This window comes from Bombina bombina, chromosome 4 (assembly GCF_027579735.1).
Source record: "Bombina bombina isolate aBomBom1 chromosome 4, aBomBom1.pri, whole genome shotgun sequence".
Classification (NCBI taxonomy): domain Eukaryota; kingdom Metazoa; phylum Chordata; class Amphibia; order Anura; family Bombinatoridae; genus Bombina; species Bombina bombina.
Genome location: NC_069502.1, coordinates 238,847,321 through 238,991,499, shown reverse-complemented (window position 1 = coordinate 238,991,499; position 144,179 = coordinate 238,847,321). Strand labels below are relative to the sequence as shown.

Genomic DNA, 144,179 nt, shown 5'->3' with positions numbered 1-144,179 from the left:
TTTGTATTTAATATTTTTCTAAATAAAAATAATAAAAAAAAACAACTATACTTTGTAATTCATTTTTGAAGTGTTTTGTACAACTTTTTAGTTTCATGAAACAGTTAACTAGAGATCTGAAATTGCGGTAATCATTCTAGCATAAATTACGCTTGCACTCAATCGATCACGTTTACTTTCAAGTTCAACTTGTAATACGAGCAGTCCATTACTCCTGAGATTCAAATGCTGGCCACTATAAGGAGGCCAAGATTCACAAAACTCCAAGAGGACTCAATCTCTCCCACCTATCAGTTAAAGTGAATGTAAACTCATTGCTCTCTCTAAACTTCCCCTTAACAATTACGTTTAAATAACATGAGTTTAATTCATGATTTTTTTTTAAAGATTGTAATTACCGTGTTTTTTTTGTTTATACCGTTGCATCCGTCATTATAATCGTCCGCCCGGCATTTTCTATAATGTATTGTCATTGTAGTCACGATCCTTAGAACCAATCATTGGATTAACCACGGGGGGACCAAACCCCTTTTGCTTTCGTCACACTTCCTCATTGCGCTTGCGTTAGACAGCTCTTCCGACGTTATTATCTGAAGCTCGTTCACATTTCTCGCATGCGCAATAGCAAACTTCTCTGACTTCATTCATTCTATAGATATTTTAGCGCTTTACGGGAATGACGATCAAATGCTTTGCTTCTTTACCCAACGATAGTATTCAGTGAATGTATTCATTCACTGAATACTATGTTGACAGACAGCAGCATCGGGGTTTGACGCATGCGCAGTGTTTAGCATACATGGGAGCGCACATTGCCACTATCTAAACAGAGGGTGGGACCGCTGTATCCGTAGGATTAAAAAGAATAAGGAAGTTGAGAGTGGGAGGAGCAGGTATATACAACGATCGATATTTAGAAATGTATTTAAAAAAATTATTATACATTTTATGAGAAAATGAAAGTGGCGGTTTGTTTAGTATACTGATTACCTATATAATTATACTTTCATAACATAAAAAATGTACATTCACTTTAAGCCAGTTAGCTTTGCCTCCCAGAAGGAAGGTGAAGAATTGAGGTGCTCCAGATTCTTCATTGCGAGGAGTTCTCAAACCAATTTTGATGTCCATTTTGCCCCTCAGAGAGCTGCTACTGAGAGACCAAGAGGAGGTTGGAGTATGGGGTAGTGACACAATTACTCCCAGTGTGAAGTCAGTCACAAGCCTGCCATAGGTGTCACAGGGACCGGTCCTCCTCCTATTGGGCTGTCGAGATACTCCTTACAGTGATTCTCAGCTGTGACATACCCAGCACTAGATGTGCTCTCTACGGAAAGCAGCAATTTCTGAAATGGGTAAGCGCAATAGAGTGGGTGCAGGTCAGGTAAGTACTCCCACAGAGTCTGCATGCACATAGCCCACATGCTATTAGTAGGAACAGTTTTTGACAAAGTACATCATAGCCAGGGGAAACATTTATTGGACAGTTTACGCCACTTTATAAACTTTAGTCTATATATGACTTATGTATAATTATTATGGGAGATTACTGTGTGTGGTGGAACCTTTTAGTGATTAACAATTATTTTATCATGTTTTGTGCAACATTATTATTATTCCATTATGCCTTATTTTTCTATCAGTCATTTATACTGATTTTAGGCATGCTCCTATCTTCCGTGAATTAGCATAGCGCGTTTGTTGTGCAGCTTTTTATCCCTTACGCACTACCGAGTTAATCTGCCAGCTCAGATTACCACTTACTGCAATAGTTAATTTTCAAGTATATCTGGAATACTTGGGAGTGTGGTTACTTATTTTCCCACGCTAAACGCCTGCTTCTTGTTGTGCGCGTGCTACTGCTAAAGAGATTATCAGCTCCAAACAGCGTCCCTTGTGCTGCTGGTAGTATTTTACAATAGCTTTGAGGGAGTAAGATTTCCATTAAACTGCAAGAGACAAAGGGTTTTTTGTTTAAAATATACTTAATCTGTTTTAATCTGATTTTTTTTTTTATTGCTTGGAATTTTCACTGCTAGGTTTGCTATTTTTTTCAGTCTCTGTTTCTAAGCTATTATTCTCAGATTTTTTTGTAAAGAGCCCTGAATTATTGTATTTGTTGTTCTGCTTATAGTTTATAGTTTCAATATGGAAACAATCCAGACAATTGTTCCTCTTCTTCAACAGGGCCAATACATGTCCACCATACATTTGAAGAATGCTTACCTTCATATCCCCAATCCACAAAGAGCATTATCTATATCTCAGATTTGGTTTTCTGGACAAACATTTTCTATCGTTTGGTTTGGCTACAGCTCCCACAATCTTTGCGAAAGTTCTGGGAACACTATTGTCTGTAATGAGAGATCACGGTACTTCGGTGGCTCCATACATGGACGATATCTTAGTACAGGCTCCAAATTTACCTTTAGCAATATCTCATATCAACAATCTTTTGTTGTTTCTTCAACAACATGGTTGGGAAATCAATGTTCCAAAGAGTTCTCTTTCTCCCCTGACCATACATTCTTTCTTGGGAGTTGTTATAGACTTAATATCAATGAGAGTATCTTTAACAGATAAGAGGAAATTAAAGTTACAGACTTTTTGTGTGTGAAACTTCAATCAATTTACAAACCTATAGTAGCTTTATGCATGGAGGTGCTTTATCTGATAATTGCAGGACTAGATGCCATTCCATTTGCTCAGTTTGACATGAGACATATTTAACTTTGCATGTTGAGTCAATGGTTTAAGGATTACAATCCACTTTCCAAAATTATCATTTTGGATCCCATAACAAAGCAATCTCTATCATGGTGGATAGATCACCAGTTTTCTCTGGGGGCTTATTTTGTCCATCCAGAAAAGAACAGGGAATTTGGTCTCCTTAGGAGGCTAAGTTACCAATAATTGTAACAATTATTCTGGAACTATGTGAAATCTTCAGGACTCTTCAGAGCTGACCTCCTCTAAAAGAGATGATTTATTTGTGTTTTCAATCAGACAATAAAACAGCTGTGGCTTATATCAGTCATCAACGGGGGACACGCAGTACCCTAGAGATGACTGAGGTTTCTCGAATTCTAAATTAGGTAGAAAACTATTTCTGTATAATTTATGCGATTTATATTCCAGGCGTGAACTGGAAAGCATATTATCTCAGCTGCCAATCGCTTCACCCAGGGAAATGGTCACTTCATTTGGATATCTTTAGTTAGATAGTAAAGATGTGAGGTCTTTTCCAGAGATAAACTTGATGGCTTCTCGTTTAAGCAACAATCTTCCCAGATACTTTGCAAGATCCAGGGATCTAGTATCTCCTTAGACTTTTCACCTGGCACACATCTTTCCACCATCATAAAGAGCTATTGTCAGTTATTTTGATTGCTATAGCTTGGCCATGCAGAACTTGGTTTGCGGACCAAGTACAGATGTCCAGCTTTCCTCCATGGTCTCTTCCTCTATGTCACGATTTATTGTCTCAAAGTTTATTTTTCCATCAAGATCTCGAGTCTTTCAACTTGACGGCTTGATTAAATGCATACATTTAAAACACCAATATTTTTCTGATGCTGTTGTAAATGCTGCTAGGAAGCCTGTCATGAGGACGATCTATCACAAAGTATGAAAAGATTCCATTCCTGGAATGAAATACATGGTTTTAATTCAGTATTCCTAGAATTCTTCAGTTCTTACAAGAAGGTTTAGATAAGGACTTATCTGCTAGCTCTTTGGAAGGTCGTATTTCTTCTCTTTCGGTTCTATACCATAATTGCTAAACTTCCTGATATTCAGGGGTTTTTTCAGATTAAAACCAAAACAGGTTTCTCTGTTTAACCTGTTCATGCCTTACACATTCAGCTTTTGTCTTGGAAGGTCCTGTTTCTTTTAGCAATTTCTTTTGCCAGAAGAGTTTCTGAGTTGTCTGCTCTTTCTTTCGAGATTCCTTATCTAGTTTTCCACCAGGATAAGGCAGTTTTAAAGACTAAATTTATTTTTGCCAAAATAAGTTTCTTTAGATATCAATAGGGAAATTGTAGTTTCCTCTCTTTGTCCTAATCCTCAGAATTCTAAAGAAAGGCTTCTACATAATTTAGATTTATACAGAAAGAGAAGAGCTCTCTCAGGAATGAAAAACAGCTCTATAGCTTGTTCTCTGTCAATTTACCACCTGGGAGTAGCCTCTTTTAGCCTAATTGTGCTTTTCACAAAACAGAAAACATTCTTAAGTATATCATTCTGATACCACCTAACAAGGTCAGTCTAGCCCTGAAATACCAGGCAATCCTCCTCTAAACACGGAACATGGCAACCCCAGATCCTTTCGGCCTTCTTTGGGCCTCGTCTGCGAGCTGCAGCCATATTCCTATAAGCACATTGGCAAGGAGATGTACTGTAGTTAGAGCTTTTATCTACAGGCTACAAAGGATTTTAGACAATCCTCTAATTTGTTCAATTATTTCTCTGGTCCACACAAAGGCCAGAAGACCAGAGCTATTACTTTAGCTGTTGAATAAATTTGCAAGGCAGCAACATCATCATCCTTACATACCTTTACTAAATTTTACTGATGTTTTTGCTTCTTCTGAAGCATTTTTGGTAGGAAAGTTCTCCAGGCAGCAGTATCTGAAATTAGATTTTTGCCTTTTTTTTAAAAAAAAAAATTATTTGGCCCAAATTACTTGTGGACTCCACATCTTGGGTTATAGTTACCAGGAGTAATGGACTTGTGGGCTCTCACCACCTTTATGAAAGAAAAACATAATTTATGTAAGAACTTACCTGATAAATTCATTTCTTTCATATTGGCAAGAGTCCATGAGCTAGTGACGTATGGGATATACAATCCTACCAGGAGGGGCAAAGTTTCCCAAACCTCAAAATGCCTATAAATACACCCCTCACCACACCCACAATTCAGTTTAACGAATAGCCAAGTAGTGGGGTGATAAAGAAAGGAGTAAAAAGCATCAACAAAGGAATTTAGAAATAATTGTGCTTTATACAATAAAATCATAACCACCATAAAAAAGAGGTGGGCCTCATGGACTCTTGCCAATATGAAAGAAATAAATTTATCAGGTAAGTTCTAAATTATTTTTTCTTTCATGTAATTGGCAATAGTCCATGAGTTAGTGACATATGGGATAGCAATACCCAAGATGTGGAACTCCACACAAGAGTTACTAGAGAGGGAGGGATAAAAATAAAAACAGCCATTTTTTGCTGAAATAAATTAATCCACATCCTAAAATATAAGTTTATTCTCATAAATGAAAAGAAAAACTTAAATCAAAAGCAGAAGAATCAAACTGAAACAGCTGCCTGAAGAACTTTTCTACCAAAAACTGCTTCCAAAGAAGCAAATACATCAAAACGGTAGAATTTAGTAAATGTATGCAAAGAAGACCAAGTTGCTGCTTTGCAAATCTGATCGACTGAAGCTTCATTCTTAAAAGCCCATGAAGTGGAAACTGATCTAGTATAATGAGCTGTAATTCTCTGAGGCGGGGCTTGACCCGACTCCAAATAAGCTTGACGAATCAAAAGCTTTAACCACAAAGCCAAGGAAGCAGCAGAAGCCTTCTGACCTTTCCTAGAACCAGAAAAGATAACAAATAGACTAGAAGTCTTTCTGAAATCTTTAGTAGCTCCAACATAATATTTCAAAGCTCTTACCACATCCAAAGAATGTAAAGATCTCTCCAAATAATTCTTAGGATTAGGACACAAGGAAGGGACAACAATTTCTCTAATAATGTTGTTAGAATTCACAACCTTAGGTAAGAATTTAAATGAAGTCCGCAAAACCGCCTTATCCTGATGAAAAATCTGAAAAGGAGATGCACAAGAGAGAGCAAATAATTCAGAAACTCTTCTAGCAGAAGAGATGGCCAAAAGAAACAACACTTCCCAAGAAAGTAGTTTAATGTCCAAAGAATGCATAGGCTCAAACGGAGGAGCCTGTAATGCCTTCAAAACTAAATTAAGACTCCAAGGAGGAGAGATTGACCTAATGACAGGCTTGATACGAACCAAAGCCTGCACAAAACAATGAATATCAGGAAGTTTAGCAATCTTTCTGTGAAATAAAACAGAAAGAGCAGAGATTTGTCCTTTCAAGGCTCTTGCAGACAAACCTTTATCCAAACCATCCTGAAGAAACTGTAAAATTCTAGGAATTCTAAAAGAATGCCATAGAATTTATGAGAAGAACACCATGAAATGTAAGTCTTCCAAACTCGATAATAAATCTTTCTAGAAACAGATTTATGAGCCTGCAACATAGTATTAATCACTGAGTCAGAGAAACCTCTATGACTAAGCACTAAGCGTTCAATTTCCATACCTTCAAATTTAATGATTTGAGATCCTGATGGAAAAACGGACCTTGAGATAGAAGGTCTGGCCTTAGTGGAAGTGGCCAAGGTTGGCAACTGGACATCCGACCAAGATCCGCATACCAAAACCTGTGAGGCCATGCTGGAGCTACCAGCAGCACAAACGATTGCTCAATGATGATTTTGGAGATTACTCTTGGAAGAAGAACTAGAGGCGGAAAAATATAAGCAGGTTGAGAACACCAAGGAAGTGTCAGTGCATCCACTGCTTCCGCCTGGGGATCCCTGGACCTGGACAGGTACCTGGGAAATTTTTTGTTTAGATGAGATGCCATCAGATCTATTTCTGGAAGCCCCCACATCTGAACAATTTGAGAAAACACATCTGGGTGGAGAGACCATTCTCCCTGATTTAAAGTCTGACGACTGAGGTAATCCGCTTCCCAATTGTCTATACCTTGGATATGAACTGCAGAATTTAGACAGGAGCTGGATTCTGCCCAAACAAGTATCCGAGATACTTCTTTCATAGCTTGAGGACTGTGAGTCCCACCCTGATGATTGACATATGCCACAATTGTGATATTGTCTGTCTGAAAAAAAAGAACGGTTCTCTCTTCAACAGAGGCCAAAACTGAAGAGCCTTGAGAATCGCACGGAGTTCCAAAATATTGATTGGTAATCTCGCCTCTTGAGATTTCCAAATCCCTTGTGCTGTCAGAGATCCCCAAACAGCTCCCCAACCTGAAAGACTCGCATCTATTGTGATCACAGTCCAGGTTGGACGGACGAAAGAGGCCCCTAAAATTATACGATGGTGATCTAACCACCAAGTCAGAGAAAGTCGAACATTGGGATTTAAGGATATTAATTGTGATATCCTTGTATAATCCCCGCACCATTAGTTCAGCATACAAAGCTGGAGAGGTCTCATATGAAAACGAGCAAAGGGGATCGTGTCCGATGCTGCAGTCATGAGACCTAAAACTTCCATGCACATAGCTACTGAAGGTTCTGACAGGCTGCAACCAATTTCAAACGTCTCTTGTCTGTTAGAGACAAAGTCATGGACACTGAATCTATCTGGAAACCCAAAAAGGTTACCCTTGTCTGAGGAATCAAATAACTTTTTGGTAAATTGATCCTCCAACCATGTCTTTGAAGAAACAACACTAGTTAATTCGTGTGAGATTCTGCAAAACAAAGACTGAGCGAGTACCAAGATATCGTCCAAATAAGGAAATACCGCAATACCCCGCTCTCTGATTACAGAGAGTAGGACACCTAGAACATTTGAAAAGATTCTTGGAGCTGTCGCTAGGCCAAAAGGAAGAGCAACAAATTGCATCCTGTAAGTCTATTGTGGACATATAATGCCCTTGCTGAACAAAAGGCAGAATAGTCCTTATAGTCACCATTTTAAAAGTTGGTACTCTTACATATCGATTCAAAATCTTTAGATCCAAAACTGGTCTGAATGAATTTTCTTTCTTTGGGACAATGGATAGATTTGAATAAAACCCCAGACCCTGTTCCTGAAACGGAACTGGCATGATTACCCCTGATAACTCCAGGTCTGAAACTCACTTCAGGAAAGCCTGAGCCTTTACTGGGTTTACCGGAATGCGTGAGAGAAAAAATCTTCTCACAGGCGGTCTTACTCTGAATCCTATTCTGTACCCCTGAGAGACAATACTCTGAATCCAATGATTTTGGACTGAATTGATCCAAACATCTTTGAAAATTTTTTAATCTGCCCCCTACCAGCTGAGCTGGAATGAGGGCCGCACCTTCATGCGTACTTGGGGGCTAGTTTTGATCTCTTAAATGGCTTGGATTTATTCCAATTTGAAGAAGGCTTCCAATTGGAAGCAGATTCCTTGGGGGAAGGATTAGGTTTCTATTTCTTATTTTGTCGAAAGGAACAAAAACGGTAAGAAGCTTTAGATTTACCCTTAGGTTTTTTATCCTGAGGCAAAAAAACTCCCTTCCCCCCAGTAACAGTTGAAATTATTGAATCCAACTGAGAACCAAATAATTTATTACCATGGAAAGAAAGAGATAGTAATCTGGACTTAGAAATCATATCAGCATTCCAAGATTTGAGCCACAAAGCTCTTCTAGCTAAAATAGCTAAAGACATAGATTTAACATCAATTTTGATAATATCAAAAATGGCATCACAAATGAAATTATTATCATGTTGAATCAACTTAATAATGCTAGACAAATCATGATCCGATACTTGTTGCGCTTAAGTATCCAACCAAAAAGTTGATGCAGCTGCAACATCAGCCAAAGAAATTGCAGGCCTAAGAAGATGACCTAAATATAAATAAGCTTTCCTTAGATAAGATTCAAGTTTCCTATCTAAAGGATCTTTAAAAGAAGTACTATCTTCCGTAGGAATAGTAGTACGTTTAGCAAGAGTAGAGATAGCCCCATCAACCTTGCGGATCTTTTCCCAAAACTCCAATCTAACTTCTGGCAAAGGATACAATTTTTTAAACCTTGAAGAAGGAATAAAAGAAGTACCAGGCTTATTCCATTCCTTAGAAATCATATCAGAAATAGCATCAGGAACTGGAAAAACCTCTGGAATAACCACAGGAGGTTTATAAACAGAATTTAAACGTTTACTAGTTTTAATATAAAGAGGACTAGTTTCCTCCATATCCAATGTAATCAACACTTCTTTTATCAAAGAATGAATATACTCCAATTTAAATAAATAAGAGGATTTGTCAGTGCCAATATCTGAGGCAGGATCTTCTGAACCAGATAGATCCTCATCAGAGAAGGATAATTCAGTATGTTGCTGGTCATTTGAAATTTCATCAACCTTATGAGAAGTTTTAAAAGACCCGACATCAACTAAGACGCTGGAAATGACGAATTTGCGTCAACGAATGTAATTTCGCGGCAAAAAAATCTTGCGCCAAGAATGACGCAATAAACGTTAGCATTTTGCGCCCTCGCGAGCCTAATTCTGCACGCGAATTTGCAAAATGACAGTCAATTGAAAAAAGACTACACCCCAGGTAAGAAATACATTTTCCATAAAAAAATAATTTCCCAGATATGAAACGGACAGTCTGCAAAAGGAAATATACTGAAACCTGAATCATGGCAAATATAAGTACAATACATATATTTAAAACTTTATACAAATACATAAAGTGCCAAACCATAGCTGAGAGTGTCTTAAAGGATTACTTTCTGTTATAATTTTTAAGCTAAACAACTAACATATTAAAGTTAATAAACATTAATTAAAACCTACTGACCTATATTTTCTCCAAAACGAAGTTTCATAACGTTCTAAAAGTTATATCTTTTATTCGCCGATGATGTCACATTATCCTGCCCACTATTTTCAGCACTGCATGTTCAAAATACTTAAACCAATAACTTTGTGTTTAAAGTGCCATTTTGAAACCTAGGTATTGTAAACGGATTGGTACAGAGCAAAGGATACCCACGGAGTGGGTTTGGAAAACAATTAAATTTGCAGACAAGATTTCTGATATACGGTAGAGATATGTTAATGAAATGCTATTGATAAAAAGCGTATTCGGGGTAGTTAGTAACAGGCATAGAAAATATTTACTTACTGTGGCTCTTTAAGTAATGAAAACATACTTACCAAAAGACACCCATCCACATATAGCAGATAGCCAAACCAGTACTGAAACGGTTATCAGTAGAGGTAATGGAATATGAGAGTATATCGTCGATCTGAAAAGGGAGGTAGGAGATGAATCTCTACGACCGATAACAGAGAACCTTTGAAATAGATCCCTGTGAGGAAAACCATTGCATTCAATAGGTGATACTCCCTTCACATCCCTCTGACATTCACTGTACTCTGAGAGGAAATGGGCTTAAAAAAAAAGCTGAGAAGCGTATTTCAACGTTGAAATCTTAGCACAAACTTACTTCACCACCTCCATAGGAGGCAAAGTTTGTAAAACTGAATTGTGGTGTGGTGAGGGGTGTATTTATAGGCATTTTGAGGTTTGGGAAACTTTGCCCCTCCTGGTAGGATTGTATATCCCATACGTCACTAGCTCATGGACTCTTGCCAATTACATGAAAGAAATAAAGTTTATGCTTACCTGATAAATTTATTTCTGTAATTGTGGTGAAAGCACGAGACCCACCTAATTATTTAAATTTAGTTAATTTTTCTCTGGCAGCAGTTCTAGTTTTGCATCTCATTTTCCCTGCTCTGTCCTTTCCTACCGTTCTACTTCCCCTTGCTTAACTATATGTAAGACTGGATTATCAGGGAAGTCGGGGGGATTGAGTACTCTTGAAGTTTTGGCAAATCTTTGCTTCCTCCTAGTGGCCAGGAGTTGAATCCCAGGAAAAATGGACTTGTGGATTCTTACCACCATGAAATAAATTAACCTATCAGCTAAACATAAAGGGCTAGATTATTCGTGGAGTGACAATTTATTGCGCACCGTACATGGGCAAATTCGCCTGTTTGCGGGCACACAATAAATAATCAGCCATTACAAGTGGCTAGTTATTGTTACTGTGAGCTTGGTGTAGTAATAAGCCCCCCGAAAATTAACCAGGGATCAGTTAATTTTCAAAATGTCCCCCTATTGCCCCCAAAATAAAGAATATTGTATTTTTTTATTAAAAAAAAATATGCAGCATTTTTTTAAATTTAAAACAAAAAGAACTGCACAAAGCAGTTTTTAGGGGTTAAAGTTGGCTGGTGTGGGGTGTAAGTGCCTTTACATTGTGGTCTATGGGGAACTGTGTGTTCCCTGTAAATTATATATGTATTTATCCATATACATACATATATTTAAATCTGCTGTGCGACTTACTCGCTTTGTTGCGTTGGTTCTCATGCCATGTCTCAGTACTCATTGGTATTACTAAGTGGAGCGCAAATTTTTGCACTCCACTTGAAAAAACATAATTTATGTAAGAACTTACCTGATAAATTCATTTCTTTCATATTAGCAAGAGTCCATGAGCTAGAGACGTATGGGATATACATTCCTACCAGGAGGGGCAAAGTTTCCCAAACCTTAAAATGCCTATAAATACACCCCTCACCACACCCACAATTCAGTTTAACGAATAGCCAATAAGTGGGGTGATAAGAAAGGAGCGAAAGCATCAAAAAATAAGGAATTAGAATAATTGTGCTTTATACAAAAAATCATAACCACCACAAAAAAGGGTGGGCCTCATGGACTCTTGCTAATATGAAAGAAATGAATTTATCAGGTAAGTTCTTACATAAATTATGTTTTCTTTCATGTAATTAGCAAGAGTCCATGAGCTAGTGACGTATGGGATAGCAAATACCCAAGATGTGGAACTTCCACGCAAGAGTCACTAGAGAGGGAGGGATAAAATAAAAACAGCCAATTCCGCTGAAAAATTAATCCACTACCCAAATCAAAAAAGTTTCAATTTTTATAACGAAAAAAACTGAAATTATAAGCAGAAGAATCAAACTGAAACAGCTGCCGGAAGTACCATTCTACCAAAACTGCTTCTAAAGAAGAGAAAACATAAAAATGGTAGAACATAGTAAAAGTATGCAAAGAAGACCAAGTCATTGCTTTGCAAATCTGATCAACAGAAGCTTCATTCTTAAAAAGCCCAGGAAGTAGAAACTTACCTAGTAGAATGAGCCATAATCCTCCGAGGCGGGAATCCACCCGACTCCAAATAAGCATGATGAATCAAAAGTTTAAGCAAGATGCCAAATAAATGGCAGAAGCCTTTTGACCTTCCTAAAACCAGAAAAGATAACAAATAGACTAGAAGTCTATCTGTAATCTGAATAGCTTCAACATAGAATTTAAAAAAAACTCTTACCATATCCAAAGAAAGTAAGAATCTCACCAAAGAAGTTTTAGGAAAACAATAATTCCTCCCTAATGTTGTTAGAATTTACAACTTTAGGTAAGAATTGAAATGAGGACAGCAAAAAAACACCGTATCCTGATGAAAAAATCAGAAAAAAGAGATTCACAAGAAAGAACAGAAAATTCAAAAACTGTTCTAGCTGAAGAGATGTCCAAAAAGAACAATACTTTCCATGAAAGTGATTAATGTCCAGAGCAAGCATATGCTCAAATAGAAGAGCCTGAAAAGCCTTCAGAACCAAATTAAGACTCCAAGGAGGAGAAATTGGCTTAATGACAGGTTTGATACGAATCAAAACCTGAACAAAATGATGAATATCAGGAAGTAACACTGCCTTATCCTGATGAAAAATCAGAAAAGGATATTCACGAAAAAGAGCAGATAACTCAAAAACTCTTCTAGCAGAAGAAATAACCAAAAGGAACAATACTTTTCCAAGAAAGTAATTTAATGTTCAGAGAATGCATAGTTTCAAACGGAGGAGCCTGTAAAGCCCTCAGCACCAAATTGAGACTCAAAAGAGGAGAGATTGAATTAATGACAGGCTTGATACGAACCAAAGCCTGTACAAAACAATGAATATCAGGATGATTAGCAATCTTTCTGTGAAAAAAAGAACAGAAAGAGTAGAGATTTGTCCTATCAAAGAACTGAAGACAAAACCTTATCCAAACCAACCTGAAAAAATTATAAAATTCTATGAATTTTAAAAGAATGCCAAGAAAAGTAGGTCTTCCAGACTCGATAATAAATCTTTCTAGAGACAGATTTACGAGCCTGAAACATAGTATTACTCAATGAGTCAGAGAAACCTCTATGACTAAAAATCAAGCGTTTAATCTCCATCCCTTCAAATTTAATGATTTGAGATCCTGATGGAAAAAATGGGCCTTGAGAAAGAAGATCTGGTTTAAACGGAAGTGTCCAAGGTTAGCAACTGGCCATCCGAATGAGATCCGCATACCAAAACCTGAGAGGCCATGCTGGAGCCACCAGCAGAACAAACAAATACTCCATAAGAATTTTGGAAATCACTTTGGAAGAAGAACTAGAGGAGGAAAGAAATAGGCAAAAAGATAATTCCAAAGAAATGTCAATGCATACACTACTTCCGCCTGAGGATCCCCAGACCTGAATAGGCCCCTGGGAAGTTCTTTATTCAGATGAAATGCCAACAGATCTATTTCTAGAAATGCTCACATCTGAAAAATTGAAAAACATATCTGGGTATGAGAGACCATTCTCCCGGATGTAAAGCTTGATTAACAGAGATAATCCGCTTCCCAAATATCTATACCTGGGAAAAAAGCCACAGAATTTAGATAGGAGCTGGATTTAGCCCAAGCTAATATCCGAGACACTTCTGTCACAGCCTAAGGACTGATAGTCCCACCCTGATGATTGACATACACCATAGTTGTGATATTGTCTGAAAAACAATAAACGTCTCTTCTTCAAAAAGAAACTAACTGAAAAACTCTGTGAATGCACCCCTTGTGCTAACAGAGATCCTCACACAGCCTCCCAACCAAAAAGACTCACATCTGTAGAGATCATGGTCCAGGTTGAAAGAAACGAAGAGACCTGTAGAACTAAATGATGGTGATCTTAACCACCAAATCAAGATAGATAAATATTAGGATTCGAAGATTTAAAATGTGAAATCCTAGAATCCCTGCACCATAATTCAGCATAAAAAACTGGATAGGTTCTATCTATAGAAAATGAGCAAAGGAAATTGAATCCAATGCTGTGGTCATAAGACCTAAAACTTCTATGCATATATAGCAACTGAAGGAAATAATAGAGACTAAAGGTACCGACAGACGGAACCCAATACAATTGTCCCTTGTCTGATAGAGACAAACAGTGACACAAACTATCTGGAAACCTAAAAAAGGTGACCCTTGTGTGAGGAATCAAGAGCTTTTGAAAAAAGATCCTCTAACTATGTCCTGGAAGAACAAAGTGAATCATATGAGATTCCGCATCCTCAGAAAATAATCTGAATGAAAACAGAAAAATGAAAATATGCATTTATTGTATCTAATGAAAACAAATAATGCTATCACTGACCAAAAAAAGGCAGAATAGTTTGAATAAAACTACAAAACCCAGTTCCTAAAAATGGAACTGGAAGAAATACCCCAGAAGATTCCAGGTCTGAGCAGCGCTTGAACCCCACGGGTGATCAGCCATGCTTCAACAGTACCCAAAATATATAGGACCGAACACATTTAAAGTGTTAGCCTTACTGGAATAGCTGGAATATAATAGAGAAAAAAGACTTCTCACAGACGGTTTATTCTGAACTTATTCTGTACCCAAAATCAAAGAAATTTGGACCGAATAGAACCAAATAAATTTCAAAAAAATCTTAACCTGCCCCTTACCAGCCGAGCTGGAATACAGCACGTACATCGCAATTTTAGGGAGCTGATTTTAAACTGAAAAATTTCCAATTAAAAACATGTTACTTAATAAGAACAACCAAACTAATATAAGCTTAAAGTTTTAGTCTAAGAACTCAATCTTGAAGCCCAGAGTAACAGTTAAGAATTGAATCCAATTATAAAACAAGTAATTGATTATCTTAGAACAAAAGAAATATGGATTTTTAGAAATCACAAAATTCTTCTAGCTAAAACAGCTAAAGACATAGATTAAACATCATTTGCAAAAATATTCAATAAAATGAAGACACAAATGAAATTATTAGCATGATAGACCAGTTAAAGGACCAGTCAATACACTGGACTTGCATAATCAATAAATGCAAAACAACAAGACAAATGCAACAGCACCTAGTCTAGTAAATGTTGTCCCTTTAACAATGCTAAGATAAATCATAATCTGATACTTGATCTTAAAGTAAATAGAAAAAATGAAGCAATTGCAACATCATCCAAATAAATCACAGGTCCAAGAAAAGTACCTGAAACTAAATAATTTTCCATAAATAAGATACAACCATCTAAAGGAAAATAAATACTATTTTGCTATAGAAACAAAAGCATAATTAGTAGGAGTAGAGATAGCCCCAATAAATTGGAGAACCCTCAAAATTGAATTTAACTGCCGGCAAAGAATATAGTTTAAAACCTTTGAAGAAGGAATAAAAGAAAATTCTCAGCCTATTCTATTCCCTAGTATGAGGAACTGGAAAAAACCCTCTGAAAACACAGAATAAATAAATAAGCAGAAATAAAATGTTAGCTTGTCTTGAAAAAGAACTAGTTACCTTAATATCCAAAATAATCAACACCTTTTCAACAAAGAACAAATGTACTTTAATAAAAAAGTAGATTTGTTAGTGTAAATATCTGATGAAGAAAATTCTGAATGAGAAAAAAACATCATCAGAGAAGGATAAATTAGTATGTTGTTGGACATTTGAAACTTCAATAATTAAAAAAGAAGTTTGAAAAAGACCTAAAAATTTTATTAGAAGGCACGAAGTCAGACAAAGCCTTTACAATAGAATCAGAAATATATTCTTATAAATCTTCTAAGTATTTCTTGTACATAAGATGTAAAAAGAATAGCAATATATAAAGCATAAATACTAATGGATTCTGCATATAAAAGTTTAACATGAAACTTATAAGAAACCATAGCTAAAGATAAACATTCATAACATTGAAAATAAATGAACTTAGCTTTGGTAGGACTGAACTCAGTCAACGGAATCCCTTAGTACGTTTTGAAACAGGAACAGTGAAATCTTGCAATATGTAATAGAAAAAAACAAAATTTAAAGCAAAATTATCAAATTCCTTAAATGATAGTTTCAGGAATGGGAAAAAATGCAAAATAATAAGCTTCTAGAAACCAGAAGCAATAAAAAAGTGAGGTTTAAATAATGTGAGAAAAAAAGTGGAACAAAAAAGATGCCCACATTTTTTGACGCCAAATACGACGCCCACATTATTGGCGCCAAATACAACGCCCATATATTTGGCGCCAAATATGACGCCACATCCTCTGACGCCGAAACCGACGCCCACATTTTTTGGCGCATAAAAATGTCTGAATACGCATGCGTCAAAAAATGACGTTAACAGAATACAACTTCCAGCGTCAACTACGGCGCCGGAAATGACAAATTTTTGCGCCAAAAAAGTCTGCGCCAAAAATTACGCAATAAAAAGAAACATTTTCTGCCCCCGCGAGCCTAACAGCACGCAGGAAAAAATGGTCAATTGAAAATTTTCAAGGTAAAGAAAAAATAATTGAAATGCATTATCCCAAATAATGAAACTGACAGTCTGAATTTTAAAGGAATACTGATTATCCTGAATCAAGGCAAATATAAGTTTATAGACATATATTTAGAACTTTACATATAAAGTGCCCAACCATAGCTTTGAGTGTCATAAATAGAAATAAGATTTACTTACCCCAAGACACTCATCTACATATAGTAGATAGCCAAACCAGTACTGAAATGAGAATCAGTAGAGGTAATTGTATATTAGAGTATATCGTCGATCTGAAAAGGGAGGTAGGAGAAGAAATCTCTACGACCGATAACAGAGAACCTATGAAATAGATCCCGTAGAAGGAGACCATGGTATTCAAATAGGCAATACTCTCTTCACATCCCTCTGACATTCATTGCACTCTGAGAGGAAAACCGGGCTCCAGCCTGCTGCGAAGCGCATATCAACGAGGAATCTAGCACAAACTTACTTCACCACCTCCACGGGAGGCAAAGTTTGTAAAACTGAATTGTGGGTGTGGTGAGGGGTGTATTTATAGGCATTTTAAGGTTTGGGAAACTTTGCCCCTCCTGGTAGGAATGTATATCCCATACGTCACTAGCTCATGGACTCTTGCTAATTACATGAAAGAAATATTGCTATAATAGCCCACATTTTGTTTTTACAGAGGAAGAGGTTTCAATTACTTATGCAAAAATAAAAGTAAATAAGTCTATGGGTCCAAATAATAATCATCCAAGGTTTCTAGGGGCACTTTAATTTGTGATAGCTACTCCATTAGCTGATTTATTTAATCAGTCACTGTTAATAGGAGTTGTTCTGGATTACTGAAAAATTGCTAATTTTATTTTCTCTACATAAAATGGGGTTAGTATTCTCCACAAAACATTTTGCCAGCAGAGTGGCATTATAAAGTAGCTGGGTAGGGGCAGTGCAATACTAATATTATAACATTCTCTGCTATCAAAAGCACAAAATAATTGCATAATTTAACACAAATGTATTTAATAATAATTTGATTAATAAACATTGAAATATGTTAATCTTAGCTAATTTTTAGCTTACTTTTGGCTAAAATTTAAATGGGTGGAACAATCAAACAAAACAAGAGGAAAAAAGAGCAATGGGTGTTTACACAAGAATATGACACAAGTGAAAACCTGTCAACCGTGGTGGTGTATGAAAAAAGTAGAAAAACTGTACACCCACCACTTGACTTCCTTGTGATGGACAGGTCAGATTCAGTCCTGTACGACAGGGTTCCTCCCTCCCTGGGTACAGGTATATGTATGCAGGGAAACGGGTCTAAAGTCACACGCCAAAAAGCTCTCTCAATCACAGAGGCTAAGGCATTAAACTATTGAAAAAGCAACATAACAGATACCCCTTTGTATGGACATTAGGTAAATACCTTGTCAAATTCTGCTCCAGCGGCTTTCCTTGTATCCCACCGTAATGCAGAGTTGATTACCTAAGTTGAAGAAAAAGGACTGTCATCGACCCCTGGTCCCGCGAGCTGTCCCTCGGTGATCCACTGAATCAGCAACTCACGGCCAGACACCAGTGCTCACTCCGGCCTGGATACAAAGTACAGCACAAAAGAAAACACAGGAGCACCTGGAGATGGCCGTTACACAGTGATTTAATTGAATTGAAAAAAGTGAACAGGGTACAAAAATAGCAAAGAATAATCAGGGAAGCGTCCCTATTAAAATGATACACCCAATACAAAGATGGAAGTTCAGAAAAAATGAGCTAAATGACAAAACAGCGGCTAACGCGTTTCGGCGTGAGCCTTACTCATAGCCTCTTAAAACACAAGTAATCAGAAAAAGGTTTAAAAAACTTAGCTCCAAGAATGATTGGAGTTGGAGATACACACCCTCCAGCCAATTAACCAATCAATAACAATATCAAACACACGCACACCCACCACCCCCTACCCAGTCCTATTTGTTATCTGTCAGCAATATATTAACTAACAGTGTATTGATACATTTAATACAAGCATACATATAAAGCAGGGATAATAATAACAATCCTATATAAAATTATCCCAGTTCTTTCCATCACTGAGCGCTCCCATGTTGCAACTGATTCAGTTCACGATTAACCAACGCCCCACTAATATCGGGGAACAGAGGATCAGATGTGTATAGCGCAAATCGACCGCGTGACCCCACAACGTCACAGGGATCATACTCTCCAATGCTGGACGGGGCCCGCTGTCAGTGCTCAGTAACAGGAAAGCTCTAACTGGTTGGCCGTCAAAAGCTCAACGCCTATCCCTTACACGGAGTCCGCCCCTGTGATGCATGTCATCATAACAGGTAAATAAATAAACACGCAACCCCGATGGGCAGTAGTAGACGATATAGAGCGAACCAATTTAACCAGTATGCCAGATAGTCAGAATATCACACTAAAGGCTAGTGGAAAGACACAGAATATCTCCAGTACAAATGTGTGTGTAGATAAATATAGAGGTAGCAGCAATACACTCCCCGAGTCGGGACAACAATTAATGAACTAGCCACACTCTGTATACACAAATGAACTTATCTGTAGATATAAATGGAAATATAAATATAAATAGTCTCAATCTTTAAACTTAGTTCGTTCTCCAAACAAATATCATTTACAACCAAGCGTTAGCCACTGTTTTGTCATTTTTCTGCACTTCCATCTCTGTATTGGGTGTATCATTTTAATAGGGACGCTTCCCTGATTATTCTTTGCTATTTTTGTACCCTGTTCACTTTTTTCACTTCAATTAAATCACTGTGTAACGGCCATCTCCAGGTGCTCCTGTGTTTTCTTTTGTGCTGTACTTTGTATCCAGGCCGGAGTGAGCACTGGTGTCTGGCCGTGAGTTGCTGATTCATTGGATCACTGAGGGACAGCTCGCGGGACCAGGGGTCGATGACAGTCCTTTTTCTTCAACTTAGGTAATCAACTCTGCATTACGGTGGGATACAAGGAAAGCCGCTGGAGCAGAATTTGACAAGGTATTTACCTAATGTCCATAGAAAGGGGTATCTGTTATGTTGCTTTTTCAATAGTTTAATGCCTTAGCCTCTGTGATTGAGAGAGCTTTTTGGCGTGTGACTTTAGACCCGTTTCCCTGCATACATATACCTGTACCCAGGGAGGGAGGAACCCTGTCGTACAGGACTGAATCTGAACTGTCCATCACAAGGAAGTCAAGTGGTGGGTGTACAGTTTTTCTACTTTTTTCATACACCACCACGGTTGACAGGTTTTCACTTGTGTCATATTCTTGTGTAAACACCCATTGCTCTTTTTTCCTCTTGTTTTGTTTGATTGTTCTAAAACTGAAGTGTGGGGTCTGGCCGGACTCCGGGTGTTTACACACTATCATTTGAATCAGCGGCCAATATGGACAATGAGGGTACTACCAATACAGAGAGAACCCCTACCCTGTGGAAGAAAGGGACCTTAATATTAAGGATTGTTACAAATTTTTTCAACAAACAAAAAGAATTACAACCTGATAACACTCTTTGAGGAATTGGAGTTTTTACTCTTGAAGGAGGATAAACTTTTCTGGGATATAAATACCCTAAACAAATACCATGAGTTGGGTATTATTCCCAGGGGATTAAGACTCAATAAATATCCAACCTTTCTAACCGATGATAAAACATTTATCGAATTGTGGAACAACAACCTTTCAGAGTGTTCTTTTAAACTCATGAAATTAATCTGTGAGTACAAACAAAAGGAACTGGAGGATACAGCAACTAAGATAAGGGAAATACAAAAGGAGCTCAATACCCGGAGTGAGGATACTAATTTCCTCAAGTTTAATGACACATTACAACGAGTAATAGCTGAGGCTAAGACCTTACTCCTACAAGTAAAGCACAACAAATACCTACGGGATCAACAGGATTACGACCTTAACAGAGTTTACATCTGGAACAAAAGGGACAGATCGTTACTCAGAAGGGAACAAAATAAAAACACTTTTCATCCCAATCAGCAACGAGGTGGTAATAGGCACAGAAGAAACAGAGGAAGGAGGGTGAATTTCTTTGAGAGTGAGGGTGAATCAGAGGGATCAGGGACGGGCTCAGGAGGGGAAGAATGTCCCCCTGACCAAAGTGTAAGACCTAAGGAAACAACCCCAATTCTCAAGGCACCAACCCAACAATTCTACTCCCAGACAAACTATAGGGAGGAACCTACCACCAGTACGGGGCTGAGGAGTGAAAATAGGAGTCAAGACCAAACCCAGATCGATCAGGTTTTTTCCATACCCCAAAAAAGACCAGAAGGGGGGGGGGGAGGAGACCTACACAGGATCCAGGACACAAACCACCAATACAAGGAGCAACGGAGGTACCCCCAGAGACGAGGAAGAGGAAGGGGGAATTACAGATTCTGAATATCATCAATCTTTCAAATTACACTCCAGACACCAGTGAACTTGAAGTTCTAAGCCTGGGCTTAACATTTGTGCCTACGGCTGACTTTGACCTATTTAGGACACTACTTAATGTCAATAAACTCATACGTGACTTGACTTTAAAAAAAAATTTTAAGATGAATCCCATGAGGGGTCTTGATGAGAGCCATGGTACCATGAATTTGGATGAGAGATTGAGGCCATTGGGGTCACAGAGAGATAGTACTCTCAGTTTCCAGGAGTACTGTGATATTGGGACTTTGGAATCTCTCTCAGAAGGTGGGGGGAGTAACCCAACTGCACGCAGTAAGTTACCCAATTTCAAGGAAAAATCCACCTTTTACCCCATTCAATGTCGAGGTAACCTTCTGGAGAAATTCCAAAGCAGGGTTGAAGAGGATCTTACCCGCCTGTACTACAAATCAGTAAGGGGGGAAAAGAGCAATATCACTAGGAAGCAGAAAATCGCAATAGATAAGCTTGGTAAGAATGATGGAATCATCATCAGGGCGGCGGATAAGGGTGGCACCATTGTCCTGCAAAATAGAGAGGATTTTATCTCGGAGGCCTTGAGACAACTTACCAATGTGGATGACTATCTATTGTTATCAGGGGACCCCACTCGAGCCTACCAGTCACAGTTGGCCTCCCTAGTGGATGATGGGGTGGAGGGTGGGTTTATTGACCCGGCCACAAAAGAATATCTGCTTGTTGTGAACCCTACCACCGCGACTTTTAACCATCTCCCAAAGGTACATAAATCTTTGGTGAACGTACAGGGAAGGCCAATTGTGAGTGGGATTGGCTCATTACTTGAGCACCTCTCGGAGTGTTTGGATTGCATCTTGCAGCCAATAGTGAGCACTCTGTGGAGCCACTTGACAGATACGAAACATGTTTTAAACCTGCTGAGTCAGGTCAGGTGGAAAAACCACTACAGATGGCTCACTGTGGATGTTAAGTCCCCTACACCTGTATTCCTCATGATAAAGGGGTGGAGGCTTTGTGATTGAGGTGACTCGGTTCCTCCTCACTCACAACTATTTTGAATTCATGGGACAGTTCTATCTCCAGAAGCGTGGGACAGCCATGGGAGCAAAGTTTGCCCCATCCTATGCAAACATCTTCATGGGGTGGTGGGAGCTGTCCCACGTTTTTGGAGATCAGAATCCCTTTAGAACAGAGATCATTTGGTACGGTCATTTTATTGATGATCTGCTGTTCATTTGGGGAGGAACCGATTCACAACTTGGTGAGTTTGTGACAAATCTGGACAGGAACGATTGTGGCCTGAGGTTTATGTCTGAGGTACAAGATAGATGTGTAAACTTTCTAGACATTTCACTGAAGGGTGTAGAAGGCCAAGGGATTTGCACAGAGGTTTTCCGCAAACCCATAGCGGGGAATTCGCTATTGCACGCATCAAGCTGCCACCCGAGGAGAGTATTCAGGGGTGTGGCTAAGAGTCAATTTATCCGCCTGAAAAGGAACTGTACATTTCAGTCTGTGTATGAAAAACAGGCGGATGACTTGACCCTTAGACTAAAGGAGAGGGGATATGATCCCCAAATGATTATGAAGGCAAGGAGAGATGTAGGGAGAATTCCCAGAGAAACATTATTGTCCAGAACCAAAAGGAGAGAGGGGGATAACCAGGATATCACCACTAGAGTGTCTTTCATCACTGAGTACTCCAAACAATATGAAGAGGTTTGTGGAATAGTGAGGAGACACTTTAACCTCCTGCTAGCGGATGATGGACTAGCAGATGTGGTGGAAAAGGGGATCAGATTTGCATATAAGAAGAACAGGACAATTGGAAACATGGTTGCTCCCACCAAGATTTGGTCGGAGCCTGTCGGGCATAGTTCCTCCTCCTGGTTGACATCTGTGGGGGTCTACAGGTGTCACCACCATACGTGTGTTGCTTGTGAAAAGGTAGTGGTAGGGGATGTATTTAAATCTTCAGTGACGGGTGAGAGCTACAAGATAAAATATTGTTTAAATTGTAGACAAACGTATATAGTGTATTTGATCACTTGCAATGTGTGCTCTCTGCAATACGTTGGGCTCTCGACAAGGGAGGCCCGAACCCGCATAAAGGAGCATTTGTCAGACATCAGAATAGGGTCTAAGACTACCCCCCTGGAGAGACATTTTGTTGAAACACACAACAAGTCAGTAAGGTCCTTTGTGTGGAGAATTATTGACAAAGTTCCCCCCAAACGTGGCCAGGGAGATAGAGTGAACAAGCTTGGCGAAAGAGAGGCCTTCTGGATCTTCAAGTTGAAGACGAGGATCCCAGGGGGCCTCAATTCAGAATTTGATTTGATCAACTTTTGGTCACGTTGATATGTATATATATATATATATATATATATATATATATATATATTTTTTAACATTTTGTGTATTAGGACACTGAGGGGATGATCCCATGTTAGCTTATTCCCTGCTAGATTATAATCTTCTGTGATGCAGTTTTTCTAAAATTGAGGTAATCTTTTTATCTACGTATTTTTCATTTATGTATATATTTGTGTATGCACTTATTTACCTACTTTGAAATACTTGTCGTGTTACTTTGGTCTCTTGGAATTGATCCTGTTGGATTTGTTTCCAAAATACAAGTACTCTTGTCCATATTATTTGGTTTATTTGGTTTATAGGGATTAACTTGTTCTGTTTATGAGTCTTTTCCTTTACAAATTTACCTCACTTGGTTGTTAATAATATCTGTTTGGAGTACGGACTGAGTTTAAGATCGAGACTTTTTAAATTTCTATCTATATTCATAGATAAGTTCATCTGTGTATACAGAGTGTGGCTAGTTTGTTAAAACAGGGAGTGCAGAATTATTAGGCAAGTTGTATTTTTGAGGATTAATTTTATTATTGAACAACAACGATGTTCTCAATGAACCCAAAAAACTCATTAATATCAAAGCTGAATAGTTTTGGAAGTAGTTTTTAGTTTGTTTTTAGTTATAGCTATTTTAGGGGGATATCTGTGTGTGCAGGTGACTATTACTGTGCATAATGATTAGGCAACTTAACAAAAAACAAATATATACCCATTTCAATTATTTATTTTTACCAGTGAAACCAATATAACATCTCAACATTCACAAATATACATTTCTGACATTCAAAAACAAAACAAAAACAAATCAGTGACCAATATAGCCACCTTTCTTTGCAAGGACACTCAAAAGCCTGCCATCCATGGATTCTGTCAGTGTTTTGATCTGTTCACCATCAACATTGCGTGCAGCAGCAACCACAGTCTCCCAGACACTGTTCAGAGAGGTGTACTGTCTTCCCTCCTTGTAAATCTCACATTTGATGATGGACCACAGGTTCTCAATGGGGTTCAGATCAGGTGAACAAGGAGGCCATGTCATTAGATTTTCTTCTTTTATACCCTTTCTTGCCAGCCACGCTGTGGAGTACTTGGACGCGTGTGATGGAGCATTGTCCTGCATGAAAATCATGTTTTTCTTGAAGGATGCAGACTTCTTCCTGTACCACTGCTTGAAGAAGGTGTCTTCCAGAAACTGGCAGTAGGACTGGGAGTTGAGCTTGACTCCATCCTCAACCCGAAAAGGCCCCACAAGCTCATCTTTGATGATACCAGCCCAAACCAGTACTCCACCTCCACCTTGCTGGCATCTGAGTCGGACTGGAGCTCTCTGCCCTTTACCAATCCAGCCACGGGCCCATCCATCTGGCCCATCAAGACTCACTCTCATTTCATCAGTCCATAAAACCTTAGAAAAATCAGTCTTGAGCTATTTCTTGGCCCAGTCTTGACGTTTCATCTTGTGTGTCTTGTTCAGTGGTGGTCGTCTTTCAGCCTTTCTTACCTTGGCCATGTCTCTGAGTATTGCACACCTTGTGCTTTTGGGCACTCCAGTGATGTTGCAGCTCTGAAATATGGCCAAACTGGTGGCAAGTGGCATCTTGGCAGCTGCACGCTTGACTTTTCTCAGTTCATGGGCAGTTATTTTGCGCCTTGGTTTTTCCACACGCTTCTTGCGACCCTGTTGACTATTTTGAATGAAACGCTTGATTGTTCGATGATCACGCTTCAGAAGCTTTGCAATTTTAAGAGTGCTGCATCCCTCTGCAAGATATCTCATTATTTTTTACTTTTCTGAGCCTGTCAAGTCCTTCTTTTGACCCATTTTGCCAAAGGAAAGGAAGTTGCCTAATAATTATGCACACCTGATATAGGGTGTTGATGTCATTAGACCACACCCCTTCTCATTACAGAGATGCACATCACCTAATATGCTTAATTGGTAGTAGGCTTTTGAGCCTATACAGCTTGGAGTAAGACAACATGCATAAAGAGGATGATGTGGTCAAAATACTCATTTGCCTAATAATTCTGCACTCCCTGTAATTGTTGTCCCGATTTGGGAATTGTATTGCTGCGACCTCTGTATGTTTTTATCTAAATACATGTTTGTACTGGAGTGATTCTCTGTCTTTCCACTGGCCTTTAGTGTGATATTCTGACTTGGTTGTAAATGATATTTTTTTGGAGAACGAACTAAGTTTAAAGATTGAGACTATTTATATTTATATTTCCATTTATATCTACAGATAAGTTCATTTGTGTATACAGAGTGTGGCTAGTTCATTAATTGTTGTCCCGACTCGGGGAGTGTATTGCTGCTACCTCTATATTTATCTACACACACATTTGTACTGGAGATATTCTGTGTCTTTCCACTAGCCTTTAGTGTGATATTCTGACTATCTGGCATACTGGTTAAATTGGTTCGCTCTATATCGTCTACTACTGCCCATCGGGGTTGCGTGTTTATTTATTTACCTGTTATGATGACGTGCATCACAGGGGCGGACTCCGTGTAAGGGATAGGCGTTGAGCTTTTGACGGCCAACCAATTAGAGCTTTCCTGTTACTGAGCACTGACAGCGGGCACGTCCAGCATTGGAGAGTATGATCCCTGTGACGTTGTGGGGTCACGCGGTCAATTTGCGCTATACACATCTGATCCTCTGTTCCCCGATATTAGTGGGGCGCTGGTTAATCGTGAACTGAATCAGTTGCAACATGGGAGCGCTCAGTGATGGAAAGAACTGGGATAATTTTATATAGGATTGTTATTATTATCCCTGCTTTATATGTATGCTTGTATTAAATGTATCAATACACTGTTAGTTAATATATTGCTGACAGTTAACAAATAGGACTGGGTAGGGGGTGGTGGGTGTGCGTGTGTTTGATATTGTTATTGATTGGTTAATTGGCTGGAGGGTGTGTATCTCCAACTCCAATCATTCTTGGAGCTAAGTTTTTTAAACCTTTTTCTGATTACTTGTGTTTTAAGAGGCTATGAGTAAGGCTCACGCCGAAACGCGTTAGCCGCTGTTTTGTCATTTAGCTCATTTTTTCTGCACTTCCATCTCTGTATTGGGTGTATCATTTTAATAGGGACGCTTCCCTGATTATTCTTTGCTATTTTTGTACCCTGTTCACTTTTTTCAATTCAATTAAATCACTGTGTAACGGCCATCTCCAGGTGCTCCTGTGTTTTCTTTTGTGCTGTACTTTAAATGGGTGGACCACCCGGCTGGTTTTACTGACTACCTGGCTAAAAAGGCCTTGGGGAGAAAACTGTGGATAGTAGGGAAGACTCTGGTAACTAAAGTCTGGTTAGTATAATCTCAATTCCAGGGAAATTTAAATTAATGGAAACGTTTAAAAGAAAAGACGTGTCTTACCTTCAGACAAACAACTTAGAAAACAAAGAACAGCATGGCTTCACTGCTGGAAGAGTATGCTAGACCACTGGTTTTAAAACCCATCATCGGGCCTCTTCTTGCTTTCTTATGAAATGTGGAGGAGATATTAACTGGGTATCATGCTGTTTTAAGTCTGACGGCTGCATCTTCTGTCCAGTGAGTCTCCTGGAAGAAAGCTAAATCAACATGTTGATTTTGGAGGAATTTGAGCAGCAAACTCCTTTTTGTTGGGGAATTAAGGCCTTTAGTATTCAGAGTACATAGTTTCATGTTTGGGGCTTAGTAAGGAGAAAAAAAATAAAAAAAGGGGGGGAAAGTATAATAGGGAGGGCCTAGGGAGAAATGTCATGTAGGGCTTGGTTTTTAACAGGCCAAGGGCCCAGTCGCCCTGAGATGGCAGAGACTTCCCACCTCTGCCGGGAGCATGCAGAAGGCTCGAAAGTCCCCTGTGGGGTGGAGTGAAATGAAATGGAATGCAATTAAATGAAATGGGGGGGCGGAGCTAACAATAGACCCATAACCCCCCCCTTAAACATGTAATTTGAAAAGCATATATAATAAGATAACATCAATAAAAATGTAAACATTTGAATAGGGCCAGTGACCATATTTAACTTCTATATATCCACTAGGGTATTCAACTATTGGAGTCTAAATACACTTCACATATTAGCCCTAGGGTAGGTCAGCTTGTAAGCTCAGTGGGTCAAGCATTAAATATAAAGAATGAAACAACATCATTAGAAGGATAAACAATAAAATAAAACTAATAACCACATTGAACATCTATTCACCCACTAGGGTGATCAAATATTGGTATCTAAACACATTTCTTATAGTAGACCTAATGCAAATCAGGCTTGTAAGATCAGTGGAGCAGGCATTAAGTTATGGGCTCCCGGGGTTCCACTCCGGGGCATTAGCTCTCAGGTCAGGGCTCCCTCTGCGAGGGCAGGCAGGCACATTAGGGTCATTAGAAGGTCTCGGGGAGGCCGGGGGGTGTGATCTTGATGTATTAAGTGCCAAGACCTTAGAAGTTCTTGCCCCTGCCGAGGTGTCAGGATAATATGCTGAGCTCCATCCTTCGTGACTAACAACTTAGTCAGGAACCCCCATCTGTATCTAACTTGAATACTTTGTAGGACTCTAGTGACCTCTGAGAAACTTCTCCTCTGCGCCAAAGTGTAAGAAGAAAGGTCCGGAAACAGTGAAACCTCCCTAAATTGCCCATTGAGTTGCGGTGATCGTAGCATTGCTCTCATCAACTTATCTTTGTATGAGTAGTAGTGTAGGTGAGCTATGGTATCTCTGGGTTTACCAGGAGGGAGGTTTCTAGGTCTTGCTGTTCTATGAATTTGATCTATTCTGTTTGTGTCACCCAAAGCTGGGCCTAGGATTTTCTGGAAGAGGCGCTGTGCATATTCTTCAATATCCTGCGGAAGTACCGACTCTGGGATCCCCTCAGCCTCACGTTTATTTGCCTGGATCTGTCTTCAAAGTCAGCTACTTTAGCCTCTAGGGCAGAGCTTTCCAAACTTTTCATGCTGGTGACACACTTTGTAGACCTACATCATTTTGCGACACAGTAATTCAGTTGTACTAGCAAAAAGGAGGTTAAACTAACTTGTTTTAAGAGATACGGACACATACATAAATTATATAATAACAAAATGTATTTACAAGTAACAGTAAGTATGTGCAAGAATTAATAACACCAATAGCTACTTACTATTTTAATGGGATGTATGAGGTTGATGGGATGAACACAGTTTCGGGAATATTTGGTGTAATATTAGATAAAGACACTCGCATTTCATCATCAAGCATTTTTAAGCTTCCCCTTCCTATCCATATATCAAGAGCAGGAGCAGCAATGCACTACTGGGAGCTAGCTGCAAAAAAATCCCACTGACTTCAGCTCAGCGTTTAAGCTGCCACTCTAAGAGCTTTGTGAGTCCGACTGACTACTGCCCGCGCTGCAAACACACTGCTGTCCCACTCATTGACTACACTTGCAGTCAGGAGCCAATTAAGGAGACTACACGTGCAGTCAGGAGCCAATGTGCCGCCAAATCTGCCAATGGTAATAGTTTCAGTTCCCACTGAGCTGTGACAATTGGTTAATATGATCTGTGACCCACTAGGTATCAATCACGTGTCAACCATGTGATATGCGTAGCAGGCAGGTGGAAAGTCAGAAACCAAAAAACAATTTAAAAAAAAATTATTTAAATTTAAAAAAAAAAATTGTGCTGAAGCAGGGACACACCTACACACTGCTGCCGACACACCAGTATGTCCCGACAAACAGTTTATAAAGCACTGCTCTAGGGAATAGAATTGGTCAGTCAGGCTCTGTGTTTGCCCCACCCAATTAGCATGAACCACCATGAGGTCTTCTTGTTTCCTTTCTATAGTGTCGGTTCTTTCACTAATAGAAGAAATATCACGTCTCAGATCTTCAAAAGATCTTTCCAGCTTGTCAAACCACTTAGTAAGGGTTTGGTTTTGGGTTTCAAACATGCGTTGAATAGACTCAAGCGGCAAAGCCGGGGCGTCCCCCTTCTACCGGGAGTACATAAGCTAGAGAGCCTACTATCCATGTGGTCATCAGGCAAGTCTGAGGTGTGAGACTGTTCGTCTTCGGATCTTGCGTTATCTCTGTTCCCACGTGGGTGGAAATGATCCATCACAGTCTTTCTAGGCCCAAAGTTACCTTTCTGTTTCTTCTTCACTTGTTGCGACATATTGGATGACACTGCCACCACTTGTGTGGTCACTGTGTGGGTCGATGTGTAGATGTTATCTTCTTATAGTATATGGGGGGGTCATATAGGGTCCTTTAGCCTGACATTAGGTTGGTAGACGGGCCCAAGGTATGCAAAACTTCAGAAGGCCTATAGAGGACCCCCATAGGGGGGGGTATCCCACCTATCTTTTATCAGGTTTATAGAGAGAGGCCAGATTGCCCCCTAACGGAGCAGGACCCACCACCTAAGGCTGACCCCAAGAAAAGTCGTGGCTATGTAATATAATCAGTACATACAATAACACTATGTCTGTAGGCAATGGATAGGATATACTGTATATACCAGCGTAACTTAATGAGTGAGCTGATACAGTTCTGGTCAAACTCTATATCCAAGGATTCGGCGCACCAGATTATTATCAGTGGGCAAGAGCCATCACTCAGGAAGGGCCTGAAGGCCCCCTCTTGACTCAGGGAATAGGGGGTACGACCAGAAGGAAGGGGAAAAGGTATGAGGAAGTGACCAGCCCAGACTAGCTGGGCCGAAAAAGGGGGAGTCTCAAGGGGGTCTCACAGGTTACATTGTGCAATTATATACTTCAGATTATAACATAACAAAAGCAGGTCTCACACAACCTGCACAATTATGCAGAAAATATAATATAAAACAGGAAAACAGGGACCCTGCAAAATAAGACGTTAGGATGCGAGTTAATTCAAGAGTGGACCTCCTGCAAGTGAAAAAATTATGAGTTAAACAATAAAATAGCACTACACTTTGGGTAGGTGCCCCAAAGACAATAAGGCTGACGCAGCAGCTTTCAGATAATATAAACAACCTTGGGAGATAGCTCTGAAATCAGGATGGTTTACTTAAGAGCAATCAAAGGTTAGTACCTCAGTGTCCCGGTAGAGTCTCAGATTGTGGGGCTCAGCAACCAACAGCTGGGCCTGTGTGGTAGGTAAGGGCCAGGAATACTAGGCCAGGATATATGAGATAAGCCGATTACTATAGGCACATAGATCTGAAGCCCATATCACCAGGTTAAAGTTAAGCTTACTCAAACTTAAGGGAGGCCTAAAATCTGCGAACTTGCGTACTATAAGATAGGTCTGTAGGGCCTCAGAGAGCCGGGGCAGGCCTTGTGGGAGTATGAAGTAGGCCGAAAGCCAAAGTCCTCTATATTCAGGACAGTCGCCTAGTATACAGCTCCTCTAAGTCTCTCTGAGGTAGTTAGAATGAGTGGCCTCCTGAGTAGAGTAGGGAAGAGGACGTCATTAACAGTTATTGGTTGCAGGGCTTATGTCTGTCTCAGGGGCAAAGGGGTAAGTCCAGCAGAGGTCAAATTCCGGCTACACTGAGGCCTATAAGTGTCCCAGGAAACAGGTGGATGGCAAGCTTAACAGGAGAGGCAAGGTCCCTGTAACATCAGCTACCTTAATTTCCCTACTTTGTGATGTGGGGCTTCAATGCGTGCAGGGGCTGAGTAGGTCCCAACAGCGTGGGGTGGAATATTTAAAAAGGCTTACACCCAGAGGCCTCAAGGCCCCCTCGCTTCTCTCCCCTACTAGACAGCCGGATCTGTGGTAGGTTGGGACCGGATTTAGGCAAGACCCTGGTACAGGTGCTGTGACACCAGTGAGAGCAGCCTCTACGGTATGATGGGTATCGTCCGCCTCCTTAACAGCAAGTCAGCCGGTACACTGGAGAGGCATTTAGGCCCAAGATGGCAGCCGTTCGCGCCCTTTTCCCCTCTCTCTCTTCCTGCACTCTGTGGAGAGATTAAGACACCCTCGTCGCCAGCCGTCCGATCGGTCCCACGATGTCTCAGGTGAGCTCCTAAATGTTTCCCCGTAAAGCAGCACCCCAGAGCACTCCCTCTCCAGGCTGATCCTCCTTGTAGGCAATGGGTAGATACCGGACCTGCGTGTGGGTAAGTGTCCGCTTCAAAAGGTGCAGGGGTTACTCATGTAGGGAATTGCTAGAAGCCAGATAGCCTCCGGAGCGGAGCCCCGACCCTCCGGAGGAGTAAAACACCTGGCATTGCGGTGCTGCAAGTTTTAGATGGGCGCCTCACCAATAGCTCCAAGTCCAGCTTAAAAAAAAAAAAACTTTCCGGAAACAAAATCGCACACTTGCCGAGTGACCACAGATGTGCTAGCCTTAAATTATTAGTTGAAGTGTGGGCAAAGGGCTCTTTAGAAAGGCTTAAGACATATAGGTCAGAGCCCCTCTCAGACACGACCGCTCAGTATGGCGGTTAGCTCCGCCCCCAAAGCCTTATTTTTGAAGACCCACGATGAAGCTACCGCTCTAGTGGAATGAGCCGTAATCCTCTGAGGAGGCTTATGTCCCGCTGTCTCATAGGCCAAGTGAATCAAGCTCCTCAACCAAAAAGACAAAAAAGTAGCAGAAGCCCTCTGACCCCTGAGCTTCCCTGAATACACGACAAAAAGTGACTTTGATTTGAAATCCTTTGTGGCCTGAAGATAGAGTTTCAAAGCACGAACCACGTCCAGATTATGAAGTAACCTCTCCTTAGGAGAAGAGGCGTTAGGACATAAAGAAGGAACAACTATCTCCTGATTGATGTTACGGTTAGACACCACCTTGGGGAGAAACCCCAAGCCTGTGCGAAGAACAGCCTTATCCGCATGAAACACCAGATAAGGGGGCTCATATTGCAAGGCCACCAGCTCAGAAACTCTGCGTGCCTGAAGCAATGGCCAACAGAAAGAGAACCTTACATGATAGAATTTTTATGTCCAGAAAATGCATAGGTTCAAACGGAACCTTCTGCAAGACCTTAAGTACCAAGTTTAAGCTCCAAGGGGGAGCAGTCTGCCTAAAAACAGGCCTGATTTGAGACAGATCCTGAACAAAAGATTGGATGTCAGGGAGATCAGAGAGTCAGAACAGATAAAGCCGAAATTTGTCCTTTTAGGGAACTAGCGGCGAGACCCTTCCCCAAACCCTCTTGGAGAAAAGACAAAATCCTGGATACCCTCACCCTGTGCCAAGGGTAGCCATGACTCTCACACCAGGACAAGTCCTCCACACCTTATGATAGATGCGTCGAGTGACCGGCTTTCTTGCCTGAACTACAGTGTCAATAACATTCTCAGAGAAACCCCTTTTTGCCAAGACTAAACGTTCAATCTCCATGCAGTCAGCCTCAGAGAATCGATATTTTGATGTTGAAAAGGGCCCTGCTCCAGCAGATCCCTGCGACAGGGTAACCTCCACGGCAGAGAGGATGACATCCCCACCAGATCCACAAACCACGTCCTCAGCCACGAATGAGCAATCAGAATGGAGGACACTGTCTACTGCTTTATACGAGCCACTACACGAGGAAGAAGTGGTATCGGAGGAAATATGTATACTAGACCAAACCTCCAAGGCATCGCCAATGCGTCTATTAGCTCCACCTGGGGGTCCCTCAACCTCGATCTGTATCGGGGAAGCTTGCAATTCAACCTTGACGCCATGAGATCAATCTCCGGCGTCCCCCATCTGAGACAGATCTCCGCAAACACTTCGGGGTGAAGAGACCATTCCCCGGATGAAAAGTCTGCCTGCTGAGAAAATCCGCTTCCCAGTTGTCCACACCCGGGATGTGGATCGCAGAGAGCGAACAGTTGTGGGTGTCTGCCCACTCCAGGATCCGAGACACCTCCCTCATTGCCAGGGAGCTCCTCGTGCCCCCCTGGTGGTTGATGTAAGCCACCAAAGTAATATTGTCCGTCTGGAACCTGATAAAACTGAAGTCCCCCAGACGAGGCCACACCTTCAGAGCATTGTAGATCGCTCAAAGCTGCAGAATATTTATTGGAAGAGACTTTAAGCGAGACCACTTCCCCTGTACCATCCTGGCACCCCAAACAGCTCCCCATGCCGCCAGACTCGCGTCCGTGGTAACACTCTCCCAGGGCGGTCTCAGGAAGGATGTCCCCATGGACAGGTGATCTGGGTGGATCCACCAGGAGAGGGAAATCTGAGTCCGCGCATCCATGTATATCGGCTGCGACAGATCAGATTGATCGCCGTTCCACTGTCTCAGCATGCACAATTGAAGAGGTCTGAGATGAAACCTGGTGACTGGAATGATGTCCATGCTGGAGACCATGAGCCCAATCATTTCCATGCACTGAGCTACGGATGATCTCACTGTAGACTGAAGGGCAAGACAGGTAGACGCCATCTTTGTGCGTCGCTTGTCCGTGAGAAAGATCTTCATGGACATGGAGTCTATGATCGTGTCCAAGAACTCCACCCTGGTACTGGGAACCAGAGAACTCTTCTCGAGATTGATCTTTCAACCGTGAGACTGAAGTAACTGCAGAAGGACCCTGGTGTGAGCCTCTGCCAGATGGGATGACAGAGCCTGAACCAGGATGTCGTCCAGGTAGGGCACCACCGCGATGCCCTGAGATCTGGCTACTGCTAGAAGGGCCCCCAGGACCTTTGTGAAGACTCTTGGGGTCATCGCCAGACCAAAGGGAAAAGCCACGAACTGGAAATGCTGATCCAGAAAAGCAAATCTGAGGAACCTGAAATGGTCCCTGTGAATCGGAAAAAAGAAGGTAGGCATCCTTCAAGTCTATAGAGGTCATTAGCTGCCCCTCTTGAACTAGGGGCAGAATGGATCTGATTGTTTCCATTTTGAACGATGGAACGGACAGGAACTTGTTTAAACATTTGAGGTCCAGAATCGGGCGGAACATGCCCTCCTTCTTTGGGACCATGAACAAATTGGAGTAATACCCTAAACCTCTTTCTGCCTGGGGTACTGGTACGATAACCCCTAGAGCGGAGAGAACACAGAAAGGCCTCTCTCTTTTCCGGCCTTGAAGATAGGTTTGACAGAAGGAATCTGCCCCTGGGCGGAGAGGACCTGAACCCTACTATCCTGTAACCCTGGGCGACTACCTCCAGAACCCGGGGGTCCTGAACGTCCTGCAACCAGGCATCTAAGAACAGAAACAATCTGCTCCCCTTCATGCGGGCTTCTTGTGCTGTTTAGATTTGTTCCAAGCTTGAGGAGGCTTCCAGGGACCATTGGTTTGATCCGCTTTCGCTGTGGGTTGTTGGCATTTCGCCTTATCCCCACGAAAGGGACGAAAATTAGCACCCTTAGGTTTCGCCTTCTTATCCTGGGGAAGGAAGGCACCCTTGTAACCATGGATATGATAGAGTCTAGACCTGGACCGAACAGGATCTTGCCTTTAAAAGGCAAAGATAGCCGCCTTGACTTAGAGGTCATGTCCGCCGACCAAGATTTTAGCCACAGAGCCCTGCATGCTAGAACCGAAAAACCTGATTCCTTAGCATTGAGGCGGATAATTTGCATATTAGTGTCACGAATGAAGGAATTGGCGACCTTTAGGGCCTTGATCTTTTCCTGCACCTCCTCGAAAGAGGGTTCACCCTCAATCATATCAAATAAAGCATTGCACCAACATGACGCAGCTCCAGCATCCGTGGCGACCGCCGCTGCTGGTTGAAAAACAAACCCCGTTTGTTGAAACATCTTTCGTAACATGTTTTCCAACTTATTATCCATAGGCTCCTTGAACCAAGAACTATCCTCTAAAGGAATCGTTGTGCGCTTAGCGAGCGTGGAGATGGCCCCATCCACCTTGGGAATGGTCCCCCACAACTCTAGCTGGGCCTCCGGGACAGGGAAAAGCTTTTTAAATTGAGAAGAGGAGGAAAAGGAAGAACCTAACCGCTCCCACTCGTTCTTTATAATGTTCGCCATCTTGACAGGAACCGGGAAAGTCTGGGAAACCACCCTGTCCTCGTAAACCTTATCCAACTTAGGAATGGAGGGCTCTTTTGGAAGCTTGGGTTCCAGAGACTCTAAAGTAGCCAGCACTTGTATAAATAATTTAAAAAAAAAAAAAAGTTCTCCATCTTAAACCTAAAGCCGGGCTCCTCCGCTGCCGGAGGTTTAGATGACACGGACTCCGTCCCCGAAAGGGCCCCTTCCGATGCGTCGGACTGGGCCTCGTTATCGTACGACCCTTCTGGGGCGTCTCACAGAGACAAATCCTGGGTCGGGCCGCTATGAAAAGCTCTACACTTGCGCTTAGCAGAACGCAGCAAAGCATGGATCACCTTAGCGACTGGAGTTTCAAGCTGATCCGCAAAATCAGGCGGCCAAGCAATCTCCCCCGAAGGCGTAACAGTCAGACCCTGAAGTGCTGCATGTGGGATAGGAGACGCCATTGGGGAACGCACCTCACAGGACGGAGATCCATCAGAGTTGGACCGCTCAGTAGTGCTAGACATTTTCTTATGTTTGGAAGTCAAAGCCTTCTCAAGGCATGTGGAACACAGTTGCGCAGGCTGGCCTAGCAAAACCTCACAATAAACACAGGTATAAGACTTGGTTAAAGAGGGAGTACCCTCTAATGCGTCAGAATCCTCCATAGCTTTTAGAAAAAAATAAGACAAGCACCTTTATAACCACCAATGGCCGGGGCACTCACCACCTCCTATGACCCGGACTGTAGAAACCGCTTTGTCTCCTCCGTCACAGATCAAACCGGAACTGAAGAGGCCCCACCCGGTCACAAGGATGTCTTCGCAGGACCACCCGTGCTGAGGAGAAAATGCGCCAAAAAAAGAAAATTTATGCTTACCTGATAAATGTATTTCTTTTTTGACACGATGAGTCCACGGATCATCTTAATTACTAATGGGATATTCACCTCCTGGGCAACAGGAGACAGCAAAGAGCACCACAGCAAAGCTGTTAAATAGCTCCTCCCTTCCCTCCCACTCCAGTCATTCGACCAAAGTTAAGGATAGATTAGGACACAAAGAAGGAACAACAATCTCCTGATTAATGTTCCGATCAAATAAATCCTAATTTAGTACGTAAAACTACCTTATCTGAATGGAAAATAAGGTAAGGAGACTCATGCTGCAATGCCGAGAGCTCTGACACTCTACGAGCAGAAGAAATAGCAACAAGAAATAACATTTTCCAAGATAACAACTTAATATCTAAGGAATGCATAGGCTCAAACGGAGCCCCTTGAAGAACTTTGAGAACTAAATTAAGACTCCATGGAGGAGTAACTGGTTTGAACACAGGCCTGATCCTGACCAAGGCCTGACAAAATGATTGTACATCTGGGACATCCGCCAGACGTTTGTGTAACAAAATAGATAAGGCCAAGATTTGACCCTTTAGGGAAACTTGTTGATAAACCTTTCTCCAAACCCTCTTGGAGAAAAGACAAAATTCTAGGAATCCTAACTCTACTCCATGAGAAGCCCTTGGATTCACACCAATAGAGATATTTACACCAAATTTTATGGTAAATCTTTCTAGTTACTGGCTTACAAGCCTGAATCACGAACCCCCGCTTGGATAAAATTAAGTATTCAATCTCTAAACAGTCAACTTCAGAGAAAATCGATTTGAGTGAAGGAAGGGCCCTTGAATAAGAAGGTCCTTCCTCAACGGAAGTCTCCAAAGTGGCAGAGATGACATGTCCACCAGATCTGCATACCAAATCCTGCGAGGCCAAGCAGGAGCATGAGGATCACCAACGCCCTCTCCTGCTTGATTCGAGCAATGACCCGAGGAAGAAGCGCAAATGGAGGAAATAGGTATGCTAGACTGAAGGTCCAAGGAACCGCCAGACCATCTATCAGTTCCGCCTGGGGGTCCCTGGACCTCGACCCGTATCTCGGGAGCTTGGCATTCTGTCGAGAGGCCATGAGATCTAATTCTGGCTGACCCCACTTGAGAATCAGGCTAGAGAACACTTCCCACTCCCCCGGATGAAAGGTCTGCCTGCTCAGGAAGTCCGCTTCCCAGTTGTCCACCCCTGGGATGTGGATCGCTGACAGGTAGCAAGAATGGGCCTCCACCCACTGAATTATCTTGGTTACCTCTGTCATCGCTAAGGAACTCCTTGTTCCTCCCTGATGATTGATGTAAGCCACTGAAGTTATGTTGTGCAACTGGAACCTGATAAACTGGACTGAGGCTAACTGAGGCCAGGCCAGAAGAGCACTGAAGATCGCTCTCAGCTCCAGGATGTTTATAAGAAGAACTGACTGACTGGGTCCAAACTCCCTGAGCCTTTAGGGAACCCCAGACTGCTCCCCACCCTAGAAGGCTGGCGTCTGTTGTCACAATAACCCAAGATGGTCTGCGAAAGCAGGTTCCCTGGGAAAGATGATCCAGAGACAACCACCATTGAAGAGAATCCCTTGTCTCCTGCTCCAGTAGTATTCGAGGAGACAAATCCACATAATCTTCGTTCCATTGCCTGAGCATGCTTAACTGCAGAGGTCTGAGGTGAAACCAAGCAAACGGAATGATGTCCATTGCCGCCACCATCAGCCTGATTACCTCCATGCACTGAGCCACTGATGGCCGAAGAGTGGACTGAAGGACTAGACAAGTATCGATAATCTTTGATTTCCTGACTTGTCAGAAAAATCTTCATTAAAAGAGAATCTAATATAGTTCCTAAGAAATTTACCCTTGTATTTGGGACTAAGGAACTCTTTTCCAGATTTACCTTCCACCCGTGAGATCGCAGGAAGGATACCACTATGTCCATGTGGGATCTTGCTTGTTGTAATGAAGGCGTCTGGACTAGGATGTGGTCCAAATAGGGTGCCACTGCAATGCCACATAACAGAAGCACCGCCAACAGCGATCCCAGAACCTTTGTGAAAATTCTGGGAGCTGTGGCAAGACCGAAGGGAAGAGCCACAAACTGGTAGTGTTTGTCCAGAAAGGCAAACCTTAGGAACTTGTGATGATCCCTGTGAATGGGAACATACAGGTACGCGTTCTTTAAATACACTGTTGTCATAAATTGACCCTCTTGGATCAAAGGGAGAATGGAACGAATAGTTTCCATCTTGAAGGACGGTACTCTGAGAAATTTGTTTAAACTTTTGAGATCTAAAATCGGCCTGAAGGTTTCCTCTTTTTTGGGAACCACGAACAGATTGGAATAAAATCCCAGACCGTGTTCCTGTACCGGAACAATCACTCCCAAGTTGGAAAGGTCTCTTACGCAGTGTAAGAACGCCTCTCTCTTTATCTGGTCTGCAGAAAATCTTGAAAGCAGAAACCTGCCTTTGGGAGGAAAACTTTTGAACTCTAACTTGTATCCTTGGGACACAATTTCTATCGCCCAGGGATCCTGAACATCTCGACCCCAAGCCTGAGCGAAGAAGAAAAGTCTGCCCCCTACAAGATCCGGTCCCGGATCGGGGGCATGCCCTTCATGCCGTCTTTGATTCAACAGCAGGGTTTTTGGATTGTTTACCCTTATTCCAGGATTGATTGGATCTCCATGAAGGTTTAGTTTGTTCCTGTTTGGAGGCAGTAGAGGAAGAATTTGCCTTGAAATTTCGAAAGGAACAAAAATTGCTCTGTCGTCCTTTTTGTTTGTTTCTCTTATCCTGGGGGAGAAGATGACCCTTACCTCCCATGATATCAGAGATAATCTCCGACAAGCCAGGTCCAAACAAGGTTTTCCCCTTGTAAGGAATAGCTAGAAGCTTAGACTTAGAGGACACATCCGCAGACCAAGGCTTTAACCAAGGCTCTGCGGGCTAGAATAGAGAAACCCGAAATCTTTGCTCCCAGTTTAATAACTTGAAGGTAAGCATCCGTATTAAAGGAATTGGCTAGTTTAAGAGCTTTTATCCTATCCTGGATTTCATCCAAAGAATTTTCCGTCCTGATGGCATCAGACAATGCATCAAACCAATATGCCGCCGCACTAGTGATGGCAGCAATGCACACAGCTGGTTGCCATTGCAAGCCCTGGTGCACATACATCTTCGTGAGTAAACCCTCTAACTTCTTGTCCATAGGGTCTTTGAAGGAACAACTATGCTCTATGGGAAAAGTAGTTGTCTTAGCTAAGGTGGAAAAGGCTCCTTCCACCTTGGGAACTGTTTGCCAAGCCTCCTTAATAGAGTCGACTATGGGAAACATCTTTTTAAATATAGGAGATAGAGAAAAAGGAATACCCGGCCTCTCCCACTCCTTAGCAATGATCTCAGAAGCTCGGTCTGGGACCGGAAACACGTCTGTCGAGGAAGGAACCTCGAAATATTTGTTCAGCTTACTGGATTTCTTAGGAACAACTACCGTGGAGTCGCTGTCGTCCAAAGTAGCTAAAACCTCTTTAAGTAACAGGCCGAGGTGTTCTAGCTTAAACCTGAAAGATACAACCTCAGTATCAGCAAGGGAAATTACACTTTCCAAATCTGAAATTTTGCCTTCAGATGCTACTACGGTATCCTCCTCCTCAGGCTTCTGGGAGGGGACCTCCGAAATCGCAACAACTGCGTCAGAAAACCTTGCTTACTGATTTGATTTTCCACTTACGCTTTCCCTGCAAAGCAGACAACGCATCAGAAATTGTAGAAGACATGAGAGAAGCGATGCCTCTTAAAGTAACTCCAGCGGGAGCTATAGAGGAAGCGCAGGGCACTGCTTGTGAGGGCGGTAAAATTTGGGACGCTTGAGGAGACAGATGCAGCATATTTTGAACCTCGTCAGACTCCTGGACAACATCCGCTTTAGAAAAAGTTGGCTCAGAAAAAAATCTTTTCCCTATAATTTAGAGTCCTCTCAATACATGAGGAACAGAAAGGGATTGGTGGTTCCACATTGGCATCAAAACACCAGGAGCAAGTGACATCTTGCAAGGCCCTCTTGGTCAATTCTGAATCACAATAACACAATTATGAATTAAAAACTTTAATTTTGTTACAAAACATATTTTAAGTGCAAAAACGTTACTGTGCCTTTATATTCAAGAGAGTAACTTTTTTACTGTGCATGTAAAAACGTACTTAAATGACTAGAAAAAAATAAATATTGACACCCCTACACCTCAGCAGCCTTGCTGAGGTGCCTACCTGACTCCAAGACCTGAGAACCGCGCTCTCTCAGGCAACGATCCGGACTTGACAGGGGAACGTCACAGCTCTATCCGTTCCTAGAAACTCATGTATAGCAAGAACCATGCGTTTCTAGGCAAAGACTGACATTTTCTGCCCCGTTTGTATATGTACACAGAGGCGCAGTGAAAAAGCGTGCAATTGGAAGCTCCGCCCCATCGTGGGCGTTTCTAACAGTAACATCCTCTCCCGGTCGGCATTTTGTTGAAATACGCCGCCGTGAGAGTAAAAACCACCAGAGCCATAAAAACTCGTGTCTCACAGCCCCAGTGCCTGCTTAATGCTGTTCTGTTCCCTCAGACTCTGAGAGTTTACGTGTCCCAACAATAAAGTGCATATCCTATGAGCCCTTGTATTGTGTGTGTGTGTAGAAGTAAAGTGCTCCCTTTTTCTCTGAGTGACTTAGCCCCAGAATAATAAAGTGGCACTTACCTCATATGTCTGCCATACAGCAAGACAGCTCACCAGGTATTAGAGGTCCTCTCCCTCCCATGGACCCGTGAAAAAGGAGAAATTCCTGAGTAAATATCCCTCAGGTATTCATGATTTAGGGCAGCATCAATATATGGGAGGTGCAGTAAGAATTATGTTCCACCAGTTCCCATTGCTCTAAAGCCACCACTGCCCTACGGCTACACCCTAGAACAAAGCAGCGCAATCTTGTACTACTTTTAAAATAAAACTCTTGATTGAAGAATCTTTTCTAACACCTAACTTTACGACTTCCTAGCACTAACAAAGGCAAAGAGAATGACTGGGGTGGGAGGGAAGGGAGGAGCTATTTAACAGCTTTGCTGTGGTGCTCTTTGCCACCTCCTGATGACCAGGAGGTGAATATCTCATTAGTAATTAAGATGATCCGTGGACTCATCATGTCATAAAAAAGAAAAAAACTTGTGCAATAACTCCCGGAAGAGAACCAGTCAGTTCCACAAAAATGCCAGAGCCGCGCCCTTGCACAGAACACAGCAATCACATAATAAACTCATCATGTACATACCCCCTCTTGTTCAATAATCCCCTTATAAGAATATTAACCCTTGATTCTATAAAGATAAAGGCGCCACACTGTGGCCTTGTCTTCTGTGTTAATATATAAAAATGAAACTATCTTACCAGAATCTACGCCGTGGAACAGGAACACGGCCCTTCAAGTGTGACAGGTGATAGCTGCGCTCCTGACATGGACTTGAGAGAACGCAATCTGCAAAACTCGTCAACGCCGATCGCGAGTCGGGATGGTGTCGCAAAGGGAAGCGCCCTCTGCAACTCCAGACTTTAACGTTCACCCAGGCCCTCAACTGAGAAGCTTAAAGGGCTACTTAAACTCCTGTCCCATAGCGGAGGGTAGAACCCCTCATAAGAGACCTCCGATTTTTCGGCACCTCTCTGCCACCTCCTGTGACGAAAGGCAAAGAATGACTGGGGGATGAGGGGAGTGGGGGAGGTATTTAAGATTTTGGCTGGGGTGTCTTTGCCTCCTCCTGGTGGCCAGGTTCTTAATTCCCACAAGTAATGAATGAAGCTGTGGACTCTCCTCCCCTTTAGATGGAAATGAGACATTTGACATAGGAAAATAAGTCCCTGTGACTACATCTCTCATAATGCTCTTTCAGCAATAATGCAGGCAACGCATCATGGGAGATGTAGTCCATAACATCTGGAGGGCCGGTAATTGCCCATCCCTGCTGTAGACAAAGAATTACTGGGGAAATAGGTGAAGAGGGAGGGATATTTCAATGTTCTGTTTGGGATGTCTGCCTCCTCCTGGTGGCCAGGTGAAGTATTTCCCATAGGTTATGAATGTTTTCATGGACCCTCACTACTATTTGAAGGAAATCTAATTTAAGCTGTGGGACCATATATCTGACCTGATCTCTCATTAAAGCATATAGCTGACCCTTTGGATGTATATTTTGCACAAACGGTGCCGCCTTAAAAGGTAAAGGATAATTGTACTAAGCACGTGTCCAGCATCGTAGGCAGTCCCCTATGATCCGATCCCGGCCTTGAAATCACATGATTGTTTTTCAAGCAAGTGTTTACACTTGCTCTGGCCATGAAAGGGTTAAGCAAAGCAACCACTGATAGATATAGTAACACACAGAAACGAGCTTAAAGCAATAACTTTTATTTTTCAGTTAATGCAAATAGACATTTCTCATGTCAGACATAACAGAGGAAACACATTATGAATGTAGAGAGAAGCTGACAAGGAAATGTACAAATAGGTTCTCTTTGATTCACAATAAAGATGTCTGTACAGGCAGGAGTGCAGTATCTTATCTGTATGGCAAGCGGAAAGCCCAGATACTACATGGCCTACAAACCGGAGAGGGTTTAAAGTTTTGGTCACTTAAATAAAACGTTGTTATAAAATTTAGTCATCTGAAAGCTCATCATCTAAATTGATGTCTGTGGTGTCGATGTCATCCAGCTCCATGTTATCCAAATCATCCTCTAGATCCAGGAAAGCCTGTATACAGCAGAAGAAGTGATAAGGGAGGAATAGACATCAGCATATAACAGAATAGTGTAAAATCTTAGGATACACACACACAAAATACAATAAATAGTAAAATGTTTAGAATTTGGGGCCAGCAGTACAGGACAGAGAATGTTAGAAAAAAAAAAAAGACTAAACAAAATGCTTTCAACCTTTTAAAGGGACATTAAACCCAGACAAATTCTCTCATTAATCAGAAAGAGAATACAATTTTTAAAAAGTCTCCAACTTACTTCTATTATCAAATTTTCTTTGTTCTCATGTTTTTTGTTGTTGAAGGGATACCTAGGTAGGTAGCGTGCACATGCCTGAAGCAGTACATGACAGGAAATAGTGCTGCCATCTAGTGCTCCTGTTAATGTATAAAATTGTTGCAAAACTGCTGCCATATAGAGCTGCAGACATGTGCACACTCATAAGCTTACTTTGCTGCTTTTAAACAAAGTATAACAAGAAAACTAAGAAAATTTGATAACCGAAGTAAATTGGAAAGTTGTTTAAAATGATATCTTCTATCTGAATCATGAAAAAAAAAAAATGGGTTTATGTCCCTTTAACAGTTGTTGTCAAATATAAACCCTAATCATAAACCTAAAAGCAGTGTTTATTAGAGATGTGCATTTGGCATTTTCGATCACTGCCAAATGGGGAAGTAGGAGGCTGCTTCGGAGCTGAATATCCTCTTGTTTAAGTGAAACACACTAAGATCTGTGCAAATCCATATCTTAAGTGTGTCACTTACGCAAGAGGATATTTGGCTCAGAAAAAGAGACTAATATTGAAAGCAGCCTCCTACTTCCGCATTCGGCAGTGAACGAAAATGCCAAATCCACACCCCCCCCTTGTGGCTAAGGACATTTTTTAATGTGACATTTTAAATGCCAGCATTTGAAACTTCTGGCATTCTAGATACAAAATGGAATGTTTTAGAAATAATGCTTACTACAACCTATCAACACAGGGTGTTTAGCAAGGCTAACTCATTCCCATCACTAGATTACTAGAGAGTAGGAAGCACACGTATTACAAGACACACTGAATTATGGAAAAAAACCTACAAGAGCAAGGAGGATCATGGATACTAACATTCATCTCCTGTTGTGACCACTCACCTTGTCTTCTGTAATTTTAGGAGCAGGTGTCTCTTTAACTGGAGCAGACGGTGTGGGGATGGGGACAAGCACTGGCACTGCTTGGGGAATGTCATTTGATGCTTCTGCCTCCTACAGTGGATGAACACAGAGATTATTCAGATGTAATGCATGCAGTAATAAATACTTGTAACACAATAACCTGCTTTTCTTACCAGAAAAAAACTTATTTTTCAGAAAAGGTGACCTTAAGAAAATTACTTCCATTGTAAGATGTTTGTGACATGGTGGTAACAACATAATAGACACCTCACACCAGTAATATATTTTAATAAAAGATGCATTACCATTAAAACAAATCTCCTTCTGATAGTTCTAAGAAACACATTTTCTGCATACTACATAATTAAAAGGGACAGTCTATCCCAGAATTGTATTTATTTATTTAAAAAAAAAAAAAAAAAAAAAAAAAAAAAGATAATCCCTTTATTACCTATTTCACAGGACATTAAACACTTGAGATGGTAATATAAAATAAATCATACATATAAAAAATGTCTACAATATACTTTCATTATTAACCCCCCCCCCCCTTTTCCTGTAATTCCATTTTGAAATTGTAAGGTATTTCAGTTATTGTTAGACATGGAAGTGCAGAACACTGTTATATTCCACACAGCCATTGGCTGCACACTCTAGTGACCTATTTATAACCGTCCCTAATTGGCCCAGCACAGAAGGTAACCTTAGTTACAACATGGCAGCTCCCATTGTTTTATACACACTAAAACTTCACACTTATGTCAATATTTCAACAGCTAATGAAAAAATACATAAACATGTTATTCCCAAACAATTTTTTTCTTTGAATGCATCATATCTAACATTTAGTGTTTAATATCCCTTTAATATGCTTTTTACCTCTGATTACCTTGTATCTAAGCCTCTGCAGACTGCCCCCTTATTTCAGTTCTTTTGACAGACTTGCATTTTAGACAATCAGTGCTGACTCATAACTCCACAGGAATAAGCACAATGTTATCTATATGGCACACATGAACTAGTGCTGTCTAGCTGTGAAAAACCTGTCAAAATGCACTGAGATAAGAGTCGGCTTTTAAGGGCTTAGAAATTAGCATATGAGCCTACCTAGGTTTAGCTTTCAACAAAGAATACCAAGAGAAAAAATGATAAATGTAAATTGGAAAAGTTGTTTAAAATTGCATGCCCTATCTGAATCATGACGGTTCCTTTAATTATGATGCAGGCTACTTTACCCAGTTTCTATGTTAATTCCCTAAACTTCCCACATCTTCTTTTATGAAGGAACAGCAATGCACATGGGTGAGCCAATAACATGAGGCATATATGTGTAGCCATCAATCAGTAGCTCCTTAGCCTACTTAGGCATGCTTTTCAACAAAGGATACCAAGAGAAAAATAAATGAAGATAACATGTAAAATTAAAAGTTGTTTAAAATTGTATGATCTCTGAATCATAAAAGAAAAAGTGTATTTCATGTCTCTTTAGTTACTGAATTATATATATATATATATTATAATGCTAAATTGTGCATCTTACCAAGGAGGCTGTTTCTTCTGTTGGCTCAAATCCCTTTGCTTCTTCTAAGACATTTCTTTCTTCGTTAGGCTTTGAGGTTAGAAGAAAGAAAAAAAGCTATCATTCCATTGACCACACACACACTAACCCCTCAGTATTAGTAATTCCATACACGTTACATACACTCATTGAGGCTTCAAGCTAAGCACATAACCTACAACAATCTGCTCGTCTAACATTCCTGTTTTTTGCCATATAAAAAAATGCATTAACTTACTGTCACTTGGGGATACTGTTTTGCAGGTAGGAGAGCACTACCCTTTTGCTTCAACCACTGTTCTCCCAGGAAGGCCTCCTTTAGACCAGGAAACAGATTCTCATATTCTGTGGGGTCGGCCAAAGAGTCTGCTGCCTTTTGGTTGATCTTGCTCAGGCTTTCTTTCCATAACTTTACCACCCTTTATAGAAGAGTGTGGTTATAATGTAAATTTCCTGTATGATCAGTACATTATGCAGATAACATTCATTTACAAATATATATATATATATATATATATATATATATATATATATATATATATATATATATATATATATATATATATATATATATATATACATACACATACACACACATACATACACACACACATTTATATTTTAATTGGATAGATTTACATGTTTCAGAAAACTCTGAGGAAACTATTACCTGGACACCTGGCTTGGTAGGTAAGTTCTTGCCAGAAATGCAGCTTCAGGGAGTCGGCCAGTGGAAATCAAGAGTTCCAGACAAGTGTCCAGTCTGAAGTAAAGAATAAGATTACATGGTGCACACAACACAAACAAGTAGATGAATAGAAAACGAGGTATGTAATGGAAATTCAGCAAACTAAAGTTAGAGGTGCAGAAATGAGAGGATGTATTGGTTGCACACAGGTGCTAGGGGGTGTAAAGGTCACAGGTCTACTTTACAGGAAACTGTGGGTACAAATAGCCCGCACAGCTATTGGCTAAGAGGTGGAAATGTCACTTCTCAGCAAAATAGTGTTCTGCCGTGGGCGGCCTGAGGTGCTCAGCGCGGCGAACGCTTCGAACAAATAAAGGAACTTTCAGCATGAAGTATTTTATACTTCATGACTGAAAGTCCCCCTTTTCTTTCCTATGGCATGGAGAGTCCACGATGTCATTCCAATTTCTAGTGAGATATTCAACTGCTGGCCAGCAGGAGGAGGCAAAGAGCACCCCAGCAAAGCTGTTAAGCGTAACTTCCCTTACCCATAATCCGCAGTCATTTTCTTTGCCTCTGTCAATGAATGATGTGCGAAGTTGGTGTCTGAAGATATTTAACCCTTTTATGGGTACTTTTCCATGCAAGCAAGAATTGGGGTCTAGCTGTGTCCTTGACAATCTCTTTAGTAAGAGTAGTGATGGCTTTTAGCAGTTGAAAGGAGGCGAGGTTGTCTTTGCTTTACTTTTAACACTTTGCTACCCTTTTGTAGAAAGCCAGAGTTCGTTACTCTGTTCTTTCTTTTCATACAGGTCCATGACAGGGAGTGAAGTACCTGCCACACCTAAGGAGCAGTATTTGTCCTGCAGCTGGATCTAAGGTAAGTGCCTTTGCCTTCTAGGTAAAGAAGGACAGCAGCATTTAAGAGGTCAATCCTCATACAGATCCATTTTGGGACATAATAATCCTTTAAAATTATGTATTCATATTGTGGACAATTTTTTTTACATATTGGTGTTTTAAAAGACCAGTATGAGAGTTATGGTTTAGTTCACTTGGCTTAAGGAAGAAAAGGTTAATCGGTAGAGGATTTCCTTTATTAGATGATCAGACATATGTGTATGCTTTCTATGTTTAGAGGCTAGTACATAGGTTATGACACTTGATGGGGCTTCTCTGATACCGTATTAAGCTAACGGTTTTATTATCAGTCGTTTTTATATAACAAGCAGTTAACTTTTCGCACACTTTCTGAGTGGCACAGTTACTTTTTGTCCTGCTTACGTGACGCCCGCACTTCCGCTTTATCGGAGCGGAGCTGTTAAGGAGTATATAGTGAGGCATTGTCTGCGTTGCGGAGCTGTGTTGGGTTTGATGTCTTCAACCGGATCATTTATAGAGGAATGTAGAAGAAAATACACAGAGGCGCCACAATGGCCTAGTACCATCAGCACCAGGGCAAGAGATAGGAAAATGGACAGGTACTCACAAACGTGGTGCACCCTATGGTGCTAGTGGGGCAGGCTGGAACTTTAGCAGTAGTCCAGCTCACTGAACAAAACCTGACTCTGAATCAATCCAAGGAGTATCCACAGGATTCTTCTCCAGCTCTTATTCTGGGAATACAGAATGGACCAACATAGCCTAGTACTGTATAACAAGGCAAATTTGTAAGATAGAAAAAACACACTTACAAAAAGAAAAGCACCTCCAGGTGCAATACAGGCGGACTGGAACTCCACAGCCGCTCACCAGCTGACTGCTCTCCTGCCCAGCAGATATAGCTTACAAACTCAGGTTCAAGGTAATGGTGTCCAAATAACTCCAGCAAGTGTATATTAAAAACAATTTTTCTTTATTAAAAGCTTTTAATAAAGAAAACATTTTTTAATATTAGATCAGTCTGTGGATAAATGCTTACTTTGCTTAGAGGCTCAAATTGTCATGCCAATCCAATTTTGTTCCTCATGTTTATCTAAAACTTTAAAATTTAAATTCTAAATGACTCCCTTCTGAGCCAAGTGACTCTCAGGATAATGTTGTGCGTGACATGCCTAAGCTTTCTCCTCAAATGGCCCAAGACTTAATTGTTTCTCATACTGTGCCTTCTGTGTTCGCTCATCCACCTGGGGGTGTTTATTTACCTGTGGATTTTGCCGCTTAGTTTACTTCTGCAGTATCGGCGGCTTTGTTAGCTTTTCCTTCTTCGGGTAAGCGTAAGAGGAAATCTTAACAATTGCCTGCTAGTAAGGCTTCTGACCTCTCTAAGTCTGCATTGGTCAACCTTTCTCAATTGTCTGATGAGAATACTTCAGTAGCTTCTGAAGGTGAAATCTCAGACTGACACTTTAGCAGAAAAATCTTCAGAATCTGAAGAGGTTAATTTTAGATTTAAGCTTGAACACCTCTGGTTACTACTGAAGGAGGTCCTAGCTACTTTGGACAACTCAACCTTTGGTTGCTGTCAACCCCACAAAGTCTTCTGAACTGGATAGAGTTTATGATTCTCCATCTTCTGAGGATGTTTTTCCTGTTCCAAGGAAGATGTCTGAAATTATAGCTCAGGAATGGGATAAGCCATGGGTTCCTTTTCCCGCCTTCCCCTGTTTTAAAAAAAAAAATGTTTCCTGTTGCTGACAATTCGTGACTCATGGTGCACTGTGCCTAAAGTAGGAGGAGCTATTTTTACTCTTGCTAAAAGAACTACCATTCCTATAGAGTAGAGTTGCTCTTTTAAGGATCCAATGAATAAGAAGCTAGAGGCTTACTTAAAAAAAAGATGTATATCCATCAAGGATTACAGTGGCAACCTGCGGCAAGTATTGCCACGGTTGTGGGAGCAGCATCTTATTGGTGTGATGCCCTGTCGGATCTTATTTCAGAAGAGACTATGGTAGAGGAGATCCAAGATAGGATCAAAGCTCTTAAATTGGCCAATACCATTATCTGTGATGTCAACATGCAGATAATTAGACTGGGATCTAAGATGTCTAGTTTCACTGTGCTAGTCCACAGAGCTCTGTGTTTAAAATCTTGGTCGGCTGATGTTTCTTCAAAGGCCAAGCTTTTGGCTTTACCTTAGAAGGGTAAAACTCTGGACCTGGTCTGGCGGAAATCATTTCAGAGATTACGGGTGGAAAGGGATCTTTCCTACCTCAGGTCAAGAAGAACAGACTTCTAATTTTCGTTCCTTTAGCAACTTCAAGGGACAGAAGTCCTCCTCTTCCAAACCAGACCAATCCAGGTCCACTTGGAAATCCAGCCAGCCCTGGAACAAGGGAAAACAAAACAAGAAGCCTTCCGCTGACTCTAAATCAGCATGAAGGGTCCGCCCCGATCAGAGTTTGATCAGGCTCTCTCTTTTTCGTCAGGCTTGGATACGCAATGTCCCAGATCCACGGGCTGTGGACATAGTATCCCAGAGTTACAAAATAGAAATCAAGTCTTGCCCTCCAAGGGGCAGATTTCCCCTGTCAAGACTATCCTCAAACCAGGTAAAGAGGGAGGCCTTCTTAAATTGCGTGAAGGACCTATCCTCCCTGGGAGTTATTGTACCAGTCCCTCTAAAGGAACAAGGTCTAGAATTCTATTCAAATCTATTTGTGGTTCCCAAAAAGGAGGGAACTTTTCGTCCCATTCTAGATCTAAAGTTTTTAAACAAATTCCTCAGGGTTCGTTACATTCTTCCATTGGTCCAGGAAGGTCAGTTCATGATGACCATAGACCTGATGGACCCGTATTTACACGTTCCAATTCACAGGGATCATTACCAGTTTTTAATATTTGCCTTTCTGGACATGCTTTTCCAGTTTATTGCCCTTCCGTTTGGTCTTGCCACAGCTCCCACAATATTCACAAAGGATCTGGGAGCCCTATTGGCAGTGATCAGATCCGAGGGAATTGCTGTGGTGCCTTATCTAGACGATATCTTGGTTCAGGCATCATCTTTTCAACTAGCAAAATCTCATACACAGATGATGTTTTTCTACGTTCCCACAGGTGGAAGGTGAATCTGGAAAGAGCTCCAGTGAGGGTAGGTGATTGCCATCTACTACGGAGTTGCACATCTATGTAGTCAGGAGTTCCGTTTACACAGAGTACCTCTTTTAACCCTCAAGATGGATCTTTCTTTTTCTGCAGTCGGATCGATCAGCAGATTCAAAATAGCCCAATTTGAGCAGACGATAGTTTCTTTATGTGACAAGTTGGCACAATAATAGGAGGTCCGTCCGTGGTAGCTGCAGCAACAAAATGCCAAAGAAGCTATCTACGCGTTTCAGCCGTTATAGCCTTTATCAATGGCTGGATTATGGGTAAGGGAAGTCTTTGCTGGGGTGCTCTTTGCCTCCTCCTGCTGGCCAGGAGTTGCAATTGGAATGACGTCATGGACTTTCCATGCCCGGAAAGAAATTTATCAGGTAAGCATACATTTTGTTATTTGTTCCAATGGTAAATACTAGTGTTTCACAAACACTAGGATTTGCCATCACTTTAAGGGATGGAAAGCACTTTCTGTGTCAGGTATTAATGAGTTGATTAATAAAAACTTTGTATGCAAATGACAACAGAATTATATGATATAAAGATAACCTCTAAAGCTCAATTCTGAATGTTTTTTTTATAAATGGCAAGGACTTATGTTATTACCTATATCAGCTCAATTACAATTTATTTCACCAATATCTAGATCATCACACGTCTATTCAGCTATACATGAAGGTATTTTACCTTGATATTGGCAAGTTTCTGATTATGATCTCTATTCTAGAGGCGAAGGCACGTGGTGGGCTTTTATTTGTGATTATATATATATATATATATATATATATATATAATTTAAGATATTAAGAAGATTACTTAGACTTTTTATTTTTTTATTTAGCTTAGTTCAAATTGATGTGGAATAGATTTATTTGTACTTGGTACAATCAAGTTTTGTACACATATGGTAAATATGGAAATGTAACGTTATTATTTGTAAAGTATATACTGTATATCATACATGCATGTGGTATCAATTGTCTGGAATTATGATATATCTACATCTTTCTGTATCTTTAAATATAAAAAAAAAGATTTAAATTTCAACTGAGTGTAATAAAGTTATATCAGTTGTGTACTCCCTACTACTCTTCATTGGCTGACAGATACTTACTGCTAATGCTCGTGGCGTAGGGAGTACTTATAAGCTAATGAGCATTGGTAGGAAATGCATAACTGATACTGGCATATAAATTTACGTTTTAATGTAAACAGATTTCACTTTATTAAGCAAAAATGCCAGTGTGTTTAAATGCTGTTCTTTCTTATGGACAAAGAATTTTTTTTTCTTCATCGAGTAAAGCGAGTTTTATCATCACATTTTATTGGACCTTTATCTTTTGCTGCCTCAACTACAATCTTTTGCCATTTTGGGGCTTTTTTGCCATCTACTGCAACAGTCCGATTAATTTTTTGTAGTATTTTATTATTTTCAAGAAGGAACCAACTGTTCCACTACAAATTGAGTTATAAACGCAATAGGTTTACTACCCTGCAATACTCAAAGGAAAACCTGGTGTTCGTACCCAGTGGACAGACTCCTTTACCTTAAGGATTACTGCTACCTCATCCAAAAGACAAAACAAAAAGCTTCAGCATTAGTAAAACTGATGGAGGGAATACTGCTATGGTCTCACTTACTTTCCTAGTAAGAAGTAACTTAGAAAAGCCACATTATTCTTGCCATCTCTCTCTGCCCCTTCAGCCAACTTGTTCACCATGGTGGAATTCCCAGAGGAAGTGGCCAGGAGCAAAAGACCTCCATAGTCCTGGGCATTGTGAAGACATTCCTGTGCCAACCCAAACTGACATTTGCTGATTGCAAGTTCTGCTAGCTGCTTCCATTTCTGCTCAGACTGTGTGGGGAAATGAGAAATTAAACTGTCTTAAAATGGACAAGTTTCCAATTTACGTTGGTTATCAATCCGTGCAGTATTTATATATGTACACTTTGAGGCACCAGCTCCTACTGAGCATGTGCAAGAGTTTATAGTGTTTATGTACATGAGCATGGGCAGGGTTATGGAAGAAACTTTAGAATTTGTTAAAAAAAAATTCTGCTGCTCAATTGAAATCCATAGTAAGTGCTATTGCATTGTCTTATTATGAATTTGTTGGTTAAGCATTTAACCGTCCTTTAAAACGGAGGAATAAAAATTTAAAGCAAAGAGTAAAAAACAGTAACCTACAATGAATGACACTATTAGTTAAGGTTTTACATTTTCTGTAATATTCTAAAGCATATAAAGGAGATGGCACAATTCAATAAAAATTAAAACAGAACAAAGAATTTGTATCCCCGGAAAGGAGTCGGCTAGACAGACAATATGATTTATGTTTGAGCCGGTCACCTTTTACAACCTCATTTCAGTTAAGCTTTTTATGCTTAGATGGCTCTACAATACAAACATTCATCTCTCTGTGAAATTTGCCTACACAGGGTTAAGTGTTCTAGATCTCCTCCTCAGTCCTGGAAATGAATGGATGTGTCTAAATGTACATTTCTTATTGATCACTTTCCATATGTTCAAAGAAACACTTCTGTTATATAAAGAGCATGTTATGTTTTGAATTATAGCAATGTTTAAGGTTTTGTGACATCAGCCCAAATTGACCCTCTGCTATTATAGCACATATACTTTATGAGCTAGTATTACTGTAAGGATCAACCAATTAAGCAGCTCAACAAAAGTTTTTTATAACACTAAAATCTTTGATATATTAAGAGCCAAGGCTAATGTTAATGACTGGTTTTGTTCATGTATTAATTTTTTACGTTTTCCTATAAAGATCTCCTCAGTACTCATACGAATGCCTTACAGACCTAGTTTTAATGTAATCAGTATTCATGGTAACAAACTAATTACCTTAAATAGATGCAGCTATTTTACCTTTTTTATAATATTCTAACACTCAGTAGAAGGTTAATTGTTATATTCCCTTGATAAACATACTTTGGATGGGTATTCCGGTCTCTGTTGAGCTGCCTTATTATTTATACATTTTCTGTTATACGTTCTTTTATGCTGATGGGCTTGTTGATACCGGTCAATTATTTCACTTATGTTTGGTTTGTAATAAAGGAGCATGGGTCGCACTTAAGATGGGATTTGAATAGTCTTTGTTTTGTGCTCCATAATGATATACTAAAATGTAAGAAACCTCTATACATTTATCAGCATCTAATGTTCGCATTCTTTGTAATGTTTGAATTAACTTTACTTTATTACTGTCAGAACACTTGTTCCACATTTAGAACATCTTGGTTTGCATTCAGTAGCAGTATTAATACCGCACTGTTATAATTTGTAAGGTATCGACCATTTTATTTTCCAGTTTGTGAAATGTAATACCTTTGCATTGGTTACCTCAATATGCTTTTATATTATTGTATGTACCTGTGCTTCTTTAATTAAAATTACTAAAAAAAAAAAAAAAAAAAAAAAAACACAGAACAAAGAATATTACAAATAAGTATAAAGCTTTTCTTAAAAATAAAAAAATAAGGATATAATTAGTGTACAGTGAGAAATGTATAATCAGATCAGATTATGTAATAAACGTCTACATTGATATAGTAAAAAGCATTACACTAACTCTAATTTCTAAATTAATTTCACATAAATCAGATAATTTGGTATGACATCTCCCATAAAAGCTTGGTAATATATGGGTGTTATACTTTACCTCTGCTTCCACAGCTAATTGGTTGGCGATCTGGAGCTCTCCTAGCTGTAAAGCCAGTTCGAAACGGTGTTCTGGATCAGTGGACACTGCCAGAGCTTGTTGCTTAAAGCCCTTATAGAAAATGTAAAAAAAGATAAATTCATTAACACACAAACTACACTTGCCCCAACAATAACTGTCTAAAAAAAGCCTTACAGGCATTTGGCCAGCAAAGTTCAGGTGAACACACAATAAGGCCACTAATTAAGAATATGTCTTAACACTAATAGTACTATAACCTCTCACCTGTTTCTCCAAAAAGTGAGCCACACGCGTCCTCTGCTCCTTGGGGATGGTTGGGATTACTTTGTCAGCCATGCTGAAATCTCTCCTCATTACAGCTGTCTGATATTCCAGAACTGACACAAGCAAAGAATAACTGACAATGTTCAGTTCCTTGTCTCCCAGATAAAGGCGATTATCTTTGGGGATATAACCAAGCAAGTACATGGTCCTGTAAAGATATGGCAGATACACTATATTTGCAAAGCAGTCCTAAGGGTTTTAAATCTGTAATTAGCTTAACTGCAATACACACAGAAAATTAAGGCAATGGTTGTACTCCATTGTGAGAATCAAATACAGTTTTGTTAGTGAATCATACGTCAATATACCTACATTGAAAATCTTTGTAAAAGGTGGCTAAGAGACAATAGCTCTACATTTGTTATTATAATGCATCCTGTAAACACAAGATTTCAGAAAGATTGTGTGCTTATTTAATGTTTTAATACATTTATATTTTATGAAGATGTGTTGCAATGCAGTTCCTACTCGACAATATATACAACAAATATAAGATATGGATGATGTCCCTTTAATGACTATCATGATGTAACCCATTAAAATAAGAGAGAAAGAAGACCTAAGCTGTCTACTATAGAAGTTGGAAAGGGAAGGACTGCTGAAAAGTGCCTTTTATAACTTTCTACTTACTACAAATGTTTTGGTGCACTAATAAATTAAGGCCTGGATTACGAGTTTTGCGTTAGAGGCTGTGCGGTGCTAACAAGCAGTTTTCCCTCACCGCTCACTTACATACAGCGCTGGTATTACGAGTTTTCAGAAACCCGTTGTTAAAAGACAAGAAGTGAGCGTTGAGCAAAATTTTGCTCATTACCGCACTTCAATACCAGTGCTGCTTAAGTCAGCAGTGAGCTGGTCGTACGTGCTCGCGCACAATTTCCCCATTGGAATCAACGGGTAGAGCCGGCTGAAAAAAAGACTAACACCTGCAAAAAAGCAGCGTAAAACTCAGTAACGCAGCCCCATTGATTCCTATGGGGAAATAAAATTTATGTCTACACCTAACACCCTAACATGAACCCCCGAGTCTAAACACCCCTAATCTTACACTTATTAACCCCTAATCTGCCGCCCCCGAAACACCTACATTATAATTATTAACCCCTAATCTGCCGCTCCGGACACCGCTGCCACCTACATTAATACTTATGAACCCCTAATTATATTTATGAACACCCTTACATAAATATAATTTAAATAAATCTAAATAAATATTCCTATCATTAACTACATTATTCCTATTTAAAACTAAATACTAAATTCAATCCTAAAAACTAAGTTCAATCCTATTGGCTTATCCAATCAGCCAATAGAATGCAAGCTCAATCGTATTGGCTGATTGGATCAACCAATAGGATTGAACTTCAATCCTATTGGCTGATTGCATGAGCCAATAGGATTTTTTCTACCTTAATTCCGATAGAATTCTATCAGCCAATCGGAATCGAAGGGACGCCATCTTGGATGACGTCACTTCCGCGTCGGATGGATAAAGATACAAGATGCCGTCTGGAGGACCACTTCGCCCGGCTTGGATGAAGACTTCTCCCGGTAAGTCGATCTTCAGGGGGTTAGTGTTAAGTTTTTTTAAGGGTGAATTGGGTGGGTTTTATTTTTAGGTTAGGGACTTTGGGCTGCAATAGAGCTAACTGCCCTTTTAAGGGCAATGCCCATCCAAATGCACTTTTCAGGGCAATAAGGAGTTTAGTTTTTTTTTTAGATAGTATTTTATTTGGGGGTTGGTTGTGTGGGTGGTGGGTTTTACTGTTAGGGGGGTTGTTTGTATTTTTTTTTTCTCTAGGTAAAAGAGCTGATTACTTTGGGGTAATGCCCTGCAAAAGTCCCTTTTAAGGGCTATTGGTAGTTTAGGCCAGGTTTTTTTTTATTTTGATAGGGCTATTAGATTAGGTGTAATTAGTTTATTATTTTCTGTAATTTAGTGTTTGTTTTTTTTGTACTTTAGCTAATTTAATTTAGGTAATTGTATTTAATTTAGTTAATTTATTTAATTATAGTGTAGTGTTAGGTGTTAGTGTAACTTAGCTTAGGTTTTATTTTACAGGTAAATTTGTATTTATTTTAGCTAGGTAGTTATTAAATAGTTAATAACTATTTAATAACTATTCTACCTAGTTAAAATAAATACAAACTTGCCTGTAAAATAAAAATAAACCCTAAGTTAGCTACAATGTAACTATTAGTTATATTGTAGCTAGCTTAGGTTTTATTTTATAGGTAAGTATTTAGTTTTAAATAGGAATTATTTAGGTAATGATAGTAAATTTTATTTAGATGTATTGTAATTATATTTAAGTTAGGGGGTGTTGGGGTTAGATTTAGGGGTTAATAACTTTAATATAGTGTTGGTGATGTTGGGGCGGCAGATTGCGGGTTAATAAATGTAGGTAGGTTGCGGTGACATTGGGGCGGCAGATTAGGGGTTAATAAATAGTATGTAGGTGTCGGCGATGTTGGGGCAGCAGATTAGGGGTTAATACATACAATGTAGGTAGTGGTGTCCAGAGCGGCAGATTAGGGGTTAAAAATTTTATTATAGTGTTTGCGATGCGGGAGGGCCTCGGTTTAGGGGTTAATAGGTAGTTTATGGGTGTTAGTGTACTTTTTATTACTTTAGTTATGAGTTTTATGTTACGGCGTTGTACCATAAAACTCTTAACTACTGACTTTTAAATGCGTTAGGACTCTTGACAGGGTAGGGTGTACCGCTCACTTTTTGGCCTCCCAGGACAGACTCGTAATACCGGCGCTATGGAAGTCCCATAGAATAAAGACTTTATGAAGTTTACGTAAGTCGTTTTGCGGTAAGACCAAAGAAGTGTGCGATGACCCCAAACCTTCAAGACTCTTAATAGCGGGCGTAAAAAAGCAGCGTTAGGACCTCTTAACGCTGCTTTTTTACCCTAACGCACAACTTGTAATCTAGGCGTATGATTTTAAAGGGACATAAACCCAATTTTTCTCTTTTATGATTCAGAATTTTAGACAACTTTCCAATTCACACTTATCAAAATTTCCCTTGTCTTCTTTGTATAATTTGTTGAAAAGCAGGAAGGTAAAGGTCATGAGCATGCATCTGCAGCACTATACGGCAGCAGTTTTGCAAGGTTCTTCTACATTAGCAAGAGCACCAGAGTGCAGCACATTTTCCTGCCATGTAGCAATAGAGATTTGTGGACACTGCCTATCTAGATATCTCTTTACCAAAGAATAACTTGAGAACTAATCAAATTAGAAAATAAAAGTACATTAGTAATTAAAATTGTAAGCTCTGTTTGAATCATGAAATTATAATGTGGAATTTCATGTCCCTTTACCTGATTTAATCTATGTACAGAATACTAGAAGTCCTTTGGTGCATGACCGCAAACACACACACCTGTCCCCATGTGCCATTTTACTGGAATTAGTGACAGAAGTCTCTCACCTGTCTAAGTGTGCAATGGTAACAATCTCCCCACCTACATAGTAGTTCAGTCTGTTCACTGTGCTGGTGTAAATAAAACAATCACCAACCCACAGTCCAGTCTTCACTATTTCCTGAATTTCACCAAGAACCTAAAAAAAGGAAATAAATGTTAAAGTTAATGTAAGAGGACGCTCATAAAAAGCCACTGCATCCAAACCTTGGTCTGAACATGTTATTTGCTTTGCGATTACAAATTATGAAGGGTCAGAGCCTCAACAGTAATCTGTAAAATGCCCGACTTTACTTAAATCAGAGGACATTAGGCTAAACAAGAAGTCTATGCACCTCAAAAGCTTCCTCAATTCCATCTTCCGACACTCCCTCATGTGTCTCCTGTGCTGCTGCAACCTTCTCCGACATGTATTTCAGAATGAAGAAGGATTCTTCAGTAGCTATACAGACTAGTTCTCCAGAATCGGACCAGAAAATCTGCAGAAAACAATTAGCATTGGTTATTTATACACCACCACTAATGATACATAAACATCTGAAATAACATGCAAGGAAGTCTCTTTTAATGTACTAGTGCCACTCTGTACGACACATTTAATTCTACGCCAAGCAAATAAATCTCTAGCCTTCAACTAAAGGAATCTGTATGTCACCAAAAGGAAAGCAAGAATAAGAAGATTGAGATTAGGTACGCTTGAAGGGACAATAATGTCAAAATTAAACTCATGATTCATACAGGGCATGCAATCGTAAACAACTTTTAAATGTACTTCTATTATCTAATTTGCTTCACTTTCTTGGTATCCTCAGGAGCAACAATGCACGAACGAACGAGACACATATACACACACCTCTTTATTGGCTCACCCAGTTTATATAGCTAGCTCCAAGTAATGCATTGCTGCTCTTTCAACAAAGGATACCAAGTGAATAATTTAAAACAGCATGCTCTTTCTGAATCATGTAAAAATTGGGTTTTATGTATAGAACCATAACCTGCCCATTAATTCTATGATGTGCCATTTAATGTAAACAGATTTGCATAATATGCACAATAATATAAAACAATAAAAATAAACTACATAACATCACTTTATACAAGTTTCAGTGAAATACAAAAACATTCAAATACAAAAAAAGTTATATTTGCATAAAAAAACCAAAAAAAACAAATGGGATGTTGAGGAAGGGGGGTGGCTCTGAAACAGGGTGTGGTTACTGTTTGGACAAACAGACAACTGTTGGGAGATATCAGCCCTTAAGTTTTTTTTTAATGCCAATATCATTTATTTGTATTTAAATATTTCATATTTTTTAATATTTAAAAGGGACATTAAACAATAAATACATTATATAAACATAGTATTGATGATATTCCCCACCTCCCTTTACTCACGGGTGCCACCATGTTGAAATCTGTCTTTCACTACATTCCAGTGCTGACCCACTTGCACAATTGCAGCAACTCTCCATCAGATACCGGCAGTGTATCCTAGGTTCCATAATGGCAGCACCCATGATTAGAGGGAGGTGCATGAAATGCCGCTAGTTTTCTTTGTTTCTCTTTTATAAAGCTATATGTAATTACTTTACTATTATTTGTACCTTCTCTTTTTATACATACAAGATATTTGTTTTATGATAACTAGTTTTCAGTGTCCCTAACAAGACTAAAGTTCTATTTTCCAAAGTTTTAATACTAATAAAATGACTTGGAAAGCGATATATTGCAGGGCTTTTTGCAATCTGAAATCCTTACTGGTACAGCCAATAATAGGTTGCCCTATCCAAGTTAATGGATACAACGTTATTACTTACAGATACACAAACTGGACCAAATATCTCATGGGTTGCAAAATTCTAATTGTTCAAAAAGAGCCAATAATGAATGTTTAAAATAAAACAAAGCACTTTCAATGGGAAAATGTTAGTTGTTCAAATTTTGCACTTTTAAATCTTTCATAGAACATTTGGCAGCTCCTAGATTCTTTGGAAATAAGACAACTGTCCATCCCTGAGAGTAAGGAATTATAGGTCTGCCGCCAAAAGTAGTATCCATAACGACAATAAGAAGACACTGTTTCTTAAACAATTTAATTTAAAATAAGTTGTCATTTTAATTTGTTAATTTGTATTCAGAGATTTAAGCATAGCAATCTGGGCAAATAATTATTTTCACCGCTAATCACAGAAGCCTCCAAAAGTTGCTTTTAAAAGTATTTAACCCTTTAGTTCAGATTAATTTTTATTTATATTCTGACTAATGTGATTAACCAAACCTGGGTTTAATGATGGATATCCTAGAACTTTGCAAATACTCAGCGTCGTCACAAAATCAATCTGTGCTACTTGCAATGCACCCAATGCATTCTGTATTAGGCTATACATTATTACACCATGACTGTACCCTTTTAGACTACACATATCTGCATATTAGTGTAAACGTTTATTTCATAAATGTGATTAGATGTGTGCAGAATTTAACTCACATGCTTAGGCTGGATTTCAATTCTCCGAATAAGTTCCGTGTTCTCCCAGTCATAGAAAGCTAAACCGTTGACAGAGCGGACTCCCAGCAAAAATCCACCATAGATACCTGCAAACAGTTCAAATATTTCCTATTAATGTGAAGTCAAGTATGCTTATCAGGTGGAATTGGCAAACATTTCCACTATGAAGTGGGGAATCCTGTATTCATAAGCATACATTCATTTTTATTTACCAACATAACTATGTAATACTCAAGACACAAGGTAAACAATGGCACTATGATATGCAATCCGCACTAGTAGTAGTTGTGGCAATATATAAATTGTAAATTTGCTGCTATATTACATGAAATACGTATATATACAGATAGGTGGGGGGTGCTTTGCATTAAAGTTAATTAGTAAGCAAAGGTAGTGGATATAGAAATCATTTCTTTCTATAACTATGTAATACGTTGGGAATTAATCATTGTAAAAAAGGAGAAATACTACAGAACCTCATCAGGTACTATCTTCTACACAAAATGGTGCAATGTGACCATTATAGAGATCACAGCAAATACTAAATGATATTTGGGAAACCCACCTTCTGCGCCAAAGTCTGGTTTGAAACTTTTCTTTTCCTTGAAATTCTTGAAGATCTTCACCACACTGGTGCTCTCTCTAATGGCATACCTACATGTGAAGTAGACAACGGCATATGAACGGGGTGGCTTTTAGAACATTTTAAATCCTAAACGTTGAAACAATGTGCTGACTTAAGGCTTAGGGCCATAATCTGAACTGGATATTGTATTGCATTCTGCATAACTGCTTTTTACAATAAACTTCCCATTGAATGTATAAATGAATCTATATGGTAGTCATTTCTATTACCCAGCAGGCATGTTATAACATAACAGAACACACAAAGAAACCGCGATATGCTAGAGTGTTAAATTAGTAGCATTGATGCCACTTAAGAGATAAGTACAATTTTAAAGGGATATGAAAAACCCAAAGGATTTATTTTGTGATTAAGACAGAGCAGACAATTTTAGAGGGATATGAAAAACCCAAAGGATTTATTTTGTGATTAAGGCAGAGCAGACAATTTTAGAGGGATATGAAAAACCCAAAGGATTTATTTTGTGATTAAGGCAGAGCAGACAATTTTAAAGGGATATGAAAAACCCAAAGGATTTATTTTGTGATTAGGACAGAGCAGACAATTTTAAAGGGATATGAAAAACCCAAAGGATTTATTTTGTGATTAGGACAGAGCAGACAATTTTAAAGGGATATGAAAAACCCAAAGGATTTATTTTGTGATTAAGACAGAGCAGACAATTTTAAAGGGATATGAAAAACCCAAAGGTTTTATTTTGTGATTAGGACAGAGCAGACAATTTTAGAGGGATATGAAAAACCCAAAGGTTTTATTTTGTGATTAGGACAGAGCAGACAATTTTAAAGGGATATGAAAAACCCAAAGGATTTATTTTGTGATTAAGACAGAGCAGACAATTTTAAAGGGATATGAAAAACCCAAAGGATTTATTTTGTGATTAAGACAGAGCAGACAATTTTAAAGGGATATGAAAAACCCAAAGGATTTATTTTGTGATTAAGACAGAGCAGACAATTTTAAAGGGATATGAAAAACCCAAAGGATTTATTTTGTGATTAAGACAGAGCAGACAATTTTAAAGGGATATGAAAAACCCAAAGGATTTATTTTGTGATTAAGACAGAGCAGACAATTTTAAAGGGATATGAAAAACCCAAAGGATTTATTTTGTGATTAGGACAGAGCAGACAATTTTAAAGGGATATGAAAAACCCAAAGGATTTATTTTGTGATTAAGACAGAGCAGACAATTTTAAAGGGATATGAAAAACCCAAAGGATTTATTTTGTGATTAAGACAGAGCAGACAATTTTAAAGGGATATGAAAAACCCAAAGGATTTATTTTGTGATTAGGACAGAGCAGACTATTTTAAAGGGATATGAAAAACCCAAAGGTTTTATTTTGTGATTAGGACAGAGCAGACAATTTTAAAGGGATATGAAAAACCCAAAGGATTTATTTTGTGATTAGGACAGAGCAGACAATTTTAAAGGGATATGAAAAACCCAAAGGATTTATTTTGTGATTAAGACAGAGCAGACAATTTTAAAGGGATATGAAAAACCCAAAGGATTTATTTTGTGATTAGGACAGAGCAGACAATTTTAAAGGGATATGAAAAACCCAAAGGATTTATTTTGTGATTAAGACAGAGCAGACAATTTTAAAGGGATATGAAAAACCCAAAGGATTTATTTTGTGATTAGGACAGAGCAGACAATTTTAAAGGGATATGAAAAACCCAAAGGATTTATTTTGTGATTAAGACAGAGCAGACAATTTTAAAGGGATATGAAAAACCCAAAGGATTTATTTTGTGATTAGGACAGAGCAGACAATTTTAAAGGGATATGAAAAACCCAAAGGATTTATTTTGTGATTAAGACAGAGCAGACAATTTTAAAGGGATATGAAAAACCCAAAGGATTTATTTTGTGATTAAGACAGAGCAGACAATTTTAAAGGGATATGAAAAACCCAAAGGATTTATTTTGTGATTAGGACAGAGCAGACAATTTTAAAGGGATATGAAAAACCCAAAGGATTTATTTTGTGATTAGGACAGAGCAGACAATTTTAAAGGGATATGAAAAACCCAAAGGATTTATTCTGTGATTAGGACAGAGCAGACAATTTTAAAAAAGTTTCCAATTTACTTCTATTATCAAATTTGCTTTGTTCCCATGATATTCTGTCTTGAAGAGATACCTAGGTAGGCATCTGGAGCACTACGTGGCAGGAAATAGCGCTGTCATCTGGTGCTCTTTCATATGGATACAATTTTTAAAAAATGCTGCCATATAGTGCTGCTAAGCTTACAGCCCTGTTTTTCAAAAAAAGATAGCAAGAGAAAGAAATTTTTAATAGAAGTAAATTAGAAAGTTGTTTAAAACTGCATTTTCTATCTGACTCATGAAGGCAAAACGTTGGGTTTCATATCCCTAGCATGCTGAAACAGAAACACAAGCACTAATATGAAAGAGGAGGGAAACAAAATGTAGACATTTTTTTAAATCCTTTACAGACTATAATGTTTTGCATAGGATAGGCTTAGATGAATACTGGGTATCGGGCTATCATGGTAACACCAGAACAGGACTTTGTGTTTGCGCCCTTTGTGGGGGTTAAACGCATACGACTTCCAGGGTGAATAGTGAAAAAAAATACATGCTGTAACTAACTGGAACATGTCATTTTCCAATAACCCCCCCCCCTCTCCCTAAATAAAAACACACAACCACCACAGGCTATTAAGAACGTGTGTATTAAGAACACCCCAGTTGAGAAAATGTGAATTATTATTTATTTTTTTCCTGGTTTTTATAATTTTGAGCTTAGTTAAAGTGACACTCAAGTGAAAACTAAACCTTCATTATTCAGATAGAGCACACGATTTTAAACAACTTTCCAATTCACATCCATTATCTAAATATGCACAATCTATTTATTTGCACACTTTAAGACACCAGCACCTACTGAGCATGTGCAAGAATCACAGAATATACAGATATGCATTTTGTGATTGGCTGATGGCTGTCACATGATGCAGTGGGAGAGAAAATACAACCAAGATTTGCCAGATTTACTACTCATTTGAAATTCAAACTAAGTGCTTTTGCATTGTCTTTTTATTATGCATATAATGCTATGCTACTGTGTCACTGACTCAGGTGTACAATATCTTACGTCTTTTTCTTATAGCTTCCTTCTCTGATTTATGCATCAGTTAACTGTTCTTGGCCACTTAAATTAGTGATTCTCAAATCCATTTGTACTTTAGTTGCATGAATTGGTTAAATTGTTAAAGGAACATGAAAGGCAGCAATATTCTTTTGTGATTCAGATAGAGCATGCACATTTACACAACTTTTCAATTTTCTACATTCTCTTGGTATTTTTTGTTGAAGGAAAAAAACATAATTTATGCTTACCTGATAAATTCCTTTCTTCTGTAGTGTGATCAGTCCACGGGTCATCATTACTTCTGGGATATTACTCCTCCCCAACAGGAAGTGCAAGAGGATTCACCCAGCAGAGTTGCATATAGCCCCTCCCCTCTACGTCACCCCCAGTCATTCGACCAAGGACCAACAAGAAAGGAGGAACCAAGGGTGTAGTGGTGACTGGAGTATAATTTAAAAATAAGTACCTGCCTTAAAAAACAGGGCGGGCCGTGGACTGATCACACTACAGAAGAAAGGAATTTATCAGGTAAGCATAAATTATGTTTTCTTCTGTTAAGTGTGATCAGTCCACGGGTCATCATTACTTCTGGGATACCAATACCAAAGCAAAAGTACACGGATGACGGGAGGGATAGGCAGGCTCTTTTATACAGAAGGAACCACTGCCTGAAGAACCTTTCTCCCAAAAATAGCCTCCGAGGAAGCAAATGTGTCAAATTTGTAAAATTTGGAAAAAGTATGAAGCGAAGACCAAGTTGCAGCCTTGCAAATCTGTTCAACAGAGGCCTCATTCTTAAAGGCCCAAGTGGAAGCCACAGCTCTAGTGGAATGAGCTGTAATTCTTTCAGGAGGCTGCTGTCCAGCAGTCTCATAGGCTAAACGTATTATGCTACGAAGCCAAAAAGAGAGAGAGGTAGCAGAAGCTTTTTGACCTCTCCTCTGACCAGAGTAAACGACAAACAGGGAAGACGTCTGTCAAAATTCTTTAGTTGCCTGTAAGTAAAATTTTAGGGCACGAACTACATCCAGATTGTGCAGAAGACGTTCCTTCTTTGAAGAAGGATTTGGACACAAGGATGGAACAACAATCTCTTGATTGATATTCCTGTTAGTGACTACCTTGGGTAAGAACCCAGGTTTAGTACGCAGAACTACCTTATCCGAATGAAAAATCAAATAAGGAGAATCACAATGTAAGGCTGATAACTCAGAGACTCTTCGAGCCGATGAAATAGCCATTAAAAATAGAACTTTCCAAGATAACAACTTTATATCAATGGAATGGAGGGGTTCAAACGGAACGCCCTGTAAAACGTTAAGAACAAGATTTAAACTCCATGGTGGAGCAACAGTCAGGCTTAATCCTCGCTAAAGCCTGACAAAAAGCCTGAACGTCTGGCACTTCTGACAGACGTTTGTGTAACAGAATAGACAGAGCTGAGATCTGTCCCTTTAATGAACTAGCAGATAAACCCTTTTCTAAACCTTCTTGTAGAAAAGACAATATCCTAGGAATCCTAACCTTACTCCAAGAGTAACCTTTGGATTCACACCAATATAGGTATTTACGCCATATTTTATGGTAAATCTTTCTGGTAACAGGCTTCCTAGCCTGTATTAAGGTGTCAATAACTGACTCAGAAAACCCACGTCTTGATAAAATCAAACGTTCAATTTCCAAGCAGTCAGCTTCAGAGAAGTTAGATTTTGATGTTTGAAAGGACCCTGTATCAGGAGGTCCTGTTTCAGAGGTAGAGACCAAGGTGGACAGGATGACATGTCCACCAGGTCTGCATACCAAGTCCTGCGTGGCCATGCAGGTGCTATCAGAATCACTGATGCTCTCTCCTGTTTGATTCTGGCAATCAATCGAGGAAGCATCGGGAAGGGTGGAAACACATAAGCCATCCTGAAGTCCCAAGGTGCCGTCAGGGCATCTATTAGGACTGCTCCTGGATCCCTGGATCTGGACCCGTATCGAGGAAGCTTGGCGTTCTGTCGAGACGCCATGAGATCTATCTCTGGCTTGCCCCAACGTCGAAGTATTTGGGCAAAGACCTCCGGATGAAGTTCCCATTCCCCCGGATGAAAAGTCTGACGACTTAAGAAATCCGCCTCCCAATTCTCCACTCCCGGGATGTGGATTGCTGACAGGTGGCAAGAGTGAGACTCTGCCCAGCGAATTATCTTTGATACTTCCATCATTGCTAGGGAGCTCCTTGTCCCTCCCTGATGGTTGATGTAAGCTACAGTCGTGATGTTGTCCGACTGAAACCTGATGAACCCCCGAGTTGTCAACTGGGGCCAAGCCAGGAGGGCATTGAGAACTGCTCTCAATTCCAGAATGTTTATTGGCAGGAGACTCTCCTCCTGACTCCATTGTCCCTGAGCCTTCAGAGAATTCCAGACGGCACCCCAACCTAGAAGGCTGGCGTCTGTTGTTACAATTGTCCAGTCTGGTCTGCTGAATGGCATCCCCCTGGACAGATGTGGCCGAGAAAGCCACCATAGAAGAGAATTTCTGGTCTCTTGATCCAGATTCAGAGAAGGGGACAAGTCTGAGTAATCCCCATTCCACTGACTTAGCATGCACAATTGCAGTGGTCTGAGGTGTAAGCGAGCAAATGGCACTATGTCCATTGCTGCTACCATTAAGCCGATTACCTCCATGCATTGAGCCACCGATGGGTGTTGAATGGAATGAAGGGTGCGGCAAGCACTTTGAAGTCTTGTTAACCTGTCTTCTGTCAGGTAAATCTTCATTTCTACAGAATCTATAAGAGTTCCCAGGAAGGGAACTCTTGTAAGTGGAACGAGTGAACTTTTCTTTTCGTTCACCTTCCATCCATGTGACCTTAGAAATGCCAGTACTAACTCTGTATGAGACTTGGCAGTTTGAAAGCTTGAAGCTTGTATCAGAATGTCGTCTAGGTAAGGAGCTACCGAAATTCCCCGCGGTCTTAGTACCGCCAGAAGAGCACCTAGAACCTTTGTGAAGATTCTTGGAGCTGTAGCCAATCCGAATGGAAGAGCTACAAACTGGTAATGCCTGTCTAGAAAGGCAAATCTTAGATACCGGTAATGATCTTTGTGAATCGGTATGTGAAGGTAAGCGTCCTTTAAGTCCACTGTGGTCATGTACTGACCTTCTTGGATCATGGGTAAAATTGTCCGGATAGTCTCCATTTTGAATGATGGAACTCTTAGGAATTTGTTTAGGATCTTTAAATCCAGGATTGGTCTGAAAGTTCCCTCTTTTTTGGGAACCACAAACAGATTTGAGTAAAACCCTTGTCCCTGTTCCGACCGTGGAACTGGATGGATTACTCCCATTAACAATAGTTCTTGTATGCAGCGTAGAAACGCTTCTTTCTTTGTTTGGTTTGTCGACAACCTTGACAGATGAAATCTCTCTCTTGGAGGAGAGTGTTTGAAGTCCAGAAGGTATCCCTGAGATATTATCTCTAGCGCCCAGGGATCCTGGACATCTCTTGCCCAAGCCTGGGCGAAGAGAGAAAGTCTGCCCCCCACTAGATCCGATCCCGGATCGGGGGCCCTCAATTCATGCTGTTTTAGTGGCAGCTGCAGGCTTCCTGGCTTGCTTGCCCTTGTTCCAGGACTGGTTAGGTCTCCAGCCTTGTCTGTAGCGAGCACCAGATCCTTCTTGTTTTGGAGTAGTGGAAGTTGATGCTGCTCCTGCTTTGAAATTCCGAAAGGAACGAAAATTAGACTGTCTAGCCTTAGGTTTGGCTTTGTCTTGAGGTAGGGCGTGGCCCTTACCTCCGGTAATGTCAGCGATAATTTCTTTCAAACCAGGCCCAAATAAGGTCTGTCCCTTGAAAGGTATATTAAGTAATTTGGACTTAGAAGTTACATCAGCTGACCAGGATTTTAGCCACAGTGCTCTGCGCGCTTGAATGGCGAATCCGGAATTCTTAGCCGTAAGTTTAATTAAATGTACTACGGCTTCCGAAATGAATGAATTAGATAGCTTAAGTATTCTAAGTCTGTCTGAAATGTCGTCCAGCGAAGCTAAACTAAGATTCTCTTCTAGAGACTCAATCCAGAATGCCGCTGCAGCCGTGATCGGCGCAATGCATGCAAGGGGTTGCAATATAAAACCTTGTTGAACAAACATTTTCTTAAGGTAACCCTCTAATTTTTTATCCATTGGATCTGAAAAGGCACAGCTATCCTCTACCGGGATAGTGGTACGTTTAGCTAAAGTAGAAACTGCTCCCTCCACCTTAGGGACCGTTTGCCATAAATCCCGTGTGGTGGTGTCTATTGGAAACATCTTTCTAAATATTGGAGGGGGTGAGAACGGCACACCGGGTCTATCCCACTCCTTAGTAATAATTTCAGTTAGTCTTTTAGGTATAGGAAAAACGTCAGTACTTGTTGGTACAGCAAAATATTTATCCAACCTACACATTTTCTCAGGTATTGCAACTGTGTTACAATCATTCAGGGCCGCTAACACCTCCCCTAGTAAAACACGGAGGTTTTCCAGCTTAAATTTAAAATTTGAAATATCTGAATCCAATCTGTTTGGATCAGAACCGTCAGCCGCAGAATGAAGCTCTCCGTCCTCATGTTCTGCAAGTTGTGACGCAGTATCTGACATGGCCCTAACATTATCAGCGCACTCTGTTCTCACCCCAGAGTGATCACGCTTGCCCCTTAGTTCTGGTAATTTAGCCAAAACCTCAGTCATAACAGTAGCCATATCTTGTAATGTTATTTGTAATGGCCGCCCAGATGTACTTGGCGTCGCCATATCGCGCACGTCACGAGCGGGAGATGCAGGTACTGTCACGTGAGGCGAGTTAGTCGGCATAACTCTCCCCTCATTGTTTGGTGAAATTTGTTCAATTTGTACAGATTGACTTTTATTTAATGTAGCATCAATACAGTTAGTACATAAATTTCTATTGGGCTCCACCTTGGCTTTAGTACAAATAGTACAGGTCTCATCTTCTGAATCAGACATGTTTAACAAACTAGCAAATAAACTTGCAACTTGGAAATACTATACAAGTAAAATACAATGAAAAAAACGAACTGTGCTTGAAAAACACTGAATATATATAACAGATGAAATCAATCAGCTTTGTAAAACAAAATGCAACTTAGCAAAGGCTTGTACCCAGTAGCAAGAAATAACTAACCCTGAGGCATAAAAAAGTTAAAGAATAAACGTTTTTTATCACAGTCAACTACAATCTTACAGCTCTGTTAGATTACTTCCCTCAAATTAGCTTTGAAGATCCCTGGGTTCTGTAGAGATGAACCGGAACATGCAGGAAAAAACAATGAGCTTTTGACTGAAATTTTTGATGCGTAGTAAAAGCGCCAAAAAAGGTCCCACCCCCTCACACACAACAGTGAGAGAGATTAAAAACTGTCATAATTAGATCCAGCAACTGCCAAGTGGAAAAATAGTGCCCAAACATTTTATTCACCCAGTACCTCAGAAAATGAAAACGATTTTACATTCCAGCAAAAACGTTTAACATAATTAAGAGTTATTAAAAAGCCTGTTGTATTTCTATTAGGCTAAAGTCTTACATACACAGTGTAATTCCAGTGAAGTACCATTCTCCAGAATACTAAAATGTAAATTATACATACATGATATAATGTCGGTATGGCAGGATTTTCTCAGCAATTCCATTGTTAGAAAATAAAAACTGCTACATACCTCTTTGCAGAATAAACTGCCCGCTGTCCCCTGATCTGAAGTTTACCTCTCCTCAGATGGCCGAGAAACAGCAATATGATCTTAACAACTCCGGCTAAAATCATAGTAAAAACTCTGGTAGATTCTTCTTCAAACTCTACCAGAGAAGGAATAACACACTCCGGTGCTATTAAAAAATAACAAACTTTTGATTGAAGAAATAAACTAAATAAAATCACCATAGTCCTCTCACACATCCTATCTAGTCGTTGGGTGCAAGAGAATGACTGGGGGTGACGTAGAGGGGAGGGGCTATATGCAACTCTGCTGGGTGAATCCTCTTGCACTTCCTGTTGGGGAGGAGTAATATCCCAGAAGTAATGATGACCCGTGGACTGATCACACTTAACAGAAGAAACATGTACTACTGGAGAACTATCTGAACACATCAGGTAAACCAATAACAGTCAAAAATGTTCAGCCACCAATCAGCAGTTAGCTCCCAGTAGTGTGTTGCAGCTCCTGAGCCTACCTAGGTATGGTTTTCAACAAAGGATACCAAGAGAATGAAGCAAATTGGATAATAGAAGTAAAATGGAAAGTTGTTTACAAACTGTATGCCCTATCCCCATCACTTATTACCATTGTTGGGTTTCATGTTCCTTTAAGCGACCCTCTTCTAATCTTAGAGAAAACTTACTCAGAGGAGTCATGAGCCCAGACAAACTCCTGTGCAGATCCAAAACTCTTGTTCCTTAGGGCCATAGCAGTGTAAATGATGTATTCTCCATCTCCACACACCACCACAAACCTGAAATGTAGAAAAGGTTTAGACTGTTTTTCAAATGCTCAGTGTGACAAAAGAAATTAAACTTAAGCATTTACCACTTGTACTAACACTCAGGATCCTTAACCCCCTTCCTGATGGTACTTATTTGTTACATCGTACCAAAGTTCTGATGTAAACAAGTAAAAAATTAAAATCACGTGATTTCAATGATGGGATTGGGTCAGTGGGGAGTGCCTATGATGCTAGACACGCCCTCCAGTCCGCGATTCCCGTTAGGAAGCCGTTACTGCTTCAGTACAGCAGAACGACTAGGACGTTCGATGCCATCCTAACGACGCTAAAGCCCAGTGCACTTAGGATGGCATGGAACGTCCTAACGGCGGGAAGGGGTTTAATAACAAATTAAAACAAAAAGTATATCTGTTTACTTGTTGCTGCCAATTAGAGATATGGGGTCATCATTTTAAAAAGAAAAATAGAATAGTAAGCACCTTGTAAATACCAGACATTTATGTTGTGCTGCAATAGAACATCATATCAGCCAAGTCAAAATGTACTTAAAACAAATTAACATCCAATTTACTGTAATGGTTTTTCATTAGCCAAACTCAACACACCATTTTGGCTTTTTTGAAGGAGGCATTTCTGGGCTAACCATTGTCATAATGTTAGTTTAAAGTGCATTGTATTTTTGTTGCCATTAGTTAAAACCAATTAATGACAGATATGTACCAGAGTTAGCCATGAGAAATCATCAGAGCAAACATGAAAAGGGGGACAAAATAAATAAAAGATATTGCAAAGCTGTTTTCTCTCGCATAACTAAACATTTTAAATAAAAATCAAGATGTTTGCTTTCCCTTTCAATTTAAAACATGATCTGGATCTATTCACATAGGTCTTACACTGTGGATATTCTGGTTCCTACCTTCCATTGGGGTTATGCTGTATTGTCTGGGGGTAAATTTCACAGCTACCCATGTCTTTCACAGCCAGTGGGAGCCTCTCGCCATCCTTGATCTCTGCATCTCCCATAGCTTTCAGGTTGGCCTGCTGCACCTCAGAGTGTTTGGCCCAGATGATTTTCCCATTAGCGTCCATTGACATTGCAGGCTCTTCACGACCCAGCTAGGAACAAGAAAGGTGCAATTAACCTCTGTTATAAATCTATTTAATTTTCTTGAAGAATATACACAGGTCTTGAGCATTATATGGCAGCAGTGGCTGTACCAATGCTGCTTTAAAATACACCGAGTATTAAACCTATAGAAATGATAAATTAGCCTTTTAGTTAATGCCAAGATAAGTATTCTAGGTCATGCACACTGGGAACTAACTAGCGGATAATACTTAGTCCAAACTATTTTATAACCATGATTTATAACTTTTCTTAAAAGCACCACACACACAAGATAAAACAGTTTTACCTTAATAATAATGCTGCCCTCATCATATCCCAAAGCAACATTGTTAGATCCTCGGAGCCCAGACACACACCACACACGCTCCATTCCATAGTTTAAGGTGCTTTCCAGGCGGTATGTGCTCGAGTGCCAGATTCTCACAGTTCCTAGAGGCAAGAAAAGAAAGTTCTAAATGGAGCAAGTTCAAAGAGCAAATACTCTTTAATTTTGCCATCCTTAAATAAGCATTATCCATGGGATTTAAAGAGATATTACAGTCAAAATTAAGATGCACATAAATGAATTACATTTTCTGACTGAAACATTTACAATATACATATATTTGCAAAAATGCTTCGAATTAAAAAAGGGACATAAAACCATTTTTTTTCTTTCATGGTGGAACATAAAATTTTAAATAACGTTCTAATTTACTTCTATTATCAAATTGTCTGTTTTCTTGTTATCCTTTGTTGAAAAGCAGAAATGTAAGTTCAAGAGTGTGCACGTGTCTGCCGCACTATATAGCAGCAGTTTTGCAACAATGTTATACATTAGCAGGGGCACTAGATGGCAGCACTATTTCCTGTCATGTAGTGCTTCAGAGATGTGCACCCTACCTACCGAGCTATCTCTTCGACAAAGAATAACATGAGAATGAAATAAATTTGATAATAGAAGTAAATTTGAAACTTTTTAAAAACTGTATTCTTAATCTGAATCATTAATGTCCCTTTAAAGTTATCACTGGTTTAGTGTTGGAATTTTTTCTGCAAGTGCATGTAATGCACAGCTAGATATTTTCAGTGCACAAGCATTTTAAATACTGCAGCTGGTCGGAACATCACTGGGGATTGTATCATGTTAGCAATGATGCAAATTGAGTCTTTTACCAGATGATACAAGCACCTTAGGCTCTCTAAACTAGTGCTGGGTTTAAAAAGCTGGTGCACGGCGCATGCTTAAAGGGGCAGAAACATAAACAATGTTATATAATTCTGCACATAGTGCAGAACTATATAACATTAATTTAGTGACAACTTTATACTTCAAAGTATTTGAAAGATTTTTTTATGCCAAAAGTAGAAATTTGTAGAACGCCGCTCCTGCCTCTACTGAGCGGGTCTGGTCTTTTCAGAAGTGCATGGCGGCACGCTGTCTAGTCACAGCCTGCCCGATCTCGCCATTTAACTGACCGAGGGGGCGGGAGCGAGCTACAGTATGTATGTAAAAGTATGTATTGACATTTTTGCAATAATTGGCCGCATCAAGCTGCAAAATGGCTATCTTTATTAATAGTTTAATTGAAATTACTCTTCTTAAAGGAACACTCAAGTCAAAATAAACTTATGATTCAGATAGAGCATGCAGTTTTAAGACACTTTCCAATTTATCCAATATCAAATTTAGCACAGTCTTTTTATATTTACACTTTCTGGGGAACAGGATCCTACTGAACATATGCACAAGCTCAAAGAATATACGTATACTAGTCTGTGATTGGCTGATGTCCGACACATGATATAGGGGGCCGGAAAATGGGAGAAAAAATTTAATTTGTCCGAAACAAAATCTACTGCTTATTTGAATTTCATAGTAAGTGTTATTGCCTTGTCTTTTTATTATCTATGTGTTCATTATGTAATTCTACTGCATTGAGTAGTCCTTTAAAGTGAATGTAAACTTAACAGGACAGCCTCACGGCATTGTGTAGACTTATAAAAATGAGCACAGATTATGCATTTCAGTTTAAAGCAAACAAGATATGGGCCACTGAATAGCTTCTTATGTGACAGCTGCTGAAGCTGCGGTCAAATGAATGCATACAATTCTAGAGACACATTTTCAATAGGTGGGCAATTAATTAGATATCATTGCCTTGCAGTCAATAATGATAATATAATGATATAAATGATATGATAGTGAGTTACATTTTCTTGGCATTAGCAAAGTACAGCAAAAAGCTTAGTTATCTTTAAAATGACCACCCAAATTACAATTACGTTTGTTTTAGACCATGTATGAAAGCGGAAATCTAGTGTGACAAGCAGTTTCTCAAATTTTGGTTTTCAGAGTAAAAATAATGAAAAATAAGCCCTTGAAAATCCTAAATCAAAATATTATGGCAATGCTTTACACAACAAAAGGCCTTAAAAGTACAGCCTAGTTGAAAAATGTTATTGCTTAAAAAGATAATCCCTTTATTACCCATTCCCCAGTTTTGCATAACCAACACGGTTATATTAATACACTTTCACCTCTGTCATTACTTCGTATCTAAGCATCTGCAGACTTCCCCTTATCACAGTGCTTTTTACAAACTTTTATTTTAGCCAATTAGTGCTGGTTCATGAATAACTCCACGTGCGAGAACGTTATGGCACACATTAACTAGCACTGTTGGACTGTAAAAAGCTAATAAAATGAGATAAGAGGCGGCCTGCGATGGCTTAGAAACCGGCACAAATTTAGAGGTTATAAAGTAAATGAATATAACAATACTGGCTGTGCAAAGCTGGGGAATGGGTATTAAATGTGTTGGCTTTCTTTTTAAATAAATAATAATAAAAAATATTATTAAGTAGTCCGTCCCTTTAAAATTGCTTTCATTTATCCATCCATTTCAAGATCAGACTTTTATATGAGCTGTGCACAGAGAAGTGTTCCATTTTACAAGTACTTACCATCTTCAGACCCTGTTATGATGATGGGAAGCTCAGGGTGAAAGCTAACACAGGAAACATTCTGAGCATGACCCTCCAACGTTTGTACGCAGGTCTTATTCTGAAAGACAAGAATTTGACATATTACTGAATATTATGTGAATATTTATTCATTGTTCTCCCCAAAACCTATTTTAATGGGCACACCATCTGGAAGATTTTACTGACCATCCAGCTAATTTATTATGCCAATGTAAAGCTAAAATGAACTAATGTTTACTGCACATATTAAATCAATGTTAAATTATGCAATTCCTTTTTTTCTGTGGGTAAAATAGCATTCATAAATTACTTTATAAAGTTATAATATTGCAAAGTATTACACAGAGATTACCCCGCTACTTCATAATGGCACCCGACTTGCAAATGTTTCTGTGGAGAACACTAACTAACCCAGATCACATACATACATACATACATACATATATATATATATATATATATATATATATACACACACACACACTGTGACAGACCCTTCTGTCAGGACTGAAAGAGTTAACTGTGTTTAGCTTTAAGAATCTAATTTCTAAAGACAGGTTTTCTGGCCTCAGCTATTGTGTGCTATAATTACATTTAAGTAATAAACAGGCCATTGTTTAATCACCCTCAGAGAACAGACGCTAGGTGATAAGACAAGCCAAATGTGTTTAAGTTGTTATCTGCCTAAGTAAAGTATTTAAGTAATATAATTCTATTGTATCATGTCAAGGGCGCTTCTCCCTTTTATCTAATGTACAACATTCTTTCAACCCCCATCTGAGGGGGGGCCAAAAACCTGTATAAATCTGTGTGCTGCCTTCAAATAAAGTTGTCATTCTGTTTTAAACCTGAAACTGGCTGGGTTGTGAATTGCTGATTGTCTATGCAGGACATTGTTCATCTGGGGTTAACCCTTGGTACACAGTTGGTACCGTAACATTGGTGGCAAGCGACGGGAGAATCCTTATCGCCCAGAAGAGCAACTACACAAGCCAGTAACCTCAGGAAGAGGGGGATTATTACAATACTGACTAAGATGGAAAGAGTACCAGGGACAGAAGGAACCAATGGGCCCAGCATAGCAGACAGAACCCCTGAAGAAGCAAGTTTTGACCGGGCTGTCAAAATAAGACTGGCACATTATGGCCCCAACCCATCTGCGGAAATTATCGACCGGGTCATAGCAGCTGTAGCCAACCTACTTCGCCAAAGCGGCGCTGCAGCAAACCCAGTGGAAAAGAGAAAAGTAAATTTTGCAGCTTTTAAAAACTTCCTGGAAACAGAAGGAGAGATTGATGGGTACCTTGCGGATTTTGAGAGACAATGTGCACTACACCAGGTACCCGCAGAGGACTGGGTCACGATATTATCCGGAAAATTATCCGGCCGGGCCAGTGAGGCTTTTCGGGCCATTCCAGATGAGGAAGTTGGGGATTATAATACTGTGAAAGAGGCTCTGCTCTCCAGGTATGCGGTTACACCGGAGGCATACCGGAGACGGTTCAGAGACACTGTTAAATTGGCTGGCGATTCCTACCTTGAGTGGGCATGTAAGGTGCACCGCACAGCAGCTCACTGGATGGCGGGGTGCCAAGCCGTATCTGGGGAAGAGGTGCTGCAGCTATTCCTGTTGGAACATTGCTTCGACAAGTTACCCGCAGGAGTTCGAGAGTGGGTTCGGGACCGTAAACCCTCCACCCTGCATGAAGCGGCTCGCTTGGCAGATGAGTATACGGATGCCCGCAAACTGGACACTGCTACCACTAAGCCCCCTGCCAGAGTGGAGTACAGACCCCCAGTCACCCCAGCAGCTGCCAGTTACCAACCCCCAGCGCACCGCTATACCACACGGCCTCCGGCCACGAACTACCCTCAGAGAGCCCGGTTCAATTTGCGGGGCTACTCACAACCGATTCGGTGCTTTAGATGTAAGCAACTAGGGCACAAAAGACCAGAGTGTCCCCTAAATGCAGCGAACCAAGCACAGTCCTGGAGAAGACCCGCCGGCAGAATCCCACGTAACCCTCAGCCTGCGGCCCGCTACGTAGAGGCGCAAGAATGCTGGGGCATCCTACATGAGGCAGACCTTGTGCAAGCTGCCCACCGGAATAACCGGCAACTGGTTAAAGTGAATGGGAAGGAGGTCAGTGGTCTACGGGATACTGGTGCTACCATGACCTTGCTTCGAAAGAACTTGGTGTCTGAGAAACAGCACACAGGAGACACTGTGGCTGTGAGGGTAGCAGGGGGCACTGTGTTCCGCCTGCCTGTTGCCAGGGTGCATTTGGATTGGGGAGGGGGCGCTAGACCTGTGAATGTGGGGGTCATGAAGGATTTACCAGCTGATGTTCTCCTTGGAAATACCTTGGTCCCCCTTGTTTCTGCCTATGCTCCCATGGGTCCCGCTGATGTTAACCCTGTGACTACCCGTGCTCAGATCCGTGCAGCAGAGACTGACCCCCCTGCTGCTAAGCCCCAGGACGCTGAGCTCAGTAAATCTCTATCCGCTATTGATATGTGGGAGTCACGTTACAATGCGCTGATGAAGGAGAAGAGTCACGTAGAGGATAAAATGGTCACGTTAAATAATCATGTAACAGTGCTAGCGGGAGAGAAGAGGAGTGCAGAGGAAAAAGCACGTTTAGAACAGGAATCTCTGCTAGACAGGCTGCACCGACAGACTGCAGAAAACACCAGCTTGAGAGTGGAACATGAAACATTAAAGACAAACTTAGTGACACTGGAGGAGAAGCTGACGCTGGCTCATAGTGAGGTGCAGCAACTCAAGGGCACCCTATGTCAGTATGAAGGGATTGTGGATACCTATAAAGAGCAGGTACAGAAAACTCGTAAAGAAGCGGATGGGATTTTGAAGGACTGTTTAGCCCTAGTCTGGGCACTGAGGAAGTTGAACCCTTGTTTGTATGGACAGGAATTCTCTCTCATAACGGGAATACAGATGGATTGTCCTGGCAAACTGACATGCCTACCACCTCCTAGTCCGGTCATCCCCAGGTTGACCCGCAAAAGGGTCAAGCCGGGTCTGCCGGAGTGTTCCACAAGGGGGGAGCTATGTGACAGACCCTTCTGTCAGGACTGAAAGAGTTAACTGTGTTTAGCTTTAAGAATCTAATTTCTAAAGACAGGTTTTCTGGCCTCAGCTATTGTGTGCTATAATTACATTTAAGTAATAAACAGGCCATTGTTTAATCACCCTCAGAGAACAGACGCTAGGTGATAAGACAAGCCAAATGTGTTTAAGTTGTTATCTGCCTAAGTAAAGTATTTAAGTAATATAATTCTATTGTATCATGTCAAGGGCGCTTCTCCCTTTTATCTAATGTACAACATTCTTTCAACCCCCATCTGAGGGGGGGTCAAAAACCTGTATAAATCTGTGTGCTGCCTTCAAATAAAGTTGTCATTCTGTTTTAAACCTGAAACTGGCTGGGTTGTGAATTGCTGATTGTCTATGCAGGACATTGTTCATCTGGGGTTAACCCTTGGTACACAGTTGGTACCGTAACACACACATATACACAGTATCCAACAAAAGTGAGTACACCCCTCACATTTTTGTATATATTTTATTATATCGTTTCATGTGACACTGAACACTGAAGAAATAACACTTTGCTACAATGTAAAGTAGCGAGTATACAGCCTATATAACTGTACATTTGCTCCCCCCTCAAAATAACTCAACACGTAGCCATTGTCTAAATCGTTGGCAAAAAAAAGTGAGTACACCCCTAACTGGAAATGTCCAAATAGGGCCTAAAGTGTCAATATTTTGTGTGGCCACCATTATTTTTCAGCACCGTCTTAACCCTCTTGGGCATGGAATTAACCAGAGCTTCACAGGTTGCCACTGGAGTCCTCTTCCACTCCTCCATGACAACATCACAGAGCTGGTGGATGTTAGACACCTTGCGCTCCCCCACCTTCCATTTGAGGATGCCCCACAGATGCTCAATAGGGTTTAGATCTGGAGACATGCTTGGCCAGTCCATCACCTTTACCCTCAGCTTCTTTAGCAAGACGGTGGTCATCTTGGAGGTGTGTTTGGAGTCGTTATGTTAAAATACTGCCCTGCTGCCCAATCTCTGAAGGGAGGGGATCATGCTCTGCTTCAGTATGTCACAGTACATGTTGGCATTCATGGTTTCCTCAATAAACTGTAGCTCCCCAGTGCCGGCAGCACTCATGCAGGTCTAGACCATGACACTCCCACCACCATGCTTGACTGTAGGCAAGACACACTTGTCTTTATACTCCTCACCTGGTTGCCGCCAGACACACTTGACACCATCTATACCAAATAAGTTTATCTTGATCTCATCGGACCACAGGACATGGTTCCAGTACTCCAGGTCCTTAGTCTGCAGGCTTTCTTGTGCATCATCTTTAGAAGAGGCTTCCTTCCGAAACGACAGCCATGCAGACTATTTGATGCTGTGTTCGGAGTATGGTCTGAGCACTGACAGGCTGACCCCCACACCTTCAACCTCTGCAGCAATGCTGGCAGCACTATTTCCCAAAGACAACCTCTGGATATGACGCTGAGCACGTGCACTCAACTTCTGTGGTCGACCATGGCGAGGCCTGTTCTGAGTGGAATTTGTCCTGTGAAACCGCTGTATGGTCTTGCCCACTGTGCTGCAGCTCAGTTTCAGGGTCTTATAGCCTAGGCCATCTTTATGTAGAGCAACAATTCTTTTTTTTCAGATCCCCTGAGAGTTCTTTGCCATAAGTTGCCATGTTGAAATTGCAGTGACCAGTATGAGAGAGTGTGAGAGCGATAACACACCTGCTCCCCATTCACACCTGAGACCTTGTAACACTAAATGAGTCACAAGACACCAGGGAGGGAAAATGGCTAATTCGGCCCAATTTGGACATTTTCACTTAGGGGTGTACTCACTTTTGTTGCCAAAGGTTTAGACATTAATGGCTATGTGGTGAGTTATTTTGAGGGGACAGCAAGTTTACAGAGTTATACAGGCTGTGCACTCACTACTTTACATTGTAGCAAAGTGTCATTACTTTAGTGTTGTCACATGAAAAGATATAATAAAAACCTCACTTTTGTGGGATTGTGTGTGTGTGAGTGAGAGAGATATACACACATATATATATATATATATATATATATATATATATATATATATATATACACACACACACACACACACACACAGTATTTTTATTTTTTTTTAAGATATTCAAAATCTCAGGTTTTTTGCTTCTAATACTGTTTTAACACAGCGACTATTTCAGCAACACAGAAACCACTCACTAGACAGTCTGTTTTGTTCCTTTAGAACTCGTCAGTGGGAGATAGATTTCTGGTTGCTGATTAGGTAAAGCTAATTTCAGGGTTAAATCAAAATTCATTAAAATTACGGTGGAGATAAAAATGTGAGATTAAAATCCTCCATGTCTCAAAAGTTAATCAATACAAATTTTTGCATAGAAATATATATATATATATATATATATATATATATATATATATATATATATATATATACACACACACACACACACACACACACATACATACATACGAGAAAATAGAAAGACGCACTCAGCTGAGACAGACAAGGCATTTAAATTACTCTAGCTTTTGTTCTGTCTCAGCTGAGATTTTAAATATATATATATATATATATATATATATATATATATATATATATATATTTTTATTTTAATAGGGACAAGAAACACAAAATTTTATTTCATGATTCAGATAGAGCATGCAATTTTAAAAAACTTCCCAATTTCCGTTTTCTCTTAGGTGTGTGCACGTGTCTGGAACACTACATGGCATTAGTTATGCAAGAATGTTATCCATATGCAAGAGCACTAGATGGCAGCAGTATTTCCTGCAACGTAGTGCTCCAGACACCTGCCTATGTATCTCTTCAACAAAGAGTAAAATGGGAACAAAGCAAATTTGATAATAGAAGTAAATTGAAAACTTCTATTACAATGAAGCCTCTTCTTTTAAAATGCTTAAGTTTGCTTTATAGAAAACAGACCGGTGATCCTCCGCCCGCAGCTCCTGCTGTAGTTAGCAGAACGATGACAAATCCGACTTCCTCAAATCGTTGTGTGCCCCCTTTGGAGTCCAGCTCGTGAGGCACACAACGATTGGAGGAACCCAGATTCGTCATCGATATGTTAGGTACAGCATGAGCTACGGGCGGAGGATCGCCGGTCTGTTTTCTATACATGTAGTGGGGAAACAGGAAGGCGCCAATAGGGTGATAACGTATAGACCCAGACAGGTGAGTATAAGGAGAGAAAAGGTACTCACAAGCAGGGCGGCACTTGAACGTGCCTAACCAAGCGGGCCGGGACCACAGCGTCGCCCGGGAGACTCACAACGGCAACAACACCAATCCTCGAGCCGGACCAAGTTCCGTGTGGCCAATCAGGAACGCTGGATGATGACACACCTCCCTCTTCGTATGCCGATACTGAACACAGGCATAGAGGGTAGGAGACAGGAACAAACTGTGTAAGGCTCTCCCGAATACCGAGAGCTTGATTCACACAAGCCAACAAGCTTAGCGTGAAATTTCCTTTCCTCTATCTATATGAGGTGACCTTTTGTCAGACGCAGCTTATTGTACTCCTGTATTCAGAAGCTCATCTCTGCAGAAGAAAGGTGACTTTGCAGACAGGGTGTCTGCTATAAAGACATGAGACTTATGTATAAGGAGCTAGAGAGAACAACACTTGTTCTCTCTAGCTCCTTATACATAAGTCTCATGTCTTTATAGCAGACACCCTGTCTGCAAAGTCACCTTTCTTCTGCAGAGATGAGCTTCTGAATACAGGAGTACAATAAGCTGCGTCTGACAAAAGGTCACCTCATATAGATAGAGGAAAGGAAATTTCACGCTAAGCTTGTTGGCTTGTGTGAATCAAGCTCTCGGTATTCGGGAGAGCCTTACACAGTTTGTTCCTGTCTCCTACCCTCTATGCCTGTGTTCAGTATCGGCATACGAAGAGGGAGGTGTGTCATCATCCAGCATTCCTGATTGGCCACACGGAACTTGGTCCGGCTCGAGGATTGGTGTTGTTGCCGTTGTGAGTCTCCCGGGCGACGCTGTGGTCCCGGCCCGCTTGGTTAGGCACGTTCAAGTGCCGCCCTGCTTGTGAGTACCTTTTCTCTCCTTATACTCACCTGTCTGGGTCTATACGTTATCACCCTATTGGCGCCTTCCTGTTTCCCCACTACAGATTTCCTAACCGTCTACGCACGCTACAGAAGAGCAGCCTTATATCGGATTGTTTGCTACATTCGTCACCATAGGCGCACCTCCATCAAGGACTTATTTTGTTTTTGATATCTGTTTTCTATACAGCAAAGGTAAGTATTTTAAAAAAAGATGCTTTATTAAAAAGTTTAACGAATAAAAGTGCCCCTGTTTTTAAGAGTATTTTTAAAAACCGGGCACTCATTCATTAAACTTTAAATTCACTTTAAAGTTGTACATCAGGGTTGGGGTTATACACTTGAATGCAAAGTAGTGCTGAAATACACTTCAAAATAACATGTTGCAGCTATCTCTTGAACCCACTGAGTTACTAGAATTTTAATCACTGACAACAATTTTGCCAAAAGCATTGCATTACTGTTCAAGAGACTTTGCTGCAACCAGATATTTTGCAATAATAATAATAATAATAATAATAATAATAAATTTAACTTGTTTAAATAGTGCTCTTTCCAACTTGTGAATCATGAAAGTTTAATTTTGACTTGAGTGTCCCTTTAACGTCAAAGTGCTGTTCTAAAGGTTTGACCACAGCAGAATTAGAGATACATTCATAACCAGGTCTGGAATGTTATTAAACTTCTTAACATTATGAATTCTCTAAAACCCCCAGCTTTAAATTTATAAAAATGAGGTGGCTTGACCAGTGCTGCTCTTACCTGGTAGTCCCATATCTTAACCAATCTGTCATCAGCTCCAGAGATGAGATAAGGTTTGTCACCCCCACTGTAATAATCAATACAGTTGACACCTTTCTCGTGCCCTTCCAGGGTGAAGTTGGGCGAGGAAGATCCCAGCTGCCATACCTGTGACAGTTGTACAGTTAGGAAAATGTGGCTTGGTAACAATTCCTTTAATTACTTAATCATATAACAAAACACAGTATTCATAGTTACGTTGCTTGTATGAGTACAGAAGGTTAGAACAAAGGTATGTAAGAGTAGGCTTATTACAAATAATCTGAGTATTCATGGGCATCACAATACCTTGATGGTGCGGTCCAGAGAGGCACTGGCAAACTGGTTGTTGTCTTTAGGATTAATTACAATCTGCATTACATAGTGGGTGTGGCCTTCAAACACCTGAGAGCATGACCATTTCTTATCCCAGTCCCATAATTTAATCAACATGTCATCTGCAAAATAAACAAATAGGATTATTATAGCCCATCATAAAAAGATATGTGCACAGGTGGACTATTAGATTGTAAGCTCTTTGGGATGAGGGCTCCATATGCTCTGTATTGAGAACTACTGTATCCATGTTAAAATACACCTGATCCTTTGTATCTGTATTATCTGTTACAACAAGAGACTATTTAGAGGACGGTAAACATACATACAGAAGGTCAAATCTTACCACTGCTGGTTAGGATATAAGGTTGAGTTGGATGGACTGCAATGCAACGGATATAATCAGAGTGAGCCTCAAACATGTGCACTCTCTCCAGTGTGTTGTAGTTGAAGACTCTGATTTGCATGTCATCCTGCAGAGACAACAAGTGTATCTAAGAACACGTACTTGTCACAAAGGACATATACTGCAGGGGGTTATAGGAATTTGTAAGCCTTATAGGTTTCGTCTCACCTGTTTACCAAATCATAGTAAATATAATGTGGTTAGGAATTGCTTCCTGTTTCATAGAACAAGATACAGGTTATATGTAAAAGTAAAGACATGCCCTTTTCAGAATCTTCCAGCATGTATTCACAGCAAGTCAGACAGGCTGAATAAAAGCAATTATTCATCAAGCACAAAATATATTTACATTATTGACTAGTCATCCAAAAGTGAAGTCTGAAAACCACTGGTCCGAAGGAAATAAAGCTAGGTTTTGTAACATTTGTTTTAATGTGAATGTTTTAAAACACAATTTTTTTTCTTTTTAATATGTTGTTTATTTGATCTCTGCTGGTTTAATGTCCCACAATAGTTTTCATAATAATGGATAACTATCTCCCTTTTTAAAAGCAAACTCATTTAGAAAGCTATTTTTTTTGTTAGCATCCGCTCCGATCATTAAGTCAAAAATCAATCTTGTGATTCATTGTTTACAAGCAAGCGGAGGTTCAGCTATTGCGCCTGCGTCAAAATTTTACTCACGGGAGCGCCCCTTTCTCCCTACATAGAGGGTGGGTGGGATCGCTCTCTAAGTCACAGACTGAATGTAGGAAGAAATTAATGGGGCGGAGGAAGCTCAGTACAATGGTAGGATATAAAGTGCTAAAATTAAAAAGGCAATAAATAACAAAAAAAGGTTAGCGATTTACCTAATTAGTAGGTCTACTATTCAAATCTGGCTTTTGATAAATGTAAATTTATCATCCCTTTAAGTCTCATATTCCGTTTTTTTAAATTAAACCCAAAAAACTTTGAGGTGTCACCACCAACTTTAACCCTTTCGTGCTGGGGTTAACGTGTCTGTCTACATCGGAACAACTGTTCCGATGTAAACAAATTAAAATCTCACGATCGTGCACGTGATAAGATTTCAATGATGGGATTGCATCAGGGGACATCCCTATGATGCTAGGCACGCCCTCCAGACCACAATCCCATCAGGGAAGCGCCAGTGGCTTCAGGAAAGCTAACGGCGTTAAAAGGTTCAAGTATAAATTTGAACATCAAAGGAAACTTCAAGAGGCAATACTAAAAATATCAACACATTAACTGTTATATGCATCAATGTACCACACTTTGCCTTCAGAATGAAAGGCTACCTCTTTGCCATTTAAATATATTAAATATCTATACGTACCAGATCCTTATATACGCTTCTCGTGTTCTGACCGATCTATAAAGCTTTAAGGCTTAAAAATTACTCTAAGATCAGAAACCACTCACCAAAAAGAGAGTACATCATTCTTTAGGAGGCTTTGTTGTTCATGAGTTGTGCAAGACCCCATCATAAAACAAGCACTGACCTAAGAGCAATGTCTCTTTTGAGACTGAGATTTCAGTTACTGATATGAGTTATTTTAACCTAAAGCTTATACTTGAATACCCAGGAGCAGCCATAGAACCTGGGTAAAAGAAACAGGTTTGTTTAATTGAAAAAGATGGTTGCCAGAAAAAAAGAAGAAAGGAAAACACTGAAATTACTAAAATATTTTTGTTAAAGAAGAAGGCAGCATATCCCTCCTAGGCACGTAGCTCTGGAATTAATTGAATTCAGCATCTCATCTACCTACAGTCACAAGAGGCGTCTGTTTAAGCAGATTTTTCATGGCAGCTACTAACCCTCTATTTTTCGTTTTTTACCCAGATGCCACAGCAACTGTTTGTCTATCTGATTCCATTACAAATCACACTGTGTGTGTCTTTTTTCACTTTTAGTTCTAAACTGTGGAGCACATAGAAGCAAAAGGTGGCCATGCTGATCCATGTAAGCTCTTATTAAATATGAATTACTTACTGCTCCTGTAACAACCCAGTTTTTTCTGGCCACAAATTTTGCTGCTCGGACAGGCAAGTCACATACTTCAAATGTTTTCACCAGTGTCTGGAAACAAAAACAAAAAAAAAATTAACAAAATAACACCTATAAAGTATAAAATGAATAACTTGACCCTAAAGAACAGGCTTTAGAAAAGAAAAAGTTTTGGCAATCAGTGAACATCAGATCCATTACCTGTGTTTCATGGTTCCACACACATACGCTGCCATTATAAAGGCTTGCCAGCATCCATGGCTCAGTAGGGTGCAAGTCTACACTCTTCACTCGGTCAGACCGAGCTGTTAGTTTTCGTTTGATATCAAGTCGCAGAGGCTACAAAAAAAAAGCAGCAAATAAATATATATTCCAAATCCTGCAGACAAATAATGTAGTTAAAGGTACCGTGAATATGCTGCAGACCTCTTGTTGCCTGCCGATTCAGCCACATAAGTTGCAGGACAGGAAAAGGTTGCATTTATCCTATATATATATGTTTAATATCAATTTCATTTTAAATAAACTATCAACAGCATTTTTTACAGTATTTTTTGTAAATTACAATTTACAGACACAAAGCATTCCAAAAAGAACAATGTAACCACATTGTGTGTATTCTATACACAGTTACTGGTTTACAAATAAGGGTGCTTTGTTACAAGAAATATATGGCATATACAATTACTGCTTGTTTCTGTTATATGAGTCTAACCTCCAAATATTGTTTGCCTCCTAAGTGTGCAATGTATAACCTATACATATTATCATGTGCTGCACCTTAAAGGGCCATTATACACTCATTTTTTCTTTGCATAAATGTTTTGTAGACGATCTATTTATAAAGCCCATAAAGTTTTTTTTTTTTTTTAATGTATAATTTTGCTTATTTTTAAAGAACATTGCTCTGATTTTCAGACTCCTAACCAAGCCCCAAAGTTTTATTTGAATACAGTCAGCTACCTACTCCAGCTTGCTCCTGTTTGTGTAAAGGGTCTTTTCGTATGCAAAAGAAGGGGGGGTGTCTTATTTCCCACTTGCAGTGGGCTTTCCAACTACCTTTTCAACAGAGCTGAACTGAAAGCTTCTAAGAACGTTTTTAAACCATTTTATACTGGATTTTTATAACAGTATCTGTGCATCTTATTCTTTATAGTAGTGTCTATTAGATGCAGTTATATGAAAATGAGTATATACTGTCCCTTTAATATTCTCCATACACCTCAATTGCTTAGGTATCCCTGATAGAGAAGAATTTACTTAAAAGGGACATAAAAATCAATTAGACATAGCATACAATTTTAAACAACTTTCCAATTAACTTATATTATTTAATTTGCTTACTTCTCTTGATATCTTTGCTGAAAGGTTTATCTAGGTAAGCTCATGAGCAGCAAATAACCTAGGTTCTAGCTGCTAATTGGCCGCTACATACATACACACACACGTATATACAATGATTGCCATCGGTTCACCCAATGTGTTCAGTTAAAAAACACGTCTATCATTTGTTGAAGGGTACAAAGAGAATGAAACAAACTTGATAATAGAAGTAAATTGGAAAGTTGTTTAAAATTGTATGTTCTACCTAAATCATGAAAAAAATGTTTGGGTTTAATGTCCCTTTAATCACAATAACTGAACGTGCTGTCAAACAGAAGCACACAAAAATGTCCAGTCTTTTGGCATGCCTTGTTATCGTGTTTAAAACCATTGCCAAATATATTGTGTCTGCATAGCAACACCTCTGTCCTATATGCTTAGAGCACAGTACATCCCATCTCTATCCTATATGCAAAAATGCAATGATGGAGAACACATGTGTCCTGAACAGACTGCACTGCTACACCACACACTAGTACATGTGTCTTAAAAATACTATGCATTATACACCAAAACAAATCACCCTGCATAGCAGTGTATAGAAAGTGCTGGACAGTATATCTGTCACTTACATGCAATACACTGAACTGCACATTGTATAACCTAAATATACCATATCCTGTATTGTACAATGTCCAAATAAATCATCACACTAGCTACCTACATGTTTTAGAGGCAATGCAATGGTATTGGTAAGGAGGTATAGATTACATTTTGCAAAAAAAGAAGCAAAACCCTCTAAGAACAAAAGCTGCTTTGCTGCAGGAAACTGAGTAGACTGGTTCTATATACATCAGTGTACTCCCCAGGACCTTTTTAACGGGTGCACGACCCGGCTAAAATTTTAGCCAATATTAACTTAAATTTAGCTAATATAAAAAATGATGTATTGCATAAACTATCAATTACAATTATGTTAAATTATGCCATTAATGTGTGATTTGGATAGCAGAAAATGATATAAAATACAACACTGCTCCAGTTACTTCATGATGCCACCTGGCTGGCAACATTTTCTGTGGGAACACTGCTGATAAATACTACTGTACTCATCAAATACCTATAACATGTTTCTATTAAACTATATTGTGGTACATACACAAAATATTTTCTGTACACAACTAACAATATATATTAGACTTCTCTTGCTTTCATTACATACCCACAGAGTATAGAATAGATATTTGTCTACTGCACAGACACACTTGGCAACAGGTGTCTCTAGCATCTATATATACATATATATACATCTATATACATACACCCATATAACGAAGAGCAAACACACAGACATATATACACACATATACTAGACTAGAGAACTGACACTTCCTATATTCAGTAAACTGGAAAGGCGAACTATAATACAAGTTTCAGTTTTCATACACCCCTGTGATTACTCTCAAAATCTATGAGATATAAGTAACAACACAGACGGGGAACTTGATCATGTCAAAACGGTTTGGTGACACGTACTAATTTCCTATTAAAAAGGGGAGTTTCATTCACATACTGTAATTTCATGTATTTCTCTGTTCATAAAACCTTCAATACACCTAACAAGGCATTATGCTAGATTTCAACTAACAAATAATCTTACCATCTCCCCGGTTTCTGTCCCTCTCTCTATCTCTGTCTGACGTGGAGCTTCCGGGATCCAACTCAGATCCCGCGATACATTTCACTCGTTTCCTTCCGTTGGTGACGTGTGGCCATCTTGTGATTGGCCCAGTATCGAAAATTGCGTGACGTGGCCAGATTGATCAGTGGTAGCCATCTTGTGGCTGGCAAGCGGACCGCTCCGGACATTTTTAAAGTACCATTTGGAAGTATACTTATGAGATGGTGACCTGTTTCCTACATCACTACTTGTATGACGACCCCTCACTGGTTTAATAATAGATGATAGCGAGAGTAATCTGTGTGATATTGTAATATATCCATCATGTATTGTATTTCGTCACGTGTTAAATTAAATATAAAAATATTTCTTATACATGATTTCTCAAAACCTGCTTGATTAGCTTTGATAAAAGACTAACTGGTGGATAATTTAATAATAACCTTATTGAGTAATGTTTGAGAGAAATGCAACCGATATCGTCAATTTAAAATTGCTGTGCACCAATGGGACGTATTATATCTTATTTATAAAGCCCCAACATATTCTGCAGTGTTGTCCATGAGTACAATTGATATAAGTAAAACAATGATGCAATATTTGTAAGAGAACAGATAAAGTTTGACAAATACATGCAGAATTTAGGGCCCTGGGAACTTAGCCAAGTTCTCAAGATGCGACCAGCCCACAAAATGCAAGATTACTAGGTGCTAATTTGAACATACACTGCGTTCAGCAAGCGATCCAAGCAAACTGGGACTCGCTTGGAGCGTTCTATGAAAACTTGCCAGTTAGACGCTGGGCGTCCCCTCAGTGCTCTGATGACCTAAGCGTGCTGGTAAAGCTGGGACTTTACAGAGCGAGCTGAGGAGCTTAGAAAAATGGCAGCCTCCACAAGTGATACAGTTGTTCTATGTGTGGACGATCTTAAATTGTTGGACGATTACTAAAAACAATATGTATCTATTTAAACAGGATAAAGGTGGTTTTATTTTCCATATTACCTTCAATTTTGTATTTTAATACTACTATTGCTGACATCCATACGGATACCAACCACAGACCTTCTACACTTAAAGGGACACTCAATCAAAATGAAACTATCATTATTCAGATAGAACATGCTATTTTAAACAACTTTCCAATTTACTTCCATTAACAAAATGTGCACAGTCTTTTTATATTTACACTTTTTGAGCCACCAGCTCCTACTGAGCATGTGCAAGAATAAGTGTGTATGCATTTGTGAATGTTTGATGGCTGTCACATGGTACGTGTATGCATTTTTGATTGGCTGATGGCTGTCACATGGTACAGGGGGAGTGGAAAAAAGACATAACTTTTAAAATTGTCAGAAAGAAAATCTGTTACTCATTTGACTAAGTGCTATTGCATTGTCTTGTTATCTTGCATTTGTTGATTATCCAAATCTACTGTGTTGACTGGTCCTTTAACTCACGGATACATTTATAGGGACATGATGTAAATTTAATATAATTTCCTTTACCTGAAAGCTACTTTGCCAACTGTGCTTAAAAACGTACACGATCCTAATAGCGCTCCCGTACATGCAAACTTAGCCTTAGGGCTAGAAGATCACCAGAACTCTGGCACATCTGCATCAGATATATAGCAGCAAATCCTGAGCCTTAACAAGTTGTGATTAATAGCAGAAATAGATTAACAAAATGTCACTAGAAATTATACCTCTTGCTCTCATCTTGATCTGCTAGATATGACATTGAGCATTTCTTTAAGATTATATAATCTTGTAAATGATAAACGATAATGCTCAATAGTAGTTGGTGAATTAGCTCTCAGGTAAAGGAGATTCTATTAAAGTTACAGCATATGTTCCTATAAATATCTTTTCTATGTTGGAGAACAACGACCCAGTATGTGCATACCTTTTTACAGTGTTCCCATACACTTTGCTTGTTCTCCAATAGATTCCACCTCAATACATGATCATAGGTCCGAGCTAGACTCAATTTATACTAGAATGCAAATTAGCATCTGTTGGTTTAGGTGTGACCTTTAGTTTACATTTCTTATATGTGTTATATAGCTCTATTCTCTTTTGTTTACTTATTACTTAAAGTGAATGTAAATTTTGATGCTAAAGTGCCCGGTTTTTAAAAATTTGATTAAAAACAGGGGCACTTTAATTCATCAAAATTTACATTTTTCTCCTGTTGAGAAAAAAAAACTTACCTTTGAATCTTGACAGCCGCTCCAGCTTCCTCTGCCCATCGCAAGCCTCTTCCTGGGTCTAAAATGATGAATCCGGCTTCCTCCAATCACGGCGTTGAATCAGACACTGATTCCCCTGGGGGGGAAGCCGTGATGGGAGGATGACCGATCCATCATTTCTGACGTCAGAAATGGCTTGCGACGACCGGGAGAAGCTGGAGCAGCTGTCAAGTTTAAAAGGTAAGTTTTTTTTCACAACAGGAGGGAAATGTAAATTTTGATGAATTAAATTGCCCCTGTTTTTAATCAAATTTAAAAAAAACGGGCACTTAAGCATCAAAATTTACATTCACTTTAAGCCCTTTATCCTTTTAATACACAACCCAAGAGTGGTCCATATTGTCACTAAATGGTTAAAAAAAATGAGGTTACTCTCCCAAAATAAACAGACATGGCAGCTAAAGTATGATTGCATTTTCATAACCTGTATATTCTCATGTAAGCATATTTCTTTTGATGTGTATAGACCTCAATAAAAATTTTTTTTTACAAATTAAACTTAAATACTATAATTTTTTATATCTATATATATTTCTATTAATAAAGCAGCATATTATTCGTTTATTTTAATATTATTATTTTTAACCCCTTAATAATCAGACCATTTTTCAATTTTCTTACCCTTAAAGGGATAGTATAGTCGAAATTAAACTTTCATGATTCAGATAAAGCAGGCAATTTTAAGCAACTTTCTAATTTTCTCCTATTATCAATTTTCTTCGTTCTCTTGGTATCTTTATTTGAATGTAAGTTTAAGAGCCGGCCCATTTTTGACTCAGCACCGGGGTAGCGCTTGCTGATTGGTGGCTCAATTTAGACACCAATAAGCAAGTTCTACCTAGGTGCTGAACCAAAAATGGGCTGGCTTCTAAGCTTACATTTTTGCTTTTTTCAAATAAAGATACCAAGATAACAAAGAAAAATTGATAATAGAAGTAAACATGAAAGTTGCTTAAAATTGCCTGCTCTATCTGAATCATGAAAGTTTCATTTTGACTAGACTATCCCTTTAAGTAGGAAAGGAAGGAGCAGCACAAAATATTATTGCAAAATGATGGATTTTAATCCAGAATTCTTCATCACAAAATAACACACACAGGGAATGGAGGTAAGAAAGGGGGCGTGTCCTTACGTGTTTCATGCCGCAAGGCACTTAGTCATCCTATAACTAAGTGCCTTGCGGCACGAAACGCGTAAGGACACGCCCCCTTTCTTACCTCCATTTCCTGTGTGTATTTTTTTGTAATGAAGAATTCTGGATTAAAATCCATCGTTTTGCAATAATATTTTGTGCTGCTCCTTCCTTTTCTTGTTGTATTTGGGACTGCTTGGTTCTATTTTGAGCTTGCACCTTTCCTCATCACCATACGCTCTACAGCCGTACGGAATACTTGGGCCAACACCGGAAGCTCTTACCCAGCGTTTGGAGTATCAGCTGGCTGGTCTGCCTGAGCTACGCCTTCCCCTTCACTACGTTCATATCCCTTTAAGGACCAGGTCTATTTTCACATTTCTGCTGTGTTTGTGTTTTCTTCTTACTCATTTACTGTATCCACACATATTATATACCATTTTTCTCGCCATTAAATGGACTTTCTAAAGATACCATTAATTTGATCATATCTTATAATTTCCTATTATTTTTTTTTTATAAAATATGAATGAAAAAATTTATAAAAAATTGACCCCCAAAATCTGTTACACATCTACAACCATCAAAAAACACCCATGCTAAATATTTTAAAAATTTTGTCCTGAGTTTAGAAATACCCAATGTTTACATGTTCTTTGCTTTTTTTGCAAGTTATAGGGCAATACGTACAAGTAGCACTTTGCTATTTCCAAACCACTTTTTTTCTTCTCAAAATTAACAATAGTTACATTGTAACACTGATATCTGTCATGAATCCCTGAATAACCCTTGACATGTATATATTTTTTTTGTAGTAGACAACCCAAATTATTGATCTAGGCACATTTTGGCATATTTAATACAACTATTTCACCGCCAAATGTAATCAAATAAAAAAAATTGTTCACTTTTTCACTAAATTTTTCACAAACTTTAGCTTTCTCACAGAAAATAAATACAAACAGCTTGTACCCTTATGACACAAATGGTTGTAAAAGGCTTCTCTGGGATCCCCTTTGTTCAGAAATAGACATATATAGTTTTGTCATTGCTTTTTGTTAATTAGAAGGCCGCTAAATGCCACTGCACATCACACTTGTATTATGCTCAGCAGTTAATAAAGTAGCTTGCAGGGTTCATTTCTGCTTTAGTGTAGAGATCAGCCTCCCACCTGACACATCACACGCACTGATCCCTCCCTGGTCCTCCCCTCAAACAGCTCTCTTCCCTCCCCCACCTCACAATTGTCACCGCCCTCTTAAGTACATACAGAAAGTCTGCCAGTACTAAAATAAAAGTCTTTTTTTGTATATACAGGGAGTGCAGAATTATTAGGCAAATGAGTATTTTGACCACATCATCCTCTTTATGCATGTTGTCTTACTCCAAGCTGTATAGGCTCGAAAGCCTACTACCAATTAAGCATATTAGGTGATGTGCATCTCTGTAATGAGAAGGGGTGTGGTCTAATGGCATCAACACCCTATATCAGGTGTGCATAATTATTAGGCAACTTCCTTTCCTTTGGCAAAATGGGTCAAAAGAAGGACTTGACAGGCTCAGAAAAGTCAAAAATAGTGAGATATCTTGCAGAGGGATGCAGCACTCTTAAAATTGCAAAGCTTCTGAAGCGTGATCATCGAACAATTTTGACCCATTTTGCCAAAGGAAAGGAAGTTGCCTAATAATTATGCACACCTGATATAGGGTGTTGATGTCATTAGACCACACCCCTTCTCATTACAGAGATGCACATCACCTAATATGCTTAATTGGTAGTAGGCTTTCGAGCCTATACAGCTTGGAGTAAGACAACATGCATAAAGAGGATGATGTGGTCAAAATACTAATTTGCCTAATAATTCTGCACTCCCTGTAAATTAACCCTTTATCTGTTCTGTTTTAGCACCACCAAATGAAGAAAAAAAATACAGCGGCCTAGAAATAAGGTTTTACAATTAATTTCATAATATATGGAATTCAAAGAAAAATTTGATTCTCCGAACATGACAAAAATCAAGGTATATTATATACATAATAAGTTAATTAAATATTAACTTTTTAAGATAAAATTTGTGCCTACAATGCATAAGTATACAGCATTATTAAATTATGAAATATATTTTATTTCATTAAAGTTTGGAGACTTATAACAGAGAGGCTGAGGAAGGATTCTTTTCCTGTCCGAATAGAGCAGGTGGAAAGTAAGTGGAGTGGTTTAAAGAAAACTTAAAAATCTGTCAAGGACCACAATAAGAAGTCCGGTAATTATTCCGTTTTTGGGAATTTTTAGATGCCATGGAAGAGGCGATTGGCAAAATGCCAGAAATAGCACCGGTCGCAACCTGCCAAAGCAGCAAAGTGAATTAAGTTTCTGCTTCATCATCATCGACCACACCCAGTATGATAGAAACTCCAACTACCTATCCACCTGATTCAATAACTCCTCTTTCAACTCCAAGAAAAAGAAATAAAAGGAGTTTTGAAGTCATATCTGATGTCCTTTCTGAATTCAGGGAAGATTTACGAGTCAGAAGGGAGGAAAGGAAAGAGGAGAGAAAACAATTATTTTCTTTATTAGAAAAATTAATCGATAAATATTGGTAATATACCAGATGTTATTTATCTGAAATGTCAGTTTTTTCAACAGTTCTTTAAAGAAGTTGTATAATTTAAAAAAAAAAAAATTGTTCTTCATTAAAAAGTTTCTTATTACAGATAAAATTGGATTTTCTGTGTTTTTATTTATAAAAGATTATATGATTTTCTAATTCTAATCATAATAAATTATCCATATATATCAGTGACGGAGAACCTTACTAACTAGTCTACCTAGTTAAAATAAATACAAACTTAGCTGTGAAATAAAAATAAAACCGAAGATAGCTACAATGTAACTATTAGTTATATTGTAGCTAGCTTAGTGTTTATTTTACAGGAAAGTATTTAGTTTTAAATATCAATTATTTAGGTAATAATAGTAAGTTTTATTTAGATCTATTTTAATTATATTTAAGTTACGGGGTGTTAGGGTTTACGTTAGGGTTAGGTTTTGGGGTTAATAGGTTTATTATAGTGGCAGTGTGGGTGGACGGCAGATTAGGGGTTAATAATATTTAAATAGTGTTTGCAATGCGGGAGGGCCTCGGTTTAGGGGTTAATAGGTAGTTTATGGGCGTTAGTGTACTTTGTAACAGTTTAGTTATGAGTTTTATGCTACAGCTTTGTAACGTAAATCTCATAACTACTGATTTTAGATGGCGGTACAGATCTTGTCATTTTAGGCTGTACCACTCACTCTTTGGCCTCACAGCAAAACTCGTAATACAGGCGCTATGAAAGTCCCATTAAAAAAGGGATTTTCTTAAAGTGCGGTACTGACATTGCGTGACGGCCAAAAAAGTGTGCGGTACAGCTATTCTGACCAGACTTGTAATAGCAGCGGTAGGGAAAAATCATTGTTATGGGTCATAACGGTGCTTTTTGAGTCATAACGCAAAACTCGTAATCTATCTGATTATTTTTAAGTTTAATTGATATTTACATGTAACTATATGTTTATATTTTTTTTCAAATCACGTACCCTTAAAAGCCCACATTTATGTATCTCATACTTTGGGCTGGTTATTGTCTAGTCTTTTTTTTTTTTTTTTTTTTTAATTATTGTTTATAAGAGGCAAATGGTTTCCAAAAGTTCCTAAATGTACAGATACATACGCTATTGAGAAATTACAAATCAGGATTAATCATCAGAAATAGATAATACATGTAAAAAAGTTTTTTATATAGTATGTTCCCTTAAAAAAATGAAAAGATATAACATGATAAATAATCTCCTATTATTATGAATAAAGGATTCTTTTGTAAACCACAAACGTTAATGAAGACTGAAGGGGAAATTTAAGTAAAGAAAAAAGTGGCCACTTTGGAGTTAAGAAGAGTAAAGGTTGCATTATTTAACGCCTGTTCTGTTGAAACATGAAGGAATGCGTGGTGACGTGGACGTTGCGATGGGAGCGATTTCTGAAAGCTGCCTAACTGGTGACGTATCCACGTTATCGGTACTAAATATGTGCCGGCGCTGGGAGTAAGTGCTGCCCGAACGCGGCCATAGTGACAAAACAAGTTTCCCCACAGCTAGGGTTGCCACCTTAGCCATGTTTTTCTGGACACTTACGAGTTACACATGCTGCAGGGTATGCAAGCAGGAACATGAATAGTGCTGTCCAGGGTCACTATTCGTGTGCTGTTTAGGTGCACAATGCATGTTCCTCCCTGCAGCATGTGTAACTCATACGTGTCCAGGAAAACAGGACCGAGGTGACAACCTTACCCACAGCACAAGTAAGCCAGTGATATCTTTAAAGTGACACTCAGATCAAATTAAACTTTCATGATTTTGATAGAGTGTGCAATTTTATACAACTTTCCAATTTGCTTCCATTTAACAAAATGTGCACAGCCAACAACAAGAGATCTAGTTTCAGCAGCTGATGATGTCATTAAAGGCGGACTCGGCTGTGAAAGAGATCAATGTATCTGTATTGGCTGCATAGTGCTAAACTCAATGGCTACGGCCACACACGGCACATTGCTCTCCTTCAACGAGGTGACATTTGCACCTCATAGCCAATAGCTGTGCGTGTCAACTTATAGTGTTCTGTATGCATGCACAGCTATTGGTTTAGAGGTTCAAGCGGCACCTCATTGGTAGAAGATCGATGTGCCATGGGTGGCCGGAGCTGCTGAGTGTAGCGCTGTGCAACAGAAAAGGTGAGTTTACCCTTTTTTACATGTTTGATCATTTAAAGGGACAGTCAACACCAGAATTTTTGTTGTTTAAAAAGAAAGATATTCCCTTTATTACCCGCTCCCCAGTTTTGCACAACTAACACAGTTATATTAATATACTTTTTACCTCTGTAATTATCTTGTATCTAAGTTTCTGCTGACTGCAACCTTATTTCAGTTCTTTTGACAGACATGCAGTTTAGCCAATCAGTGCTCACTCCTAGGTCACTTTACGTGCATGAGCTCAATGTTATCTATATGAAACATGTGAACTAATGCCCTCTAGTGGTCAAAATGCATTCAGATTAGATGCAGTCTTCAAGATCTAAGAAATTAGCATATGAACCTCCTAGTTTTAGCTTTCAACTAAGAATACCAAGAGAACAAAGCAAAATTGGTGATAAAAGTAAATTGGGAAGTTGTTTAAAATCGCATGCCCTATTTAAATCATGAAAGTTTTTTTTGGACTTGACTGTCCCTTTAAAGTCCCCTTGGTTTTTAGTGATGCTAAATCCTTTTATTAAACCCTGGATTTACCATCACTTTAATAATGATAGGAAATTAAAGCAGGAAATATGCCCTCCTGGGGAATAATTAGAAGATTATACATATTTGAATATAGAGGGGTTAATAATGATGTAGTATATAACCTAAGAACAATCACTGTTGTCCATGTAAGTATACATGAAAAGGGGGAACTAGCAGGCTCCTTACTGACTATCTAATATAGAAAGTGAAATGTAGCTGGACTGACTTCTGGTATAATATATATTTGTTTCCATTCAATACTGTCTTGGTTCATAAACATTGTTAATTTAGTGATAATAAGTAAACATCTAAGATTTATACCTTTAAGGAATATACATTTTACAGACAAAATTAAGTACAGGCTGCTCCCTCTGAAAACCAAGCTTTCTGACAGTAGTAGGAGAAAGAAGCCATATCTACTAATCAATGACATAGATATTAAGGATGCTGTTCTAGAAGAATTCAAATGATAGACACTGATCGCTAATTTATGTTGCATCTTGGTGCTACATTTCTTAGTTAGGAATTAAAAATATACAGTACCTAGGCTAATAGAATATGATGGTGCAGAGTAACGAATCCTAACATGCCCATTGAATTATATTATACTGAACTACTGTAAGAATAAGTTAACAGCAATGATATGGGAAATTGGGCAAAGTCAGTCTAAAGTAGCAGATAACTGCTATACATTTAGAATAAGCTGCTGCTAGCTCACATTGCTAAACCAGAAGTGAACCATAATTTTGTAATTTAATACTGAGGTGCAGTACTGCAATACACCACTAGAGGTCCTCAGAGTTTGCAAGAGACAAGAATGCAAAAAGCCTTTTTACATTTACATAGTCACACACAAAAAAACACAAAAAAAAGAAAGCTAAACAAAGTAACAGTAGATATAAGAACAATAAAATAGCATCATTTGCATATGTTTAACCATAGTTAAGCTGTAAACTGGATAATACTGAAAAACTTTCATATGATGCAGTAGAAAAAGACCCCCCCCCCCCTCATCAAAGTCCAGACTGTCTTTTAGCTGATTCTTCTTGCCAAGCAAGATTTTTGTAGAGAAATATTAGTTTGGTCTGAGACTCCCAGCATGAAGAATCTAGGGCTGTGCAATACGAACCAATATCCAGTTAGCCTGTCCAGCACAGATCTTTAAAAAGTGAACAGTAGGGAACTTCAGAATCTTCGTATAGTAAATAGCAATCAGAGTTGAAATTGAAAATAAGCTTGAGATTGCATGTTGCCTTCCCCAAGATAAAGCTGGCCCATTAACATTAAAGTTGCAAGCAATCTGTCATCAATAAAATGCCATTGCATTATCTAGCGCCTAGCACTCCCCACTTGCCGCTCCACTGTACTGTGGGGTCCTGTTAATTTAACAGATGTGACATCTGAACAATGAGTGATGAGACTACAGTACAAGAACATCTAGGCAAGTTGGCTTGTCTCACAGAAAAGCCCTGTGTTGAGTCTTCCTTCAAGAAGTTTTCTTTCTTTTCCTCACATGTGGCCATCATCGGCTGAGCCCTCTTCAGAGCTTTCTGTACCTCCTCGCAGAGGTCCAAACAGGCATACAGCAGACCATCCAGCAGAGGGGTGAACACTGCAGTTAGCTCTTGGACTAAGTTATCTGCACACACCAGCATATTAAACAATACCAAAAGCAAATAGCTGATTTAGAATTATACCGTTATGGTAAGTAGAGTCCCTTCTAGGAAATATACCTTCCGGGGTAGAGATGGTGACGAGATCTCTGTCCGCTATAGTTCCCAGGCACAAGTTCTGCCAAGGGAGATGCAGATGGCAAAATAATGCTGCCTCAAATAAAAATATTTAGCATAGCTTCCATGGAGCTTTAGCATTGTGCCACCATCTTAGTATATCCATAGGTGGTTCATTTAAAGAGTTCTGAATCCTTGATCTTTTCTAATTATTTCTCAGTGCTTTTGGGAATATTTTATATTTCTTATTCCTATCATAGGGGTTAACTTAAAGAGTCCGGATTCATATTTAACCTTTCTAAGTATTTCGATGTGCATTTGGGAAACATTTTATATTTCTTGCTCCTGCCATAGGGGTAAACTTAGAGAGTCCTGAATCATATTTAACGTTTTTAAGTATTTAATTTTTATTTGTGGTTCAATTCAAGACACACAAACAATATGAGAGAATAAGAAATAAAACATTCAAGGCATACAAACAGTATGAGACAATATAGAAGATAACGCAATGAATGCCTATATAATACATCTCAAGAATAGCAGTATACAAGTTACATGCCAATCAGTCTACACACCTTCTAAATGGCACCTTTTGAACCTCCTAGCAAACTGAATAATATAAAGCTACAGAAGGTAATCTCAAGTAAAGGAGACCACTCTTGGGTCTCAAATGGTGAACCTTATTTTAACTTTTTTGTTATATATACTATCTAATATATTCAGCAATTATACTTATAAACCTTCTCTATGTAACTAGATATTTCCTTCTACTAAATTCTCAGATTGTGTGGAGCATACACCCTGCTCCGGGAGACTGTTCATTTCTCCAGCAGCAAAATATAGCAGTTGCCTTTGCTGTACCGTGGGTTCCTCATCCTCTGCTGGCTTATGTGCTCCTGTAAGCTGGAGAATCAGTGAAAGGCGGTCAAATCGAACTATAATCGCTTGTTCAAAATCCGTCATGAGATCCTGTGCTACTGTAAATACATCCTCCATAATGTCAGAAGTGTAAGGGATTAAACGTTTCACAGTAATCCTTCTAAAATAAATGTAAATGAGACACAGATCTTTACTTTGTTGATATGGGGGGAGCGCCGGCGGCCCACTGTGAGATTCTGTTCGTTTAAGACTTCCCATCCCCTGCAAATTATATCACAGCAATTACTATAAATCCTAACCAATTCCCTCACCCTGTGCTTGGATATTGTGCAAGCTACAGCACATTCACTTTTGGGCTGCTTTTCCTTTCTAGAGTTCTGTTCACTTTTGGGCTGCTTTTCCTTTCTGGAGTTCTGTTCACTTTTGGGCTGCTTTTCCTTTCTGGAGTTCTGTTCACTTTTGGGCTGCTTTTCCTTTCTGGAGTTTTGTTCACTTTTGGGCTGCTTTTCCTTTCTGGAGTTCTGTTCACTTTTGGGCTGCTTTTCCTTTCTAGAGTTCTGTTCACTTTTGGGCTGCTTTTCCTTTCTAGAGTTCTGTTCACTTTTGGGCTGCTTTTCCTTTCTGGAGTTCTGTTGTTGCTTCTGTGATTAATTTCTCACATCAATCTGCTATAAGGATTGCTCTTAGTTTCCTATTTGGATTATTTGTTTACTCTTTTTTCATCATTTCCTATTGTGGGGAAGCACTTTGAGATTTCTCTTTCAGACTGTGTAGTTTTCTACTAAACCATCACCTACTCTGCAGCAGCTCAGCCGGTTTTTAGCAAAGTTTATCTTCTGTTTGCATAACAGTCTCAAACCTGTAACAGCTGCTACTAAGCTTGAATCATGAACTGCAGTAGGAGGTTTGGGAACTAGCTGATACTTTTCTCACATGTGAGCAGTTGCTTAGGAACAAGCTGCTACTCTCCTCAAACAAGGCGCTAGCGACACACTACCAACATTATCCGATTGGTTGTGCGTCACAGAGACAGGGACCAATCAGATTATGCAATAACCGCTGGGGGCAGATACGCTCCAGAGAGTTCTGTGCTAATCAGAGCCTCAGGCGCCGCAACCACCTCTGGGAACCTAACCATGGGTCCCGCCCACCACAACGTGCTTTTAAAGGTTCTCGGACAGAATGCGCGTGCGACAGATAATAATCTGACAGACAAATGTCCGTCGGATAACAGTCTGGTCTGTCCGAGAACCTTTAAAAGCACATTGTGGGGGGTGGGACCCATGGTTAGGTTCCCAGAGGTGGTTGCGGCGCCTGAAGCACTGATTAGAACAGAACTCACTGGAGCGTATAACTGCCCTCGGCCATTATTGCATAATCTGATTGGTCCGTGTTTCAGTGACGTACCGGATGCACAACCAATTGGATAATGTTTTTAGTGTGTCGCTAGAGCCTAGTTTCCTCAAAGTTATGCTTTGCCTTATATCAGGGGCTGATTAGATTTCAATCTCATCTCAGCAGAAATCTGCAGTGCTCTGTCTTCCAGCTACAGCAAGTAAGTAACAAGCCACTATTGTTTAAAATCTGCAACTGTTTCTTTCAAGCATCAGTCTAGGTTTTAGTTATAGCATTTAACACTGCCTCATTTTCAGACTGTTACAGACTGTTTTCTCTGTGTGTCATAACATTACTGAGGAGTTTCACATTATATGACTATAGTAACAGCAATCTTAAAAACCATACCAAGTTGGATATGGTTTAATTAATTAATTCATTCATTCATTGCTAACACTTATAATATAACTTATATAATAGCTATAGTTTCGTGTATTTAAACAATTATTTTCTGTGCCTACTAACGCCGCAATTGTGGTTCATAGAGTACCTACTTAAAGGGTAATAAAAGAACTGTTACACCCACACACTCACGTGCCGCCGAAGGCCCCAGTGGTCCAGATTGGATTGTAGCAAGGTCCCTTATAAAATTTGTATCCTCATATTCAGAAGAAAGTCCATCTTTATGTCTTTCAGACTTAAATTACTTTTGGGTTGACTGTAAATCAACATTACTGTGCCACTTGCATCTTAACCGCTGCATCTTAACTTCTGCTTTAGGCGGAACTGAAGCGGAGTGGGTTGGAAGCAGCATCCATTGCTTCATAAATCGACCCCATAGCATAAAATTTAGACAACTTTCCAATTGAATTCTGTTATCTAATTTACTTTGTTCTCTTAGTATCCTTTATTGGAAAGCATACCTAGGTAGGATCAGGAGCAGAAATGGACTACTGGGATCTAGCTTATTGGTGGCTGCAAATATATTCCTCTTCTCACTGGCTCATCTTATGTGCTTAGCTATTTCCCAGAAGTACATTGTTGCTGCTTTAACAAAAGATAACGAGAATGAAACAAATTTGATTATAGAACTAAATTGGAAACTGTTTAAAATTGCACGCTCTATCTGAATCATCTAATAAAAAATTTGGGTTTCATGTCCTTTAACGCCTTAAATTATTTGGATGTATGTACTAAGTCACAAACTACTTTGCCTAGTGTACCCTGGGTATGTAGTAGCTACATCCAGCATTCTGGCTTATGCTGTGGTCCTTGTTGTCAGCTTTGACAGTGGAGACTTCAGCAGAGGCAGAAGGTTTCTGCCTCCATATTGTAAGGAAGAACTTGATAATGTATTCCCCCATAGAAGTGTCAGGGTTTTTACCTGTTTTGTTTGCCATGTGCTGCTGGCAGCCATTTTACTCACCGCTCTTGCAGACTATGGTGTATTGTGGGGGATGCTGCTCATTTCCTGCACTTCCTTTTATGGCCAGCCTGGTGTGCATCATCCGTGTGAGACAGGATGCAGTCTCAGAATTGTGATGTCATCACTTATTATTTAAAGGGCCTCTGTTCAGTATGCTTTGCCTTTGCGTTGTCTCAGACCTGTTTGTGAGAGCTCCTGTATATTACCTGGCTATCTGACGTCCCTCCTGGTTCCTGATTCCTGGCTTGTTCCTGACTCTGCTGTTTTCCTTGCTCCTAATTCCGGCTCGTCTGACTACTCGCTTTAGCTCCTGACTCGGCTCGTCTGACTACCAGCTCTGGTTTTTGATTCCTGGCTTGTTATTTGACTTGTGGACTTTTTATTATTTTTTGCCATTAATAAAGGTGTGATTATTTTTGCACTTCTCGTCTCAGTCTGATTCCTGGCACCCTGACAAGAAGTCAACCTGAAATAAAAATAATAATAATTTAGGGAGGCGGAGCGAGCGGTCTGTTAAGATGGCCGCCAAACACTAAGGCTCTCAAGACAAGCCGGGAGCTACCAAAATTATCTTTAGCTATTCAGCTCCTTTCTTAATAATTAAGATATATCTAACTGTATGAACTAAGCAGAATCATGTAGATACCTTCCAAGAGACTTTTGCTACCATATCGGCAGAGATACGAGACACGCCGAGATACGGAGGCCTCATAATCAGTGACGCAGTGGGCCGACGACGGCCATGTATACAGAGGTTCAGGCTTCTAACCGATCGCCACCGGGTTGTTGTGGCTCATCACTCACCACACATAAAGCATTGCCGCGGACCGTAGCGGCATTAGGAGAGGACTCCTCGAATGTGAAAGAGATAGCTGCGACTCCGGTACGACGGACCCCCCCGCTCTGGTGTACGGGGAAAATCTGATTGACACCCGCTCTTGACACCGGTAAGCACACAGTACAATGGGCAGCGGACACCCGATGGGGGCAAATCAAATACCCTAATGAATAGTATGAAAGCAATATTATACCATATTAACCGGGGATTGTGAATTGAGGCGGGCCTAGATGACACACATCTGAAATTATTTTGGAGAGCAGTGGGGGCCTTCTGCATAAAAGAACAGCATTTAGCTATATAGAGAGACTGTACCACACCTGCAGGACACAAAAGCACTTGCTGATCAAGAAAGCCTTAGCGATAGCAACCCTGCATTGTCATTTTCTACAAGATTATAACGTTATTCTGCAAAATAAGGGCTGCTTTATTACTCTTTATATCAAGAGCCCATGAGACCTGCAAATGGTGCAGAGCATTGCACACAATATCTTCAGTTGTTTAGAAATCGGCAAGAGATGCTCCATATTATTGCTTAAGAACTCTATTACTGAAATAATGATCTCTAAAAAGGTATCACTCCCTTACTGCAAGTGTGTTATTGAATATGCATGAAAGGAATGCTTGTGGATCAGACAAGGGCCAAACTGCTTTCCAAACTGCTCTCTAAGCCCTGAGCTTATCATTAGCCACTCAGCTCTTACACCACTATTACAAACCTATTTCCTGAACCTCTGGAGGCCCCAATGGACACTTTTATTAAACACCTAGATCAGAAAAGAGAGAGTTCTACACAATCTGAACCTAAAACAAAACTACAACAAATAAAGACTTGTTGAAAGGGCATAGCTTTACCGAGCTTATAGGCTTTGCCTCAGTCCCCTCCCATTTCCCGCTGTCTTCAATGTCAGTGGGTCATATCCACTTTCCTTCTCCCGAGATCGCTCTACAAGAGTAAAACCCTTGGGGAGTGAGGCCTCTTTATCTACCGCAAGTCTGTCTTTTCTTTTTTAAATAACCACCAAACTAATACCTATATCTGGGAAAATGTCGCAACGGAGACAAGTAAAGTCAGACAAACCGCAGAAAACTCCTCAAAGACCACAAGAAGCCGTTAGTACCTTTTTTAAGCAAGTGGATAAAAATAAACACAAAAACAACACGGCTCCTCTGCTCTCAACTGCACCTGATGATAATGAGGGCTGTTCTGACAGCTCCAGCAGCTCGTCACCTCAAACACCTGAAACTGCTGTTGATCCACCCATTACCTATAAGACCATCAAAGCTTTGATAGACCAAGTTAAAGTTTGCATAAAGGAGGAATGTGCAGACTTGAAAAAAGACATCTTGGATTTGGGCCGCAGAGTTGACTCACTTGAGGAGCATGAATATGTCTTTTCTCAGAAGATAGCTGATTTGACTTCCAAAGTCTCACATCATCACCAAAGTTTCGCAGACATGGAAGACAAGCTAGACGACCTCGAAAACCGCACTAGGCGCAATAATTTGCGCTTTCGAGGCATTCCTGAAACAGTTCAAAACAATGAGATACGAGAATATCTACAAGGTCTTTTTTCTGAAATGGCCGAGAAAGGAAATATGGAGCTGACGAATGTTACTCTAGAAAGAGCGCACAGAGCTCTGCGCCCTAAACCTGATGAGGACTCTCCACCCAGAGACATTATTGTCAAATTCCAAAATTATCAACATTGTGAAGATATTTACAATATGTCCCGAAAACAACAATCAGTGTCATACCAAGGGCACCGTATACAGATCTATCAAGACCTGTCCATAAGGACACTGCAAAAAAGAAGAGACTTTTCGGTTCTGACACTCCATCTTAGGCAACTAAGGATCCCTTACAGATGGGGATTTCCTACCTCAGTGATCTCCATGAAAAATGGGAAGAAATTTGAATGCCGATATCTGTCTGATGTTGAAAAATTCTGGTCCCAACCGGAGACTTGGACTTGCCTCCGCAAAATTCAACGCTAGGAAGACCGGCCTTTAAGTCACAGAAAACACCTGGAGTGACAAATCCATCAAGCCAACTTAAAAGGAAGCAGATCAGCTCTGTGGAATCTGACTTAATACAACCGGGCTGACCTTACAAGGTTCTCATACTCCATACCCTACTATGGGCCTAGCCCATCACATCTGGCTAAATTTGACATAACCTGCCAGGGACAGACCTCCAGAGACTGACCCCCACTCGATACTCACATTGGGGAGCTAGAACTCTATATAATGCAATAACTGCAGAACTATGTGGCAAGTATATCTCCTGTTAGTGCCCTGCAGCACTGTTTACAAGATGACTGTATGTATATCTAAACTGTTTAAGGTTGATGTTCTTTATTATCTTCTTTGTTTTAGGCTTATACCAATTGCAGTTTCTCTTACCTACCACACTTTAACAAAATATATAGGAAAAGAAAGTTCCCCATATGACCACTTGCCTGATTTTAGTGGTCAATGAGCTAATTACCTACAGTTCTTGCTTATTTTACACTATTTCTATTAGACGGATAAGGGCTATTAAGCTAGTATAATAGCTAGTTACAGGTGTTATATGTTCTGTTTTTTTTTACCTCACACCCCTGAGCACCCTACGGCGAACCGGCCCTACTCTTTCCGTTCTCACTATCACACAGCCCAGTTGTGGCTGCAAGCAGAAGGAACGCCGTTGGTGCGCAGGGGTCTGTATGATTGCATACACCTTTAAGATCTAGACAAAAAACCTGATAGTTTGAACTACCGGTGTTACACATTCAGCACCAGTATGAGAATATACACTCCTGAAATGTTCAATCAAGTTATAGGAAACTACCTCCTAATTAGAAAGGTCTTCAATAATTGTATGACATGTACCTAAGTTATAACTAACCTCTAACTTTAATTAATTGTTATTGTTATTTATTCGTTGAGCTGAATATAAGATGCGCATCGTAAGTAGCCACCAGGCTTGTTAACCTGCCTCACCTGTTGAAAGTTTTTCAAGTTTATATTTTCTTTTACTAAATACAATCATATCTATACCATTGTTTGTGAATCCAATAGACACTGTATAGCACTGAGCTTTGTCCGCTATTTATAATCTACTTATACATTACTCTCCCCTCCAAGTTCCCTCCTTCTTCCCTCCTTCCCTCCTATCCTCCTCACATCCGCTACACGTAAACGCTGAGCATAAACCCCTATATTCATCCACCTCGCCTATAGGTCCCTTACAGTAAGAATGAACACTGTGACTATAGCAAGCCAAAATGTAAAAGGATTCCTATCTGCTGAAAAACGCTCTATAGCATACTTTGACTTTTATAAGAAGGGCATTGAAGTAGCCATGTTACAAGAAACACACTTTAGAAGACGAAATGAACCCCACTTAGCTACACGCTACTTTGACAAGCACTTCTTCAGCTCAGGATTAAGTAGAAAAAATGGAGTATGCATATCAATAAAACGCAATGTCCCCTTTGAATTAATGCAAAAACACTCAGACAAAGACGGGAGACTGTTAATTTTAGTAGGACTGTTCTACGGCGCTTTAATCACCTTGGTCAATGTTTATGCCCCAAATAGACCTACACCCAGGTTCTATAAATCGGTCATAAATACCATTCTAGATGTTTCAAAAGGCCCCATCATCTTAGGAGGTGACCTCAATTTCACTATGCACCCTTCTCTAGATAACTCCACAGGGAAGTCATACCTCGGTAACAAAATTCTAAAAGCCAATTGTGCGGCCTTATGCTCTATTTCCCTGTTCGATACCTGGAGAATAGCGCACCCCACACAAAGAGATTACACATTCTTTTCCCACCCACAACATTCCTACTCTGGACTACATACTATGCAGCCAGACACTCTTAACTAACCTGGTTCAGTCTAAAATATCACATACCCCATGGTCAGACCATAGCATGGTTCTATCTACTTTCCAGTGGTCTACTAAACCGATAAACACTTTAAACTGGAGACTAGATGAAACCATCCTGACGAACCAGGAAACGCTGGAAAAACTGACAGAAGCGACTGACGAATTTTTTCTCAATAACAAACCTGAAGATACATCTGCAAGAAACAATTGGGAAACATACAAATGCTTTATTAGGGGTTTCCTAATAAAACATACAGCTAAAATACGCAAGATGGTGAAGGCCCAAGTAACATCTTTAACTGACACTTTAACCACAGCAGACAGGTTACATAAAACTGATCTGACCTCAACCCAAAAACTAGCAGACCTCATCTTAGCCAGAGAAAGCCTAAATAAATTTTTAACCCAACAAGCCCACCTTAGGGCCTTAACTACTAAGGCCAAATTCATTGCAGAAAGCAACAAAGCTGGGCGGCTACTGGCGAGATCACTTAAAAAGCAAAAATATAATTCATTCATTAGATCCATTTCACACCCCTCTGGCAGGATGGTTAGCAAACATGAAGAAATTGCCGAAACATTCGTATCCTACTACACTAAACTTTATAACATTAACCCCAACATAACCCAAGATACTAGCAATAGTATAACACGCTATCTTGCCACTTTAGAGACCCCTAGCATATCAGAGGATGATAGTCATGCCCTAGACGCCCCTATCACAACCCAAGAAATTCTCAACGCCATCAATGCACTCCCTAATGGAAAATCCCCTGGACCGGATGGGTTAACGGCTAAATTTTACCAACTGTTCCAATCACAAATGTGTCCACCCCTGCATGCACTATTTACCTCTATAGACAAAGGAGAAGCTTTCTCTAACTCTCTACTAGAAGCTGCAATCACTGTAATCCCAAAAGCGGACAAGGTGGGCACCCTGGCGGGTAATTATAGACCCATATCACTTTTAAATATAGATATAAAGATTTATGCTAAAATTCTGGCTAATCGCCTTAATATGATCCTACCAAAAATTATACATCCAGAACAAGTGGGATTTGTCAAAGGTAGAGAGGCCAAGGATAACACAATCCGAGTCCTGCATTCTTTACAGGCTTCGCATGATAACAAAACCCCCTTGGCGCTCTTATCGACTGACGCTGAAAAAGCCTTCGACAGGGTCAGCTGGCAATTCATGTGGGGGGCCCTGTCGAAGTTTGGCTTCTCTAAAACCTTTGTTGATAGAATTCAAGCGTTATACTCCACCCCACAAGCTAGAGTTCGAGTAAATGGAACTATATCCCACTCCTTTCCAATTACCAATGGAACCCGCCAAGGGTGCCCACTGTCTCCACTATTGTTTGCTTTAACCATAGAGATCTTGGCTATTAAGATCAGAGACAACAAAAATATATTAGGCCTACAATTTAACCAAATTAATCAGAAATGTTTGCTATTTGCAGATGATGTGATCTTTACCCTACGAACCCCTTCTACCACCTTACCCGCCTTGTTACAAACCCTAAAAGAGTATGGACAGGTCTCTAACTTCTCCATTAATATGGAGAAGTCGGGAATCATGCTATTAAACTCCCCTCAAAGTGACATAGACTTTGTAACCCAGGAAACATCGTTCCAAATTGTTGATAAACTTAAATATCTAGGACTATTGATCCCACACAATCACCAAGATTTATTCCAAATTAATTACCTGGGCCTCCAAAAATCAGTGGGTGCCCTACTGGAGGGGTGGCACAGACAGGGTCATCTATCGTGGATGGGTAGAATTAACACTGTAAAAATGATGATCATACCAAAATACCTATTTCTATTCCAGACGCTGCCGATGGCCCTGCCGGTCTCATACCTAAAAACCCAACAAAATATGATCAACTCATTCATATGGTCCTACAAAAAACCCAGAGTTGCCCAACAGACACTATATATGCATAAAGAAGAAGGCTCAACGTCCCAAATCTCCTAAACTATTATAGGGCTGTACACTTATCCTGAGTGATCTCATGGTCCCATTCCGCTGACTCTGCCCTATGGGTGCAAATCGAAAGCTCTCTTTTGGAGACTAGATCCATGAGAGACGTGGCGTGGCTGCCCAAATCTCAAAGATCTCAGCTGGCCTATCGGAATAACTATGTTAAAGCCACCTTAGATGTATGGGACCATGTGATAACACACTTTGTAGGCATATCCACCTCTGTTTCCCCCCTCTCCCCACTACTGAATAATCAGATTTTCTTACAGAACCTTTCTTTCTCCCATGTGAACAAAGAGGAACACTTACATAACCTACCAATTTACCTACTAGTGGAGTCGGGGAGGATTAAGGATAGATCAAAACTACAAGAGGAACTAGGACCACCCTTCCATAGCTGGTACTCATACCTGCAAATAAGACATGCGCTTTCAGAGAACATATTTAAAGCTAATATATTTAGATCACTGACTACTTTTGAGAAGCTATGTATAAACCCCGAGTGCAAAAAAGCTCATTTGTCGCTAACTTATAAATTGCTGAGACGCTCCTCCCCGGATCAACACCCCTCTTTCATTATGAAATGGGAATCAGAAATAATAGATAATTTCACTGAAGAAGACTGGAGAAATAGCTTCAAAATGACACACTCTGTCTCAACTTCTCTGTTCATATCTGAACTGAATTATAAAATACTTACCCGGTGGTACTTAACACCCCAGCGCCTTAGATATATTTACCCTACTGCTTCATCAACCTGTTGGAGACGTTGCAGAGAATTGGGGACAATGACCCACATTTGGTGGGGTTGCCCCCTCTTATCGGAATTCTGGCAAAACATAGAGAGGTGTACTAATAAAATTTTAGGCTTGGAAATCACCTTGAACTCTAGAATTGTACTGCTTAATATGATCCCACCAATACACTGTATGTATCGCACGAAACTCCTCAAATTGATGTTAGCATGTGCAAAGAGACTGATACCTAGAATGTGGAAGACGCAAAACATTCCAACACACACACAGTGGGTAGTAGAAGTAGGACACATACTGAAACTAGAAAAACAACATTACTACTATGTGGGAAAACGAGACCTTTTCAATGACATGTTCTTTATCTGGGAACAAGGCCTCTATAAACTAAACGAAGACAGAGGAATCTAAAGCATAAAATAGGGACAATCTAGAATTGTACCTTCACTTCTGAACTCTACATTCCCCTCTAGCACCCTACCTTTTCCGCCCCCCTGTCCCTCTCCTTCCTCCCTCCTCCTCCCTACCCCACTGCCCCTTACAAAAGGGACACTACTATCGGACAGCTTATCACCAACCAAAGATTGATTGTATTCCCTTTGAATTGTATGTCTTTCTATACTATTCTATTTTCAGGTTATATCACAGCCTTTCATAAATATGCCACTGATTAATAATTTTCTGAAATTGCAATTATACAGTGTTTCAAATGTTGAATGTAAATTTACTTTTTTCATATGTATTGTTTTGAAACAAAAAATCAATAAAAACTATTGAATAAAAAAAAATAATAATAATTTAATATTTCACATTCCAATGTTCACATAGTAAACTATGTTCTATGTATTCATAAATACATGTTTTTACATATATCTGATAGTATTCTGGTACAACATATATCTATACCTCTCTCTCTCTATATATATATATATATATATATATATATATATATATATATATATATATATATATATTTATATGAATATCTATTTAGAAATACACATTGGAATGTGAAATATTTATAGCAAATACACAGAATAACACTTTATTAAATATGAAGAATGCATAAATATGCTTTTACATGTTTTCATCTACTTTACAGCAAAGGGCTCCAATGCACTTATATATATATCTATATATGTATACATATGTATTTTTGTGTTTATATGTCTGTAAATACATATATACACATAAATACGCGCAATATTATATAAACATATATATATATATATATATATATAAACAGTCCCAGAACACAAACCTGGCCAAGGATATGCTGTGCAACTGGAAAAAAACAGGCAACCCAGGATACTTCACAATAAGCCTTTAATCCACAAAAGTGCTTAGAATAAACAAAAGGGCCTTAACCCATAATGTTTTGGTTCTAATCTGAACCTTTTTCAAATGGAGCCCATCAAAGACATACAGTGCTCCCAACCAAACCCCCCTTATATACCCGGTGTGATCCTTAATGAAATACCTAAACAGGTGATAAACCTCATGAACGCTAGACCGCCAGCCACCAACCTTCCTAGCACGCTACCGGAGCTCCATGCACAACCGCGCATAATGATGACGTCATCTGCCACCAAAAAATCAATTTCTTAGATTTGGAGATATAAAAATCATCTATGGAAGGTAAAGACAGCTTACAAACTACTCTGTATCATAAAGATAACGACAAAAATTCTATTTTACATTATGACAGCTTCTATCCTCACACACAGAAGAATGGTGTCAGTTCCTCGCAGCTCCTGAGGGTTGTCAGGAATAACACTGAGGGTTCCTGTAAGGACCATCAACTGCAAGATATGGCCCAGAAGTTTTTACAACATGGATACCCCCCACATCTCATTGAGCAACAACGTCTGGTGGTGGAACAACAAACCCAGGATGACCTTACAGTGAGGAAAACAGCTAAGGAGGATGACCAATGACTGAATTTCGTGACTACCTATACTCCAGGTTCGGAATTGGTAGCAGCCACTATCAAGGAAAATTGGAAGATTGTGGCTAAAGACACGAGTCTACCCTTCTATGACTTATCTCCTCCGAGGATTGTTTACAAGAGGCCAAGAAACCTATGAGACTTACTAGTGCTAAACAATCCAGTGCACTGCTATGAACACCAATCCTGGTTACCTAAGGCAAAACAGGGCTGTTATAGATGTGGCAACTGTGTCACCAGTAACAGTTTTCATCATCCACACACCAATAAGAAATTTAAAATTAAGCACAGATTGACGTGCACATCAGAATTCGTGGTCTACGCGATCATTTGTCCATGTTCCCTATATTACATAGGTAAAACAGTGACCACCTTCAGAGAACGGCTGGCGAATCATAAATCTGCCATATGCCAGGCAATCAACAAGGGCAGCTCTGAGCAACCGGTCGCAAGACATTTTTTGCAAGCTGGGCATTCAGTATCCATGCTAAGAGTGATACTCATTGATCATGTTCTTCGGCTGAGACGTAGGGGAGACAGGGCATTAGCCCTATTACGACTAGAGGCCAAGTGGAATTTTGATGATTGATTTTGGCTGCTGGTACAAGTAATTGACTTACGGGAATCTCCTCCATTGGACTTTTCTTAAAAAATTCTACCTACTCCTTAGGCATGGATGTTATTTAGAGGTTCTGTGTGCACTATTTGTAGTATACCTTTGATACCATGAGTATAGATCGGCCTCATGGGGCCATACCAAAATCTATGTGTCCCCTTATGAGTATTATACTGCTCATTTTTTTTGCACCACTAATAGCCTTCAGTTTAACATTAATTTAATTCCCTAGTATTAGGGATGTTCACTTGCGTTTAGTATTATATTCAGTTTACTTATGGCTGAAATGTTTAATATAGTCATTATAATTAGTAGTGGTTTTTACTACGTGTATCATTTTGTAGTATGCATCTTTCCTCTGATTGCTTTTCCAGCCTGCCTGCAACTCAGCACTACAAACGGTTGTTTACCGCTGTCATGACGACCTCCACACAGCCTGTTACCTTGACGGTGGTGGCGGATGACGTCATCATTATGCGCGGTTGCGCATGGAGCTCCGGTAGCGTGCTAGGAAGGTTGGTGGCTGGCGGTCTAGTGTTAATGATGTTTATCACCTGTTTAGGAATTTCATTAAGGATCACATAGGGTATATAAGGTGGGTTTGGTTGGGAGCACTGTATGTCTTTGATGGGCTCCATTTGAAAAAGGTTCAGATTAGAACTGAAACGTTATGGGTTTAGGACCTTTTGTTTGTTCTAAGCACTTTTATGGATTAAAGGCTTATTGTGAAGTATCCTGGGTTGCCTGCTTTTTTTCAGCTGCACAGCATATCCTTGGCCAGGTTTGTGTTCTGGGGACTGTTTGCATTTACTTAATCTGCAGAGCACCAGGCAGTTGTGTGGATGGTGTGTGCCACTTTTTGTACAACTTTTATATACAGTGGGGCAAAAAAGTATTTAGTCAGCCACCAATTGTGCAAGGTCTCCCACTTAAGAAGATGAGAGAGACCTGTAATTTCCATCATAGGTATACCTCAACTATGAGAGACAAAATGTGGAAACACATTCAGACAATCACATTGTCTGATTTGGAAAGAATTTATTTGCATATTATGGTGGAAAATACGTATTTGGTCACCTACAAACAAGCAAGATTTCTGGCTCTCACATACCTGTATCTTCTTCTTTAAGAGGCCCCTCTGTCCTCCACTCATTACCTGTATTAATGGCGCCTGTTTGAACTTATCAGTATAAAAGACACCTGTCCACAACCTCAAACAGTCACACTCCAAACTCCACTATGGTGAAGACCAAAGAGCTGTCGAAGGACACCAGAAACAAAATTGTAGACCTGCACCAGGCTAGGAAGACTGAATCTGCAATAGGCAAGCAGCTTGGTGTGAAGAAATCAACTGTGGGAGCAATAATTAGAAAATGGAAGACATACAAGACCACTGATAATCTCCCTCGATATGGGGCTCCACACAAGATCTCACCCCGTGGGGTCAAAATGATCACAAGAACGGTGAGCAAACATCCCAGAACCACACGGGGGGACCTAGTGAATGACCTGCAGAGAGCTGGGACCAACGTAACAAAGGCTACCATCAGTAACACACTACGCCGCCAGGGACTCAGATCCTGCAGTGCCAGACGTGTCCCCCTGCTTAAGCCAGTACATGTCCGGGCCCATCTGAAGTATGCTAGAGAGCATTTGGATGATCCAGAAGCAGATTGGGAGAATGTCATATAGTCAGATGAAACCAAAGTAGAACTGCTTGGTAGAAACACAACTCGTCGTGTTTGGAGGAAAGAGAATGCTGAGTTGCAACCAAAGAACACCATACCTACTGTGAGGCATGAGGGTGGCAACATCATGCTTTGGGGCTGTTTCTCTGCAAAGGGAACAGGACGACTGATCCGTGTACATGAAAGAATGAATGGGGCCATGTATCGTGAGATTTTGAGTGCAAACCTCCTTCCATCAGCAAGGGCATTGAAGATGAAACGTGGCTGGGTCTTTCAGCATGACAATGATCCAAAACACACCACCCGGGCAACGAAGGAGTGGCTTCGGAAGAAGCATTTCAAGGTCCTGGAGTGGCCAAGCCAGTCTCCAGATCTCAACCCCATAGAAAACCTTTGAAAGGGAGTTGAAAGTCCGTGTTGCCCAGCGACAGCCCCAAAACATCACTGCTCTAGAGGAGATCTTCCTGCAGGAATGGGCCAACATACCAGCAACAGTGTGTGACAACCTTGTGAAGACTTACAGAAAACGTTTGACCTCTGTCATTGCCAACAAAGGATATATAACAAAGTATTAAGATGAACTTTTGATATTGACCAAATACTTATTTTCCACCATAATTTGCAAATAAATTCTTTCCAAATCAGACAATGTGATTATCTGGATTTGTTTACACATTTTGTCTCTCATAGTTGAGGTATACCTATGATAAAAATTACAGGCCTCTCTCATCTTCTTAAGTGGGAGAACTTGCACAATTGGTGGCTGACTAAATCCTTTTTTGCCCCACTGTATATATATATATACACTGTGCGGCCACTTTATTAAGTACAGCTATCTAGTAGCATAGTAGCATGTTGAGCCTCCTTTAGCATTCAAAGCAGCTTGAATTAGTCTAGGCCTGGATTCAACAAGATGCTGAAAATGTCATGTTTTAGGAACTATCCCATAGTGATGTGGGCTTTATGTAATGGCGCATTATCCTGCTGGATGTAACCATGGATAACCATGGATAAACTTTCAATGTGAATGGATGCACTTGGTCAGCAATGATGTTTACATACGCTGTTGCATTAATCTAGGGGTACCAATGGATCCAACGTGTGCCAGTAAAACATTCCCCAGACAATAACACCGCCCCCACCACCTTGCACAGTTTTCACCAGACATGAAGGGATCCATGGATTCATGCTGTTTTTGCCAAATTCAGAGCCTGCCATTAACATCACGAACTAGGAACTTTGACTCGTCAGACCAAGCAACCTTTTTCCAGTCTTCAATGGTCCAGTGCTGGTGTTGTGTGATTCGTGAAATTGTGGCCTGTCTGTTTGCTTGCACAAGTCTAGCCATCCTCCTCTGACCTCTCTCATCAATGAGCATTTTTCCTCCACAAGACTGCCGCTGACTGGATGTTTTTTCTTCATTGCACCAATCTCTATGCACCCTTGAAACTGTGGTTCGTGAAAAGTTCAGGAGTACTTCCGTTTCAAATACGCTTTGTTCAGCATGTCTTGCACCTACTATCATGCCACATTCAGAGTCCATTAGATCACTGTTCTTCCCCGTTCTTGCTGCATTTTGTACGCAAAACTGATAGTAGGAAGGTTGTTCTGCTGTATTTATAGCAAAACTGTGGCCACTTGACGTGCAACCATGTGGAAAGAACCATTTGTGTGCACAGCAGGGCTGTACCTAATAAAGTGACCGCACATTGTGTATATGTATATATATAAATATACATATATATATATATATATATATATATATATATATATATACTGTACATATTTAGACATGTGTATGTATGTATGTATCTCTATATTAAAGCCCTTTGCAGCCTGAGACCTTATATCTTTGAGCCCTTATAACTTTTTTGTGCAATATTTTTTTAATAATTTTTATTAGTGTTATGAGTGTAACTGTATTTTGCAATGTATTTTTGATGTGTTTTGTGACACGAAACAGTTAACCAGAGCCCTGAGGAAACGGTAATCATTCTAGCATAAATCTCGATTGCACTCACGTGTTCACATTTGCTTGTGCATAACTGTTAGCAAGCCACTGGCCAATAATCATTTTAAAAAAAAGTTTTTATATCTAAGGGATATATGGCAAATTCAAAATCTAGATATAAAATGTTTTATGAGTGAATCTAGGACATATCATTCTTAATTTCTGAAAAATTCCTTGGAAAGGGTTTAATAGCAGATATTAAATATATATTTATTTCAACTGCTTATTGTAGTAGATGACAGGAGCTAGAACAAGCTTGCTTACCATCAGGGGGTCTTCTTCAAGATCTTATTTGGCTCCCCAAACACTATAGACGAAAAATACATATTAATAATTACATCATCACATCTAATTTAATGTTTTGGGATAAAAAAAATTACTCACGCTACTAGATACACACCCAGATTTGTGGAGCGAAAGAGAAATTCGCACAGTGATCTTTATTTAGATTAAGACTTTATATCTTATCAGAGATTCCTCTTGCTTTCGAATACCGGAGATTACACAGCTTCTTGAGGTCCTGGCGATTCATAAACTCTGCTCCTAGAATGAAGACTCAAAAGGAAATACGATGAGACTCTGGCAAACCAACATGGAAATTACTTTCATTCTCCTACCACACGGCTAGATTTAGAGTTCTGTGGCCAAAGGGGTGCGTTAGCTACGCATGCTTTTTTCCCCCCGCACCTTTTAAATACCGCTGGTATTTAGAGTTCACAGAATGGCTGCGTTAGGCTCCAAAAAAGGAGCGTAGAGCATAATTTAACGCCACTGCAACTCTCGATACCAGCTGTGCTTACGGATGCGGCCAGCTTCAAAAACGTGCTTGTGCACGATTCCCCCATAGAAAACAATGGGGCTGTTTGAGCTGAAAAAAAACCTAACACCTGCAAAAAAGCAGCGTTCAGCTCCTAACGCAGCCCCATTGTTTGCTAAGCCTGCACCTAACACCCTAACATGAACCCCGAGTCTAAACACCCCTAACCTTACACTTATTAACCCCTAATCTGCCACCCCCGCTATCGCTGACCCCTGCATATTATTATTAACCCCTAATCTGCCGCTCCGTACACCACCACAAGCTACATTATAGCTATGTACCCCTAATCTGCCCCTAACACCGCCGACCCCTATATTATATTTATTAACCCCTAATCTGCCGCCCCCAACGTCGCCGCCACCTACCTACACTTATTAACCCCTAATCTGCCGACCGCACCGCACCGCTACTATAATAAATGTATTAACCCCTAATCCGCCTCACTCCCGCCTCAAAAACCCTATAATAAATAGTATTAACCCCTAATCTGCCCTCCCTAACATTGCCGACACCTAACTGCAATTATTAAACCCTAATCTGCCGACCTGATCTCGCCGCTACTCTAATAAATGGATTAACCCCTCAAGCTAATTCTAACCCTAACACTAACACCCCCCTAAATTAAATATAATTTAAATCTAACGAAATAAATTATTTCTTATTAAATAAATTAATCCTATTTAAAGATAAATACTTACCTGTAAAATAAACCCTAATATAGCTACAATATAAATTATAATTATATTGTAGCTATTTTAGGATTAATATTTATTTTACAGGTATTTTGTATTTATTTTAACCAGGTACAATAGCTATTAAATAGTTAAGAACTATTTAATAGCTACCTAGTTAAAATAATTACAAAATTACCTGTAAAATAAATCCTAACCTAAGTTACAATTAAACCTAACACTACACTATCAATAAATAAATTAAATAAAATACCTACAATTACCTACAATTAAACCTAACACTACACTATCAATAAATTAATTAAATACAATACCTACAAATAAATACAATGAAATAAACTAACTAAAGTACAAAAAATAAAAAAGAACTAAGTTACAAAAAATAAAAAAATATTTACAAACATTAGAAAAATATTACAACAATTTTAAACTAATTACACCTACTCTAAGCCCCCTAATAAAATAACAAAGCCCCCCAAAATAAAAAAATGCCCTACCCTATTCTAAATTAAAAAAGTTCAAAGCTCTTTTACCTTACCAGCCCTTAAAAGGGCCCTTTGTGGGGCATGCCCCAAAGAATTCAGCTCTTTTGCCTGTAAAAGAAAAATACAACCCCCCCAACATTAAAACCCACCACCCACATACCCCTAATCTAACCCAAACCCCCCTTAAATAAACCTAACACTACCCCCCTGAAGATCATCCTACCTTGTCTTCACCACACCGGGTATCACACCGATCCGTCCTGGCTCCGAAGTCTTCATCCAAGCTCAAGCAGGGGCTGGCGATCCATAATCCGGCTGAAGTCTTCTATCAAGCGTCGGCTAAAGAGGTCCAGAAGAGGCTCCAAAGTCTTCATGCTATCTGGGAAGAAGAGGAGATCCGGACCGGCAACCATCTTGATCCAATCGGCATCTTCTATCTTCATCCGATGAACGGCTCCATCCTGAAGACCTCCAGCGCGCATCTATCCTCTTCTTCCGACGTCCAACTGAAGAATGAAGGTTCCTTTAAGGGACGTCATCCAAGATGGTGTCCCTCGAATTCCGATTGGCTGATAGGATTCTATCAGCCAATCGGAATTAAGGTAGGAAAATTCTGATTGGCTGATGGAATCAGCCAATCAGATTCAAGTTCAATCCGATTGGCTGATTGGATCAGCCAATCAGATTGAGCTCGCATTCTATTGGCTGTTCCGATCAGCCAATAGAATGCGAGCTCAATCTGATTGGCTGATTGGATCAGCCAATCGGATTGAACTTGAATCTGATTGGCTGATTTCATCAGCCAATCAGAATTTTCCTACCTTAATTCCGATTGGCTGATAGAATCCTATCAGCCAATCGGAATTCGAAGGACGCCATCTTGGATGACGTCCCTTAAAGCAACCTTCATTCTTCAGTTGGACGTCGAACGAAGAGGATGGATCCATGCCGGAGGTCTTCAAGATCAGCCGCTCGTCATCGGATGGAACAACATAGAAGATGCGGCTTGGATGAAGATGTTTGCCGGTCCGGATGTCCTCAGAATATTCCTACCTTAATTCCGATTGGCTGATAGAATCCTATCAGCCAATCAGAATTCGAGGGACGCCATCTTGGATGACGTCATTTAAAGGAACGGTCATTCAGCGAGTAGGCGTCGGTTGAAGAGGTTGGATCCGCGTCGGTTGGAAAGAAGATGGCTCCGCTCCAGAAGAAAGAAGATTGAAGATGCGGCTTGATAGAAGACTTCATCCCGATGATGGACTTCCGACTTCAGCCCGATGATCGAGTTCTTCAGCCGCCGCTTGGATCCAGACTTCAGCCCGAGGATGGACGTCACTCTTCAGCCCCCCGCTTGGGCTTGGATCAACACTTCCGAGGCTTGGATCAAGACTTCCGAGGACGGATCGGTGAACCTGGTATGGTGAAGATAAGGTAGGAAGATCTTCAGGGGCTTAGTGTTAGGTTTATTTAAGGGGGGTTTGGGTTAGATTAGGGGTATGTGGGTGGTGGGTTGTACTGTTGGGGGGGGGTATTGTATGTGTTTTTTTTACAGGCAAAAGAGCTGAATTCTTTGGGGCATGCCCCGCAAAGGGCCCTGTTCAGGGCTGGTAAGGTAAAAGAGCTTTGAACTTTTTTAATTTAGAATAGGGTAGGGCATTTTTTTATTTTGGGGGGCTTTGTTATTTTATTAGGGGGCTTAGAGTAAGTGTAATTAGTTTAAAATTGTTGTAATATTTTTCTAATGTTTGTAAATATTTTTTTATTTTTTGTAACTTAGTTTTTTTTTATTTTTTGTACTTTAGTTAGTTTATTTCATTGTATTTATTTGTAGATATTGTATTTAATTAATTTATTGATAGTGTAGTGTTAGGTTTAATTGTAGATAATTGTAGGTATTTTATTTAATTAATTTATTGATCGTGTAGTGTTAGGTTTAATTGTAACTTAGGTTAGGATTTATTTTACAGGTAATTTTGTAATTATTTTAACTATTTTAGCTATTAAATAGTTCTTAACTATTTAATAGCTATTGTACCTGGTTAAAATAAATACAAAGTTACCTGTAAAATAAATATAAATCCTAAAATAGCTATAATATAATTATAATTTATATTGTAGCTATATTAGGATTTATTTTACAGGTAAGTATTTAGCTTTAAATAGGAATAATTTATTTAATAAGAGTTAATTTATTTAGTTAGATTTAAATTATATTTAACTTAGGGGGGTGTTAGTGTTAGGGTTAGACTTAGCTTTAGGGGTTAATCCATTTATTACAGTAGCGGCGAGATTCGGTCGGCAGATTAGGGGTTTAATAATTGAAGTTAGGTGTCGGCGATGTTCGGGAGGGCAGATTAGGGGTTAATACTATTTATTATAGGGTTATTGAGGCGGGAGTGAGGCGGATTAGGGGTTAATAACTTTATTATAGTAGCGGTGCGGTCCGCTCGGCAGATTAGGGGTTAATAAGTGTAGTCAGGTGGAGGCGACGTTGAGGGGGGCAGATTAGGGGTTAATAAATATAATATAGGGGTCGGCGGTGTTAGGGGCAACAGATTAGGGGTACATAAGGATAACGTAGGTGACGGCACTTTGCGGTCGGCAGATTAGGGGTTAATTATTGTAGGTAGCTGGCGGCGACGTTGTGGGGGGCAGATTAGGGGTTAATAAATATAATATAGGGGTCGGCGGTGTTAGGGGCAGCAGATTAGGGGTACATAGGGATAATGTAAGTAGCGGCGGTTTACGGAGCGACAGATTAGGGGTTAAAAAAAATATGCAGGTGTCAGCGATAGCGGGGGCGGCAGATTAGAGGTTAATAAGTGTAAGGTTAGGGGTGTGTAGACTCGGGGTACATGTTAGGGTGTTAGGTGCAGACGTAGGAAGTGTTTCCCCATAGAAAACAATGGGGCTGCGTTAGGAGCTGAACGCGGCTTTTGTGCAGGTGTTAGGTTTTTTTTCAGCTCAAACTGCCCCATTGTTTCCTATGGGGGAATCGTGCACGAGCTTGTTTTTGAAGCTGGCCGCGTCCATAAGCACCGCTGGTATCGAGAGTTGCAGTGGCGTTAAATTATGCTCTACGCTCCCTTTTTGGAGCCTAACGCACTGAAAACCCAGCCATTCTGTGAACACTAAATACCAGCGGTATTTAAAAGGTGCGGCCAGAAAAAAGCATGCGTAGCTAACGCACCCCTTTGGCCGCAAAACTCTAAATCTAGGCGTATGTAACTTAGGGGGGTGTTAGGGTTAGACTTAGCTTTAGGGGTTAATACATTTATTATAGTAGCGGTGAGGTCCGGTCGGCAGATTAGGGGTTAATACTTGAAGTTAGGTGGCGGCGATGTTAGGGAGGGCAGATTAGGGGTTAATAAAATTTATTATAGAGTTTGCGAGGCGGGAGTGAGGCGGTTTAGGGGTTAATACATTTATTATAGTGGCGGCGAGGTCCGGTCGGCAGATTAGGGGTTAATAAGTGTAGGTAAGGTAGCATCGACGTTGGGGGGCAGATTAGGGGTTAATAAATATTATGTAGGTGTCGGCGTCATTGGGGGCAGCAGATTAGGGATACATAGGGATAATGTAGGTGGCGGCGGTGTCCGGTCGGCAGATTAGGGGTTAAAAATATTTATTAGAGTGGCGGCGATGTGGGGGGGCCTTGGTTTAGGGGTACATAGGTAGTTTATGGTATGGGTGTTAGTGTACTTTAGAGCACAGTAGTTAAGAGCTTTATAAACCGGCGTTAGCCCATAAAGCTCTTAACTCCTGACTTTTTTCTGCGGCTGGAGTTTTGTCGTTACAGTTCTAACGCTCACTTCAGCCAAGACTCTAAATACCGACGTTAGGAAGATCCCATTGAAAAGATAGGATACGCAATTGGCGTAAGGGGATCTGCGGTATGGAAAAGTCGCGGCTGGAAAGTGAGCATTAGACCCTTTCCTGACTGACTCTAAATACCAGCGGGCGGTAAAAAGCAGCGTTAGGACCCCTTAACGCTGCTTTTGATGGCTAACGCAGAACTCTAAATCTAGGCGTATATTTTCTAAGACATTGTCGTCTTGTTCTTTTAATTTTTTAAATACGATGCATTCTTCTCAGCATCTCGTATATAATTTTGTCTCTGCATTCCTGTCTCACTGCCCTTACACCACCTATACGTTTAGGGAAATATTTATCCATGGCATAAACTAATATCACAAATTCGCCAGCACCAAAAGGTTCAGGACGCGACATGTTTGACGATGACGTCATTATTCGTTATGTCAATCATTAGCGCATTGATCTAGATATGTATCCCCAAAAAATGTAAACAATATAATGTATATGTAGATTAATGTATTTAGTATGTTTATAGTTATTACAAATGATATTTTGTATATAAACATTTTCTTTGTTTCAGATGTGTAGATATTTATTTGAATTTAGTTTGGTTTACAGTATTTAATAATAGATAATATATAATGTTTCAAGATTGATTATCAGTTTGTAATAAAATAATTTAGTTTCCATTATTTGTTGATAATTTTTTGGGGATTGATTTATTTTCAATTGTTATAAAAAAAAATATACAGTCAATATTTTATTCCTACAAATGTAACATTGTATTAATGTTACATATATTTATATGTACAATGACAATGTTTAATCTATATGAGCCACAATAACTCGAAAAAATCTAGAATGGAAATAGATATTATTAAAGATCAGTAAATAAGTGATAAGAGTAAGCCCTGAAGCTTTCATTCATTTGAATATGGGCCAACCTAGGAGCTGTTAAAAATTGTGATTAAAATAAAACAAAGCAAATTATCAAGTCTTTAAAATAACAACTCCTATCTGAAAACATAAAATCTCACTTTAGAATATCCTGTCGTTTGGTAAATCTACAATTCAATAAGACAATACAATGAATTACCATCAGCTATGGAGGGATTACATTACACAAATCACATTATGTAAAAGAGTTTGAGAAGCTATAGACAGTAGTGTGATGTCACAAAGACAATGTATTAACTAAAATATATTGTCTGTAATTACTTTGATCATAAACTTGATTTATTTGAAACCTTTGATAAATGAAGAGCAACAACTGTAATGTATTTATCTGTTTATCAACAGGGATTTTTTAATAACCTTAATTATTAAAAAAAAAATAGAAGACAATTACTAAAGCAAATTGTTTTTATTGATCAACTTAAAACAGGAATTTTAATCATCAAAATATTGTTCGGAAACCATGTCCCTTGTTGCCATACCACGCCTATTAGCTTGTTCTACACATATTTCTTCTGTTAACTCATCATCTATGGCATTTTCTTCTTCTAATGGGCAGCCTCTTTTGATTGCTATATTGTGCAGTATGCAGCAAACCAATATAATTTTTGCCACTTTCTCAGGTGCATACTGCATAGCGCCGCCAGAACGATCAAGACATCGAAACCGCATTTTCAAAAGACCGAAAGTCCTCTCAATTATCCCCCTGGTAGATCGGTGAGCTTCATTGAAACGTACTTGATTTCTGGTCTGTGGGTTGTTATAGGGAGTCAACAGCCATTCTGTACATGAGTAGCCTCCATCTCCTAATAGGACATAAAATAAATATAAATATTATTATAAAAATAATTATAAAGATTGACAACTATACGATACAAATTTAAAATATACAGATTACTCTTTAAATACAGTCGACAAATTGGGCGCAATTTATGTACATAGAAATGAAAGACAAATTAGACGCCAGTTATGCTTACCTAGAAGCCATCCTTCAGGCATATCTCCGTCCTCGAACTTCCGGTATAAGCCAGTCTGCCTTAAGATGTAAGAATCATGACATGAGCCAGGGAAGTTTGAACGGACACTGATTATCCTCATGTTGGGGTCACAGACCATCTGAACATTCAAGGAATGGAAATGCTTTCTATTCCTATAAATCTCCTCATGAGCTTGAAGTGGTCTAACAGCAACATGGGTACAGTCTATGGCACCTAGGACATTGGGCATCCCAGCCATCCTATAGAAATTTGACTTTATAGATTGCCATTCTTCAGGGGTAGATGGCAAACAAACATATCGATGAAAAATAACCATCATAGCCCCTATGACTTTTGATAAGTGGCGTGAAAAAGCTGATTGACTCATTCCGATAATGACACTAGAAACTGCCTGAAAGGAGCCTGTTGCCATAAAATGCAATGCAACTAATAGTTTCAGCAGTCCCAGAATAGCTTGTGAACGAGCCGTCATCGGCTCCAAATGATCTTCAATCTCTCGATACAGGTGTAATATGGATTCACGATCAAGCCGGAATCTTTGTATGATCTCTAGGTCAGAAAGGCTGCACAAACCAACCCGTGGAAGGAATACACGGGGGACACAAACTCTCCTTCTTCGAACCAATCGATTAGCCACATTTCCAGGATTCTGTCTTCTAGACCGCATTTGCATCACCCGGAGAATAAACAAATACAGAAGTGTCTCAATAGCTGCCGAAATGAACAATGTAAGTACAATGCTGATATTACTGCCTTTTATATATGTCTAGACTGGCGTCTACAATGACTTTCCTATTGTTTTGTACCTTGCCCGCCACCTAAAAGGTGGCGAGGCAAAAATAACGAGGTGGGAGCGGAAATTGTCGCGAGAGGACAAATAGATTTTTTAGTACATTCGTTTTTGGCGAGTTGTTGGTCAAATGTGTCTAATTACAGTGAAAATGGAGAGGTAGCGAGGTTTGGCGGATAAGTACGCTCGCAATTTTAAAGATGCGAGTTTGAACATAGTTGATGACTTTGTACATATCAGTTTGCGAGTTTTGACGCAAGATTTTTTGCGGGTAGCTCGCTGACTGCTTAGTACATGGAGCCCTTGGTATTTTTTGTGGAAAGCTAAACCTGGGTAGGGTCATATGCTAATTTCGAAGCCATTGAACTGCCTCTTATCTAAGTGCATTTTGACAGATTTTCACAGTTAGACACTGTTAGGTCATGTGTGTCATATAAATAACATTGTGCTCACTCCCATGGAGTTATTTAAAAGTCAGCACTGAATGACTAAAATGCAAGTCTGTCAAAAGATCTGAAATAAGGGGCAGTCTGCGGAGGCTTAGATACAATGTAATCACAGAGGTACAAAGTATATTAATATAACAGTGTTGGCTATGCAAAACTGGGGAATGGGTAACAAAAGGGATTATTTATCTTTTTAAACAATAACAATTCTGGAGTAGACTGTCCTTTACGGGCAGATGATCAAAAAATCGCTGGCATGCTATGGAGAGAAATCATGCAAAATGTGGGGACTTATCTTTTTAAAAGGACATTAATTAAACTGCCAAGTACAACTACAATAGATTTGCAACTACTCACCATGTTTTGGCACCTGTAACTGCAGCTGTCTTTAAAGCAATTCTCTTATTTAACCCCTTACAAGTTTCAGTTAGTGAAGCTCTGCATCTTCAAACTGGGCGCCACCATCTTTGAGCTTATATTTGTTTATTTAACTTCTAAACTGTGCAAAAAACTGCTAAATGTAACACTTCTGCTCTCTAGTGTGTGGGCTAAACTGAAGTGAAAGGTACAGCTGTCAAAAAGCAGATCTGTGAAGGCGCACTGCTCCTATCAAAGGATGCAACAATACACCAGCTACAAGATGGCGGCACCCAGTATAAAATGCAGAGCTTCACCAACTGGATTCTGTAATATGGCAAAGTAAGATAATGGGGCATATGTATCAAGCCCCGAATGGAGCTTAATGCCCCGTTTTTCTGGCGAGCCTGCAGGCTCACCAGAAACAGCAGTTATGAAGCAGTGGTCACAAAGATCGCTGCTCCATAACCTGTCCGCCTGCTCTGAGCAGGCGGACAGACATCGCCGGAAATCAACCCGATCGTGTACGATCGGGTTGATTGACACCCCCCTGCTGGCGGCCGATTGGCCGCGAGTCTGCAGGGGGCGGCATTGCACCAGCAGCTCTTGTGAGCTGCTGGTGCAATGCTGAATATGGCGAGCATATTGCTCGCCGTATTCAGCGAGGTCTGTCGGACCTGATCCACACTGTCGGATCAGGTCCGACAGACCTTAATAACTAGAGGCCAAAGGCTTTAAACAAAGCTCCAGGTACAGGAGGTAAAACAATAACCTGGTGAGCAGTAACCATATTAGTGTAGTTGTACCCAGCAGTTTAATGTCCCTTTAAGCATTATATTGTAATGTATGTGTCTTGTCTTCATATTCAGAACCCTGGATAACTAGATGAACAACTCTCTTACTAAAATTTGCCCTTCTAAAATTCTTTGAGGGACCTCACAGTACTGATGAGACTTCTTAGATAATTTTGTCAGAGAGCTTTAGATAATCAGATACTAAAACAGGATACCTTGTAGTAAGGGACAAACATGAACCCAAATGTCAGTTATACTGAATTATACTGTACAAATGTTTATTATATATTTTTCATTTTAGATGTATTTCCTTTTTGCTTGTTTTTTGTTTAGAAACAAGATTAGCATTATGGGATATTAGTGTCTTGCAGAAGAAAGTAGCTAAAACATTTCCCATTTACAATAGGGGATCTACAAAGTTTGCACTAGGAGATTTCTCACATTGAAACTATTGAGCTGCTGCAATCACCCCAAGCTGCAAGTTCTCGTTGTACAGAACAAGTTTACTTACAGGATCCCATTCGCACTGTACCAAACGGATCCTGCAAGTAAACCGGACTATAATGGCCCTTTTATTTCACAAATGTATATTGTCATTACCCACTGTCCCAAGGGATCGTTCACAATAAGGCTGAAGTATTGAAGAATACGCTAATGGAAGACAACCGTCACATCATACAGTGAAGTTCACTAAAACGCCTCTTTGAGTGACTGCCTTCAGATAATGGTTCGATCGCTTTAGAACATTTCACATGCACTTTCTCTTTGCTATGTGGATGGTTTTGCTACATTGCAATATTATGACAAGCTTTTGATCATCTGTCCTATGTAACAAGATGTAACCAATATGTATCAAAGAACTTTGTTGTGAGAGTCAGCCTGAGTCTATTAGCCCCCCCCCCCCCCCCCCCATTGTAGTTAACAGTGTTCCTTGTCCTACAGATATATAAAAGCAATTTCTAATATCAGATGTAAAGGGGACTTTTTGCACGTGACTCAGGATTTCAGAAGCATGGGGGTCATCCCGCTGACTCCCCCTACCCCAGTTTTAGACATGCTGAAATAATCAAACTAAAATAATAAACTGCTAGTACTGTTCAGGCTTAAATAGCCATTATTAACCAATCACAAAGACACACAGAGAAAATCTTTTCCCGCCAAAACCTGCCCTTACATATTGGCTCTACTTTGTTATAATATTGTACTTATTGCCCTTAATGCAAATGGCAGTTAGTGACTGCGGCGACCTTACAGTATTACTACCGGTGTGTTACATCACTTCCGGTTATGCTGTTACATCACTTCCAGTCATTCCGTTTAATCACTTTCGGTTTCACCGCTAGTGTGTATGGGATACGTAGTTTAATAGTGAATATCGTGATTGAATATATATCTATTGGGACATTTATTCTAAGTATGTCTTAAACATATGGGTTTAAAATGGTTAAAATCAAAGATATAACTAATTTGAAAGTTTAAAAAATGCTTAGTATGCTCAAGATTCCAAATAGTACAATTAAATATTAGAATATATTAGTTAAATCAGTAAAAATAATTTAATTTAAAATATAGGAACATAGTATACTGCAATATAAAGGTAGCCCTCAGTTTACGCCGGGGTTAGGTTCCAGAAGGTATGGTTGTAAATCGAAACTGTTGTAAATTGAAACCCAGTTTATCATGTAAATCAATGGGAAGTGAGGTAGATAAGTTCCAGGCCCCTCTCAAAATTGTCATAAGTAACACCTAATACATTATTTTAAAAGCTTTGAAATGAAGACTTTAAATGCTAGACAGCATTATAAACCTTATAAAATAATCACACAACACAGAATATATATTTAAACTAAGTTAAATGAAGAAAAACATTTGCTAAACAGCATTATAAACCTAATAAAATAATCACACAACACAGACTTCACTTGCATTTTTCTGCAAACAGTTCTTTCTATGCATTCCAATCTGGACTAAGTTATAGACAGGAAGATCTTGTTCCTTTGAAATCTGATTGATAGCTCAGGTCTGGTTAAACGGATTAATTTCAGCTTGCTTGGCTTTGCTGCAACACAAGCGGACAGCTCCACCTACTGGCTATTTTAATAATTGCACTGCTTCTCAATGCTTTTCAATGGCAGTCACATGACTGGAAAAAAGGTTGTTATTCTGAAACGGTATAAATTGAACTGTTGTAAAACGAGGGCCACCTGTATATAAAAAATATATTTTTAAATTTTTTAAAAATATTAAAATTTATAATTAATTCTCCTTATTCTCATATTTATCTTTCCTTCCATCATTTTATATTGTAAATTTGAATTTGTATCTCCTATTGCAGTATATTATCTTTTAAAATTGCTATATAATATGTTCTAATTTTTACATTTTTTAAATTGCCATATACTATGTTCCTATATTTCCAATTAAATTATTTTTATTGATTTAACTAGTGTAAGTAAAATCATCTCAAGTTACTTAAAGGGACATAATACTCATATGCTAAATCACTTGGAACTGATGCAGTATAACCGTAAAAAGCTGAGCATCTCTATGCAAAAGAAGATATTTTACCTCACAAACAATTTCCTCAGCTCAGCAGAGTAAGTTCTGTGTAAAAAAATATACTTCAGCTGTTGCTTAGCTGCAGGTACAAAAAAAATGAAGAAATAAGCAGCAGCCAATCAGTATCAGCAGTGCTGAGGTCATGACCTCTTTTACTGTGATCTCATGAGATTTGACTTAACTCTCATGAGATTTGTCAAGGTATATGTAAGGTTAATAAATATATATATTTTAATCATATATTTGGCTAGTCAGTAGCAAATGATTAATTCATTCAGAAAAATTTACTTCACTCATGTTCAGTTCTCCCCTCCATTTAGTATGCAAAGTTATTCTAAACACCCAAGTGAGGACAATAAAACATTTGGTGTATTTAACTTTGAGAGCCATTTCAAGAGACCATATGTTTTACTACCTGGAAATGTGTGATAGACTTCCTACTCCTTACAACGTTGCCTAGAGGTCTGGTCTAGGTGAGATGTTTTGTGAAAAAGTAACCATTTGCATTTCACATGCAAATTGACCCCATGCTATGTAAGTGGGGCAATGAAAACTTGGCCAGCAAAGACATATGTTATGATATACTACTTAAATAAAAAATAAAAACATTTCCCTTTATACAGCCTGAAAGTATAAATGACTATATAACAGTCTATGATCTGCTGAATTTTATATAATTTTGAACACTACATAGAAATGAATATATATATATATATATATATATATATATATATATATATATATATATATATAAATATATATATATATATATATATATATATATATATATATATATATTTGGGAAATGGATTAAAATTTTGTAATAGATTAAATGGCAATTACAATAAACCCATTGTTAAAAGACAGCATAGAAATTAATACATGTGTGTATATATATATACATGTACATATATTCAGACAACATATTATATTAAATAAATAATTGCTGTATTGAATAATAACTACATTGACAATATTGCAAATAGACATATGAATGCTTAAATCATTTCTAACAATTATTTCTTTTTTTTATTGCAGACAAACATTGGTCATAGGCATCAATTTATATATTCAGAATTTGTTAGAAATGTGAAACCTGCTGTATTTGCATAAATGCAATATCAGGATTTTAAATGCTATCAATCTGGAATAATTAGCAGTATAATTACTTTAATAGAATATAATGTTAAAGACACATGATGTTTCATATTAAAATAATCAGAAAATTCACATGTTGCTATCCTGCCTGGAATTCGGATTGTAAGTAATTAATGCAATGTTATAGTATTGTTTAATATAATCATTATATGAAAAATATTGTAAAATGTTTAGAAATGGTTAAATGAATCTGTTTGTTTGTCATGTGGCCCCCCGATGGACAGAATCCGGTGTTGCGATGCAGGTATTACAGCCAAGAGATGATTGGTTGTTGCAAGGATGCATCTCCTTGACAACATACATTCAGAAGGTGAACCAATCAGAAGGGACAAGGTTCCGAAGGGCCGCCCATAATTCTCACCGATGATTAAACAATATAAGTGAAGGCAGGATGAGTAAAAGAGGGTGGACTGCTGATTTTATAAACTGACTGAAAACTGTTGCATGGGAGACAGTCAAACTATAAGAAAAGTGGGCCATACTTTTTCTTATCAATTGCAATTACACTTATTTTTATATGAGGTGGGACAAGCCTTGAAGCTAAATATCAACTGGTAAAGTATATATATATATATATATATATATATATATATATAAAAGGTTAAATATTACAGGTAATATTTTAAAACAAAAATATATGCATAGTCACTGCAGTTTAAAGTAAAGTTGAGAGATTTTTAAAGAGCAGTTTATATTTTAGTTTATATTCAGTCCTAACGCTGTTTTTGGCCGCCCGCTGGTATTTAGAGTCAGACAGGAAAGGGTCTAACGCTCACTTTTAAGCCGCAACTGTTCCATACCGCAGATCCCCTTACGCCAATTGCGTATCCTATCTTTTCAATGGGATCTTCCTAACGCTGGTATTTAGAGTCTTGGCTGAAGTGAGCGGTAGACCCTCTACCGACAAGACTCCTAACGCCCATGGAAAGGCTGTAGTTAAGAGCTTTATGGGCTAACGCCGGTATATAAAGCTCTTAACTACAGTGCTCTAAAGTACACTAACACCCATAAACTACCTATGTACCTCTAAACCGAGGTCTCCCCACATCGCCGCCACTATAATAAATATTTTTAACCCCTAATCTGCCGACCGCACATCACCGCCACCTACATTATCCCTATGAACCCCTAATCTGCTGCCCCTAACATCGCCGACAACTACATAATATTTATTAACCCCTAATCTGCCCCCCCAATGTTGCCGCTACCTTACCTACACTTATTAACCCCTAATCTGCTGACCGGACCTCACCGCTACTATAATAAATGTATTAACCCCTAAACCGCTGCACTCCCGCCTCGCAAACACTAGAATAAATAGTATTAACCCCTAATCTTCCCTCCCTAACATCGCGGCCACCTAACTTCAAGTATTAACCACTAATCTGCCGACCGGACCTCGCCGCTACTATAATAAATGTATTAACCCCTAAAGCTAAGTCTAACCCTAACCCTAACACCCCCCTAAATTAAATATAATTTTAATCTAACAAAATAAATTAAATCTTATTAACTAAAGTATTCCTATTTAAAACTAAATACTTACCTGTAAAATAAACCCTAATATAGCTACTATATAACGAATAATTATATTGTAGCTATTTTAGGATTTATATTTATTTTACAGGCAACTTTGTATTTATTTTAACTAGGTACAATAGCTATTAAATAGTTATTAACTATTTAATAGCAACCTAGTTAAAATAATTACAAAATTACCTGTAAAATAAATCCTAACCTAAGTTACAAATACACCTAACACTACACTATCAATAAATTAATTAAATAAATTACCTAAAATTACATACAATTAAATAAACTAAATTAAATAAAAAAAACAAACAAACACTAAATTACAAAAAATAAAAAAAGATTACAAGAATATTAGGCTAATTACACCTACTCTAAGCCCCCTAATAAAATAAAAAAGCTCCCCAAAATAATAAAGGTCCCTACCCTATTCTAAATGAAAAAGTAATCAGCTCTTTTACCAGCCCTTAAAAGGGCTTTTTGCGGGGCATGCCCCAAAGTAATCAGCTCTTTTGCCTGTAAAAAAAAATACAACCCCCCTCCCAACATTAAAACCCACCACCCACATACCCCTACTCTAACCCAAACCCCCCCTTAAATAAACCTAACACTACCCCCCTGAAGATCTCCCTACCTTGAGTCATCTTCACCCAGCCGGGCCGAAGTCTTCATCCGATGGGGCAGAAGAGGACATCCAGACTGGCAGAAGTCTTCATCCTATCCGGGCAGAAAAGGACATCCGGACCAGCAGACATCTTCATCCAAGCGGCATCTTCTATCTTCTTCCATCCGGAGCGGAGCAGAGCCATCTTCTTTCCAGCCGACGCGGATCCATCCTCTTCAACCGACGCCTACTCGCCGAATGAAGGATCCTTTAAATAACGTCATCCAAGATGGCATCCCTCGAATTCCGATTGGCTGATAGGATTCTATCAGCCAATCGGAATTAAGGTAGGAAAAATCTGATTGGCTGATCCAATCAGCCAATCAGATTGAGCTTGCATTCTATTGGCTGATCGGAACAGCCAATAGAATGCGAGCTCAATCTGATTGGCTCAATGGATCAGCTAATCGGATTGAATTTGAATCTAATTGGCTGATTCAATCAGCCAATCAGATTTTTCCTACCTTAATTCCGATTGGCTGATAGAATCCTATCAGCCAATCAGAATTTGAGGGACGCCATCTTGGATGACTTCATTTAAAGGAACCTTCATTCGGCGAGTAGGCGTCGGTTGAAGAGGATGGATCTGCGTTGGCTGGAAAGAAGATGGCTCCGCTCCGCTCCGGATGGATGAAGATAGAAGATCCTGCTTGGATGAAGATGTCTGCCGGTCCGGATGTCCTCTTCTGCCCGGATAGGATGAAGACTTCTGCCGGTCTGGATGACCTCTTCTGCCCCATCGGATGAAGACTTCGGCCCGGCTGGGTGGACGACTCAAGGTAGGGAGATCTTCAGGGGGGTAGTGTTAGGTTTATTTAAGGGGGGTTTGGGTTAGAGTAGGGGTATGTGGGTGGTGGGTTTTAATGTTGGGGGGTTGTATTTTTTTTTTACATGCAAAAGAGCTGATTACTTTGGGGCATGCCCCGCAAAAAGCCCTTTTAAGGGCTGGTAAAAGAGCTGATTACTTTTTCATTTAGAATAGGGTTTTTGGGGGGCTTTTTTATTTTATTAGGGGGCTTAGAGTAGGTGTAATTAGCCTAATATTCTTGTAATCTTTTTTTATTTTTTGTAATTTAGTGGGGTTTTTTTTTGTAATTTAGTTTAGTTTATTTAATTGTATGTAATTGTACGTAATTTTTTAAATTAATTTATTGATAGTGTAGTGTTAGGTTTAATTGTAACTTAGGTTAGGATTTATTTTACAGGTAATTTTGTAATTATTTTAACTAGGTAGCTATTAAATAGTTAATAACTATTTAATAGCTATTGTACCTAGTTAAAATAAATACAAAGTTGTTTTTTCCGGAAGGGGTGGAGCTCTGATACACCTGCTCCAGGTCGGCGTTCAGGTGAACGCATGAGAGAAAAAAACTACCCCTTAGCTCACAGCCGCATAGCCCGCAGAAGTTTGCTGCTTGTCCGGGTTGCAAATACAGTGGCGATACAGGGTGCTTCCATTCGCACCTGAGCTGGAGAAACCTACACGGCCGTTTATGGCCAGCGGCTATACCGCATGGTAACATTTGTCCTAGGATCGGAAGAAAGATGGCCAGAGAGAGGGGGCAATAATCAGTGAGAACGAACATTGCCTGCCAAAAATCTTTGTTTTCAAGACTACCCAGTAACAGTTGTTCCCCTGGTGGAAAACTTACTGCAAGAACTGCAGAGGACGTATTCACTGAATACACATCCCCTAGGTGGGGCGAGTCGAGGACGGAGCGCCAGGTGACCTGAGACGGGTGAAGTGCACGCCCCAAGATCCATCACCTGGCTAAAGGTGCAAGACGGGGCCTACCGATAACAGTGAGGCTGGTCCGTGGAAGCAAAGAGCTGTCGACGTTTAGAGGCAGTGAGCACATCACTACTGAGTCGTTTGTATGGAAGGTAGGAGCCGCTGACGCCCAGAGGGATCCGAGCCTCATGATCTAACCTGACAGAAAACGCTCAGCTTCAGGAACAACAGTGCTATAGCTGGAAGTGGGAGCATCCAGGCACAGGTGATATTAGAGTCGTCCCTTGCCAAAACGAACCCATAGTGTCATGCAGAGCTACGCCTGAGCAAAAGGTAACCTGTTGGAGAAATAAGGGAAAACGACTGCCCGCTGGAAACAACCTGCTGAGCTTTTTGGAGTTCAAGTATTAACACTGTACTTATTTTTTCCCTCTCTATAAACGGGATATTCTATTATTGCCTTTTATGACTGTCCGGGGATATAAACGCTAAAAAATGTGGTACAGTGACTTTGACACGGTATTATATATGTCTAAAGAGGAGGACTTAATCCCGCTAAATTAAGCAACATAAAGGCAAGGTGCCTGGCAGCAGTGATGTATATCAGTTGAACATTTAAAGTGGATTAATTTGTCCGAGTAGATATTTGAATTTTGCTAGAAATTGCTCTTTTCTTTTTTTTGGCTGTTGTTTTTTTTCTTTTCTTTCTTTTTTTGATGGTGGGTCGGGTTGTTTTCTACTGGTTGGGGAAAAAAGCTCTAGCCTTTGCATAATAAGAGTTGAATCTGTGTTCACTAATAACACTAGTCTCTGCATAATAAGAGCTAAAACTGTGTTAACAAATAACACTAGCCTTGTATTATAAGAATTGAATTTGTGTCAACAAATAAGTCTAGCCTTTGCATTATAAGAATTATAAGAATTGAATTTGTGTCAACAAGTAACACTAGCCTTTGCATAATAAGAGTTGAATCTGCATTGATAAATAATACTAGTTTTTGTTTAACAAGAGTGGAATCTGTGTTAACAAATAACACTAGCCTTTGCATTATAGGAGTTGAATTTCTGTAAAAAAATAACATTAGCTCTTGCATAATAAGTGCTGACTCTGCATTGATAAATAATACTAGCTTTTGTTTAATAAGAGTGGAATAGGTGTGAATAAATAACACTAGCCCTTGCATAATAAGAGTTGAATCCGGGTTAATAAATAATACTAGCCTTTGCATTATAAGAGTTGAATTTGTATCAACAAATAACACTAGCCATTGTATAATAAGAGTTGAATCTGCATTGACAAATAATATTAGCTTTTGTTGAATCTGTGTGAACAAATAACACAAGATAGTCTTTGCATTGGTTTCAAATTTTATTCTAAATAAGAGGGAAGAATAGCAACTTTGAATTTTGAAAATTCTGAATCTCAGGCTTAGTCTCTGACATTTAAAGGTTGTAAGCATTGATTTTCTTCTTGTGTAAGGAAATTAATTTTGTCTGCATTTATTACACACACCTGCACATCATGGAAGCACTGCTTAATTAGTCGAATATATCACTTTTTTCTTTTTTTTTTTTCTTCCCCTTCTCCACACTCACTTCACTTGTCATTCCTTTTTTTTCTTTCACTCATTTAATCATTTAGGAAGATTCACTCATCACACACTTAGTCACTCATATTCAAGTCCACCCACTATTGCCCAGTAATCTAATAATCACCTTACTATCACTCAATTATTTGTTTTCACTATTTTTTTTTTTTTCTTTTCACCTTTCACCTTTCAATGGAAAGGTTTATTGCACAAGGCAGACAAAGTTCACCAATAATGCCTACCAAAACAAGAGAAAAGAAAGGTAATAAAATGCCAGAGGCTAGCCTTGAGACTACTAATGAACCTTTAAATGACCCACAAATATTGATTGCCCAAATACATTTGCTCTTTACACCTCAATTTGAGGCAATTAAAAAAGATCTTTCTAATATCTCGATAAATCTAGATATGCTTACTACTGAAGTAAAGCAATTCTATGCAAGGCTTACAGAAGCGGAGAATAGAATTTCAGATGTGGAAGACTTGGTAAATAATCATGATAGTATTTTAGCTAAACAAGAATCAAAGATAAAAAATTTACAATCCCGCCTGGAGGATATTGAGGATCGCTCCAGGCGGAATAATTTAAGAATAGTAGGTCTCCCAGAGACAGCAGAGTTTGAAAATATGCTGAATTTTGCCTCTAATACTTTACCCCAGCTACTGGGATTTCCCCCCTCTAAATTACCTCTACAGATAGAAAGAGCACACAGGGTAGGTCCAAGGATATATAACGAAGATGGTTCTCCAAGAAATAGAGTCTGCATATTCAAGGTTTTGAGGTTTCAAGACTGAATGAGACTTCCTCAAAGAGGAGAAACATGGCCCCCTACTGTTCCCAATTGATAGACAGAAGTATAAAAGCACATATGGTTTATCCGGCTAGAATTATTATAGAAAAGGATGGTACAAAGAAAAACCTAAATTCTATAACGGAAGCTAAAGAGTTTATAGCTAATCTTGATTCCCTACAGAACTAGAGAGAGATCTCAATCGCAATAAAAACTAGGGTAATATGATTTGTAAGATTATATGGATTTTATTGTATGTCTCTACTTTTTTTCTTTCTTCCCTTTTTTTTTTTTCTCTCTCCCCCCCCCCCTTCCACTAGGTAAATTAGGATCCTAATTGGGGGTTATGACAGAGTTTTGTAAAGATTTTAAGATATTGTCCGGGAATGTGGGGGGTATTTCTTCCCCGGCCAAACGTAAATTGATTATAAAAACGCTAGGTAAATCGTCACCAAGTATTGTCTTTCTCCAAGAAACCCACTTAAAAGACAAGGAAATAGTTAAATTGAAATCAAAATGGGTGGGAGAAGTTATAGGAGCTCCCTGTATAGGCAGAAAAAGTGGGGTGGCGATTTTATTTAATAAAGACCTGACGTACAGTGTTTCATGCATTGAGATAGATGTGGAGGCTAGATATATTATTGTACAAGTCCAAATGAAAAATACAAAATTAATATTATGTAATATATATGGCCCTAATGGATTCTCTCCCTCTTTCTGGGATAAGATGAAGGTCAAATTATTTCCATATATTAAATACAACCTCATTGTAGCTGGAGATTTTAATATGTGTTTATATCCGGACCTAGAGAGAATTAATGTAGATCATCAAGCCCGATATAATAAACAGGCTAAATATTTTAAAAAATTATGTACCCACATGAAATTAATTGATATTTGGAGGGCTAAGAATCCTGATAAAATTAAATTCACTTGCGAATCCAAGTCCTTTAAAACGTTTTCACGAATAGATTATATTCTTATTTCGGAATCCCTCTCTATTGTTAAATCTCAGACGTCTATAAATGATATAATGATCTCCGACCATGCTATTATATCGCTTCATTTTGACACATTGGTGAAAGCTAAAGACAAAGTAAATACCTTCTACTTCCCTAGATATCTATATAACAATCTTAGGTTTAATAACTGGTTAAGACAGAAGTGGAAAGTCTATTGTACATTGAATATAGCGCAATATAATTCGAAAATTTTTGGGAAGCCTCTAAGGCTGTTCTGAGAGGAGAGATTGGTGCTTATGTTTACGCCAGAAAGAAAAAAGCAAATTTGATTGAAAAGCAAATGATGAATGGTGTTAGGAATGCATACAGGAGATTTTTTAATAATCATAGTGATGAAAATTGGGGAAAATATATCAAGGCTAGGCAGGAAAGGGACATACTACTAAAACAAAAAGCGCAGGAGGAAGATACCAGACTCAATATGCACTTCAGGGCTTTTCATGGATGTTCATCTAAATATTTATCAATGGTAGTTAGGAATAGGGAAAAAAAAATTATATACTGGCAGTTAAGGAGAGAGAGACGAGATTCACGGATAACACAGAGATTATGAGGGTTTTTCATGACTATTATCAGAATTTATATTCTGAGAAAAAAAGTGATGCAGTAAATCAGGAAGAGTTTTGGGCTAAAATTCAAACCCCGAAAATAACTCAGGAAAATATAAATCTATTAAATGCCCCTATATCATTGGAAGAAGTGACTGAGGCAATAAGAAACGCGAAACTTAATAAAGCAGCAGGGCCAGATGGCTTCCCAGCAGAATATTTGAAAATTTTAATGGAGGATATTTCACCTATTTTACAAAAACTCTACAATAATTATTTCATTTCAAATAAGCCCATCTCAAATTATTTTTCTGCTGCAAATATATCTTTAATATATAAAAAAGGGAAAGATACGGAAGATCCCGCCTCATATAGGCCCATATCAGTATTAAATGCTGATTATAAAATATTAACCTCTATAATCGCTAGTAGGCTTGCTCATTGTCTCACCGATCTTATTCATCCAGATCAAACTGGCTTTATGATAAATAGGAACTCTTCGAAAAATATTCGAAAGCTTGTTACATATGTGGATTATATATGGTCTATAAAAGGTACAGCGAATTCCCAACTAATGCAGGATCTAGCAATTCTTACACTTGATGCCGAAAAGGCATTTGATTCGATTAATTGGGAATATTTATTTAGTTCAGTATCAAAATTTGGACTTCAAAACCAATTTCTGGGTTTTATTCGTAATCTGTATAAGAACCCTATTTCCTATCTGCTGGTGAATGGCTCCCTTTCATCAAAAATTATAATGGGTAGAGGCACGAGACAGGGCTGCCCGCTATCGCCACTATTGTTTAATTTAGCTGTAGAGCCTCTTGCAATATGGCTTAGGGATATAATATTAGGAATAAAGCTAGGCACGAGTAAATTAAAAATATTACTGTACGCTGATGATTTATTGATTTTTCTTCAGAATACTACACAGTCAATTCCATTAATAGTAGACACTTTACAGTTTTTTGCATCATTTTCCGGGTATAATATCAATTGTAATAAGAGTGAAATTATGTGGTTAAATAAAACTAATACTAGTCTGCAACAGATCCCGTTTAGAACCACTGAAACCCTTAATTACTTAGGCATTAAACTCAGCGCCAATCCTAATAAGTGGTACACAGAAAACTTTTGTCCTTTGATTCAAAAATTATTGCGGATTTAAAGTTATGGGTATCTTTGCCCCTGTCGATTTCAGCCTGAGTAAATCTAATTAAGACTATTGTCTTCCCTAGACTATTATATTTACTCCAAAATCGACCTCTTTTTATTAAGACTTATGATCGACGGAGAATTAACTCTGCCTTTTCTAATTTTATATGGAAAGACAAGAAACCAAGAATAGCGTTAAAAAAGATGATACAACCCTATAAAATGGCAGGTCTTGCCTTACCAGATATTCACCTCTATAATATTGCCTTTTTCGCTAAAATAGCAATTGAGTGTTTGATAGATATAAATAAGGTCTCATCAAATGATATCGAGAGTTTTTTTGTATATCCTTTCTCTTTGAAAGCGATTTTACATTGCCCTTTGAAAGTACTCCCGAGGAATATAGATTGCTTAACATCCATTAAGAATATCATCATAGCTTGGTATAAAGTGTGTAGCATACTAGATATGGATCCATATTATTCAGATTTTCTTCCTATAAGGGGTAATCCTAGTTTTACACCAGGAATCAATCAAGATATCTTTAGAAAATGGGCAGACAAAGGAGTGAAGTATATTAGTCAGGTATTAACGAATGACTGGTGTGTTGTCTCCTTCGAAACCCTAGTATCACAATTTGAATTACCTAGAACTAGTTTTTTTGGTTATTTGCAAGTTAGACATTTTATAGAAGATATGAGAAGGGATAGGAATCAATTTAAGGAATGGACGGAAATTAAAGGTTATATACATCAATATATGGTAGGCTCTACATCTATCTCTTTGTTATATGATATTCTACTTGCTAAGCAAAGCCTTATTCCCTTGAATAAAATATATGTTAACTGGAAATATAATTTTCCTAATTTAGAGTTATCAAGAATGAATACAAGTCTTCTGACTACAAGGAAGTTAGCTATACCTATGAGCTGGAAAGAATCCCATTATAAACTTATTAATAATTTTTATCTAACCCCAGCCCGATTGACGAAAATGTACCCAGCACAAATTGCTAGCTGTCCGCGTTGTAATTTTTCGAAAGCGGGCATATGTCATATGTTTTACCTCTGTCCTAAAATGAAGCAAGTGTGGGAGAAGTTAGTTTATTGGATAAATAAACTTTATAATTCAAATATATTTATAGACATGGAAACAGTTATGTTTTTAAAAAGGTATACATCGGATCTAGGATTACAAGTCAAAACTTTAAATAAACTTATACTACTGGTAAGACATTTGGTCGTAAAAAACTGGAAATCTATAGTTGCACCCTCATTGGCCAGGATAATAAAGGAAATTCAAAACCATATTGTATTTGAATCATTCCACATGAAGAATGTTAAGGAGCATAAAGTAAAAAGATTTATATTAGGATGGTTACCTATAATTAAAACATATACATTACAGATTCAGAAACAAAGTTTGTATCCCTTTTTAAGTTCTGAGACGTTTGCAGAACTAGTTATGTTAGACATATTTCCAGCGAATTGGTATTCTTCAAGTAGAGAAATTTAGCTCCCCAAGTCACAAAGTACTAGTAAGATAGGGTTTTTTTTTCTTTTGAAATATTAGGGATAGTAGTGTTCCTTTTCTGGAGACTCTTGGCGAGAGGAGTCTTATTTCAGTTAAGATCACAAGAGAGGATAGATTTGGACGAGGGGATGAAGGTTTTTTTTTTTTTTTTTTTTTTTCCTCTTTCTCTTCTCTTCTTTTTTTTTATGTCGATTTTGTTTTATATAATTGGAAAATTTGAGGAACACATTTGGGTTAACAGAAAAAAAAAAATAATACAGGAAAAATGTGAGACAAATTTGAAAACAAAATGATGTTTAATTTTTTTTGGATGTTTATATATGTTTTGTCCTAATGGAAAACAATAGGCAATGTATGCCTTAAAATGACCAAGTCTCTGAACCATGATTGTATTATTATAAATGTGTCTCATTCAATAAAGAAATATTAAAAAAAAATAAAATAAATACAAAGTTGCCTGTAAAATAAATATAAATCCTAAAATAGCTACAATATAATTATTCGTTATATTAGGGTTTATTTTACAGGTAAGTATTTAGTTTTAAATAGGAATACTTTAGTTAATAAGATTTAATTTATTTCGTTAGATTAAAATTATATTTAACTTAGGGGGGTGTTAGGGTTAGGGTTAGACTTAGCTTTAGGGGTTAATACATTTATTATAGTAGCGGCAAGGTCCGGTCGGCAGATTAGGGGTTAATACTTGAAGTTAGGTGGCGGCGATGTTAGGGAGGGAAGATTAGGGGTTAATACTATTTATTCTAGTGTTTGTGAGGCGGGAGTGCGGCGGTTTAGGGTTAATACATTTATTATAGTAGCGGCGAGGTCCGGTCAGCAGATTAAGGGTTTATAAGTGTAGGTAAGGTAGCGGCGATGTTGGGGGGGCAGATTAGGGGTTAATAAATATAATATAGTTAATTCAAGTTAATTCTCTTTTATACTCTATGGGGAAAGATGTGGAGCCAGTGTTCAATGCCTTTACTTTCCAACAAGGGGAAGAATGCCCACTTTGTGCCTAAAAGAAATGTGATTCATGAGAGGACTTGTTTTCACAAACGTGCCCAGCGTGTGGGGGAATCTGTGGAGTCATTTGTGCACAGCCTTTATGAACTAGCTGAATTCTGTGAGTTTGGTGTTGCTAAAGAGGAGCAAATCAGAGACAGAATAGTCATAGGAATTGCAGATGCTGAAGTCTCACTGAAGCTACAGTTGGAGGCTGATTTAACATTAGATGGAGCTATTAGGATGGCCGGCCAGAGTGAACTGGTGAAAAAGCAAAGTGCTGATCTGAGGTCTGAGAGTATTGTGGATGAAGTGCAGCAGTTTAGGAGGGCTGCTAGTGAAAGGCACAGTGTGAGTGGTAGACCAAGGGTAATTGCTAGGCCCAGAAGCGGATGGACGCAGCATGCCCGCTGCACACGGTGCAACCGTACCCATGATCAGAGTGTCATATGCCCTGCTGAATTGCAACCCAGTCCGAATATCATCTTAAAAGTGATGCATCATTACCACTCCACATAGAATTCCGTTCCCGCCCATGCCTCAAGTAGAAAAGGAGCTTCTGCGTATGAAGAATATGGGAGTTATTGAAGAGGTTGTTGAAGCAACTGACTGGTGTGCACCCATTGTGCCTTTTGCAAAGAAAAATGGGAAAGTACGCATTTGCGTAGACTTGAAAAGGCTGAATGAGGCGGTGAAGAGAGAGAGATATGTGCTGCCGACACTTGAAGACATAGCTCCGAAATTGGCTGGGGCGAAGTTCTTCTCTACATTGGATGCTTCTAGTGGATTCTGGCAGATACCTCTAGATCCAAAGTGCCGCAAACTGACTACCTTCATTACACCAGTAGGTCAGTTTTGCTTCTGCAGACTCCCCTTCGGGATATCCTCTGCTCCTGAAATCTTTCAAAGAGACCACGTGGGCACGGCAGTCGTCATGGACGACATCTTAGTGTATGGGTCTACATTGGAGGAACATGCGGCTAGATTTAGAGTTCTGCGGCCAAAGGGGTGCGTTAGCTACGCATGCTTTTTTTCCCCCGCACCTTTTAAATACCGCTGGTATTTAGAGTTCACAGAAGGGCTGCGTTAGGCTCCAAAAAAGGGAGCGTAGAGCATATTTAACGCCACTGCAACTCTCGATACCAGCGGTGCTTACGGACGCGGCCAGCTTAAACAACATGCTCGTGCACGATTCCCCCATAGAAAACAATGGGGCTGTTTGAGCTGAAAAAAAGCTAACACCTGCAAAAAAGCAGCGTTCAGCTCTTAACGCAGCCCCTTTGTTTCCTATGGGGAAACACTACCTAAGTCTGCACCTAACACCCTAACATGTACCCCGAGTCTAAACACCCCTAACCTTACACTTATTAACCCCTAATCTGCCGCCCCCGCTATCGCTGACCCCTGCATATTATTATTAACCCCTAATCTGCCACTTCGTACACCGCCGCAACCTACGTTATCCCTATGTACCCCTAATCTGCTGCCCCTAACACCGCCGACCCCTATATTATATTTATTAACCCCTAATCTGCCGCCCCCGCTATCACTGACCTCTGCATATTATTATTAACCCCTAATCTGCCGCTCCGTACACCGCCGCAACCTACGTTATCCCTATATTATATTTATTAACCCCTAATCTGACGCCACCAACGTCGCCTCCACCTACCTACAATAATTAACCCCTAATCTGCCGACAGGACCGCACCGCTACTCTAATAAATGTATTAACCCCTAAAGCTAAGTCTAACCCTAACACTAACACCCCCCTAAGTTAAATATAATTTAAATCTAACTAAATAAATTAACTCTTATTAAATAAATTATTCCTATTTAAAGCTAAATACTTACCTGTAAAATAAATCCTAATAGGATAGGCAAATTAGTATTTTGACCACATCATCCTCTTTATGCATGTTGTCTTACTCCAAGCTGTATAGGCTCGAAAAGCCTATTACCAATTAAGCATATTAGGTGATGTGCATCTCTGTAATGAGAAGGGGTGTGGTCTAATGACATCAACACCCTATATCAGGTGTGCATAATTATTAGGCAACTTCCTTTCCTTTGGCAAAATGGGTCAAAAGAAGGACTTGACAGGCTCAGAAAAGTCAAAAATAGTGAGATATCTTGCAGAGGGATGCAGCACTCTTAAAATTGCAAAGCTTCTGAAGCGTGATCATCGAACAATCAAGCGTTTCATTCAAAATAGTCAACAGGGTCGCAAGAAGCGTGTGGAAAAACCAAGGCGCAAAATAACTGCCCATGAACTGAGAAAAGTCAAGCTTGCAGCTGCCAAGATGCCACTTGCCACCAGTTTGGCCATATTTCAGAGCTGCAACATCACTGGAGTGCCCAAAAGCACAAGGTGTGCAATACTCAGAGACATGGCCAAGGTAAGAAAGGCTGAAAGACGACCACCACTGAACAAGACACACAAGCTGAAACGTCAAGACTGGGCCAAGAAATATCTCAAGACTGATTTTTCTAAGGTTTTATGGACTGATGAAATGAGAGTGAGTCTTGATGGGCCAGACAGGACAATAC

General features: G+C 39.3%; 1 protein-coding gene and 1 long non-coding RNA gene across 3 annotated transcripts; one reads left to right on the top strand and one right to left on the bottom strand.

Moving 5' to 3' along the window:
- Nucleotides 1-42,513: 42,513 nt before the first annotated feature.
- On the bottom strand, nt 42,514-88,533 carry COPB2 (COPI coat complex subunit beta 2). Its single transcript, XM_053709852.1, has 22 exons — nt 88,368-88,533; nt 85,586-85,723; nt 85,370-85,456; nt 83,314-83,440; nt 82,941-83,089; nt 82,614-82,760; nt 74,642-74,741; nt 71,982-72,124; nt 71,483-71,682; nt 70,465-70,575; nt 60,871-60,959; nt 60,285-60,391; nt 58,129-58,272; nt 57,802-57,932; nt 54,297-54,504; nt 54,012-54,122; nt 51,966-52,180; nt 46,266-46,358; nt 45,834-46,014; nt 45,578-45,646; nt 44,017-44,127; nt 42,514-42,874 (listed from the first exon to the last, which is right to left on the bottom strand). Exons 1-22 carry the CDS (start codon nt 88,368-88,370, stop codon nt 42,779-42,781), a joined length of 2,760 nt encoding a protein of 919 aa, XP_053565827.1. The 5' UTR covers nt 88,371-88,533; the 3' UTR covers nt 42,514-42,778.
- Nucleotides 88,534-88,554: 21 nt separating this feature from the next.
- Nucleotides 88,555-94,497, top strand: LOC128656129 (uncharacterized). 2 transcript variants are annotated; one of them, XR_008401976.1, is made up of 4 exons: nt 88,555-88,638; nt 93,680-93,794; nt 93,912-93,977; nt 94,067-94,497. It is a non-coding gene; the product is annotated as an uncharacterized LOC128656129 (long non-coding RNA). The 2 variants fall into 2 exon arrangements; XR_008401977.1 differs by lacking the exon at nt 88,555-88,638 and adding an exon at nt 89,290-89,370.
- The last annotated feature ends 49,682 nt before the right edge of the window (nt 94,498-144,179 follow it).

Excerpts from the sequence above, each read along its gene's own strand:
- COPB2 (XM_053709852.1), bottom strand. Across the intron at positions 54,505-57,801 it reads ACCATTGCACACTTAGACAG|GACCATGTACTTGCTTGGTT; the intron begins GTGAGAGACTTC and ends ATATCTTTACAG. Across the intron at positions 46,015-46,265 it reads CTACCAAGCCAGGTGTCCAG|GGTGGTAAAGTTATGGAAAG; the intron begins GTAATAGTTTCC and ends TCTTCTATAAAG.